The sequence below is a fragment of the Nannobrachium achirus genome (genome assembly GCF_963921795.1).
Source record: "Nannobrachium achirus genome assembly, chromosome: 20".
Taxonomy (NCBI): Eukaryota; Metazoa; Chordata; class Actinopteri; order Myctophiformes; family Myctophidae; genus Nannobrachium; species Nannobrachium achirus.
The window spans coordinates 36,917,419-37,051,921 of record NC_137827.1 but is presented as its reverse complement, the minus strand read 5'-3'; the positions used below and the strand labels follow the sequence as shown (position 1 = coordinate 37,051,921).

General features: G+C 41.3%; 2 protein-coding genes and 1 gene segment (V, D, J or C); all 3 read right to left on the bottom strand.

Annotated features, from left to right (window-relative positions):
- Positions 1 to 17,084: 17,084 nt before the first annotated feature.
- On the bottom strand, positions 17,085 to 17,420 carry LOC308306123 (T cell receptor beta variable 18-like). The segment is given in 1 exon: positions 17,085 to 17,420.
- Positions 17,421 to 23,805: 6,385 nt separating this feature from the next.
- slc2a1c (solute carrier family 2 member 1c) lies at positions 23,806 to 30,144 on the bottom strand (the record flags this gene model as incomplete). Its single annotated transcript, XM_080750024.1, has 9 exons — positions 23,806 to 23,985; positions 24,598 to 24,801; positions 25,603 to 25,704; positions 26,201 to 26,302; positions 27,096 to 27,280; positions 27,948 to 28,110; positions 28,434 to 28,674; positions 29,080 to 29,240; positions 30,052 to 30,144. 9 exons carry the CDS (start codon positions 30,142 to 30,144, stop codon positions 23,806 to 23,808), a joined length of 1,431 nt encoding a protein of 476 aa, XP_080606150.1.
- A 26,222-nt stretch (positions 30,145 to 56,366) lies between these two features.
- Positions 56,367 to 130,443, bottom strand: smoc1 (SPARC related modular calcium binding 1; the record flags this gene model as incomplete). Its single annotated transcript, XM_080751022.1, has 14 exons — positions 56,367 to 56,434; positions 64,600 to 64,653; positions 68,250 to 68,494; positions 68,876 to 68,981; positions 72,781 to 72,863; positions 74,317 to 74,509; positions 85,640 to 85,720; positions 87,422 to 87,511; positions 90,542 to 90,589; positions 93,436 to 93,535; positions 94,588 to 94,706; positions 100,233 to 100,316; positions 100,915 to 101,080; positions 130,339 to 130,443. 14 exons carry the CDS (start codon positions 130,441 to 130,443, stop codon positions 56,367 to 56,369), a joined length of 1,542 nt encoding a protein of 513 aa, XP_080607148.1.
- Between the last annotated feature and the right edge of the window lie 4,060 nt (positions 130,444 to 134,503).

The window sequence follows — 134,503 nt, the reverse complement described above, 5'->3', positions numbered from 1 at the left end:
TACAAATATAATTCTTACCTTTTGTAAGTTCTGTACCTGTACCTTCACCTGACAGAAATACAGAAAGGATAAGACAGGATAAGATTAGTAATATTTTTTTTTACATTAAAAATACAATGTTGTGTTACCGCTATCTATTTTACTATATCTGGTACTCTTTCAATTGTGTCAATGCGATTGATGGTAGTCTTTCTATCTATGATTTCTATCTGAAGTGCATTTTAGTGAGTATTATTTAACACGCATATTGTCTCTCTCAAGAATGATGCACCATAACAATGACAATAGTATTCTTACCGTTTGTGGTGCCTGCACCTGTACCTTCACATGACAGAAACACAGAAATTACAAGACAAGATTAGGTTAGTTTAGATGGCGCTTGCCTTTTTTACATAACAAAAAGGAAATGTTTTGGTATTTTCCACTATGTATTTAACTTACCTGGTACTTGGTACTTGGTACTTGGACGGTAATTGGTGGTAGTCTTCCCATCGTAGAAGCCAACAATGCAGTCAAATTTCTTATCCTTATCCTTAGCCTGGACCTTCAATCGGCTGGTGATGGTGTACAGTTTGGTGCCTTCATCCTGCATGGCTGCATTATCAGTCACCACTCCTGCAGTGACCGTGACCCCGTCAACCTCCCAGGACACGGTGACATGGTCTGGGTAGAAACCAGTGGCCACACATACTAAGGTCTTCTTCTTCTTGTTTGGACACTCAGAAGGTGGAAGGATGACGACGTTGGGTGTTGTGATGTTGACAATGTCAGGAGGCTCTGGATTTGGACAGACAAAAGGAAAGTTTTAAATTCTACTGTATCTAGATGTGGAAAGAAAGACCAGATTTAAATCAAAGGACCATGGCATCAACATGGAAAGTTTTACCTTATCTTACAGATACCTTCAGAATAATTACAATGAGAGAGCTGTTAGTTCCTTTTCCAAATATAGACAGGAGAAAAACCAATGCACATCACTTACTCAGATGCAAAAAAAGAGAAGCTTCTATCCACTGAAGCATAAATCCTATCAATCTTTTAGGTATTGAATCAAAATCGAGTGTCCTATAACTGCAACAACCTTTTTCGCTTTTAACTGACTTCACTGTTGAGTCATAATTATTGGTTTTAGTTCATGTTAATGTTTACATTATTTTATTGAATCCAAGAAAGAATAACATTATTCAAGTACCTGACGTTTACCTATACTTGCTTACTTTAACAAAGCAAAGCATGTTTACAATGATTATTTGTGTTCTTTTAAATAAGCAGATGTGTTCACATTTCAAACTACTTTACAATTCTCAGTGTGTTTATTTAATTACAGACTGCCAATATGACACAGAATAGTGCAGGAAAAAAATATAACCGATAGGACCACCACTTCAACGAGTAGTTCAACCAAATTTAAATTTCTATCAATTCCACACCACATGAAGCCTTGATTTAATTCATGGAGTGTTTTTCAAATGATTGGCTCAGGCATGCGACAAAAAAAAAATCTCCGTTAAGTCAAGGCTTCGTGGGTTGTGTAATTGATAAAAAATCAATTACTCAATATAAAAACATTTCAAGTTCAGAAAATAAAACTCATGGAGAAAATGTAATGAATATTTTGAGAATGTACTGTATGTGTTTAAGTTAATTTCTTACCCAGAACAGTTAGTTTAGTGCCACTGCCAAAGTAAGCAGGCTCGTAATTGCTCACACTGACACAAGGCTACAGAAAAAACTCTGAGGTATACCAGAAACTTTACAGTCTGTCATCTTTTTGCTGCGTTTTGTGATATTCTCAGAGTGCATCTCAAAGGCTTCTCTTACTCTACAAAAACTGAACATTTTATGTCATCCTGAATTGTAAATAGTTGGCTTGTTCAGTTTAGTTTTATTCCGTGACATAATTTGTTCAACATTTTCTCTCTTTTTGCCATTTCATCAGTTTCTATCCTTTCATTCTGTTTTATCATTATTTGACTAAACTATTAATCTGCTGATCTATACTCAATAATAGACCTTGAGGAGAACAAAACTTTTCTTACAAATTATTTATCGAACCAAATACTTTTAGCTACTTTAGATTACAAATTAATTGCATTGCAGAACATTATATAGAAGTAATGTTGTTTGTTACCTTACCTAAGACCGTAAGTTTAGTTCCATTTCCAAAGTAAGCCTCAGACTGGGAGCTCACAGAGCCTTACTGCACTGATAAGAACTTATGCTATGAGAGATCATCTGGGCATTGTGCCAAATTTCATATTACCACAGTTCTACTGCTGAAGAGCACACTATAGATGATCCTTCTACTTAATGGTGCTAAACGTAAACAAGGCAAAGTAGACATACAGTATGAAACCAAATGTGTGTGAATGTTCGCCTTGAGAAAACTACAATGTCTGTAATAAATTATTAATTCAGCATATTCGCTTCTCTCACTCACATTCTGAGTCAGTCAGATTATTAAGAGGATTCATTTTCTACAGAGGATTACATTTTCTTACCTAAAACAGTGAGTTTAGTTCCAGCTCCAAAGTATGCCTCCGAGTATGAACACAGAGTGTTAAGAGCTTAACAAAAACCCCTTTACTTTCTCTCTCTCTCTAAAAAAATCGTACTTTAAAAGCTTCCATACCAATGCACTCATCTCATCAACAAAGTCTTGGGACAGATGTTAAGTCAACTAAAGATGAACATGTTGACATGTGCTAATGTCCTAATGTCATGTCACATACATTTCACAGTATTGCCTGACAATATTTTAGTGAACATTATACATTCTCTCACCTATGACCGTTAGTTTGGTTCCTCCACCAAAGTGAGCTTCAGCAAATCCACCAGCACAGTGCACACGATCAGCACTTAAATGTACCTCAAGCTATGGCATAGGCTATTTCAGATTGTAGTAAAAAGTTGTACTGGTCTCTTTTTTTTCACATCACATTACTAAACTCTAACTATAGCATGTTGATACTATTTGGGTGCGAAACTAAAATTAAACTCTCCATGACTGATATGTCAGCCTTACAATGTTGTCTCAATTATTGATGAAATCATGAAGTGAAAGTCTCATAGTTTACTTACCAAGAACAGTCAATTTTGTGCCTTGGCCGAAATAGGCTTCATAATTGGCACAGCAACAAGCTCAGCAGCAGAAAGTCAGTGAGCAGACTACAACTATAAAAACTGCACAAAATAACGTCTTGGTTTGACACAACGCGTATATAAACCAGTGTCTTTACATCCGCATATTTTAACATTATATGCAAAAACAGACATTGAGATTATTATATTTACCTAAAACTGTTAGTTTGGTTCCGTTGCCGAAGTATGCAGGTTCAGTGTTAGTCACAGTGTTGTCAGTTCAGTCAAATATTTCAGGTTTTACATTAATTCTCAGTAAACACCTCATTTTCAATCACACGTTTTGCCATGTCATTCAGTAGTATTTATAAAACATTGTAAGAGTTATGACTTACCCAAAACAGTGAGTTTAGTTCCATTTCCAAAGTAGGCCTCGCTGCCAGTGTCACACTGACAGCAACCTTTACCAAAAAGTCAAAACTTTCCATAATCCTTTATCAGACAATTAACCAAACACACTCTTCATGGCGTTTTAGACGTCCATTAGATAGGCTCCAATAATGTCAGTGGTTGTTTTTGTGAAGTAGGAGTGAGTAAAAACAACCATAATAGAGAATGTATAAACTGGAAAATGTCTAGTTTATTCCACTCAGCTGTACTTATTAAACTCCAATTATATTCCCATAGATACATTAGAGTCCCTCATAGTGTTGAATATTGATGTTATTCCCTGTAACAAGGGTACCAGGTACTGTTCAGTGCTCTACACAATACAAGTGAATGGGAGGAGGTTTTTGTACAGCAGCTCTATAGGAATGTATCACCGTGGCCCCCTGTCCCCACGGTGAAAAAGCATTACACAAAAACCTTGATTCTTTCTCGTTCTCTCTTTTTGCCTACCCCCACATGACTTGTCCATATCTCACCCCCCATCTTTCTCTATGTGCCCCTGAGAGCAGGTGCGCGGTGAGGGGGGATGCTTAAAGGTGTTGAACTGCTTCCATGCTGACTGGTGCTATTTCTGTGAGCTCTAAGAAAAGCAGTGAGAGTGAGGAGGGGAGGAAATGTAAGCTTTTTGTTTTTGTGTTTCCTTGCAAGGTGGAATCTCCGTTGGTCACATGTTACTCCACATCCCTCCCTGTTGTCATTTGTCTTATGACATCATGACACCCTGAGCTGCAGCTGTGACATAAAGACGTATAGGCATCGGAGAGGACCAAATCTTTGTTCTGTCTTACAGAGAAATTGTTTGGAAAATTAAAATATTGCTCATAATTGCTGTCATTTCAGCTGTCAGAACTTACACAGAATGGACAACCAATGTGTTTAAGGGTGTTCATATATGGTGTGCTGCCTTTCTTTATTATGTTTTATGTCTGAGAGTCAACCAAGACAAATTCCTATCAACTATGTTGACATGGCAATAATGTCATTGAATCTTGAATCTTGAATGGTTACTAGTATAAACCATCTGGATATTATGTAACTTCTATAATCTTATACAGTGACAGCAGTTTAGTACTGAGTAATTAATAAATATAATCAGTTGATCTTATTCGCAAGTGTTTCCCTTTGGAGCAAAATGAGTTATTCAAAGACACAGAGGTCCTTGTGAAAATAATATATTTTTGTATCATCTGTCTTTGTCAAATGTGTTGTCAAATGGTTCAACTTACTATTGGGAATATTCTTTCCAATTAGATTGCTCCAATTGAAGTTTTCAAAACACTGACATTAATACTTCAGCATGTCCTTCATTAATTGAGCCATGAAGTAATGCAATCCTATTGTAATGAAGTTGTTTGAATTTGTCCACCAGAGGATGCTAAAACAGCAAAATAGTTTTGAGGTGAAACACACCTAAAAAGATGAGCCACATGGCCAGCTATGCACACATGTTATTGAAGAGATGATGCACATTTAGTTTATTTTTCTCTATTATAAGGACTTGGTATTTTGAGATGAATTACAATCTATTTTGTCTGGTTAGTTAGTTAAGAGTATTCTTCGTGCACATATAATATCCATACAATTAAATGGTTTATATATATTATTTTATTATTTGCTCCAAAAATACTGCATATGGATTCACCTGCAATCCATCCATCATGTTCTTTGTTTAGTTGAGTTTCATTTGCTATTTCTGTATTTCAACAGGGGTACATGGAAGGAGAATTAAATTAGGGACACACAACATTGACATTTTGGCCGATATCTGATTATTTGCATGGTCAAATTGATCAATATCGATATTGCATTGCAAGTTTCAATGTAGTGTTCTTATTTAACATTTCCAACTTAAAATAAAATAATGTGACCTAAACTGCTGGCAAATTTTTTAATTATTTCATAATAATTTGCCAGTGTACCTAGTTGAATCTCACTATATGAAAAAGTTATTATCAAGGACCTGGTCTGAAATAAATAGTAAGGCTGACCTTTAGAGAGTAATCTTTACACTATCTCTCCCAGCCTTTCAATATACAATATACGATTGATATGATTAAATAATAAGATTGGATTAATGACATACAGACATTTAAATGATATCAATTAAATATATGAACTAAATGAAACACGCTTGTGTAGTAGGAGGTGTTTTTTCAATTCAGCTTCAAATTATTTGGGGGTACAGTACTCAAGAGTTTTTGGGAAACACTGCCCTATTTAAACAAAAATAGCTATAGCTGATATTGCTGAATTCAGTTAAATTTTGTTAGAGCTGAATCCCAATAAGTTGTCTCAACATACTCTGATCAAAGACATCAAAGAATTATTAGACCTTTGTTGACCTAATGATTTAAGGTGATTATGTAACTGGCTCACTTTTAACACACTACCATATACTGTGTAATGTGTGTAATCCCCAATGTACCCTGTAGAGGTCATTGTACATTCATATCTTATCCATAGAGTTAAATCTTATCTTGTATTTTATAATACAACTTTTCCCCATAAAATCTGAGCACAAGCACACAGAAGATGAAAGGAGAGTGACTTGTGCCTGTGGTGCACCAGTGCTATCCAACCTCGGGTTTTGTTGATGAAGAAAACACTTAAAATTGAGTGAGAATTTTAACTTTATTATACAGTAGGTGCTCTGCAAGTCTTTTTATTGAGAATTATGTCATTGCTGCCCAAAAATAAAATTCCCACGACTTCAGTATCATACACCCTTTTTATTTTCTTGCTACTGCATGTTGGAGTTTTTGAATTGAGAAGGCTTTCTGAGTCACTGTGGTTTAGTTGTGTCAAAGTAGCGCCAAATGTTTGACGCCAACATCAGGGAAGTTTTCGGCTCAGCTCCTGAGATCTGAACAGGACTTATATTCTGTGAAAGGAGGCAATATAGTGTGGGGATTTAAGGGGAGCAAATGCTAATTTCGTGCAAATTTGTCTTAAAGCGCAAAATTTTGCACAGATGTAGCCCAGGGCTTGCTCTAATGATTTAGCTAGGGCGCCCAAGCCGACGACCTTCGGGGTCGCCACAGCGGCCAAATCAAGTTGGGCTCCCATTGACTTTCTATACAGGAGGAAAATACCCAGATTTCTTTTTTTTTCTGGGTATTTAAGTAGGATCTGAGGGGTCTAACTTGGGGTTTGTCATGATGCTGAATCCATTGCAGGCATCTGTTTTGCACAAAAAACATTCCTTGGGCTAGAAATGGCCTCAGAAAACGATGCATGTATGGGTGAGCATTCATGTTAGTCGGAGGCCTTAGGGTTTTTTTCCCCGTGCTAATCAGTCTAAAAGTGAAAAATTTTGCACAGACCTTCGGGGTCACCACAGCTCCAGAAAACACCCACAAAACTCTGAAAAGTGATGACTCATCACTTTTCATCACTAAACCATCGTTCTCTTGGGCCATTTGTAGCCCAAGGAATGTTTTTTGTGCAAAACAAATGCCTGCAATGGATTCAGCATCATGACAAACCCCTAGTTAGACCCCTCAGATCCTACTTAAATACCCAGAAAAATACCTGGGTATTTTCCTCCTGTATAGAAAGTCAATGGGAGGCCAACTTGATTTGGCCGCTGTGGCGACCCCGAAGGTCGTCGGCTCGGGCGCTCTAGCTAAATCATTAGAGCAAGCCCTGGGCTACATCTGTGCAAAATTTTGCGCTTTAAGACAAATTTGCACGAAATTAGCATTTTCTCCCCTTAAATCCCCACACTAATATGCTTGACGCTTCTTTTGGTGTGAGCAGTTGAAGTTTCTTGTCTCTTAAGTACTGTAGAACTGATCATCTTGTTCACAGTGCAGAGTAACCGATGCATCCCCTTGAGGCTCAGTGTAAATGGTGTTTGGTCAGCAGGAGAAATCTGTGAAGTAGGGTGAAAAGACATGAAAATAATAGACAAATGTAACTCATTGACTACCACGACCTTTTAACGTGGGCGTGTGTGTGTGTCCATCGTGCACCATTTCCGGTCCAAACCGGGAAGCACTATCTTTGGGGCACTTAGGCACCTTGGATCGGCGATCCGATTTTGGATTGTTTTTAATCAAATCGAATGAATCTAAACTCAGGAAACTTGTGCGTGGCAATCAATGTTTAACAATTTAATGAAAAGAAAAAGGATGACATTCATTCGAGTGATGATGCATTTTTAAGATTCCAATTGGCTATATTCACAGAGATAGATAGGATATACATAGTTTCTAATGATATTCTAGACATAGTCACACTGTTAAACCATCATTTATGCAGTGAAAGATTGCGCTGGTAGATTATATGGTAACAAAACCATGATAATATCGTGGTCTCATGTTGTCGTGCTGAGTTCAGCTGTAGGCCTATTAGTTATAGGTTTTTGTATTAGAGTACAGCTCTCTCTATCACTGTGTCTGCTAGCTGCACAGAAATACTCTCCAACATCTTCAGGTCGCCTCAGCTTTAGGACATGAAGATAGGCTTCCTTCTCGCCATCTCCACTGACATTGAAGTGGCTTTCAAAAGGTGTCTCAACTCTTGGAGTTTTGTAATAGACATAAGCAATAAGCTTGAGGGCAGTGTCTCCCACTGAGCGCTGATACCAGAGAATGGTGTCATAGCTTGGGATGCTGTGGTTACAGGACAGGTTGACGGAACTATTCAGTTTCTCCAGCAGGTCAGCTGGTGTCTGATGGACAGTTTTTCCTTTACTGGGTGTCACATCTGTCGAGAGAGAGTCGAGAGAATATGATTCTAGTACAGTAAATATCTTTCAGAGTGGAATCATTTAAAGTAAATTGGGTAATAATAAAAATACATACTGTAATGTATGTCTGATGTTTATATAAATGAATGATACCTTTTATCCAGAAAAGAGTGATGATGAATGTGATGAGATGCTGTGGATTCATGGTGTAAGTCAGTGTTGTTGAATGTGAAGAGACAACTGTAGTCTCTGCCTGGGTGCCTGGGGCTGCCTGCAGGGCTGTGGGAGGAAGTGGAAGTGATGTAGAAGGAACAGCTGCTTGTAAACTCACAACCAGTCCAGGATGTGATTGAAGTTACTGTAATAACTGGATACCTGGATGTCTTTCTGTCTGCCTGTTCTGTATGTCCGTATATGTATGTTCAGATTTTTATTTTATTGTCTTTATTGTCACAACTCAGGTTTACAGGTGTAAAGATGTGTGTGAAATCATGAACGTTTTTGTGAGCTTGTAGGCTATTTTCAATTGGCCGAAATGTATGAGTGGTTAATGTATGTTTTGTAATAATAATCAAAATCTACAAAATAACTACTTGAAGGGATCCCCGGCTCATGCGCCTTATATGTCTTGGTACATTGTAGTTGCCCTTTATAACTGACATTATGAATTGACGTCTTCTAGGGGTGGCTTTCCCAAGTGCAAATGTGTGCTAAGAACAATCTGATTGATTGATTGATTAATTGAAGTATTTATTAGAGGTTTGCATAGGGAAAGGCAGTACATGACAGTACAGTTCACTGGTACAAGGTCAACTAAAAGGAAACTCAGGTAAGCCTTTGCAGCTTATATAGAGATCCTTCTCTTTAACTCATATAACATTGAATGACAGACAGATAAAACACAGTACTATCTTTGTTTCATATTAAGCCAATTACCAAAATGGTCCTTTTGTTTAGAACTCAATACTTCCATAAATTTAGAGACTCTATAACTTCCAACTATTCATACAAAACAATGCATCCATAGGACAGTTGTTTGTCTACACAGTACCTCATGTAGTCTTCCCACTGTAGGAAAATACTTATCCCATATCCCTCAGTAGAGAAATATGTTTTTCCTTTCTCTTGCCAAATAAAAAAGTGTACTTTTTCATATCCTATTTGTTCACGCTAAGGTGACTATTACACTAGCAGTAGACTTAGTCTAAAGAAAATACCTAAATTGATCATCCTGCAAGGGCTTTGGAAGACCTACTGCATGTTCATTCTCTGGTGTCACTCATAACTGGTTTATACTTAAATAATTGTTGGGGAGTAAAAGTATAATATTTGCCTCTGAGATGTAGTGGAATAGGAGTAAAAGTATTGAAACACTAAGTAACAGTAAATGACTGTACTTAGTTACTGTACACCACTGGTAATCATGTTAATCCCTTTAAAAAGGGGAACATAAAACAAAACTTGTAGCTGGTGCTTATAATCAGGAGGTAGATTCATGCTGTACAGAAGGAACTTCCCTGTTCTAATGTTGTGTGTCAGTTGCGTTTTGGCACAGAATGAGATGAGGGGAGAATGGTTTAATGCAGGTGTTGTAATACAAAGATATAAAAAATGTGTGAGGGCAGGTTTTTGTATTGAAAAGTGGCAACATGTGACACTGTGGAAACTAGCAGCGCAGAAATACATTGCAGTGCTGTTTGAACTGATCTCCTCAATAATTGTCAATGTACTGATTTTGTTCTCATTTGCACTTCCATCCATCTTGACCGCCATCCCTTTCTCTGGGTATCCACTGTCTGCGATCATGTATCCCAAGAGTTGTATTTGTCCATTATTTGATTGCTTGTACCAGTAGATTCGATTGTAGGTCGGAATACTGTGTGCACAGTTCATCTTGGCTTTCTCTCCTTGGTTGCTGTACAGAAGCAGGTCAGATGGTGTCTGGTAAACCTGGTCACTCAGAGAGGCGCCTGGTGGAGAAGAATTAAAACATAGTAAATGTAGTAAGTTTATGTACTGTAGTATGGCTACTAAATTGATCAAATTCAAAGCACAGGAGTGAATGTTACTGAAAATATTGCTTCCACCATTTTTTCAAGAGTATACACTGCTCAAATGAAAACATTGTGGAAGCCAAATTGTACACAAGGAATGAAACGAAAATATTCAAACAATGAATAATAAAATAACATATTACCTGAAACTAGAGCAGTGTTCAAAGTTGTACAAAGAAGTATGATGGCCACACGGTGTGTTCTGAGAGCATCTGTCTGGTATTTCATCTTCAATCTACTGTAGTCTTGCTTGTTGCTAAGAATCATCTCTTCTCACTGACTATACATATGCTGTCAAGATGTCTATGATCAACCTTCTGGGAGGTGGGGTCAGGTGTTACCGCTGTACACCACTAATCTTCAGATATGTGACATGATGTTGTGTATCTAGTTCTAGTCTTGGCAAATTCCGGGTTTTAGAAAAGGCACTGATGATCACTTTGTTTTTGCCTGGCAATGACAACATTTTAGGAGAGAAAAATAAAAGACGAAGTGTGCATATACATACAGTATGTCTCTGTGTGTCCGTCTTTCAGTCAGCCTATCTGAATGTGTCTGTGCCCGCCCTTCTAAATCTTTGTGTGCGGTCTTAGGGAAATTCTTTATTATTGTTATTATTAATGTATTACTATGTACTAGTAAGACGCCTCAGGGCGACAAGCGACCTCACCTTAAAGGACGCGGTTGCGCCATGTCTTGGCCATCTGGCCAGTGATGTATATCGGACCAGTTACCCATATGGAGACCCCTGGTGGAGATCCACTGTATATGGAGATCTGCTGTGAGAGCCCAAACATGCTTACTCAGTTATTTGTTAAGTGAAAGTCCTACCTATGGTGTCTATACCCATACATGAAGATCCCTGTCTGTAGAACCAGCCACACAGATATGGGCTGTCTTGGCCATCTGTCTTGGCCATATATGGATTCTGTTAGTGTGTTATGTGGCCGATGTGGCCTCCATATATGGGCATTCCCATAGGAAGTCCTGTTATATATGGGCTTAATATTATAATATCACAGTGAAGCCAGAGCATGATGTCAGACCGGCAAACCCATAGACCATAAAAAAGTATACACGTCCAGACATCCAGACGGATGGAGTCAGCATGTGCCGTTTCACATACTAAACTGGGACCTTCAGTTGCAATTAATGGTATATATATATATATATATATATATATATATATATATATATATATATATATATATATATATATATATATATTTAGTGAAAACATTTCCTTTCTTTTCTCACTTCCTGAAAACGTGATATGTTAGATTTCAACTGACAACACTTGTGGGTTTTTGTACAGCAGTGTGGCATGGTTGTGCTGCTGTGTAGACTAGCAGCACAGAAATACACTCCACTGTCATCTGAGGTGAGATTGTTCAGTGTAACGGAGGCTTTCTTATTGGTAGTTGCTTCGCCATCGAGCTGGATTTTATTTTCGAATCCAGGTTCTATGTTCCCCATGGTAACAGTAAGGTATCCCAACAGCTGAAGACTTCTCTTTTGCGAGTTCTTGTACCAAAGGATTACATTGTAGTTCGATATGTCATGGCTGCACTGGACAGTCTCAGACTGTCCAAGAACCTGGATCACGTCAGGTGGATTTTGGACAACCTCACCCAGCGAGACCTCTGTAGGAGAGAAAACTGGATGTTTGACAGGCCTCCAAGAAAGACATCATCACACATACAGTACATACAGTCACACATACAGTACATACCCATTCGAAAGAGCAATGTGGAAATACAGAGGACCAAAACATGGATCATGTTGACTCCCCAAAGTAATTAAAGAAGATTTTAAATGTATCCTACACTACTGTACAGTATATGCTGTGTAGGAAAGTGAGCTGTGCTCACATTTTCTTGGCCGTAGAATACGTAGGCTTACTGCCAGTCCCTCCCCTTAACAAAGCACAGCCTACAACTTAGTATATTACTGTACCAGCCGTTACAGCTTGCTACACAATAGAGCGCATTTATAGGGGCTGATGTCAGCTGAATGTGATGAGAAATGGTGGTTAGTTGTGGTTACATATGTTTGGTCAAGTAACTGTCACATCCAATTAGGCGCATCAGCTGACCTTTCGGTTGCACCGTGTATGGGATCTATGCCTTTGTTTCTACATCTATGATTTTATTCCTGTGAGAACATTTGGTTCAGTAGCACTGAATCTAATGATAGTCTATGACTGAAATGTACGTCTGCTGTTGTTAATTCACTTATTATTTGCTCTTGAGCACTACTGTAAAGAGAAAGAAAGAGAGAGAGAGAGATTTATATACACATAATACTATATACTGCATGATACAACAACTGAAGAGGTGTGTGGGGAAACACTGCACCCTAACGAATTATTTCATTTTTGCAGCAAAACTTGGCAAGAATCATCGTTAGCAAGATGTCAGATTATCAAATGTTCTGGGGAGCGTTTTCTTTTCAAGTGGTTAGGACTCAGAGCAGGTGACTGATTGTGACTTTATTGCTCAGTGGATCAGATAGGGGAATTTGTCAAACAAGAGAGGCAATATGCAGCACAGTGCATCGCTAGCAGCACAGAAGTACACAGCGGTGTCCTCAGGTCCTCTCAGTTTCAGGATGTGAAGAGATGATAGACTTCTCCCATCCCCACTCACACTCACATTATAATCATTTTCAGTGTTTGTATTATCATATCGTGCATACCCAATTAATGCCATAGTGCTGCTGGCTGTAGACGCTTTGTACCACTGTATCATATTGAAATTGCTGTTAGAATGGCTGCAGTTAATTTGGACCTTGTCTCCTATATATTTAATCATTTTGGTGGGGGTTTGATGAACCAAAGTATTTGTTGACAATCCTGTGAATAGAAATTGACAAGTTCAGTGAAGAGAAACAAAAAACAGTGACCTATCCTCTATGATAGGTCAATGTAGACATTTAAGATTAGCTATAGTATTTCTCAAGAATTAATGTATCACCTGTCACACAGAGTGGAAGAGCTGCCAGTTGTATGAGAAGTCTAATCATGATCCCTGAATGGCTGAAAACTAAAGCACAGTGAGGAGGACTGCATACTGTGTATAGCCTATAGGGAGGAGAGGGGTGAGAGGTTTCCTCTCTTGAGGAAGAGGGAGGGGGAGAGAGTCACAGACGTCACAAGTTGAATCAGGACATTAATTGATTGATACATTTATTAGAAGGTTGCAAAATACAGTTTCATGACAGTACAAATCACTGGTACAAGGTCAACTAAAAGGAGATCCTAGTGAGCTTTTCAGCTTATTTACACAGGAACCACTTAATGTATCTCAACATTGAAAGACAAAGGATTGCATAGGATATCATCAATAACAAAAGGGAAAAAGCATTCAAAAAGAAGAAAAAAGAAAAATAAAAAGAAAAAAGAAAAGGGAGATATTTACAGTGGAAAAGGGGTGGTAAGTATGGGCTTAGACACAAGACCTCATGCTGCAGGTTGCCTCTAATGAAAGACATTTTGAGAATGTATGCATGTATCTTTCCATGCAGGATAGAATCAGTCTGTGTAGGCCTGCTATGCTAGTGAGCATCATATGGTCCTGCAGTTTTGTGGAATTGTCTGTGACACTGTGGGAGCAGCACAAAAATACACACAGCTCTTGACAATTACAGTAGGCTACCACATCCTTCACTGTGAAAGATCCACTTTGTCTTGTTGGCTGAAACGTTGTCCTCACCATTCCAAACATGTTGTAAGTTTGGTGCGCTGGTACAGGGGCTGCACCGCGACTCAGCGTGTCACGTATGCCTTGATGTGTTACAAATGTTTGTATATATGTTTTGAATACATGACTGCTGTGTCGTAAGACAAATTTCAGTGTGAACTGACAATAAAGTACTATATCATATATCATATCAAGTCACTCAGGAAACTGGCATTATCACTACTGGCCACCTTGATCATGAATGCTGTCCATCTGGACTGAAATATCCTTCTTTGTCAGAAATACATTTGAGACTTTTTTGTCTCACCTACTACTCCATCAAATCCATCAAAGTCTCTATTTATTTTAATTTAGTTTGTGAATCTATAGCTTTCCATTTGATTGAGAAGAAAAAGGCAGCACAGCTCTTCAGCCAAGATGCAAATGATTTATTTAACCAACGTTTCGACTGTTGCCAGGCTTCATCAAACCCTGATGAAGACTGGTAACAGTCGAAATGTTGGTTAAATAAAATCATTTGCATCGAGGCTGAAGAGCTGTGCGGCCTCTTTCTTCTCAATCATTGTTATCTGCGTGGTCAGCACCTCACTTACTTAGGTGTGCGCTCCTTTTGTATCTTGATATTATCCATTTTTCACATTTACCATGACATAGCCTACTTTATGGAAATAATATTGACATAATTAGTTAGTTTTTCCTGCAAAGTTGACAGACATACATCGTACAGGAATGAGACTTTGACTTGTGTTACAAATCTAGCCGTTCATAGATTCCACAAGAGAGAATCCTCATGATTCAGACAACTTGGGATGGAGGGGGGGTGCTCAAGGTTTTTGTGCAGCTCTGCAAGTCGTCTGCATCACTGTGCTCATAGACGGCACAAAAGTACAGGCCGTTGTCACTCGGGTCCACATTTTTCACAGTGAACTTGCCACTTTCAGCTTCAGTCTTCGTGGCAGCATATTTTTCTTTGTTGTTGTCTCCAAAATCATGGTCAATCTGCCCAGTTGCTGTGAAAACAATGAGCTTCATGCTTTCACCCTGGAGTTGCCTGTACCAGTACATTTGATAATAGGATATTCCTTTAGTGTGACTGCAGTCCATTTCAGCATTATCCCCCTTGCTCTTCCACAGTAGAAGAGTCTGGGTGACTGGTGAGTCAATGCCCTCTGTCAAACCTGTGGGAACATAGAAAATGTCTGTCTACTTAAAGCTTTTTGTATATGAAAATCGCTCGATATATTTTCTTAAAAATAAAATATTTCAACTGAATTAGTCTTAGTCTTACCTTTAATAGAGAGAAGTGAAAAGAGTATGATGATGACATATTTGATCATGTTTGGGTCCTGTTCCTTACAGGTGGCACTGTGGTAGTCTTACTCAAATGCAGTCTACTCTGTACAGAAATGATAGTGGTTTATAGATAGGACATGTGGGAATGTCAAAGAAGACAGCAAGTTTCAGTTGTGGGCGTGTTATATAGCATTCTCGCGTGAATGAATTAGTGTTCATTATAACCATTTTACAGAATTATTTCATACAAAAAACATGTGAAATGAAGTTGAGAAAGAAATTAGTTTTGAAGAAAAAGTTTGGAATTGCAAACATTGGGTGTCCTGATAGACATTTGATAGTGTAGTTGACGATGTAATATATAGAGGGCCTACAGCGCATTAGACTATCAATTTAATTTCTATGTGCTTACTACTTAAATATATCCCAATCTTTGTTCAATTTCACTACTCTTTCAATGTTATGTGTGTTCTGTAATACACAATTATAACCACAACATAGTTTATGGGAGCATCATGGGTCTGCAGTTTGGGTCATTCTGTGTACAATTAAAGCAAAAAGGGTAACACAAGCTATATAAAAGACTCTAAATGGTGTGTGTGTGTGTGTGTGTGTGTGTGTGTGTGTGTGTGTGTGTGTGTGTGTGTGTGTGTGTGTGTGTGTGTGTGTGTGTGTGTGTGTGTGTGTGTGTGTGTGTGTGTGTGTGTGTGTGTGTGTGTGCGCGCGGTCGGTCAGGTTTACTTAATTGGTCATGTGCGCGCGCGCGTAGGTCGGTCAGGTTTACTTAAATGGTCATGAGTGAACAACATTATAGTAGTTTAGTAGCCTATGTAAACAGTCACATCTTTGTCCGTATGTATCTCTGTCTATAACGCCTGACACTGTGGTTCTATGGGTTTGTCGCTCTGACATCACTGTGATTTCAGGGGAACCACTCTTAACAGAATGGGTTTTCCGCTCTGGCATCACGCTCTGGCTTCACTGTGATGTCACACTAACACAATCCCTTTTATGCCCATATGGAGTTCCTGATGTCATCAATATTAAGCCCATATCTAACAGGACTTCATATGGGAATGCCCATATATGGAGGTTCTACAGACAGGGATCTCCATGTATGGGCATAAAAGGTAATAATGTCAGATGTCATAGACATCATAGGACTTTCTCATAACGAATAACTGCGTAAGCATGTTTGGGCTCTCTCAGCATATCTCCATATACAGTACATGGATCTCCATATATGAGTACCAGGGGTCTCCATATATGGGTAACTGGTCCGATATACTTCACTGGCCAGATGGCCAAGAATTGGTGTGACCTCACGAGGTGGCATGTCGCCCTGAGGCTTCTTACTAGTTATTATTGAAATACTGAGTAGACTTCCAGAGAATCCCTTGGCAAATGATATGCCCATGATGAGCCAAGTATGAGCAAAAAGTATACTTTTGTTGCTATGTCTTCAATTTGCTGTATGGCAGTAAGTTGTACGCCTACTACTGTCAAGCTGAGTAGACCATGTTTGATCATGATAATGTCCCTAGAAGACAGCGAGACCAAACAGACTCTCCAGTCTGTAGTCAGTAGTGTATGCAGTGTTATATGAAGACATGTCACAGTGTATCTGAATTGTGCATCACAACAGGTGGTAGTGTCCCAGCATTGTATTGATGTGGTTTGATCCTGTAGTCAACTGTTGATGAGTATTAATGAGACTCAAGTTCCCCCTACAGGACACTCTATGAGAGAGAGAGAGAGCTCTGACAACTTTAATAATAAAACCAACACTGAGGTTTTTGTTCAGCCAACCTGTTAGTCTGTATCACTGTGTTCACTTACAGCACAGAAATACAATCCATTATCCTCTGGGATCAAATTCTTCACAGTGAAAGTTCCACTGAGTGCATCAGGCTTGGTGGTAGAGAATTTCGTCTCATTTCTGAAGCTAGGTTGGTAGTCAGGTGTGGAATCTGATATGGTAAACACTACTTGTTCCATTCCTTCTCCTGGGAGCTGTCTGTACCAGTACATTTGGTAGAAACTAGGTCCCTTGTTGTGACTGCATTCCATTGCAGCATTTTCACCCTTGTTTTTCCACAGTATGGGCTTCTGGTTGACATCACTTGCATCAGCAAGACCTGCAGACATTACGGGGTGTAAGAAAAAACTACTTGAATAATATGATTTGGAATAACATTATCTTGTGTGAATTTGTATCAGTTAGGTCAATAAATAAAACAGTTCTGATCTGCATTATTAATGGTTAATGTTAGAAGATTCAGTACACAAGTAGGCCTATTATTAAAAGGCACAACAAAAATAAAAATAAAGTGCATGCCAGATTTGTCGACCACATCATATCATTCCCCTTCTTTAAGCTCAGCTTCCTGAAATAAAAAGAAAAAAAAACGCTCCAAAACATTTATCTAAAGAATAATAACAGAGTTATACAGTACCTTTCATGCTAAGCAGTGTAGCACTGAAAGTGAGGACAAGTGTTAGCATGTCAAATCTCAATGCTGGATAGGCCTATAGGATCTTGAAATAAAAAATGTTCTGGATTGCAATAGCTGGGCTATACAACTGGGAGAAATGTAATTAAATTACATTAGTAAAACCCAACTCTTCTATGTGGTGAGCAAAGGTGTCCTCAGTAAAGTTCACCTGAATATTATAGTAAATTGTTCAAAGCCCTGTTCCTAATCCTTGTCTATTAGCAGCTGTTTGCTCATAGACGTTAGTACTAGTAGCAGGTGTGTTTCTACTTTCACATACTACTACTACTATGGTATTTTCAGCCAACCAAGCTGATTGGTCGAAGATGCTGCAATGCAGTAGGGTGGATTTGCCCACTGCCAGTAGTGTTGTTTTAATCAGGAAGACAGTTATGTTAGTTTTTATTTTTGTGAGTGCAGTACATAACTTTGAAGGTTTCCCCCCATACATAAGCAGGCCTTGATACAGTTGTACTGTAACTGCTGCCAGAACACCTGCTTTTAGGTTTTATTGCTGCTGTGTTAGGGAGATGGATGGGTTTTTGTAGTGAGAGGAGCAGAGTCTGTAACACTGTGCTGACTGACAGCACAGAAATACACAGCACTGTCGTTGAACGTCAGGTTCTTAATTGTGAGATTTGAGGATTTTTTTCCGTTTCCATTAAAACTGATTTTGTCTGCAACATCCTTCTCGGTGGTGGGGTGGTTGATGTTGAGGAATCCAAGTAACTTCAGTGCTCCCAGTCCGTCTTGTTTGTACCAGAGAATGAGATCATGATCTTTTATGCTGTGTGAGCAGTGAATCTCGCTGTTGACTGATTCACCATTCTTCTTAATGATGAATGCAGGAGCTTGGACTGGAGCCTTAACTGTGTTATTAGAGCCTGTAAGAAACCAGGTGGAATTATTACCAATTTATTGTTTTCCTCTATTTCAGTTGTTGTTTTCTTGTTTTTGTCTCAAGAGTCTATGCTACTGTACATGATCATTTAAGCCATACATTATTTTACACATTTATTTTTGTTCTATTGTTTGGTTAGTAGGCTACTCATTAAAATCTGGATAATAGTTTTCCTCTCACCATTGATCCATTGTAGACACAGCAGGCAAATCATGCAGCGCATAAATAACATGATTAATCTGAGATATACAGTGAGGCAGGTAGTCTTTAAATCTTTTGGTCCTGTTACACTGTGGCTGTTGGGGACAGCAGCTGTTGTAATGGACTGGTATGTCAGGAATTTACATCACAATTTAAACCCAATCACAAGAATGGTTCAAGGGCGTTCTTTATGGGAGCTCAACTTATTCCTCCCCTTCACGTCCTTGATTTTGTGTCCCCCTACTGGCTAATAATTTAAGTTACTGATGGTTTTAAATCATTGTGGGGCTTATGCTCTCATGAATACTCTGTGATTAAAAAATTGTTTATATTCAATACTTTGGATTGGAGCATAGTAATATTGTTAAAAGTCTAGTTTTCATCTAGTGTGACCTGTCACATTACACTTGGGAGTATAAGTAAAGTATAAGATGTGCTCCTCTTACTTTCGCAGTTTGTTTTGTTATAATTATTACATTAAATACACAGATACAGTGCGAGTAGTTTGTGCTGAGGCATTGTGCTTCTTGCTTCTTGTTTTCAGCAGAAGTAGACCCCATTGTCGGTGCACTGCACAAAGTGTTTGGCTAAACCGTGTCAGAAATAAATATTCAAGTAAATTTCCATGGATTGTCATTACATTTACATTCACAAGAAGCTCCAGAGCTCCCCCAGGCCTCTGTATACGTACCAGGTCATATTATGTTAACGTTGGTGAATTGTTCAGGTTCACATTGAGGCCCTCCACAACAGGCCAGGAGATGTCCTCAATGCATGCATGACCAATGAGGCAATGCAACATACTGTAGCATGAGAACAATACCACAAATCTGGTGTTTTTAGCAAATTCCACACAACTTGTTAGAGTGGCCTTCAAATACATCCTGTATGGGGCTGCTGTCACGTTTTACCTGTTGGTAGTAGTAGAAGGCACAGTGTAGCCAGGTTTTATGAGACTGAACAAGTGTGATTCTGAACACGCTAGTGTGAAACATTTTCTTGTTTGAGTTAAACTACAACCCACCATACAAGACAACCACTTTTTCTCCCAGACATGTGAGTCCCTCCCCTCCCTTCTGAGTGCATGAGTCAGGAGGGGTGGTTTTCTGTCAGGGCTCCACATGCAGAGCTTTCACTGTGTGTGACTGTGCACTGCAATAGTAAACAGCGCTGTGTGATTCGTCGGCCTTGCTGATGTTCAGATACAGAGTATGGTCTACTCTGCTTCCATCGAAGCCTGGAAGTTCTACAGTTGGCGCTATTGATTTTCCATAAGAATTCTCCAACAACTGAAAAGAGCTATGGGACATGCAGTACCATAAAAAAAGAAAAGGAAAAGCTATTTTCAGTACAAAGTCACAATAGAAATGAGTAATTTAAGAGTAATTTCCAAATACAATGAAAGCAATTTGTCTCTGTGCCACTGATACAGAGCCAAACGTTACCTAGTGTCATACTGCATACAGTACTGGCACATAATGGTACATGGATAACAAAACAAGTTACAAGACATAATGTGGGCAATTACAACTGTTCACACTTCTGTGAATTCAAAACATAATTACTGCTCAAATTAGCACGCAGAATTGCAGCGAAGCATTCTTAAACAATTAACGTTATGGGCTGATAAATGAATAAGGACAGGTAGATTTACTGTACATTTGAATTATCTTTTCTTGTACCTTCCTTTATTTTGGTACCAGGACATCACACTCTTTGGGACGTCTGTCTGGTTACAGTGAAGAACCACAGGTTTGCCCAGATCCACTAGTACTGCAGGAGTCTGCCATACCTGTTCCAGTCCTTGTCCTGTCAGTTAAACAATGTAAAAAAAAAACTGTCAAAGTAAACCAATAATTCTTTACATCAAATTACAGTAGAACTTATCTGTGATCACAGCATCAAGTATATTTAGTACGCTATTTACCACAGTGGAACAGAAAGATGATCAACAAGGCAAGCATGAGGTTGACTGCAGGTGGTTTCAATGTAGAACTGCTGAGCATGTCAGAAGAGCAGAATGCTCAGCATACTGTAGGAGCTTGAGGTGGGTAGTAACGAGTTACATGTACTCATTTACATTCACTTATTTGAATACATTTCAAGCTAGTTTAATAAAAAAAACAATTACAACATACTTTTAACTTTGTGGGGGAACATATTTTTTGTTTTTTGCAGATTTATTACCGTGTATTGTTTTATTTGAAATGATAGGGTTTAGGCCATATTTGAATTTGCACATGGCAATTTCTAATTTGCTTATTTCTATTGGATAAGCATTTATAATTGTATATTTTGGACATTCCATTATGCTCTAATGTATAAGCAAAAAAATATCATGTAACCCAAGTCTTCACTTACTTACTCCTTGTCAAGTAATTATTTGGATTACTACTTTTACTTCTACTTGAATCAATATTTTAAAGTAACAATCATTTTATTTTAGTACAGTTTTTGTCCTCTCTATCAAGACCGTGAAACATAATGATGAAGGAAAACATTTGTAGCCTATACTCAAATAATCAGAGGTGTGCACCTTAACCATAACCTGTTTAAACATAGGCTAAAGTGTTGCATTCATGTGGTCATACAGTAGGTTAAGGTTATATGCTACTATATAACAATGTACATGACAAGGTTTTAAATGATATTATTCGTTCAATTTTGAAGTCACAAGTTTCTCACAACACATGCATTATGCATAATTTATTGTATGTTTAGTCAGTGTGCAGATGAGGGGGGCTCAGGTCTGTAGCCTACTCACGGACAACATACTGTAAGTCAGGGGTCTTCAACAGGGGGTCCGGGACCCCTGGGGGGTCCTCAGAGTTACTATGGGGGTCCTCCAAATCTTTGTGTTATATAACCTTTTTTTCTTTTTCTTTTTATATTAACCACTTGAACCCTAGTGTCCATATTCGGAGAACATTAGCCAAAAATAGCAGATCTACAAGCTCACAACGCCTCGCGCTGTGAGGCGTTGTGAGCTTGTAGATCGGTTATTTTTGGCAAAGACGTTTGGTGTATAGAGGAGAAAAAGACTAAGTACACAGTGAAAGGTCAAGTTTTGTAAGTATTGACCGTTCAAGTGGTTAAATATCTAGTAAAAACACAAATTGACATGAATCCAAAATACACTGATGATTGTGCTGTTAAACGATGAAACTATATGGTATTTATGGGTTGTGGGGGTCCCTGCTTCATCTCTCTCTCAACTAAGGGGTCCTTGGCCTGAAAACGTTGAAGACCCCTGCTGTAAGTGGTTATTAATGGACACATTGGCTGTCAGAAATGAAATCTGTGACTTTTATTGTAGGCCTACCAGACAGGCTCAAACCACTAACAGCTGTACAGTATAATTTGATCTACTCATTCTATGTATGCCCAAAGCTCTTTGCCTTCTCATATACTGTACAGTGCAATACAGTAGATGGCAGTGTTTTAAAGCTTTTGGAGTTGAATGTGTAGTCTATGTTAGTGTGCATACCCAGTGCATGCAAAGTGTGGATTCGAGGAAAGGAGCTATGTGTTTCAGTGTGCGAGTTCATGCCTGTACAGTATCTGTGTGCATGCACTCACATATGGTCTCTAATTGTTCAGTTTGTGTGAGGTATGTCTACATCGCAGTCTCAATGCCTGATGCTGTCTGTGAGGTCAGATATAATTCATAAGCACGTGCCATTCTGTCCCAATTTACCAGAGAGAGGCAATAACATACAGTATCTGCATGCAGTTGTCATGAGCAATCTCATCACAAATGACATTTAGCAGGTTTTCATTATCAGTGACAGCGTTAAAAGATTCTTGGAAATTCAGATATTTCTACGTGTCTGTTTCAATGGATCAGTAAACTCTCTTTTGTGTGTTTTGTTCAGTTTGCTCATTTGAGATTTCACTGAGAAATCTCCCAACATTTCTCATAACTCTGTCAGTTGTTTGGTTGTAAACACAATAAAATGATCTAAGTTTTGCTCTTAAGAGGTCACTGTTCATTGTCTTAAAGCTATGTTCCCTCAGAGAATAATTCCTTTCTCCAATGAAGTGTGTTTAGTGAAAATCTAAATGGAGAACAAAAAAATAATGTATCAACAATAGGCCTTTTCACAACAAAAAACTACGAATAATGATTAAAGAAGAAGAAGAAACTAAAAAAACTAAATCTAGTATACAGTAAGTGACTAGTTCTCAAAAAATAGAAGTTCTCCATTTATGGTTGATGTACACCCCCTGGTGCTTTGAACCCAAAACAACACTCTAAACTCTTGCATGCCACTCCTAACCTGTCCCCGGTTCTCTTGCAAGCAGAATAAATCACAGAGCTCATATCATCTAGTATGATGTAATCAACGATATATTTCTTCACATATTTCCTGGTTTTCACAAGGGTCTTGTAAATGTACACAAATCAAACACATGCCATTTTTTACAGACAAGTAATGATTTGGAAAGAAACAGCGTGTGGTTGGAAACCAAAATGCAGAGGGGAGGAGTAGACTATACAGTATGCGGGTGAGTCAGCTTCAGCCAGGGTGCAGATAATGTCTCTCAGACACACAATGGTTGGTCAATTGTTGGAAGTTTAAATCCTCTCCTCCAGAAAAAACTCAAATGAGTTAATATGGTTTCACTTGAGTTATGTCATTTGGTCCATCCACTATGCCGGTTCAATATGACATACGATTTAAATAACAAACACATAAAAGTAACAATGCCTTGTCAAATATACATTATCAGTGTCAAACATTTCTTATCTTCAGAACATCAAAGCTGACAAAATGAAGTGACCCCTCTTTGGCCCCATTTAAGACAGAGTCACTGTCATAATATCACTCATGAGCAATGTTTTGTACATTACACTACAGTATATACAGAATATCATTCCAAATTCTATCCTTGGGGGAAGAAGGCGTTCCGACTCAAAAGCTTGAAGGGTCATTCAGGTAAAAGTGTTGAAGCCTGGTTTATTGTGCAAGGGGATGCCCTCGGCTCCTCTGAACTCTTCTGCAATTTCATCAAATGTACGTCCCTTGGTCTCCGGAAGGCGTCTCCAGGTGAAGGTGAATGCAAACAGAGCCACAGACATGAAGAGGAGGTACACATAGGCACCGCACACTTTCTGTATGGGACAGTGAGAGGGGCATAGGAGGGGTTACAAGAAATGACCATGCAAGGGCTTATGTTACATAATTCTATTTCTATCTACAGTGTGTGGCGCAACTCTCCCTCATTCCCTCTCTACGTAGCCGGGGATCTCCATGTGTTCTCATTAACAACAGAAACACATACGCACACACAGGTCTCTCCATTTATGGGTAAGCTCTGGTTTGTGCTTCGTCAGGCATGTCTGTATTTGTGCTGATAATGTGGTGCTCTGTGCCACGTTATCAACCTGCCCAACCGTTGCCAGCGTTATAATGTTGTAGGGTTAATGTTGTATTAATGTATGTATGTATTAACATGTGGCAAATGTCCTGTCCATTTGGGCAGATGTGCGCAACAGACAAGCATGTGCAACTTGAGCTTTATAGTAGATATAGGCCTATACAGTATGAGAAATATATATGTATGTATGTATGTATGTATGTATATATATATAGTTAATAAACAACAGGGTAACATTGAACAGTGCTACATACAAGAATCCTTAGTTTCCCCATTGACACTCTGATTTTCTCTCAAACAACAATAGTGTTACTGTATGGCCAGCAGACCAGCGGTACAAACGTACCAGCAATGGAGGAAAGAGCAGGGCCAATACAAACTTCCCTCCCCAATTGAGCATGCTGGTGAAGGCCATGGCAATGGGTCTGCCAGGCTGATCGAATAGCTCTGCAGCAATGAACCAGGAAATGGGCCCTGGGCCCAGCTCGTATGCTGAAATCAGGCAGAAAACCACAAGGACCTGGAGACTGCGTAGTTCTGGTACCAGGTGCTGTAGGTTGTATGGGAAAAGACAGTTATACTTTGACAGTTGATGACTGGTCTGGTGATTGGTTAGTCATTGTGAGTTGGCTGGCTACTTGGTTTAGGGTTTTTGTCATATATAGCAGGCTTCAGAATAATAGGACACAGAAATGAGTTGCATTTTTTGTTGCATGGAGGTGTCTTGTGTTCATCGAAGGGCTGTCTCTCATCCACGCCTGTTATAAATAGTGGAGGAAGGAAAATGGGACATAGGAATAGCAAATTCCTTTATTTTGCATCCAATCCATTCAAATAACAATAATCCACCCTGTTGATGTGAGTAGATGTGAATGTGTTTTCACTAATGGCCATTCCACTTTTAGAATGTTAATTGGATTTAAATAAACAAATGCATTTTACTAACGAGAAGGATTGTCAGTAGAATGCATGCTATACAATTATCAAGATATGTCAGCTTGTTCAACACTATTTGTTCAGTGGCTGCAAATGTACTCAGCAAATGTATGCAGTTGGGCTGAAAATGTAGTTATTTTTATTTAAACTCTTACAGTATGTCTGCTGAAAGGCACACAAACAGTGTTGCATGAAACATTATGGAAGTTTGTGAGGAGCCAAACTCACCCCTTTTTAAGTTAATCAGTTCTTCCTTGCTCCATCACCAACTTTCCACAAAGGTTCATACAATACAATACTGTACACTAAAATCGAATGCCTTTTGGAGATATACTAACAAACAGATATAAACAGACAAACTGGGCAATAACTTAACCCCCATCCAACATTGTTTAGGGGTGTAAAATGAGCTTACCAGGAGTGAATCTACTATGGTCATCACAAGGTTGCATACTGCTATAGAAATGAAGCCAGTCAGTAACAGTCTCCTCCTTCCCGCCCTTTCCATGAGGAAGAACTGGATGGGGGGGGGGAAATAAACCCAGGTCAATCATCTCACATTTTGTTTTTGTTTGTAAGAAATGTGTTATTTCTGAAACTGCAATCAAACTGTTACATAAACACAAACAAGGAAATATTGGTTGTATTATTGTCCTTATTCTAATCCTTATAATGTACCGTAATTACATAGTGTAGCTTTAAGAAGAAACTATGTCTAACACAATACTATACTGTAGTTGCATCTGTTACTTTCACCAGAGAGTCTAGTTTTCACCTACCTGTCCTGTCCCCTGACTTAATATTTACCCGTCAAATTGTTGAATTTGGCAACATCTTGAATAGAGTAAACCACTGCTGGTCCAGACAATTCCAAATCCAAGTTTCTTGCGCTCTATTCCCTAGTCTGTTTAACAACTCATAATACGGCACATATTATTGTATGTTTTTACTGCATAATCAAACCACAATTATAGCTTTTAATATCAAAGTTTACTTGTAGAATCTGTACTCACTGCCACCAAAGTGAAGGTCAAATTGACAGCTCCTACACCCAGAGTCAAGTATTTGGCCTCTTCAAATTTTGCCTGGAACATTCTGGTGGAATAATTGATGATCTAGAGGGGGAAGAAGAGAGTTTCTTTTGAGCACAGTGGGTCACTGGGCCTTCCCACTGTGATTCTAGGACCTGAGTTAACCGTGCTGACATGTTGCCCCAGAAATCTGTCCCACAAGGAGTACAGGCAGCCGGGAAGAAGTGCTGAGCTTCAGGAGAAAGAGTCTGAATAATTCATTAAATAAATACCACAACCCTGCAAGTGAATATTCATCAAACAAAGAACAGCGCCATGCAAGAATTGTTTTGAACCACATCTACGTTTTATAAGATCATTTTTCTTTTACAGTGAAGTGGAAAGGGAAATTACTATGACAAGCCCTAAACTTGTAGCCGAAGATAGTATTTCATTGTGGCCGAATCATAATGTTACGGTAAATATTTCCAAAGCAAAAAAAGAAGAGTAAAGTATCCCCCCTTTTGTGACAAACAAGGTTGCAAATATTTTGGTCAAGGACCTTCTTCAGGCATGATTCTTGAATGTGTATGTGTAGTGTACGTACACAAAGATTTCATGCATGTGTGAAAAATACTCTTGATTATCTTTTGATAAATCTCTGTCTACTCAGTGTAAGAATATAAAAAATGAAGGCCTATTGTTTGATGGCAAGTCATTGAAAAGATGACTGAATTTAAGGTGAACTTCAGGTGGACAAGTTTACTTTTTGTTTAGTTTTTCCTCCCAAAAATGGTTTATCCACAAAACCCATCTCTTTATTGACACCTGTATTAGAACATACATGGAACCTTCTGAAACCAAAAAAAAAAAAAAAAAAAAAACCCTACCGACTCACCGCATTAAATCCAGATAGCTGACTGCCCAGATTGACAACCAGAACAATGATGATTGGCTGCCTGTAGCTGCGCTTCCTGAAGAACTCATGAATAGTAACCCCAGTTTGGGTACGGGCCGCCTCATCTTTCATCTCCTCCAACTCTGTAAACATCTTGTCTGCGCTGCCTCGCAGTCTCCGGAGTGCTGAGGTATAACAATAGGTTATATATAGTGTAGCCGTTAGGCAGAGCATTTGAATAGGTTCAAGTATACTTTTTTAGCAACCCCAGGAGCTGGTGCTCTAAGGAAGGTGATGTGTCTTTGGTTCCAATTAAACAACATATCTCGAAAACTAATGGCCCGGATTGCTTAGAATTTTCAGTGCACCATCTTGCTCCCTAAAGGATGGCCTCTACTTATTTTGTTGACCTACAATGGTAAGGAGTATCATGACATCTACAGTATACTGTAGGTTGCTTGCAGAGCTTTTAGACTCTTTAAGACTTTTTTATGGGTAGCAATTCATTAACCCAAAATACGCCCAGTGTGAATTGAAGCTTGGCCAATGTGGGATGGGGCGGGACATACGTACAAACAGACGCGGGACAAAGCCAGATGTAGGAGCGGTTAGCACCACTCAACAGATATATGCCGCTCAAAAGAGATATGAGCAAAAAAGGCATTCTGCTTGGGTCTTATTAATGGACCTGGCTGTTGATTATTCCTCCACGTTCAAGGGAAATGTTTTGTGTTATTGGCTGCTTGTAACACTGATAAATGTAACTTGATTCAAAAAGTTTAAAATGTAAATGATTGTAGATCCAAACCGTTTTCACAATTAAAGAACTATGCTGCAAGCAGTAGAACCCACCAGACTCTGCCTCGGTCTCTTTGCCCCGGTTGATGAGCAGGTAGCGGGGACTCTCAGGGCAGAGAGGCAGGGTGAGGTACTGCAGGAGAGCTGGGATGACAGATAGAAGCAGCATCACGGCCCAGTAATGCTCTGTACCCAACGCGGTCTCCAGGCCCACCACCTACACAAGGACACAGAGAAACAAAGGTTATGCTGTAGAGTTTAATTTCAACGCATTATAAACACCAGCGCTTTCATCTTTACTTGTGTGATCTTAGACATGTCATTTCTATTATCAAGTACAAAATCGTATTGATTTTCTCATATAAATTATTTAGAACATTTGGCGAGATATTGCTTACTTGTATCGAAGCAAGACAAGTAGTCTTACAGTATTCAGACTTTGAATAAAAGATTTATAAGTCCCCCTTTTATAAAAAAAAACAAAAAAAAGATCTCATCAATACCTAATCAGTAACAAAAGCAAGTTTTACACATCCTCACCATTCCAATGAGGATGCCAGTAGCAAAGGAGACTTGGTTGAGGGTGGCGAAGGCCCCTCTCAGGTTAGTGGGGGACACCTCCTGTATATAGAGGGGGTTGAGACTCATCACAAGGCCACAGAAGAGTCCGAACACCAGGCGCCCCATGATTAGAACCTCGAAGGACTCGCTGGACTTGGAGGCAAACATCAGACTGGCTCCCACCACAGATATAGCGTTCACAATGAGTATGGAGTTCCGTCTGCCAGAAGAAATGGGAATATAGACATATCGTCACTGGCGGGCAGAAACCTCGTATCTCCAAGTTTCAAATTTGTACGTTCTTTCGCAAAGTAAAGCCCTGCTACATCATATAGGGCCGTCGCACAAAAGTAGTGAAAACAGCTGATCTACAACGCCTCGCGATGTGCTTGTAGATCGGCTGTTTTCACTAGTTTAAGTCATTTTTAAAATGATGAATGCGAAACGAACGGTTTTGGACATACAAGGTTTTCACCCGACAATGACGATATACTAGCGTATATTTGGCTGAAACACTTACTTTGTAAATGATTATTTTATGAAATTATCAATTATCGGTTACTTCTTTAAAATGGATTCAATCAATTAGTCAGATTATCTGTTACACCCCTAATTGTGTCAGTACCGTCCGTATGAGTCTGCCAGGTATTTGACCCCCAGGGACCCGAGCAGGGCTCCAAAGTCCTTGATGCTGACAGAGAGGGACCACAGGAAAGTCAGGCTGTGGTCTGGCATGGATTGGTTATGCCTAGATCTCCAGGTGTTGTTGAAGAACTGCTCAATGATCTACAATAGACAAGACATGTGTATACGTAGTATAATTATGCAATATATGGGATCTTTTAATGCTGGGTTTCACTCTATTCAGACATCATAGCTATAGATTTTCGCTAATGACAACCAGATATATGTCAGTGTGTTTAGTGGTTGGTGGTTGGAATGAAAACAAAAACATTGCATGCATTCATTCGCCCATAGCAAATGAACAGACCCTACTTGCAATGCATCAGTGTTGATTTTGTCGACTAAAACTATGACTAAAAATGTTTGTCGACTGTGTTTTTTTCACTGACGAAAACTAAATAAAAACGAAATAAAAACTAAGCTGTGATGACTAAAACTAAGACTAAATATATTTACAATTTCATCAACAAAATAAAATCTAGACTAAAACGTTAGGGAGGGACTGGTGGAGAAGAGAGTCATTTTATGTTTGGTTGCTCTCAGGTTTTGAGTGCTGAAAACAGCAGATCTACAAGCTCACAACGCGTCGCAGCGCGACGCGTTGTGAGCTTGTAGATCGCAGCGCGACGCGTTGTGAACTTGTAGATCGGCTATTTTCAGCACGCAACCAAGTGTAAAATCAGTCATTACGATGCCATCAAGGCCCGCCAAAATACTTGAGTTGATAAATCAACTGAAGATTTTGTAGACTAAAACCTTATGATATTTAGTTGACTAAAACTAAAACTTTTCAGGTGAGTAAAATTATGACTAAAACTAAATTACATTTTATTCAAAAGACAATGACTAAAACTAAATCAAAATTTGCTGTCAAAAACAACACTGCAATGCATGTACATTCTGTCCTGCTCACCTTAGCAGGGGCGTTGACATTGCCTGTGTGGTAGCCAATCTGCAGAGAGCCTAACACTGCCGCCAGTATGGAGGTCAGGAGTGTGGCCGTCATACGGCTCTACAGCAAACCAGGGAGGGAGGTAAAACATGGGGGTCACATCACACAACACATTTTGAAAATCCTGAGGTCAGGCACATCATTTGACCCTTGAACTTTTGTGACTCGCTCCTCCTGAGAAGGAAGGCATATGGCGGAACTGCTCTCCCACCATTACCACAAGAGGCTTGCATTTGAAGTAACATAAGCAGATGGAGGTGTTGGTCCATCAATACAGTAGTCATTCAATTAATAAGAAAAAAGAAAAAGAAAACTAACCTCCTTGGAAGCCATCTATTTGAGTAAGAAGAGGTATCACTCCCTGAAGATACTGGTGCATTTACTGCCTGCTTTCATCTGCTGTCAAAATGGGTACAGGTTATAGATATACAGTTTATAATGATACATGTGATACAGAAGATAATTATAATAATTGACGAGTGTGAAACATGTGAATCATGTAGTCACATGATTCAGATGTGCTGGAAGCTCTGCTATCGACTCAGTTCCACAAATAATGTACAGTATTATAAACAATAGGGGTTTGACTTTGAGTAGCGTTATACAAATACAAATATACTCTAGAGTCTAGACATATATAATCGATTATGTGCTTTTGTTTTCTTGTTGGAGAGATTTAAAATTATTGAATTGTTGGCCATAAAAAGTACTGTAAACAAAAGGACATTGTAGTATACTGTATACAAATATACTGTAGAGTAGACTTGTGATAACCGATTATACACTTCTGTTTTCCAGAACAGTGTTGACAAAAGTTGACCAAACTGAGTTGACCATATAAACATAATCTTTTTTCCTAACTATCTAACTGTATCCTTAAACTCTCTAAATGTTTTTGTAAAAGTGTTCAAAGTTCCTCACATGGAAAGCATGTAATGTTTTAATGTAATTTTGCATTTATATTAATTTCTAAAACAATGTTTACTTAATGTATTAGTCTCAAAATATCACACACAATGGTGACAGCGATTAAATCATGGCATAAAGAATATATTCAATACACATTTACACAATCAGTTTTGATGATAGATAAGCCATATCATTATGTAAAATATCATCACAAAAGACAATAATCTATTTGGTACTACAGTAGAACGTCTAGCTTACCTGCACAGCGCAGTGCTGTTGAAAGCATGAATTTTGTCCAGGGTTGTGATGGTACAGTAATTGAAAAAGATCAACCAAAATGGTCTATAAACTAGAAATATACTTTGAATAGGTGGATTTAGCTCCAGCCTGGTTAATCATAATGTCTATCGATAGAAGTTGGTCTTATTCTGTTTTAAGCCTCGATCACGCTCTTTTCCTGAGGTGTGTGTTGGTCCTGTCTTCATCCATGAGTTTACATTATGTCTCTTTTGTCGCAAGCAGACACTGGTCTGGGTCTTTCTGAGTGACCATGCGTGCGCACGCACACACTCACAGACACTCACAGACACACACACACACACACACACACACACACACACACACACACACACACACACACACACACACACACTGTGTACACACACACACACACACACACACACACACACACACACACACACACACACACACACACACACACACACACACACACACACACACAACACACGTGCATGCACATGCTTGTACTGTAGTCTGTACCACACATGCTCTTTTTCCTTGTGGCCCACAGGTCTACTGCTGAAGTCGCACCCATCTGGTGAATTTGTGGTAGGCCTGACAGAATGAGATGACAGCACTCAGGCTCCCTGGACAGGCAGAGAGGCCCTGGGATGAAAACCCTTTAGTTCTGATCTGCAATCAGCTATCTTTACTCCCAGGTCCTAAAATGAGCAACTGAGGAAACAGGAAAACTGTTGTCAGATCAGTGCTTAACACCATTGCAGTCTATACTCAGTTCTTGGAACCCCTGGAGTATGTCTTGGCAATAGCACTGTTGTTTACTGTGATGTGCGTGCGGCCGCGTGTGCGTGTGTGCGTGTGTGTGTGTGTGTGTGTGTGTGTGTGTGTGTGTGTGTGTGTGTGTGTGTGTGTGTGTGTGTGTGTGTGTGTGCGCGCGCGCGCAAGTGTGTGTGTGTGTGTGTGTGTGTTTTACAAAGTTAGTACGTTTTCTGTCAGACAGAATGGGTTGGCCCCCAACATGTGAGCAAAACACACAGATGAAGGGTGATTTATACTTTGTTGCTACCGAGAATACAAGCTCACAACATGTTGCAGTGACGCGCTGTGAGCGTGTAGATCTGCTATGTTTGGTATGCGACACCTTGGGCAACCATCAGGCTCAAGGAACCCCTGAGATAGGTTTGACATGCATGGCATGGAAGCATTATCGTCATGCCTGTGGATTGAGGAAGAATAGAAAAGTATTGCAGGTGAAAGAAGAAATACATATGAGGAAAATATTCCTGCCTAGAGTACAAGTAACTATGTATTATTTGATTTAATATGCAAATGTTTTTGAAGAATTCACATAGAATAATTACTATCAATGTCATAATGAGCTGATCTAAAGCTGCTTTGCTGATCAAGGGGAAACAATGTCTAGATAGAAGGTGTGTCTCTAAATGAAACGCCCATCACACAGTGGTGTGACTGGAGTCATGATAGAGGCTGCATTGAGACACACAAGTATGGAAATGTGGTACATGTTGTATTGGTTCAATTCGGTTATGTTCTGTCTCTCCTCTCCTCTCTTCTCCTTTGGTCTGTAATGTTCCCAGCATCCCATCCTTCTGTCATCCTTTCTGTTTGTGTACATTTTGAATGTTGATCCTAGACATTCATCCTAAAAATGTCTTCCTCTGACAGTGCTCCATGTGGAGACCAGGAGGAGCACACTCCCAACACTGCCCCAGAGAGACTAACCCAATCCAGACTGTGATCAAAGAGGAGAAACGTGCAAATATCTCAGCAGAGAAGCGTGAACCGCTTTAGGCAACTTGTCCTGTGTGGTCTGCTGTAGCATGTGTGTTCTGTGTGCGTGTTTTTTTTTTGTGTGCATGCAAGTGCTTGCATGAGTGCATGCATGTTGTATGTGAATGGCTGGTGGCACAGGGATTCCAAGTGAGATCAACTTCCCACTCCTCCTCTAACCACCACACCACATGACCACCTCCCACCCAACACCAAAAGTCTAGCCAACCTAGACACCACCTCTACCTGAGTAGCACGGAGCAAACCGCTACTCAGCTCAACAGTGTGCACTACCAAAATGGGTTGTGCATGTAAGATACCCAAATCCCCAGCTTTGCTACCAAACTCATCCACAGATTGCACAGAAACTGACCTCACCTTTGACATCTCATAACTGAAGAATGTCAAATGTGTTATCTTCCAGATCATGGCCCGGGATCCTCACACTTTCATATCAGCACTACTGTATCATCAACACATCCATAACCTCAGGCTGCATCCCATCTGCCTCTAAGTCAGCCAGAGTCTCAAGAAACCAACCACTGAACCCTCAGATGTCAAGAACCTCAGACCAGCATCACTCCTTTCCTTCCTTCCAGCATCACTCCTTTCCTCTGCACAACACAGAATCAAGAATGTGTTGTGCTTTATCTCAATCTTTCACAGAATAACCTGTTGTATCCCAACCAGTCAGGATTCAAAGTACAAGTACCAATACACTGATGCTGGCCGACAAACCAAAGGCATGGCACCCTCTGGGTAATCACTACAACTGGATAAACAACCTATTCTCACCCCCTCTGCTTCACCAGTCCGAAGTGTTCCCAACTCGCTTTCTGCTTCACCCGTGCGACGCTTTGGGAGCGCCTACGGTCAGGCGCGAACGGAGATTTTTAGGACAAGAACAGAGAGTCTTAGTACGCATTCGCCGACATGTGTTTACTGGAATATTTTACGGGGAATCGAACCTCGGTCTCTGGATTTGCGTAACCATGCTCTACCGACTGAGCTATAACCAGACGACTGGCAAATTCCTTTTTTTTTGTGTTTTTATCTTTGACAACGTGGATGATAACGTAGTCCCTTCTTTGAGCCGTATTCGGACGCGGAAGCAGTCCCCTGGTCAAAATTTACTATTCTGTCCATAACGGCACATAATTCGGTAACGCCGCTGAGTCGGCTCATGCGCCGTTCACACCGTTCGCCGCGGCGACTCGGTCGCTACCGCTCCCTCGGCGGCGTCTCACGGGGTTCATCGGCGCCTGAGACACGGCGGTTTCGTCGTTTATAGTGGCGTGAGCGGTAGCGACAGGTGGCTGGTCAACCAGTAAGCCCTTCAAAGCAGTATCGAATCTCGCTTTGGGAAATACTTTTTTTTCCTTTCTTCTTAGACCACCCAATGCGTCCAACCCGTGAAACAGTAGGCAATCCCAAAGCGTCTATCGTCCGACGCAGTACAGTACTTCACAACGTGTCGGTTGTATGACGCTTTAGGGGTGAGAATGTGTTGGGATAAAACATCCTCTTTTGGTCAAATTTTAACCTCAGCAAGGTCGATAACTTCACAGTGGGTGACAATGTTATCTCAAGAAAATACAAAATGACCTACTTGGGTTGCATCCTAGAGGCAAATCTTTTCAGTGACATAATGACTACTAAGGTAATCAAAAGAATCTACCAAATAACTTTTTTTTTTACACAAGATCGCCCCGCTGGTCAGTAAGAACACCTTGAAGACTAGCAAGCACACACATTCAACCCTTCTTTGACTAAGGAGTCCCTCATCTCGCGCACACCTTACTCTTGATCATTTTGAAAGTGTGGGATGGCTCATGGTAGCTGACAGAGTACAGCATCTTGCAATGGGCCTGGTGTACAAGATACACTACACCACTAAGATATCCATGTACTTCCAATACATCAAGGGTGTCTTGTTTTTTTTTGTTTTTTTTTTTGGAACAGCAGTGGTCAGTGGAGGAGATCGTATTCACACACAGTGATAATCTGCACATATTATGTGCACATATTATGTGCACATATTTGTGAAGATTCACTTATCTTTACAATGTTCCTCTTGTAAGAAAGCTTAGCAGATGTTTTAAAGATCAGTGACACAGCACAAATGCTGTGAACACAGGCTATTTTTAATGACTTCCGTCGTCCTTGCAAGCCAAGCATTGCTTCTTTACCAGATGCACTCCGCTCAGCTCCAGCAAGAAAATGCCTGTTGTCGTGATATTATCGTATCGTATTCTGATTGGACAATATAATGATGAGACGTCATGTGGGTCTATCATAATCATCAGCACCGCTCACTTTACACTGGTGTGATTTTTTTATTACATAAAACGTCTCTGGAGGGCAATAGTGTCTCAATCCTTTGTTTTAATCTTTATTGAATGTTAGCTTGATAGGCAGCATTGGTAGCTTTTGATATTAATGTTTTATAGTAAAATACTAATACAGTATTTGAAAAATGATTGAAAATCAAATCTAACAAATACATGAAATAAACATGAATAAAAGCTTTCTTCCCTTTTTTTTTAATTTTTTCAACTTTAGCAACTTTTTACAACCACAATTAGCAATAAGTTATTCATAAAAGTAAACTTTTTATGGAGTTTTCTAGCCAAACAGTTGCTCAACTCTCAGCTCCTCACTTCATTGCTTTTTATTATACCTTGGAAATCGTCCCAAATGCTGTTAAAGAAATACAGTATGTCTAGAAAAAGAAAATGAACTGTACATAATAGTCACTGAAATGCTCAGTGTTAATACTGTATTTATCCCTGTGTAACACCTAAACCTAGAGAGTGTACTAATGGACCCAAATAGTCCCTTATGGCAGTGGTTCTCAACCTGTGGGTCGGGACCCCCAAATTATTTTTTGGGGTCCCCAGATGATTAACTTAAAGTGCAACATTGTTTTCTCTCACAGCAGCAAACAAACCAATGTAGAGTTTAAGTGTATTTCTAAAGTGACAATTTAAGGACTTTTTAATACCTCTAAAATGACACATTATACATTGGCCAAATTGTCAAATATTAGAGGCAGAAATTGTGAAAATAGCCGATCTACATGCTCACAAGCAAGTGAGCATGTAGATCGGCTATTTTCACAAACCGTGTTATACAAAATGTATGCCTCAACTCTTTGCGCTCGTCAGGGTGGAGGGGTCCACAGTTCAAATATGATTATTTTCTGGGGGTCGTGGACTCAAAAGGTTGAGAACCACTGCATTAACCTTTGCCTTTGCTTGTCCATTACAGGAACCACATTTGGTTCCATTTGTACAATCAGAGGATATAAATGAACACTTAGGATTTTACAGTACGCTCCATGGGCATGAAGGCAGAGAGAGAGAGAGAGAGAGAGAGAGAGAGAGAGAGAGAGAGAGAGAGAGAGAGAGAGAGAGTGAGTCAGTCATAGGGGGTTAAGAACACATTGTCCACCTGCACATTCTGTGCATGTGTTCCTCCAGCTGAGTTTTCAATCAGTGTGTAGATACGCCTGTCTAGAACATGACCTTTAGCGCTCCCCGGCCTGGCCTCCCGCCAGGCGACCCCGTGACCCCTGGGCTCGGGCTGCCCGGCAGGTGTTGCTGTAGGCCACCGTTTCTCAGCGGCTGGTCCGGGGCCCACCAAAGAGATCCAAATGTAACCCTTACAGCTCTGTAACTCTGAGAGTGCATACAAATGGAACCATTTTTAATGAGAGTTACAGATCCGTAAGGGTCTGTAACATTGGGACCCCCACATTGAGAACCATTGGCATCATCAGACCCCCCCCCCCCCCCCCCACCACACACACACACACACACACACACACACACACACACACACACACACACACACACACACACACACACACACACACACACACACACACACACACACACACCCCACTGTTAGCATTTAGCCATATCATACACCATAATGGCCAACCCTAATTACCTGTAATGGTGTTTGATCTGCGTTTAAGTGTTTCAATGCACACGTGGGAACAAACTAAACTATAATTGTACCCCCTTCTCCGAACACACGCTCACAAATGATTTCACACATGTGTAAAATGAGACCGCTTTGTATTTTGTGGGACACTAAAATGCCATACTTTCCCATCCATTCCCCACATACATGAGCGCAGACCACATACACCGTTGCCCTATCTGTAGACAGCAGACCTTTGCTGCGTGTCACTCCCCATCTCTCTCTCCCCGTTTCCTGTATACCTACACTTAACTAATCTATAAAGCCCTAAATATATATATATATATATATATATATATATATATATATAATATATATTAAAAAATAAAGAAAAAATAAAGAAAAACAGTAACACGTGTACACAGTTTATTTAATACATATTACACATGAGGGTGTGCTTTATTATTCTCATGATTATGGTAATGCAGTTAGAAATGAGGCACTTTAAAACCATCCATTTCCATCAAGTACAGAATATATATTTTTTAAATGAACAATAAAACAATGTGATTAAAATGGCATGCTGCTATCTATGAGGGAGGAGTTATCTATTGAGTTTTGGTATCGGCTGTTTGAAAATTCACAAAACAGGGAAGCCAGGATGAAAGTTTGTCCTGTTTCTTGTTGAATTGGGGGGAGCCAGTGTGAAGACTGTGAGGATTGCAAGGCATGTGCAAAGATGGATGGATTGATTGATGGATGGATGGATCAAAGGGAATTCCAGTGCAGGTAACTCGCAGTGTTAGTGGTTATAGAAAAGGTGAGTAGGTACAATGTTAAGTAACCGAATAATGTCATGTCTTATGTATAAAGAGTACAACATTTTTCTTTTTTTTTTTCTTTTTTTAGCACCATTAAAAGATAATAATATAAAACAACATATAAAGTAAAATATATAAGCGGTAAGAAAAAACTGTGACATGGAACAGTCCAGCCTATGTAGCCTATATAGTGCAGACCAAAAGTGTTGAAAATGAATCAATACCTTTTGAGACCAAGTGCTTCATATTTCAGGGGTATCAGAAAGGGCACAGCAATGACCAAAATGGATGTAGGCCTACTTTGTGTTTTGTCAGGCACTCACCTTTTGGTCTGAGAATAAACAAAAGGTTGACAATGGTTATTCATGTGCTATGAGTCTCATGAACTTTAAAAAACAAAACAAAAAACTGTGTAATGCCAAATTATTGAGAAAATAAGCATTCTAAAATCCCTGGGTGTCAGTGGGTGATTATAACCACTATTGAAAGAATGAAGGAGGCCAAAAACATCCTGAAATAACTGCACCTGCACTATACACACGTCACTCACAAAGCCCAGAGAATTCCAGCCCTCACCTATCCACCCAGGGGCGTCACAAGGGGTAGGAAAGTGGGACTGAGTTACCAGGGCCCAAGGTGGAGGGGCCCTATGGTAACTTTAGCTATTGAAAAATAGCAGATATACAAGCTCACAGCGCGGCACCGAGTGCCGCGCTGCGAGCTTGTAGATCTGCTATTTTTGAAAAGTCGTAAAAATTTGCGCAAATCTTTGAATATGTCTTTTTTAAGCGAACATTTGTAACTCAAATTTTGCTTCCAGGGAGGGGTCCCTGGAACTAAATATTTTGAGATGGGGGTCCGTGGCCAAATTCATATCATTTTGGGGGTCCTTCACATGAAAAAGTTTGAGCATCACTGACATGGAAACATGGGTTTCTTGCACACATTTTCACGATTTTTCAAAAATAGCAGATCTACAAGCTCGCAGCGCGGCACTCGGTGCCGCGCTGTGAGCTTGTATATCTGCTATTTTTCAATAGTTAACATTCATGGAGGGCCCGCAGTGAATCCTTGTACCCAGGGCCCAGAATTTGGTGTGACGCCCCTGCTCACCTATCCACCTATGAAACCACTTCAGCAGCCCTTCCACCTCCCCGTCCCACTCTTTGTCAAAAGAGAAAACACAAGCATGCTCACACGTGCACTGCACACAGACACGCATCCCTAAGCAGCTGCGTCATTATAAAACTCTTTTGAACTTCACACTGGAAGTCAAATGCCACATGTGTCAGTACAAGACAGATGTACCGCAGCTGCCTCTTGGCTCCAGTTTCATCTACTCCACTCCTCTCCTTCCCTTCCTGTACCTATACAGTACCATCTACTCCACTACTCTTCCTCCCTTTATCCTGCAGTACCTTCCATACTCATCTTCCTCTGTTACTTCTTAACTCCCTTCCCTTCCCACTACCCCATCCCTTACTTTGAGTGCAAGAGTTAATCAAACCAGTCGATTTAAGCGATTATAAAAATGTATCGATAATTACAGTACATATAGGCCTGTCGATAAAATAATTGATTTGTAATCTATGACTATTTTGGGCATGTCATTGAAGGCAATGTCAAAAACAAGCACAGAGAGAGTAGATACGTTATTTTAACTGTTTTCACAACACCATTGTAAAGCAAGGTATAAAATAGGGTTTAAGTGGTTAATTGATGTGTTGATATACTGTATGTAAAACACATAAAATAATTATTCAATGAATAGAAATCAATAGAATAATCGCTATAGAAAATAATCGACTGTTGCAGCTCTATTTCTTACCACCCTTCTCTTTCCAATACTCCATTTACAAACCACTGCCACCAAGCACCATCACCCCACATCTCTCCTCCACCTTGCGCACGCACGCACGCACGCACGCACGCACGCACGCACACACACACACACACACACACACACACACACACACACACACACACACATTGTAACGGTTTATTCATGTCCACACAAGGACAATTTGCATACAGGACAAATATTACATGTGCAGGTTACATTCACAATATCAAGACATTTCATGAAACAACAAGAATGTCTCTCAGTACACAGAGGGCACAAGCACTAGCGTCTCTGCGGCCACCAACCATGGTAACCTTGCACGCACATTCCCACTAGGTCAAGGAACAAATGCCACCTTTTTCACATTGGCCTGTTATCGTGCCACCATCAGGTTGTCTTTTGCAAAACACATTCTTGGAACAAAATGCCTCAAATCATGACAAGCCCCAGATGACATGGCACCCTTTTCACATTTGCCTATTATGGCGCCACCAAGAGGCCACAATAACCTACCTGATCTGCAACTGCACTCGGAAGAGCACTGCTTCTAGTTTGGTAAGCTTCTTATTTTAATCCAAGGCCTCCTTACATACAATACTTTGACCTTTTCAAGGCTAAAATACAAGAGAACAATTCAAAAGTACCAGGAAATACCTGTTGAGGGCCCAAAGGTGCCTTGGCTCAATGGTGTGGTGCGCTTGATCGGTTGTCCCGGTCCACGGTTTCAGACAGGTTCAAGTCCCATGCCCAAGGTACATGGAGGACCATCGGGAGGGGTGTCCCTCCCCCTGTTTCCTGAGAAATATAGGTGAAGTGTTATGTCTGAAAGAACTCTCTCCAGCTATACTTTTACAGCCAGGGGAGAAGTTTTAAATGGTGAAATTCAACTGACTTTTAGTCTTGAAAAGGTCAAAATTCTACAGCAATGAACCAGAGGAGGACAGGAATTTGAACATGGAACGTCTGAACTGAGAGTCTGACCATTAGACCACCACACCACCTCCCACTGAAGGGGGGGGGGGGTGTCACACGTTATTCTAATGCTTGCCTGTAACGCCACACACACACACACACACACACACACACACACACACACACACACACACACACACACACACACACACACACACACACACACACACACACACACACCCACACACACACACACACACACACACATATATATGAGGTGGAACCATGAGTTAAAGTGGTACTAAAATTGGGTTGAATGGATTGACTGTCTAATATAAGAGCCAACTAGTTCATCTTCTCTGTACCGTTTCAATTTTAATCCAAAGACGAAGTTTGAACTGGCATTATCACTAGCAAAACCCTTTGTTGTTTATTTTATCTTTCTGTATTTCCTCTTTTTATCTGGATTTTTCATGCAGTGGCTAAGATACAGGGCTTGCAATCAGGATGATTGCTGATTTAGTGACTTATTCTTTCATTAAAAACTGCAAAATTGAACAGGTCACATATAAAATTTAGTAGACTAGTGGTTAAGCTGCAGTTCTTACATGTATAGGGTTATGGGTTCAAAACCAGCATGGCATTTTCTCCATCTTTATCTATTTCTTTTACCTTTATGTAATTTTGAAAGAGAACACATTAATAATAAACCCTTTTGCAAATCCCGCCCCATTCTGCCCTGTTACTATGATGGGACATTAACCCTGGGCAGATTGTTTTTATAGTGGAAGTGGATGGGATTTTTTTTCCCTTCATAGCCTCATTACAGCTATATAAAGTACCAAAGGAAAAACACCTAGGTGATATTAATAAAAAGGGAAGACAAAGGTACAGTAGTTACATTGCAAAACAGGGGATTTACCCGAAAATATATGTTTTAATTTGTTTAATCCCAGTGGGACAGAATCCTCTTTGCAGATTATTTTATAGTGGTAGTGGATGCGATTTTTTTTCCCTTCATAGCCTCATTACAGCTATATAAAGTACCACAAAAAACACATCTACGTGATATTAATAAAAAGGGAAGAAAAAGGTACAGTAATTACATAGCAAAACAGTAGTTTTCCCCCGAAAAATAAATGTTTTAATTAGTTTAATCCTCTGGATCAGAGATAGAAAGAGAAGCGCATTGCATCTTGGGTACTAGGAAGAGGACAGAGAGAATGTTTCTCCTCACATAATAGGCTGGCTTTTCGTAATTCTGCCCATTTAAATTATATGTACCCAATCGTGACTCTTAGACCATTGATAAGGTACATGTGAACTAGTTTGTTGAAGCTTATTCGTTATGATGAGCGAGATCGCTTGACGCTTGCCGTCGCTATCACCGTACCGGCCGATCTCCGTGTCGCGCACTGCGGACAGTTTTTGAAAGGCTGAAGCAACATTCTCCACTGCACAAACTCCACCCCCGATAGCAAAAAGTGAATGTTTTTTTCTGGTTGGCCAGTCAGGGAGTCTCAGGGACCAATCAGAAGGCTGACAAACGGTCTATTCCAGTGGTGCAGTGGTAAGATCTCTGACCGGCAACCCATAGGGTTCTGGTTTGATTCCACCAAAGGACTCTGTCTATCATTTTTCTTACTCTTGCACCTTTATCTGATCTTTTATTGAAAATGTGTAAGATAATAAAATTTGTGTGAACCTTCATGGAGTAGTGGTTAAGACGAAGGACTAGTGGCCAGAAGGTTCTTAGTTCAAATCAGGCAAGGATGTTCCTCAAAGTTTTAACCAGCTCCTATACCTTCTACTTTTCTTCAGTTAAATCTGTGAAAGAGAACCTTTCCATGCTCTTTGCCTTAAAAAGACCAATGTTGAAGACTTTCCAGTAGTGAGATTCAAACCCACAACCTTCAGGTTGTGAGTCCTCTGCTTTACCATTGCACCACCAGGATTTTCACACTAAAATTCCGTCGGAGGTTATATTTAAAGTGAAAAGGATAGCCGACAGGTCAATAGATGAAAATCCACAGCAAACACCTCTGATAGAGTGACTGAATCTACTAGATACACCCCCTTATGACCAGGGTTCATTATGACAACTGCAATTTAGGGAGTTCTTTAAAACCATCTTATTAGAACATCCAGATTTACACGTTCATTGAAAGCACATTTTATTAGTTTCAGATGATCAAGAAAGACTATAGCAGTTTCAACCAAGTTATTTTTTAAAAATGTTTTTTGTTAAATCAAGTGCATTTGCGGTTTTCACTTTTGAATAAAAAAATATGACTATGTTTGCAACTGGTTTCTCAATGTGGTATTATAACCATAGCTTCATTGATTAGCTAAATTAAGTTTATTCGAGAAAACTTCTGAACTGCATTGCTTTGAGCTGTTCTTATAAATTACGTAAATTGAAAACTACCACTTCCATTTTATGTATTTATTTCAAAAAACACCAATTATTTAAACAAACAACTGATAGCTGTACTGCAAACAATTTAGCCTCACAAGAAAGTATGACATTTTCTTAGCATGACATTAAGTGACATTTTTCATAGATTACTCCCATAAAACATACTAAACCCCTTTTAGTCAAGGTGTGACTCAAGTGTTAGTCAAGAGGCAGAGCAGATCTAATAGACAATGTTTTTTTCCACCAAATACAGGATCACAAGAATAAACATAGGCATATATTAAGACCACTAAATCGTAGCTACTGCTACTGAACACTGAGTTAGCATTTAACTACTGGCAGAGAGCTCAAGAAACTGAGGGTTTAAATACTCACAGGGTTAACCAGACATAGGTGAACACAACTGACAATCAACACAGGGATTGGCTAGGAGACTAACAGGACACAGGTGGAGAAAACTAGCAAGCACAGGGAGGTGAGAGAAGACAGTAACAAAGTAGAACAGGAAAAATAGGAACAATAATGCCTACAGATTGAAAGGAGCATAAGAATAAAGCAAAACAAAAAAAACAACAGGACACACTGAAATATTGCTACAAAATAATACAAGGATTTTTAACAACAACACCAGCCAAGTGTTAAATTTCTCTAACAGATTGCATCCTAACATTAAGCAAAACAGAACACACATGAACAATTATATGATCAAGACCTGTGTGCTCTTCCATGGTACTGACTAACTACTATGGCGATGGTTAATGACAAAGCTTTTTCATGCTTCTGTGGCACCAGAACTATGTCAGTGGTTTGTAAGCTCATGGTTTGCAGTTCTAGACTACATTTGTCTTTGATACTATGGCGCCATGCTAATCTTTTCTGTTTCGTTCCAATTTTAGCATTTGTCTTTGATACTATGGCGCCATGCTAATCTTTTCTGTTTCGTTCCAATTTTTGTATCGTTCCAATTTTAGTACCACGTGGAAAAATACACTGGGAATAATAAAAATAAGACATTTTTGGGCTTAAAACGACAAGGGCGGAATTCAAGTGTGACTCGCATCACGGCAACCACACTTCTTCTTTCTAGTCTATTCATGAAATTACTGAGAAAAATATCAGAGCCTGCTTACCGTCCTGAACATGATGAAGTACTGTAGGTCTGTAGCGGTGATGAACAGGCAGTAGACCAATCTTACAAACTTTGAAAGCCAATCTCAGCCAAGCAGGATGGAATATGGATAATCCGATAGATCCATGCCGATCACATGACTGTAGAGATTCTGTCTACCGATTTGTGTGATTTTTGGACAAAATCTGTAGGAGTACTGGCCAAAAGGTAGTTTCACACACGCACACGCACACGCACACACACACACACACACACACACACACACACACACACACACACACACACACACACACACACACATATATATGAGGTGGAACCATGAGTTAAAGTGGTACTAAAATTGTCTTGAATGGATTGACTGTCTATGAGCCACCTAGTTAATCTTCTCTGTATCGTTTCAATTTTAATCCAAAGACAAAGTTTGAACTGCCATTATCACTAGCAAAACCATTTGTTGTTTAATTTATCTTTCTTTATTTTCTCTTTTTACCTGGATTTTTCATGCAGTGGCTAAGATACAGGGCTTGCAATCAGGATGATTGCTGTCTCTAGTGACTTATTCTTTCATTAAAAACTGCAAAATTGAACAGGTCACATATTAAATTTAGTAGACTAGTGGTTAAACTGCAGACAGTTCTTACATGTATAGGGTTATGGGTTCAAAACCAGCACGGCATTTTCTCCATCTTTATCTAGTTCTTTTACCTTTATGTAATTTTGAAAGAGAACAAATTAATAATTCCAGTGGTGCAGTGGTAAGATCTCTGACTGGCAACCCATAGGGTTCTTGTTTGATTCCACCAAAGGACTCTGTCTATGGTTTATCTTACTCTTGCACCTTTATCTGATCTTTTATTGAAAATGTGTAAGAGAATGGAATTTGTGTGAACCTTCATGGAGTAGTGGTTAAAACTAAGGACTAGTGGCCAGAAGGTTCCTAGTTAAAATCAGGCAAGGATGTTCCTCAAAGTTTTAACCAGCTCCTATACCTTCTACTTTTATTCAGTTAAATCTGTGAAAGAGAACCTTTGCTGTATGAACCATGGTGGTGCAGTGGAGTAGACACAGTACTGACAAGCAGGAGGTTCCTGGTTCAAACCCAATATGGGCATCTTTCAAAGTTTTCCAGGGCTCTTGTACCTTTACCTCTGATCTTTGACTTAAAAGCGTGCAAGAGAACATATCAAGTAAGAACCGCAGTGGTTAAGAAAATTGCCTCAGAGTTCAAAGACTGTGAGTTCAAACCTCACCAATGGTGATGGAAAATGCGAAAGATGGTTCAAGGGAAAATCTCGAAAGATAATGAACATTTTCACTGTCCATTTGAATTCTAAAAGGTGGGTTAAATATTACATTCCCGATTGTCTCTCCATGCCAGCATGGCTCAAAAGATAAATAAAAGGTTCATCTCTCAAAGGTTGTAGGTTTGAAACTCAAACAAAACTAAATGCCAACTCAAAAGCTCAAAAGTCAACTCAAATAAAACAAACAAAAAACTCAAAAGCCTCAATACAATAATAAATATAATAAAGGGTGAACAAAAAAACTTGCAATGGGGTAAAACCACAATTAAACAATAACCATCCCCTCATAACCATCCCCTCAAAAGTATCAAACAATAAAATGTAATTATATAATTAATATGTCAATTTCCTAAACTCCTCCCCCTGGAGGCAGGCTTTATCTATGCTCCACCCTCTCCTACCGGAGCTAAAAGAGGGCGTGAAGAAGAGGTTGGGCCCTTCCCTCTCCTACCAGAGCTAAAAGAGGGTGTGACGAGGGCGGTGGGCTGCTTCCATGCTCTTTGCCTAAAAAAGACCAAAGTTGAAGACTTTCCAGTAGTAAGATTCAAACCCACAACCTTCAGGTTGTGAGTCCTCTGCTTTACCATTGCACCACCAGGATTTTCACACCAAAGGTATGTCGGAGGTTATATTTAAAGTGAAAAGGATAGCGGACAGGTCAATAGATGAAAATCCACAGCAAACACCTCTATCCCTGACAGAGTGACTGAATCTACTAGATACACCCTCTTATGACCAGGGTTCATTATGACAACTGCAATTTAGGTTGTTCTTTAAAACTATCTTATTAGAACACCCAGATTTACACATTCATTGAAAGCACATTTTATTAGTTTCAGATGATCAAGAAAGACTGTAGCAGTTTCAACAAAGTTATTTTTTTTAATGTTTTTTGTTAAATTAAAAAAATTAAAAAAATATGACTATGTTTGCAACTGGTTTCTCAATGTGGTATTATAACCATAGCTTAATTGATTAGCTAAATTAAGTTTATTCGAGAAAACTTCTGAACTGCATTGCTTTGAGCTGTTCTAATAAATTACGTAAATTGAAAACTACCACTTCCATTTTATGTATTTATTGCAACAAACACCAATTATTTAAACAAACAACTGATAGATGTACTGCAAACAATTTAGCCTCACAAGAAAGTATGACATTATTTTTTTTAGCATGACTTTGAGTGACATTTTTCATAGATTACTACTCCCATAAAACATACTAAACCCCTTTTAGTCAGGGTGTGACTCAAGTGTTAGTCAAGAGGCAGAGCAGATCTAATAGACAATGTTTTTTTTCCACCAAACACAGGATCACAAAAATAGGCATATATTGAGACCACTAAATCGTAGCTACTGCTACTGAACACTGTAAACATTTAACCACTGGGAGAGAGCTCAAGAAACTGAGGGTTTAAATACTCACACAGGGTTAACCAGACACAGGTGAACACAACTGACAATCAACACAGGGATTGGCTTAGAGACTAACAAGACACAGGTAGAGTTAACTAGCAAGCACAGGGAGGTGAAATAAGACAGTAACAGAGTAGAAGAGGAAAAATAGGAACAATAATGCCTACAGAATGAAAGGAACACAAGATTAAAGTAAAACCTATATTACAACAAGACCCACTGAAATAATGCAACAAAATAAAACACAAGGATTTTTAACAACACTAACAAATACTTAATGTCTTTAACATATTGCATTCAAACATCACACAACACTTATTAAAATTTAAGCCCTTCCATGAGACTGACTTTCTACTAAGGTGATGGTTAGTGCTTTGTCATGCTTCTGTGGCAGTAAACCTATGTCAGTGGTTTGTAGGCTCACGGTTTGCGGTTCTAGACCACATTTGTCTTTGATACTATGGCGCCATGCTAATCTTTTCTGTATCGTTCAAGTTTTAGCATGGCACCATACAGTTTACAGTTTAGGCATTTAGCAGACGCTTTTAATCCAAAGCGACTTACAGTAAGCAGATAAAACATCACAATAATAAACAAGGTTAAATGTCAGTACATCAACAGCAATATAACAAATTGCTGTTATAAAATTGCTAATATAACAAATAAATGTCAGTACATCAACAGCAATATAACAAATATAACCATACTTATCTTCTCTGTATCGTTCCAATTTTAGTACCACTTTACCTCATGGTTCCACCTCATATAGGCTAGTCTCAATAAAACATCACACCAGTCCCCTTTTCAGGAGAGAACTGTTGAGATATTGGAACTGTTCGGACACACTGTGTCATTGGGATGTGTGAGAGATGGTGTAGTGGTCTAAAGATCTGACTCTCAGTTCATAGATTCCATGTTCAAATCCCAGTCCACCTACGGTTCATTGCTGGAGTATTTTGACATTTTAAAGCCTAAAATACAAGAGAACAATTCAAAAGCACCAGGAGATACCTGTTGAGGGCCCAAAGGTGCCTTGGCTCAATGGAGTGGCGCGCTTGATCGGTTGTCCTGGTCCTCGGTTTCAGACAGGTTCAAGTCCCATGCCCAAGGTACATGGGGGACCATCGGGACCACCTCTCTCTGCAGGTATTTCCTAGAGCTTTTGAGTATTCCCTTGTCAAAGTATTATAGAAATGTAGGAGGACTGAGGTGTGAACATGGAACCCCTACACTGAGACTCCGATATTTAGACCACTAGCCCATCTTACACTACTTGTTCAGGTGCTTTTGAGTAATTATTGTCATTATACCCTGAGAAATCTCGTAGCTTGTCTGACTGTCAGTATTGTCTGACTGTCAGTACAGGAAGTGATGTCACGTGATGTCAGTGAGTCACAGTGATGTGGTACAGAATGACTCATAAATGGGCATAAAAAGGATGTCACGTGACATCACTTCCTGTACTGACAGTCAGACAAGCTACGAGATTTCTCAGGGTATAAAAGTCCATATATGGTCATTGCCAGAAAAAGGAAAAACCTTTTATGCCCATACATGGAGATTTCTGATCCCAGGCCGAAAATGAGAATGTTAGGGTACCCCCTTATGCCCATATATGGAGATCCACAGGCATCAAACCAAGGCCCTAACTCACCAAGGCCCTGCTTGGCATTGCTAATTAACGTAAGTTTTATGCCCATATATGGAGTTTCCTATATTGTCAATATTAAGGACATTATTAAGGGTATTATGTTATCAATATTAAGGACATATATGGGAATGACCATATTTGGTAATGACAGGAAGTGATGTCAAAATACTGTCCAGATGGCAAAGGCATGGCCCATATCTGTGTGGCTGGTTCAGATAGGGAAGATTCTCAAAGAGAACACCAGCACTCACGGAACAGTCCTTTTAAGGCACTTTTTTTATTTCATAAGGTCGGCATAGTAAGCTGCAGAGCAGCAACAAACGGACGCGTTTCGGCGTTAAGCCTTCATCAGCGTTGCATCTGGTTGCATCTGGTTCAGATAGGGATCTCCATGTATGGGCATAACATATATTGTATGTATATGGATACATATTATTATTAATAAAAGATAAAATAAAAAGTCCATATATGGTCATTCCCAGAAAAAGAAAAAAAAAAACTTTATGCCCATACATGGAGATTTCTGATGTCATAAATCCCAGGCCGAAAATGAGAATGTTAGGGTATCCCATTATGCCCATATATGGAGATCCACAGGCATCAAACCAAGGCCCTAACTCACCAAGGCCCTGCTTGGCATTACTTACGTACGTTTTATGCCCATATATGGAGATTCCTATAGTGTCAATATTAAGGACATTATTAAGGATATTATGTTATTAATATTAAGGACATATATGGGAATGCCCATATTTGGTAATGTCCATATATGGGCATGTTTTGACATAACATAACTATCATGAAGGGGTCTCCATATATGAGTAACTGGTCCCTTATACATCACTGGCCAGATGGCCAAGAATTGTCGCATGTCACCCTGAGGTCGCAAGTCACCCTGAGGTGTCTTTGCGACCGTCAGGGAGCAGTTTACTATGAAAACCTCCACCGGCCGTCCGTCCGTCCGTCCGTCCGTCCGTCCGTCCGTCCGTCCGTCCGTCCGTCCGTCACACGTCACACGTCACACCTTTGTTTGTGTACGGTGTGATGTCATATATCTTCAGTATGACATCACACCACATGTGTACACAAACCTTTGTGTACGTTGCTGTGGCAACAGTCTGTTGTTGCTGGTCTGTTAGTGTACGTTAGCAACCACCTTAGCAACCATGGTTTTACCCTAGCAACCAACTGTTTACCCTAGCAACCAACTGTTTACCATAGCAACCATGTTTTTTTACCCTAGCAACCAACTGGGCATAAAAGGGATTCTGTTAGGGATCTCCATATATGGGCATAAAAGGGATTCTGTTAGGGATCTCCATATATGGGCATAAAAGGGATTCTGTTAGGGATCTCCATATATGGGCATAAAAGGGATTCTGTTAGGGATCTCCATATATGGGCATAAAAGGGATTCTGTTAGCTGTTAGTGATCTCCATATATGGGCATAAAAGGGATGCTGTTAGGGATCTCCATATATGGGCATAAAAGGGATTCTGTTAGGGATCTCCATATATGGGCATGAAAGGGATTATGTTAGGGATCTCCATATATGGGCATAAAAGGGATTGTATCCCAGATGATGCCCTGTTAGGAGATCCACACTAACAGAATCCATATACTTTTGGCCTATTTGTGGAGATAAGCGACCAACGGTCGCTTATCTCCCGATTAGGGAGTCTTACTGGTACTAGTATTTCAACCTTGAAAATGTCACAGTACTACAGCAATAACGTAGGAAGACTGAGATTTGAACATGATAAATATGCACTGAGAGTCTGATCGTAAGACCACTATACCATCTCTCCATACAAGCACTTGCTAATGCTTTTGAGTAGCTATTTTGTATTTTAACCTCGAAAATGTCAAAGTACTTCAGCAATGTAGGAGGACTGAGATTTAAACATGGATCCATCATCCTCTGCACTGTGAGGCTGATCCTTAGACCACTATTTTTTTATTTATTTTTTTATTCTTTTTTTTGTATTTTAACCTTGAAATGTCAAAGTGCAACAGCAATACAATGAGCTGTAGGAGGAGATTTGAACATGGGACCTCTGCAATGACAGTCTGAAGATCAGACCACCATACCATCTCTAACTGCAGGCATTTTGTGGTGCTTTTGAGTACTTCTTTTGTATTTAAGGCATGACATTTTCAAAATATTCCAGCAATGAACTTTAGGACTGGGATTTGGAAATGTAATCTCTGTGCTGAGAGTCTGATCTTTACACCACTACACCATCTCCCAAAGCAGGTGTTTAAAAGACAAAGAAGTGGCCGCACACACTGTAGCCAAAGTGCCAATATGTATAAGAGGGAAAGTCGATCTCTTGCCAAAGCGCCAGTGCTCGCCCAGCAGTCTGTTGTCACTCAGGCGGATGCGTGAACGCGCCTATGTGGGCAAGGTCGCTTCTCGCCCTTAGGGCGTCTTACTGGTATACCGTATGTGCAGTTATCAGTTTATCATATATCAGGCAACACAACAAGCAGAGTTGCCAAAATATTAATACAATCTTACGTTCTCATTTGAACACTTCAAGTCTTTGTGAAAAGGGCCTGACCCTGAAATCTCATCACAGCGTGGGTTTGATCACTCTGTTTGATTGCTAATACCAGAGTAGTCAAGACACGCCCCCTCATTAACATATGGTTGAAGAAATACAGAAATAGTAGAGGAAATACAGAAATAAAAATGTATACATTAATTAAACGGATATTTCACATTGGGGTAATTTTAACGTCTACTTGGTCTTTTGTGAGCATCCTAAGTTGCTCGATTCAGTATTTAGATATTTGAAAGTCATTTTATCAGACACGCCCCTTTCCCATACAAATCTGGGACTCCCTCTTTCCCAGGTGTTTCTCCCAGGTGGGTGTGGTTTTCCATTTTGAGAACGTAACTAAAATGTATAATGCAATTTAACTATTACTGATAGATTCTTCAAAAACACACGTCCTTGGTTCTGGTAACTGACAGTCCTTCTAATGTCCTTCTAATGTGTGAGGTGGCCGTGTTTTTTTTTTTTTTTTTTTTCAATTACTTTATTCATTTGTTTTATATATATTTTTGTTAAATAAATAAATGAAAAACGTAATTGTTAAAACACGGTCCCCTCACATATTACAAGGACAATATCAGTCACCAGAACCAAGGACGGGTGTTTTCAGTTAATCTAACATTGTACTACTGTAACATAACTAAATACTGAATCAAGCAACATAAAACATCTGGGGTGTTCTGGCCCTCCAAAGGTGGCAACCCCAAACACAACATTTGCAGCACTCATACTCACTCAAAGGTTTGGCAGCCCTGTAGTTTAGTGAGGGTGCACAAACAAAAAATTACAAAACGCAGTAGTTTTTCAAAAACATTTTATTTTCAGTTCATGAAAATCAGTTGGTTTGGTTGAAAGTACAGCATTCTGTGTGTGTGTGTGTGTGTGTGTGTGTGTGTGTGTGTGTGTGTGTGTGTGTGTGTGTGTGTGTGTGTGTGTGTGAGTGCACGCACGCGTGAGAACTTGTGTTATAGCACAAGTTAACTGACTATCACAGTAATTGTGTGAACTAACATTGCAGCCTTAGAGTTGAGAATAGGGGAAAGAATGCAATCAGGGAGCGAGTGTTTCAGTGGGACCATTCTAAAAGCAATGAACCATCTTCACCATTAGGTGTTAGTATAGAGCTCAATCAATCCCTACCAGAGTGCATGCTACTTTCACTTCACATTTTCAGCACAAGTAGCTAAGATACAAGACTGTATTCTAAATCCAAATGGGTGTAGTTTGGTATCAGCACCAGTTTCCTTTTCTTGTGTATTGTAACCAGGATGTTCATGGCATAGTCAATTAGAGCAGTGGTAAAACACACATATTCTACTTGCTGTGCCAAACAGGTCTACCACATAATGTTACACAATTCCTTCAGAGAATATTTTTTGTTTAAAAAGATCATCTACTGTTACTAGAAGCAAAGGTAAAAAGAGAAAAGCTATCTGCCCAGCTCCATCAATTGCCACAAATCTATACTCTAGGCTAGGGTCTTTTGCAATTGCTGAAAGTCTGCAGGTGCTTCTCTTTTTCCTTATCTAGAATCTTTCAGTCAAAAACATCATGATGACCCTCAGCTTAACTCTGCCAAAAAGTACATTCAAAATGACCTTGATCAGCTTATTCCACACCACTACACAGGTTTGAATCATGTCAAGGTACTGTATAACGATGTTCAAAGCTCTTCAACATAATTGTTTGTCAAGCAACAGGCTGTGTGGGGGCTTCATGCACATTGATGGCATTCTTGAAAGGAACATCACTGGGACTAAATGGCAGAGAGAAATCCTGACCATTTATGTATAGAGTTGACACAAGCTACTGTACTTAGAAAAGAATCGTCTAGGTACTTTTTCCACTCTCACTTTGTGCCTCCGCCTGCTTTTCTGACTATTCCTTATCACACAATCATCTTCCAAGTGGTCATCACAAGAAACCCTGACTGGGTTTTGACCTTTGCAAACCCTACACATTTGCTTGTTATGTTTGTGATCTAGGAACTGAGGGTTATTGCATTGCAAATCAATAACTGTGGAAGCAAAGAGCCTACAACAACAAACATATTAGACATTTTGAAATGGTATTGAGCAACTGACAAGCATTAATTTGCCTTGGAGTGGAAAAACAGCTACTGTAGGCAAGGAGCACTCTAAATCTGGGGCTGCCCCAATCCCTTTTGGGGACTGACAAAGTAATTTGTGAGCCTCCTCTGCTCCAGGTCCCCGGCCAGCATGATTAGCAGTGATTACTAGCCTGTTAAGGTTGGTGTACTTTAGATCTCAAATGTGATCCAGGGTCCAGGGACCTGCATGGTCTGGAAGTACTTCAGCAGACAGACCCAGTGTTCAAACCAGGAACACAGAAGATGGGTGAGACTTCCAGATGTCAGGTGCCGGGGCACCAAATAGGGGTTAAACGATTCCAAGGGCTCTGACCCGATAGGGGCTCTCTAAGATGCTATGATTTATAGATCAAATTGTTTGAGAACTACTTGGAAGGGCAGTGAACTATGTTGTCATGAGGTCCAAAAGATGACCTAAGTCAAATTAAATGCTACTCAATCGCTGATACTATTGTGATGTGCTCCAGGTCTACACACTTTTCTAACTATAGTGATGTCAGCATAAATGTTCAAATGAGGGGGAAAAAAAGAAACCCATAATAATCCTGTTGTCAGTGTTAGCATAAGGCATGGTGTGTTACATTGAAGTGACTTTGCTACTGTAAAACAATCTAACATTCAACAAAATGTAACAGAGGAGATTGTATTTCCCAACACAAAGCTAGTACATGGATGGAACTGCTTTTAGAAAGTATGTGAGAAACACCAAGCCCCACAATGAAATATGGTAAAACAAACAAACAAAGAAAAACAACAAATTATTTACATATTTACAAAGGGAGCCTTCTTGCGTCACTTTCATGAGTCACTGCCATGACTCTCGAGGGATATGTGAAACAAATACACAAACAAAAACATACTAGCATTCAAACCACAACAGTGACTCAACTCACGTCTTTCCAATTTAGAAAGAGTCATGTCCAAATGGGAGGAACAATAATTACTTCATGTTATTTATTTCGTAAACTTAGCATAAAGTCTTTTTTCTCTTGCTCAGTTATGTTCCTACAAATAGGTAGGCACCGTACAGTTGCATTTTAGCAACTGGGGGATATTTGCCCCAAATATTTGCAGGGAACAAGACAGTGTTCTTTTGATACGCATGGACATTTGGACAAGAACCGCCGTCTTGAACACTTGCAATCTGGCTAACAATGCTATTAATCTTAAAGCCTTCCACCCATGCAAAAGTTCAGCATGGCTGATAGCGTGCTATGCTAACAAAATGTAGGGACAGCAGTGGTTAAAGGTTACGTTAGGAAGTGATTGTCCAACACTCACCGCTCCCTCCATCAACACCCACCATTAAAGTGCCCTTGAGCAAAACACCAACTGCAGTGGAACTGCTCAGTGGTCAACAATATAAAACTGTGGTTGTACTGTGTGAGTGCGTGTGTGTGTGTGTGTGTGTGTGTGTGTGTGTGTGTGTGTGTGTGTGTGTGTGTGTGCGTGTGCTTGTGTGTGTGTGTGTGTGCCAATGCTCTGCTGTCTGAAAATGTCCATCTGTTGCTGGCTGTTCGAACAGCCTCCACCATCAATACATTGAAATTTGAATTAGTGGGTATCATCACTGGAACTTTGTTGAATACTAACAAATACAAACAAAACACCCAACATAAGAAGATGTCGTTAACCTGAATACTGCGTTGATCCAGCAATTCAGGTTTCCGCATGGTTTGAATGTAGTATGTTGGAATGTTTCACACACAATATGCTACCCACAGTTGCACAGCACAGTTTGTATAATGCTAGAATTGTACAGAATTGTAAGAATTCAAGCATATAGCACAGGTGTGTCTGCTGAACCCCATAGACTCTCTACCAACATCTGGCTGGCTCACCTGGCTCTCATTCTCCATCAGTGAAGCGTACCGTTTCTATATTGTACCACACAGTGCAAAGATATTTGTATACTCTGTGCTAATACTTTCGACTTCACTCTCACAGCTTAATTTTTAATATTCACTGTTCATAAAACAATAATTGCAGGTGATATGCAGTTACAGAAGATATTTGTTTGAAATATGGGTCTAAACAGTAAACTCCTCAGTGCTAATGTAACTCAAGAGTGTACATGTAGTGTGGACGCACTGTACACTCTCAGAGTTACTTGCCTGTAACTTTCTCTACCTACGGAGCACAACTCATGTTTTAGGGAAGGGACATTTAGTCTATTCCTAGTTGAACGTTACAGGACCTGCTGTGCGGTCCCCATTACTGGACCTCTTTTACTTGGTATGCAGCTACACTTAATGGGTAGGGAAATAGTCAACAGTTAATCGCTACAATAGCTGAACACCATTAATTGTTATGGGGAGAGCTGAATACAAAAAAGGGAAAATGTGATAGGGGTTACATTATAATGTACTTGATGTTCCAGTGACGAGTCTGACATCTTTTAGTTACATATTCTCCTCATGGAGACTTACTTTTTTAAGTCCCATCAAAAGAAGAAAAAAGAAAAAAAGATAAACGTCAAAACACATGTACAAACATAACATGTCAAACATTGGGAGGAGAAAGTGCAAATATTTTGGCGCTGCTTCTTTTTCGTGTTTCACCTTTCTTAAAGAAAAAAAAACTCAGGAACTTCATTTTTCTGCCCGTCTTTCTCTTTCCCTGTCAGTGAGCGTACAGATGCCTTCCCTCTGTGCCCTCTGCTCTTGTCTCAGCTCCTAGAACCTTCTCTTCTCACACCAGACGACCTACTGGGAATACACAGGAGGAGGGAGGAACAGAGGGGGTGTGGGGGGTGGGGGGGGGGGGGCAGAAAATACCATTACTCGTCTGTTTTAGCATCCGATGCACAGATGCGCTTACACACATAACAGTTGCGTGACAAGAAAAGACAACGGCATTACTCAATGTTTCTTAGCTCATTCAGACAGACATAAAGCTACAAATACATGTATTCGCGGACATACAAGCGAGCGCACGCACGCACGCACGCACACGCACACGCACACACACACACACACACACACACACACACACACAAATATTATACATTTTAAAGTAATTAACTCAGATAGATACACTTACTCACATAGGCACGCAAATGTATTTGAATTTATCAAAACAAATATTATGATTGAGATTTAGCTGACATTTCAGTTAAAGACTTAAAAATTCAAAAGGTATAGTGCATTGAAACAGACTAATCTCATAAACAACAACTACGCTGCCCTAAACACTGCCCAGTGCCACAGACAAAACGTGTCAAGACACCATGATGATGACCCTATCACCCTCACCCTCCACACTGCCCTGCCCTCTCCCACCTAGAACTGAGGAACAACACATACTGTATGTGAGAATGCTGTTCATTGACTACAGTTCAGCATTCAACACAATTGTGCCCTAAAACCCGTCGCCAAGCTGAGAAATCTAGGAGTTGACACCAGCCTGTGCTAATGGAACCTGGACTACCTAAAAGACAGATCCCATTTGGCACCTCCTCCACACTGACAGTTAGCACAGGGACACCCCTAAGGGCCGATGCATTCTCCACTTTTAGAGCCAATTTTATTTTGGTTCGGCTCTGTCAAAACTACAATATGACGTCATTCAGAGGTTGGGGGGGCAGGTACCGTCATTAATTTGGCAGTTCGGTGCAGCCGAGATTTTGTGACTCTCCAAATAAAACCAAACCGAACCTAAATAAATTTGTCTCTAAAAGTGGAGTATCTATCGGCTCCAAGTATGTGTGCTCAGGCCACTCCTGAGTCCTGTACCATCTGTTCACACACACAGCTCAAACTCATCATAAAGTTTGCTGATGAGTGATGGCACACCACCACCATCATCATCAGCCTGATTACAGACAATGAACAGAAGGGAAGTGAGAGCCCTGACTTTGTGCTGTTATAGGACAACCTCCATCTTACACATTTAATACAAATGACAATTTAGGCATTTAGCAGGCGCTCTTATTCAGAGCAACTCACAATAAGCAAGGTAATCACATACATGCAAAAAGACAGTGAATCTACCATCTGTTTAGCTATAAAAATTATATTCATAACATTGTAGTCAAGAAAAATAACTAAAGATGGCAGCAATATCTTGGTCAGTCACTTACTAGCACAACTAGCAATCACAGCAGAACGTGGCAGGAAGGGGTACAGGAAGAGTGTTAGGGAAAATGCTATGCAGTGGTAAGAGTGAGCAGCTTCATGTTCTGAACAATATCCACTTCAGATAGGACCTAGACTGGTCACACCACATGGGCACCAGCACCAAGGAGACGCGACAATAGCTCTTCTTCCCCTGCAGACTGAAGAGGTTCGATTGGACTCCAGTATCTTCTGCAACTTCTAAATTCGACTAAACCATGAATTTCAGATGTTTAATTTTTTTCTTGTTTTTTGTTTTTCTCAATTCAATCCATTAACTCTAAACCTTGCCTTTCATTTAAGTGATTTTCTGAATGGGCGTGTCTGAACTGTACTCTCTTGAAATCTTCCCACAGCCTAGGTAGGCAGTGGGCTCATTTCCTATTGGGCCCCCTCGAGAAGGGGGCGCTACTTTTTGAGGTAAAGTGGTGCTAAAATTGGAGCGATACAGAGAAGATTACGATTGATTCTGCATGGCTCTCATCATGGTTATTTAATATTCTCGTCGTTCTCGTTCGTTCCAATTTTAGCCCAAAGACAGCGCCCCGTTGCCAACAAAGGGCATTTTGGTATTGCCTTTGAAATGGCTTGGAATTAGAGACAGACAGGACATGAAATTTCAATATCCGAGTGGTTGTTTAGGCTAAAACCTGTATAAAACCGTATTATGGACCAATATTAATATAAAATATATATTTTGAAAAGCATGGTGTGGCCCCTAAGGAGTACCATATACTGTAGATGGAGTATCCCAACTGGCTACATCATTGCCTGGTACAGAAGATGCTTCACCTCAAACAAAGGATGGTTGAAATGCAGCAAATCAGATCACCAGGACTCGAGGTGCCAGCCATGCTGGACCTCTACACCCAGAGGATCATCAAAGACCGTAGTCACCTCAACAACGGACTGCTCACTCTGCTATCATCTGGAAAATGGTAGTGGGGCATCATGAATCAATCGAGCAGGCTCAGGTATAGTTTCTATCCCCAGGCCATAAGAATTCTGAACCAAAAAAGGGATACTGTAACAGGATTAAGGTTTACAGACACACTGTTCAGATTCCATTTACATTTTGTAGCCCCATTTTTTATATTTACTAAGTAGAGCATAGCATGGGCTGGTAATTCTTCAAAGGGAGCTGATAAATCAAAGCTTTTTTCATATAATTCAACCGATGAACTGGTCAAATTACTGTAGTAACAGTAGTAGTTTGTTGACACAAACAATGACCAATGACAATGTCTCTTTATGTTTATGTACAGTATGTGTTTTACAGTCTGGTGTTGACCACGTTTACACTAAGATTTGGAGATTGCGTAAGGGATGGATCATGTGGGTGAAAACACATTTAGAGTACAACAAAGACAACCTCAAAGGGTTCTGAAGGACCTTGACTGTCTTGTGGGGGCGTTCTTCTCATGCTACAGTACATGGGACAGAATACTGTCTTTATAACAGGATGGGTGTCCTAAGGACACCCATCCTGTTATTTGAAGGACACTGTCCGTCAAGGGTGCATCAATCAGAGAGAGGGAAAGAGACAGCTGGAGGCAGAGACAGAGAGCTATAAAAATTGAGAAAAAAACTTTTTTTTTGAAAAAAAAAGTTTTGAAAAAAAATAAACGTATTGGTGATGCGATGACGTGGTGTATACGGATGTTACTGCGATTGAGGTGAAAGAGAAAAGTGGAAAGTTGTTTGCGCAAATCTTTCTCGTGTGGATCAGCTGATCAGCTGCCTCTGAGATTCAGTGGGCTGGGTGGAGCGTAACCGTGACAACAGCTTGAGCTGCTTGCAGGCTTGTTGTATGGGCTGGTGTAGGGTTACAGATCCATGGGCTGGGCGGACGTTAAGATCCCCTGGACTGGCCGGACCGTAACAATAGGACGTTATAGCCAATTGGAGTGCTGCATTTGGTCCCGTCTACCTGTCTACCAAATACCGCTGGCTGCAGTTCTAAAATGTATATGTTAGGATATCAAGGCCACTTGGTCTTCCAATGAAATAGACAGACTTGTGTTGTTGTAATGACTGGCTACATCTGTGCATGTCATGTGAGCATGGCATTCCAGCGTTCCTTATAGCAGAAGCCATGGCGGCTCTTTCTTGAGACAGAGATCAATGTCTCTGTTACTGTACTGTACTGTACTGTACTGTACTGTACTGTACTGTACTGTACTGTACAGGGGCCAGTCTACTGCTAGTGATGAATCACGTTGGCAATTACTAGGCTCCACTGTGTCAAATGCTCTTCTACCTTCTCTTCTACCAGTCACTGAGGACACTGTCTGTGTGCCATTAACAACACAAAGCATCCCAGGTCTCTCCCCGGACACCTTGGCCCCACTCGCGATAAAGAGCTGAAAGCGGACCCTGTCTGGCGGTGAATCACCTCGTCTCACCAGGGAATGTCCAATAAAGAAGCCCTAGCTTGGGAGCAGGTAATCATGGTATACCTGTATCTGTATACTGGCAGGCTCAGTAGAAAGAGGCTTGGGGTAAAGGACATGGAGTAGGGCAAGGGACTGGCTCCTGTTTCTGAAACATGGCGGCAGATTTTCTACCACTCCACTTAACTCTTCTTGTCCAAGCCCTTGCCTGTTAAATAGGCTTTATCCTATAATCACAGGAATATTGTCTGGGTATATAGGCTCTGATGTTAATGGTTGCTCATAAGGCCAATTTATGTTTCTGCAAAGAAAGTGCTGTGCAACGTCTCGCTCGACAAAACAACTCTCTTTTTCAGCTGAATATACATCATTCTTGTTCAGCAATATGTCACACTGACAACTATTCAAAAAATCATTTGTTTTAAGAGTGTCAACCATTGTACTGTAAATGTAAAATGTGACACAACCACTGTAATGGCAGAGTGTACGTTAACGGTTGACAAAAACTATACCATTACACTGTTCATACATTATGAGTTCATTTGGTTACATTTGTACACTATCATAGTTAAATTAAAGTTATACTATGTAACTTTTTTTATAAAACAAATCTTAAAATTGTCCTAACTGTTAAATCACTAAAGTTTTAGAACCCCCACTCTGTTATTTTCAGCTTCTGAAGCCTTCTCTTTATATGTTTTCTATGAGTTGTGAGGGGGGGAGAATTTCCCGGCAAAATGATGTCATGTCCCACATGATACACTACCGGCCAATCACAGCGCCGATCATACACCACCGGCCAATCACAGCGAGTCTTGCTGTCTCTTCAGAAAATAGCTTCCCTTAGCAACTGTGTTTACATTGGTGAAGGAATCTTGCATGCTACTCCCTCAATTCTGGTCTAAAAATGACGGGAGACGGCTCTATGGATTCGTATCGGCGAGGCGGAGGCGGTCGCGGGGGTCGCGGCGGCCGCGGTGGTCCGCGGACCCCCGTTCCGGTGGTCCGCGGCGAAAAACTGCCGAAAAAAGCAATACCGCTACTGACCACTAGTTGAGCAGCTTCCACAGTACAGCTTTAACACAGATTATTCGACTTTGTATTAACAGGTGAGTATCGCATGCATTGACTCTGAGCATAATGACACAAGAGATGCACCTTGTCTTATTTCCTGCAGTCTTTTCCAGTGGTCTGCATTAGCATGTAAAACGGACGGAGCGCGGTGCATCGAGCTGACGTCACAGTAATTAAAATACAAACGGTGTGGAGTAATTGCTGTTGGCTCTGAGAGGATAGTCAGTGCAGCTCTGGTGTTCCCTAATGGTCCTGGAGCCCCTGTGCCAGGCCCGCTTCATAATGGGCTTCTTTCATCCCTGCCTAATGATGGACACAGCCAGGACAAACAGGAGAGAGGAGAAGAGCAGAGAAGAGCAGAGAAGAGCAGAGAAGAGCAGGGAAGGGAAGAGAAGAGAAGAGAAGAGAAGAGAAGAGAAGAGAAGAGAAGAGAAGAGAAGAGAAGAGAAGAGAAGAGAAGAGAAGAGACAAGGATGAGGAGGGCTGGAGATAAGATTTGACGAGAGAAGGGGGAGGTACATGGGGGAGCAGTGGAGAGATCTTAATTCTCAGTCATCATAAAACACACAAACAGGGATGACAGAATCACAACTCGCTCTGATCTGTTACCAACAGGGGGTCCAGAGGTTTTACTATGCCACTATATAATATCTAAACTAAATGGAAGGAAAGGGTGAAGCCAGCTCTCAAACCCAAATTTGCCCTTCCAGCAATATCAACTGATTCTCACTCAAAATTCCTGGAAGATATAAAAGCTTTGTAAGCAGAACTCAGGTCAGTGTAAGGATACATGCTGTGATTGCCCACCTGAAGTCTTCTTGGTCCAAAAGGGATAAAAAAGAACAGAAGAACATTAAAGAGAGATTGGGAGAACACACACGCACACAGTGTGTGCGTGTGCGCGCACGTGTGTGTGTGTGTGTGTGTGTGTGTACGCTCGTGCGCACGCTCGTGAGTGTGACTGCATGTGTGCATGTGTGCGTGCCTGCATTTATATTTGGGTACCTGAGTGCGAATGTTTATGCAAGCATATATAGCCTATGTCTCAGTCTATTGGTGAGAACATCATAAACTCTGAAGCTCCCTCCCACACCAACAACTTTAATGGAGACATTAACTTTTAATATATTTAATTCGCTATGGTGGATGAGGCAAAGCTTTGGCGCGGCTTTACCAACATCCGGGCATCCTGTTGGTCTCCCATGGCTTGGACACTGACTGGCTAACGTTGGCTGAGTGTGAGAATGGTTTACTGCGCATGGGAAGCCCTGGGGTTCAGCTACAAATCTGGCCCACATTGTGGTTTCCACAGACTCCTCTCAGAGTCATGGATGCCACCCGGCCCAACGCTCCAAGACACACACAAGGTATTCAGATGTTTTCCTGCGTCGCTGCCAATATGTCGAGAAAGAGGAGCCGTTCACAGATGTGCCCCCCCCCACCCCCCCAAAAAATAACCCCCACTCTACTCATGCCCACAATCCCTTATGAAGAGGCGAGTGTTTCTGCAAATATCTCCTGACAGCACTTTCACTCCGACAGCGCCGATGAGATCCAGAACGATGACCGAACGTGATAAGATTTAATGCCTGGCAAAACAATCAAGAGTTGAAGGGAAACAGGTGAAGCTGGGTAGGCTTAAGCAGAACTAGGCATACCTGACTGATCAGACACAATGGCAGTCTATCTTAGTCAAGGCAGAATGATGCCATATGTTCCTCCAGACTCCCACTTTTCCCATGCAGACCCCCACCCTAACCTCAGATTCTTCGTACTCTATCGCTTTCTCTCGCTTCTGCTTCCTCACTTCCTCTCCTCTCTCTCCATCCAGACTCGTCTATTGCCCAGCGGAGAGTCTGAGTGGCAGCATAAGGACCCATATAAAGCTGTCAGACCATTTACCTTCAGTTCCTAACCATGAAGGTGAGGCAGCCAGTGACCGCAGCTTAAAAAAAAAAAACTCTCTACATGCATGTGCAAAGACCTGGCCCTGGCATGTAGGGCCAAGCCCCCTTTCTCTGTCAACAGCAGCGTGGCTGTTTATCCTGGCAACCGTGCCCAGGGCCTGTGAGGCCCCTGACGTTATGCCCGCTCCAAGCAGCCCTGTTCTCCGTTCTCCGGGCCTCCGACGCGGGTGGCGCCAGGGTAAACACATGATCTAAGCACTGCATGGCGCTTAGCGAGGCACGCGCACGGGCCAGAGTCAACAGCACCGACGGGACTAATAATGGAACGACAGAGGAGGTGGGGGGGTGGACAGACGACAGAGAAAGATGGATGGAAGACATATAGCATAGCAAGAAAGACCAAAGTACAGAAAGTGAGAGAGAGAGATCCTCATTGAGATGACCAACATGGAGAGTCACTGTTGTGTGCAAGGAAAGAAAGAGGAGAGATTAAGTTAACTGAACCGAAAGACAGGTGCATACAGTAGGAGACAAAAACTAAAAGAAAGAGATTAAAGCTTAGCAACTCCAAAGAAACTCACGAGGAGAGCACAAATGAAAGTAAAAATAAGTGTTCATAACATGCAGTCCGGACAAATTACTTGCTTGGCTTAAGTCGGAGTAATACTTGCATGTGTGTGTCGTGCACCATAAATAGATGTCCTACAAGCTTAAAACGCAGTCTGTAGAGCTGCTACTGTATTTTACCACCATTCAACCAGGTATACTGTAAATCAGGCATCACACTCTACTCTCAAGTATTTTCATTTAAATGTTGAAGCAACAGCAATGGGAGGTGCAACCAGGCTGTGACCCCAGCCGCAGCAAGGTAAAGTATACAGGAGCTTATTTATTCATTATCTCTTTGTTTTGTTAATCCGGATCCTCCATTGCATCGCACAGCCTCCTGAAGGACGAGGAGTGAGCGCATGAGGAGGAGAGTGAGGGAAGGAGAAGCCTCGATGAACAGCGCTGCTGCTAACCCCAACATTCCAGCTATACCATAGGATTAAAGTGAATGATGAGAGAGGGAGAGGGTGGAGGTGAAGCGTGAAGCAGAGCAGTGGGACCATGCTGTCACCAGATGCTGTCTGTTTCCACAAGATCAAGTAGGGAGAAAGACCTGTGTGTGTCAGAAAGTGATGGAGAGCTGAACACAAACATGGTCTAAGACTATTTCATTGATGCACAACCTTTTTAATTTAAGGACCCCAGTTTGATATGCATTAGGCAACGGACCCCCATTTGATAGGACTTTTTAGCCTTGGGAACCCAATATACACTGTACAATCCTCAGTGTTATATTAAAGCTTCAATCTGTCACTTTTAGGTCCTGGGATTTGAACCTGTCTCTCCCACATGAGAGGCCAGATTTCCACCATTCTTCCAGCAATGGTCTGTCTGGCTGGCTGGCAATCAAACTGGGCACTGTCAGGCATTAGAGCCCATGTAGTATGCACCCTAACCGTTCAGCTATCAGGTCACCCTAACGGTTTGTTTTATTTATTAAAACATTAAAGTTTGGTATTTTTTTAACAATTCAAAATTGCACATATTTTCACCTAAAATGAATATGGTCCATATGGTTAACTCAGCCAGACTGCATGGGCAACTGAGGGAACATAAAAATGTAAAACAACCAACAGAACACAGCTGTGTGTAGCTATGCCATTACATACATACTGTATAAGTACCTGCATATACAAAAACAATCATATAGAATACACCAGTACCCATGCACACAAATAATGCAAACTGAAACATATAATAAACATTTCTAAAGCTTTGCACGTGAACAGCTGAGCTACGATGAACTATTCCTCTCATTCGTCATCAGTATGGAAGTTAATGGATTATGCCTCACGCTGATCTACAGCACTGTAAGCCAGAGCAGGGTTAGTGGAAGCATATTAGTTTGCCTTACTGAACAAATTTGTCCCTTGCCTTGTCCCTTGGCTGATACTGCTTGTAGGGCCACCTGCATGTGAGAGAAACAAAAACAAAGACCAGAACAAAACATACAAATGTTACTAATTGATGGGAAGATGTGATCAGAGAAGATATACTATATGATGTTAAGCTGTAATTGTCTCCACCAGCCGAAGGCTGAGGGAGAGTATGTTTTCCCCTCCGTCCGTCCGTCCGTCCGTCCGTCCGTCCGTCCGTGTGTCCGTGTGTCCGTGTGTCCGTGTGTCCTCGCAGTTTGTGTGCAGCTAATCTCAGTCGCCGTTGGCCCGATCGCTGCCAAACTGAGCACACACACTCCCTGGATGCCAATCTAGAACCTCTGCCCCACATTTTTCAAATCAGCCTCATGGTGGCGCTATAACAGGCCGATTTGTGTGGCCTGGTTGTTACCAGCTAATCTCCGGCGCCGTTGGCCCGATCGCTGCCAAACTGAGCACACACACTCCCTGGATGCTAATTCAGAACCTCTGCCCCACATTCTTTAAATCAGCCTCATGGTGGCGCTATAACAGGCCGATTTGTGTGGCCTGGTGGAGACCTGTGCTCGGAAGAGCACTGCTTCTAGTTAACAATTGGGATGCCAATATTTTTGTAAATATTTAGATACAGAGTGCTGCCATTCACTAAATCCGGATGTAGACCAGGATGTTTACTTTCACACGGAAATGACAAATTTGAATCGCGGCCGACCGTCGCGGCACAGTGTCGCCTCGGAAAAAAAAAGAAAAAAAAAAAAAAACGTTTCTCTGCGATCGAAGCGTTTTTGGAGAAAGATTCTGAGATAAAGCTGTTTCTTTGCAGCAGCAATGAATAGGAGCCCATGGACATTACATGCTTCCTGATGATGGCGGCCGAGTTGCATCATGGGATATGGAGTTTCTTTTCGCTCACCAGCGGCCGCCGCAGCACCTGTTTACCTGGTAACCAGGTAACACGTCCCTGGACGTGATAACAGGGCCGTGGCGCCACAACGCGGTAATTCTTACCACGTTCCTGGACGTAATTGGCATCTGAAGTGTTAAAGATACATTAAGATATATCCTTAATGATTCTTCAGATACTTGGATAGTAGCATCACATGTTAGTTCTGGCTGTCCCATATCTGATGGACTGACAGAGAGAATGGCGTTAACAGTTTTTGTTTTAAAATTCCATAATTCGTCTCACATACCCTTCAAAATGGCCTGGTGTCCACCTGGGGGGTCTCAATATACTGCTCTACGACTGTTCCTAAAGAATGTGGGTTGGGACCCTGAATGTTTCAGAGGGGACCACACTTGTCAGGAATATTACTATGTTTTTATTAGACTGGGTCCCAGGGTGAAAGTGAATTTCTTGAATGCAGTACGAGTCCCTCCGTTAAAAAGAAAAATACCTTATTGCGGGTGCATTGCAAAACCACATATTATGGTTCGTGTTTTTCTTTTCACTTGATTTGAAAGTGCATATGGACGTGTCGAGTGAGCTCCTCGAGGATTAAACTCTTGAAATCTGTCAAAAACTGTTCAGAGCTCCTGTTCAGATTAATAATGTAGTTCTTTATGGGCCTTTGACAGGGACAGTACGATATCAAAAGTGTTCAACTGCAACACAAAGTTCGCAAATGTTATTTTTTATTGTTATTTTTCAATACAGATACACTCTTATTAACTGACAGCATTGCCTTAGACTTAGGCCCTCTGACAGATGCTAACAATCTTTATTAAAGGCTTAACTGTGAAGCCACAATGAGTTTTTCCAAGCTCAGAGCCCAGACAGTGTCTAGAGATACTCTATACTGCATTAAGGTTGGTGCTGAGTGGAGCAGTCAGTGCACCTTGTTTGGACTGCCAGGACATCTGTTTGTCACATACTGTACATCACAGAGTTAGTTCATTCCTTCCCGGCCAAATGACAGATCGCTTTTTAATGAAGTCATTATAATGAAATACCAAGCAACACCAACGAAAAGTGTGGGAATACCGCTCTCCTAAAATTTCAGCCGAGTCTCATTTGTTTGATAATTGTTAAAACACAGGGAATACTCTCATCTTAAAACAATTAAGTATTCATTCTATATTCAGTCAATGGAAGATCCTATTTGATATTGCGCTACTCTGAACATTTATTGTTTTTGCTTTTGAAATTGATGTTATCCTAGATAAAGTACTATGTTCTATCCGTCTGTCTTTCAATGTTATATGAGATACAAGTGTGGTTCCTGTGTAAATAAGCCGTAAGGCTTCCTAGGATCTCCTTTTAGTTGACCTTGTACCAGCGATTTGTGCTGTGCACTGCTGTCATGTCATGTCATGCTGTACTTTTTTCTATTGCAAACTGCTAATACATTCTTCAAACTTCAATCGAATTAATCCAGCGATTGGTTTGCTGACCATCTATAAAATGTTTCAAACATTCATGTATAGTACACACATTCACAATGCATGGTTGTGATGGATAAGTGGTTTGCTCAAGAGCTTGCTGTATGGTGAAGAATAAATGAACCTTTAGGCTATGTGCCTTGCTGAAAGGCATCAGTTATGTCCAATTCATATAGTCCTAAACCAGGGGTCTTCAACGTTTTTCAGGCCAAGGACCCCTTATTTGAGAGAGATGAAGCAGGGACCCCCGCAATCTTTTCATTGATTCCATAATTTCATTGTTTGACAGCACAATCATCAGTGTATTTTGGATTTATGTCAATGTGTGTTTTCAGATATTTAACCACTAGAACCATCAATACTTAATTAACTTGACCTTTCACTCTGTACTTAGTCTGCTCTTTTCCCTCTACACCAAACCTCTTTGCCGAAAATAGCCGATCTACAAGCTCACAAGTCACAACGCCTTGCAGCGTGAGGCGTTGTGAGCTTGTAGATCGGCTATTTTTGTCTCAAGTTCTCAGAATATGGACACTAGGGTTCAAGTTGTTACTAAAATGTTATAAAAAGAAGATATGGAGGACTCATATCTTCTATATTCCTTGTATATACTGACTGTTTGTTTAGATTTACTGTATATTCCTTGTATATACTTACTGTTTATTTAGATTTACTGTTTTTCTTTTCTTTTTTTCCCCCCTTTTCTTTACATATCTACTGCATAGTACTGTGTTCTATTTGTCTGTCATTCAATGTTATATGAGATACTTAAATGGTTTCCTGTTGAAATAAGCTCAGTCTTTTCATGGATCTCCTTTTAGTAGACCTTGTACCAGTGAACTGTACCGTCATGAATCTGTACATTTTCCTATGCAAACTTCTAATAAAGCCTTCAATCAATCAATCAATCAAACCCCCTGTAGTAACTCTGAGGATCCCCTAGGGGTCCCGGACCCCCTGTTGAAGACCCTTGTCCTAAACAAAGTCATCAAGGACATAATGATGCTGATCAGACATCTCTGATCAGTCATCGGTCCCGCAGCAGTCATTTTTTAATGACTATCCATATGAACTGTCCCTGGGTAATGTCTATAAAAGGTCTCTGGTACACTTGACAAATGTCTGTATGTGTCTGCTCCCTGTTTTCAACACTCACTGCTAACTAACACTTACAGCTCTAATCATCAGGCCATTGAGGAGCATGCCGTCTCCTTTCTTCCAACTCGCATTCATTTTCCTTACTCACCCTCCTTGCTGACGCCCAGGCATCCCTTCAGCTCCAGCAGGGAGATGGCCTTGTCCTTGTTCAAGTCACAGTAGTCTGTAAACTTGCGGGCGCATTTCTTGGGTTTGGCTTTCTTCTTCAGGTACCTCTTAAAAGGCTTGAGCTCTTTCTTGGTGATGTCATGGCTGCCGTTGTTATCCAGCTGGGCGAAATACCACTGCACAACTCTCTCCTCCAGGGTGTGGCTGGGGTCGGGCTCGACAAACCTGTAAAGATACATGTGTGGGGGTCAGAAGAAGTGACTGGACCACACCGTGGACCTATTCAACTTCTATGCGATGCTGGGGACAAAGGAAGGTATCGTAAAAAGGCCAGATGAAAATGTTTAGATATTTCAAAGATATTTCAAATCTAGACTCGAATAGGAAATAGTCAAATGAGAAATAATCAAGCAAGCAAAGGTTAGCATTATTTATATGTTGTTGTTTTGTTGTTTTACCTGATTAAGTATTTTAAATTAATGGTTCCCACTGGGGCTAATATAAATGTATACTCTCAGGCAACAAAGAAAGGAAAGGCTCTACAGTGTTAATGAGTAATACATTATAGTTTTAAGTTGATCTTGTGGGGTGCAGGCCATTACTTACCTCCCACCACCGGAGGGGGCTGGTGAATTTATGGCCTGTACCATGTCTGTGGTGAGGGCATCTAACAAACTTGTAATGAATTCCACTTTCTTTCCCTCGGGGCAGCCTGGCACAAATCAAAGACAACAAACACCAGAATTAACCTTCCACAACCAATTAGAGTTGTTACGGCACAGTTTAAGCGAAGTGCCTCTAAAGCCACGGCACAAATGAACCAGTGTGAGAAATGTAAAAGAGGAACAGGGGTGTTCCACAGTAAAATCTAAGAATGCAAACTTTAGCCAAAGTCTTTAATGCATAAAAGAGATAAACCAACCAATTACAGGAAAGTCTTGAGAACATTTTTTTTCCCCCCGCAGGAAAGGCATGGTTTGAAAGGCGTGTGTTTTGTGGGGGTTTCAGGAAAAGAGAGCGGGCCAGAGTTGAGGCCCATGGGGAGAGGAGGCACAGGAGAGCACGGCGATAAGAGAGCTTTGTTGGGCAGTGCAGACCTGTTAAGTTTTATGGCATGATGCTGAACACCTTGGGTAGCTCTCTTTAATTGCCCAGATGTACGGGTTTTAATAGCATGCTCAACCAGTGCAAATTTTTCCTTGCTAATTGTGTCTCTAAAAGAGGAACTTCAAACACTGCTTGCTGCATAGTAAACTAATCTTCTCAATGAGTCCTTATTTTCTTTCTTCATCCAATCTTTCTTCCTCTCAGTCTCTCTCTCTCTCTCTCTCTCTTAAGCCGCTCTCCGTGCCTTTGAGGCCTCAATGTCCACGGTTCTTTTCATTCCCTTTCTGCTGGCTCAGGGCATTCTGTGGGAGGTGGTGTCGGTGCCCCCGCCAGGTGAATCCAATTAGCAATTCCTACAACATGACAAGCTCATGAGATGCACTGCTTCGCTGCACCTTTATCCAAGTGTTAAATTAGGACTTATGCAGCACGACCCCTGTATGTTGAATGGTGCCCTATGTGGCAAAAAGGGCGCACCACTGGTACACTCAGGCAAGATTGGGACGATTTACTTACAGTAGGTTATGACCTGAAAATACTCTGGCAAATATTACGGAGGATTCCCCAATAATAATAATGTAATGTCTTTCCACCATTGGGTCCACAGCTACTGTATATACCGGTACTATAATTCACAGAATCCCTGCTTATAACACTGTATACTTAGTTAAGAACTCATAAATACTGGTAGGCTAATGCTTTATAACAATAATCATAACTCTTTATAAAGCATTTTATAATGACTTGAAGGTCAAGTATGAAAGCAATGTAATTGGCTTATAATAACACTGTATAATTACAGTTATAAGCAACTCAATCGAAGTAAAGGACTTCAAATACCTCGGGTCGGAACAAACAAGTGAATGAAAAAAGGCAATGTCCACACACAATATAATGCTCTCCCCTAGGGGACCCCATTATAACATGAATTTCGGGTATATCGTGTATATCATGCCACCTAGGGGAGAGCATTATTGCGACAGTCAGGTCGCAGTTACTATCAAAACCTCCACCGGCTTTCAGTCAGTCAGTCTGTCAGTCAACCGTCACACTTTTGCCCTTCTCATATCTCCGCCACCGTTGCCCCCATCCATGCCAAAATTTGCACACACACTCCTTGCCTGCCAAACCACTACCTCCACCCTCAATTCTCACATGGCCCTCTTCTAGCGCCACCATGAGGCCGATTCTTGTAAAACACATTTTTGGACACTGCTCCTACAAATTCAGCCCTAAAATCACGCAAATCGGTACACACTTCACTTGGTCTACACTCATGTCTTCAACATGAATCTGTCCCATATAGTGCTACCATCAGGCATCACGCAAATCGGTACACAGTATGTCTACACTCATGTCATCAACATGGATCTGTCCCATATAGCGCCACCATCAGGCGGATTTTTTCAAACACATTTTTGGACACTGTTCCTACACATTTTGCCCTAAAATCACGCTGCGACCTGGCGGGCACTTATCTCCCGATTAGGGAGTCTTACTGGTATTGTGTGCAGACATTGCCTTTTGTATTCACTTGTGAGAACTGGACACTCACAAGGGCAAGATACAGTTCTTTGAAAGCAAGTGCTTCAGAAGGATGCTTCATATTTCATATAAAGAACACCGGACAAACGATTACCCTTAGACAACTAGTCACCACTCATGCTGGAGAACAGCAGCCTCTACTCTCAACAGTAAAACGTCGCAAACTGGCCCGGTACTGCCATGTCCCAAGACACACGTCCCTGCCAAAGACCATCCTACAGGGGACAGTAGGGGGAAAGTGAAGAAGAGGTAGGCAGATAAAGTCCTGGATGGACAACATAAAGGAATGGACTGGCTGCAGCTTCCAAGCGTCGAGCGTCGAGAGCGCTGGAGATCCCTGACTGCCCAAGCATCCACCATGACACCCCTACGGCCCCCTAGGCCATGGGATGAGTGAGTGAGTGAGTGAGTGAGTGAGTGAGTGAGTGCGCGCAATCATAACGCATTATACAGCCTTTTATAATTACTTATTAGGTAAAATATCATAATACTTCATAATTACTGGTCACTCACAGAACTTTTCTTTTGGTCGGGATCATGGTTTTAATTATAATTCTCATAGATGTAAATACGTCATAATGATTATAAGTAAATTATAATAATGTTAAGTAAAATCTTATTTTAGTTATTTGAATCCCACCCCTGGTCTGAAAAGCTCAGAAGTTGCTTCATTATGTGGGGTTCCAGGGACAGCTAATAGTGGACATGCTGGACCTGCCAACAGCCCTCCGAACTATTTCCTCGTTTTCAAAGCCTTGCGTGCAATCGCAAGCATCCCCCCTTCAGCCTTTATGTGACTGTGATGAAATCTCACACTTTGTTGTGGCCGTTCTGAACGTCCCACTGCAGTACATCAAAATATCTCCTCCCTCCCCTCCCCTCCTATACACACACACACACACACACACACACACACACACACACACACACACACACACACACACACACACACACACACACACACGCACACGCACACGCACAAACACACACGGTCTCCAACACCACAAGTGGCCTTCTGAGGCCTGCCCACCGCACCTCTGCAACACTCACACCTTCCATAAAAACGTACCACACATCTGCTGCGCAGTCAGAAGCCACGCTTGACTCTGTAAACTCACCAGATGGGGGAATTAAATAAGAGTTACAATGCAACTTTTAAATGATGGGGAAACACAGGGGTAACAAAAAATAAGTGAGCAGTAACAGGGGCAGAGGCGTATGCGAGCTAAGGGTTATGACCCTGGGGTTTGGAGTTGAGTCTCTGATCTTTCCCAACACAGGGAATCAAACACCACAAAGTGTGACTTGGTGGCTTCGTAAAGGGCGCTTGCATTAACATCACATACCAAGCTGTACACTGACACAACTCACTGTTCTTGAAATCCAGCAAAATCATGTTCACTGAAATGACGTGCATTTTTGGAGTACAATTATTTCCATGAGTACATTAAAGTGGGTCTTGGCTGGTATGTGAAGCATGTCAGAGAACACCTGGGTCAACAGTACTTGCCAAAATGGTTTGTTTTGCCCTACTTTGGTGCCAGATGAGTAGGGTTTGCCACAAAGAACAATAAAATGAGTGTAAAACTAGTTCCAGTGAATATACTTTTTGATAATGGCAATTTTGGTAAACCCTACAAATCTGGAACTGCATGCCGGTTAAAACAAATGCTGCAAATTATTAGCAAATACTATTACAGCCATCACATCTAGATTTTATGGTAAAATAAGGTCTTTATTGATTCTAAATCTCTTGGCAAGCCTGCTGCACTTTGTGGTTGTCTTTGAGGCACAGTAGGATTCCATCCTTGGCCAGGATGAGTAAGTATATGTGTGGTTCCAAGTTCTTGGCATCTGACCTGTCAGATCCCTGCCTTGGAAAGGATCCTCTGTGTCTGAGACTCGAGAGCGGGCTGCACTGTCACAGTCTGGGGTCTGGTACCTGTTACAGAGCGAAGAGAGGACAGAGGGGAGAGGCTTGCATGAGAGAGAAAAATCACAGAGGACAAAGAGAATGATGGATGGAAAGAATAAAAAATGCCTTGGAAAAGTGCGAAGAATCCAAAAGACTTCAAAGTGCCAATGCTGGTAGATTAGATCAGTCAAATAAGGATACAGCAAGCAGTCGAAAAATAAGAATGAGAGATAAAACACTTGGCCGGAACTGTTTTTTCTTTTTTTCATTCCAGATAATGATGTGATGTGAGGTGCCAAGAGATCCTCAAAAGGCATGCAACCTATATTGACCTACAAAGCCAAAGTGCAGTAACTACGTTTTTGGACACACCAACATATTTGTGTATCCCAAAGGTCAAATTAGCAAATTATTTTGGGGGACAAACAATTACCTCAAGAAGTGTGTGTGTGTGTGTGTGTGTGTGTGTGTGTGTGTGTGTGTGTGTGTGTGTGTGTGTGTGTGTGTGTGTGTGTGTGTGTGTGTGTGTGTGTGTGTGTGTGTGTGTGTGTGTGTGTGCGCGCGCGTGCGCGCACACACGTGCGTGCGTGCGTGTGTGTGTGTGTGTGTCTGTGTGTGCTGTTTTTCAATACATAAGGTAATGTACTGCCAACAGCGTTCACACATACTTTGTATTCAGTTGTATCTGCAGCATGTTCATACAGTATGAATAGTAACACAACAACTCATTCATCAATAGGTTTTTCTTACAGGAAAGGGTGTACTGTATAGCACATCCTGTAAACTGAAAACCCTTATAGAGAGTGAGAATAATGATGCTTCGGAAACCAAAAACAGTTAATCTACTGACCCGTTTGTTTTTTTCTGCAGTAAATCTTATCAATTGTAATATTCACATTCTAAAAACAAATCATAAAAGTTATTTAAACTACCTCAGACAACATATCAAAACATGGACGGAAGGTATCATTTACAGTTTTTGACATTTTTGCTATTGCATCATATCCATTATGCTGACATGGTGCCCACAAAAACTGATTCAACTTTTGCCATTCCCCTGAAAACAATGTAAACAGTAGCAGTTGCACTGAAAAGAAATGTCATAGCAAGCTGTTGTTGATAGATATTCTATGATAGAAATTGCTGTTGGGGTGAAAGAAAACAACTTTCTTTTTTCATGCTGATCGGCTACTGTGGTGAATGGGTTCAGAGTTTCTTTCAAGCCAAAGTTTGTAGTGAAAAACAAATTGAGCAATTGGACAGTTCTATTTCCAAGGTGACTAGTAGTATCGACTTATCAGCCAGAGATTTAGTTACAATTATATTTTAGACAGGATTCTCTTATCCATTGAAACAAACAAATTTGACAAATTCTAACATACCAAAGCGGTGTCCTGGTGTAGGAAATAATAGGTCTAGGCTATAGAGACAGACAGACAGAAAGTTACACAGACAGATAGATATGATGTAATAATAGTACCTGGTGGAGGTTCCAGGAATAGGCCGTCCCGTGTCCACCAAAACACACCAGCAGTAGCCTGTCGACTGGTGGCACTGGACTGGCTTGTAGAGCCCTCCGGGCCCACAATCTGGTATGAAGATTGCCTCACGGGGATTCTGCCTTGCTTCGTCCAAAGCACTCTGCCTCTCCTGGTCACAAGAGGGAACCTTCTCTAAAAATCGTGAGAAGCACACTCAATACGGACACATCATTGGAATGTACTGACACACAATGAACACATACAGTACATGAAAGATTAAAAGGTATGTTTCAGGAAGGTCTTTGATGGACTTAGGTTGAGATGGGAAAGATAGCTAATTTAATGATTGCTTTACAAAACAGAGAAATGCTTTTGAGTTTCTTCTTCTCTAAATGTTTTCGAGAAAATACTGTGTACTTCTGCCTGTTACACCAAGCCCCTCAGGGACCTTTTCCAATCCCTCTCCAGGTCGCATTAGTCTTTAAACTGGGTTTTCATCCACCACAATCTCATCCACTATCATTCAACAGCAGGCGCTCAGCACTTGAGAGATGCTCATGTAAAACCTTCCTTCACCTCACTGTATTTACATTCACCTCCATTTAGTTCATCGCTCACTCTCAACGCAACGACAAGGACAAAGCAGAACAATGGCCACACGTGAAAGCTAATCCTGTTGCTGTGGCGATGAAGAGGGCCTTTTACGTCCTTTTTTACCATGTATTCCCTTTCCCATTTTCCAGTAACAAAGTACATTTATTTGAGTACTGTCCTTGAGCAGATACTCAAGTATATCTGGACACTTGAGTATTTGTATTTTTGAATGACTTTCACAAATCATTGAGACACAATCATCAAAGACACAATTGTACTTTTGACTGCATTTCTAGGAAGGGGAACAAGTAATTTATGAATCAACCACTCAATCCTTATTTCAAACAACACGTGTTGTTAGTTTGTAGATCTACTAATTTACTATTATTTATATTTTTCTGAATTTTGGGGAGAATGTCTCAATTCCAATACAGCACTGCTATTGAAAAAAAAGGAAAATGTACTTTGTAATTTGAACATTTGAATACTCCCATACTTAAGAACAAATTTGACAGAGCAACTTTCGCTTGTAGTTGAATAATGTTTGACCAGGAGTATCTACTTTCATTTCTGTGGTTGAGTATTTTGTCCACCAATGCTCATTTTACAATCAAGTGTGTTTATAAACCATTATGGTGCAACAACACAACCATCCTTTTTTGGCCCCTCACAGCGCAGAGCCAACAAGTTGTACCAGTGCCACACGTACTGTAGTTTGAGCTCAGGGGGTATTCAGGCAAGTATGGTACCTGATATAGCCATTTGGAGGATGGAGACTCTTCCTAGACTCTAAAATCCTGACTGTTCATTTAACTCTGAGCGTATACAAATGGCACCAAATCGGGTGCATTTGGTTCATTTAGTTTGTATTGCTTTGGTGAGGTGGTCTGAACACCCACTGGGTCCAGCAGAGGCTGTTTAACATGTCTCCATATTACCTCTAATGGGACGCGAAGGCAGCTAGTACACTGTAAGTCAACTTCATTTAGAGGATTTACAAAACCCACATCCACAGCAAACTAAATAAATACTGAAAGACTCTGGGGGGGAAACTGCTGCTTTCCACATACATAGCTGTAAACTGATAAAAATGGTAAAGTGTATAAAACTAGCCAAGCCACAGTTGACACATGCTTCTCACATAGTGATTTACTGTACGTTGTAAATCCTAAGTCATAATCTTGTACATCGGTCTTTTTGGTAAACGGCACTCTTACCAGTATAAATTACCCTTTAACCTTTGGCTGTCACTGTCTCTAGTGCCTATCTCTAGTTCCACATTGGCCTATATATGAGGCTAAAGCACTGAGCGTTAAACCTGCGAAAAAGTTACCTTCTCAAGACTGAGGCCTTGCACTGTGGGACCTAGCCTAGCCTGACGTGTGTCTAGTTCTGCATGTATGCATCTACTGTACAGTACGAGTGTGTGTGCATGTGTGTGCGTGAGAGAGAGAGAGCTTGAGAGAGAGAGAGAGAGAGAGAGAGAGAGAGAGAGAGAGAGAGAGAGAGAGAGAGAGAGAGAGAGAGAGAGAGAGAGAGGATGTACGTCTGCTTTCTGAGCAAAGTTGCCATCACAAGGCCGAGCGTGTCCCCCTCCGCTCCCCCAGAACTTTTCCACAGAGGGCTCACGCTCAAGTGTTCTTAGCGCTGTGCGGCCGCTCCACTCCTTGCCAAGGTCTCTTCACATCAAAATTATTTAGCACTGTTTATTATACAGAGGGGTATGCTGGCGCCAGGCAGTGCGATTCCCAAAAGAAATTTGTTTTTTATACATTCAAATGGAAAAAGGCTGGACACGGGCTCTGTAAGCCCCCTCAAGTTTCTTCTTGTGTGTACGTGAAACTTAATCTACATGCTCCTCGTCCTGAGCCGCCTCACTAAGATTCATTTCTGCTCTATTTACTGTTTATTGATGGGGGAGGTTTCATTTTTGTTTTCCAATTCACTTGCCCCAGTGACAGGGACTGCATTGGAAATGCAGAACATTTGCTGAACCTTTCAAAACTGATCAGTGTCCCTAAAAGAAGTGTACAAGTAAGACAGAGTTGGAGTGGAGTTTGGAGGTGCGTGTGCGTGTGCGTGTGTGTGTGTGTGTGTGTGTGTGTGTGTGTGTGTGTGTGTGTGTGTGTGTGTGTGTGTGTGTGTGTGTGTGATCTTTGTAAGAGCTGCTGGACCTACTTCTGTTATTATTTAGAGGAATGCAAAATGACAGTCCAACAATCCACAGTAAAAATCTGAGAATGCCCTCTTCCTCTACTATTCTGTATATCCTACTATTTTCCCTCTCTTTCCCTCCTCACTCTTTCTATCCATCCCACTATGCACGCGCGCACACACACACACACACACACACACACACACACACACACACACACACACACACACACACACACACACACACACACACACACACACACACACACACACACACACACACACACACACACACACACACACACCATCTTTCTCTTCTTTGCTACACTCCAATCACTTTCAGCTGTGGTCTAATCACGGCAATACTCTCTGCAGCATTCTGTGCCATAAAGACTGTGGAAAATCGAGTAATAAGGGACTTCTATGAAAGCGTGTGCATGCACGCGTGTGTGTGTGTCTTGACCAAGACACCGGGGAATCTGGATAAAAAAGAAACAGGCAAATGATAAAGAGTAGTTTCCCGTACCCTAAATAAAAGTGTTGTTTAGGACAACACACATCCAATCTGTAAATATCCCGAGTTGGTTGCACAAATCGTTCACAAATTAGTTATTTTTTATTAGTGTCACAATATAATGTTATCGTCACAATATCGATATATATATATATATATATATATATTAATATAATTTCTTTATTGCTTTTTGACATGAATACAATAAGCAATTGTAATTTATAGGGTGTCAAGAAGTTTTTTATTTTTTTTCCCTGTGCACTTTCAACATACCACAATATCGATATTGAGGCATTAAGTAAAACATTTATGTATTTGATTTTGTCCGTATCGCCCAAGTCTACTGCTGTGTGCATTGTTTTCATTATGGCCCATGAAGAGGGAAGCTGGTGGTTTACGGCAGTTCAACTGTTCTGCTCTCTGTTAGGGTCGATTCATACTTTAATAAGGAGCCGAGTTTATTTCGGTTCGGCACTGTCCAGACTAGGGGGGGGGGGCATCACCCAACTTAAACTCAACGGTTCGGTGCTGCTGAAATGTTGTGACCTCCCGACTTAATTTAGGTGCTCAGTGGGGTCATTCATTCAGCCCAGCTTCAAGTTCATATTTTCGGGCTGTGAAGCCAAGGAAACAGCGGTCGTTTGGAGGGGAGACAAGCCGACTTCCAAATGCTTGTGTGGCCGTGTATTGAGCATTGCATATAGCGGATGCATTGTCAGCTGACTCTCGCTCTGGCTGGAGAAAGAGACAGACACACACACACACACACACACACACACACACACACACACACACACACACACACACACACACACACACACACACACACACACACACACACACACACACACACACACACACACACACACACACACACACACACACACACACACACACGTGAGAGAGATAGAGAGACACCCCCGTTCTCTCTTCAGTTTCAGCCCATCTGGTTCGCACTGGACCTCCAGTCAGTTAGCGTGCAGCCACAAGGGCCAGTCAGATATGTATCCGTCCTACAAAGCTCATTTATCGGACATGAAGGACCTCCAATTATTTACAAGCGACTTTGGCGCTAGCCCGCTAGCCATTAAGAGAGTACGAATGGACTCTCCCCAAACCTAAATTATTTCGGTTAGGGGAGCCCTCCCGAATCGAAATAAACTCAGCTCCTTATTATAGTATGAATCGACCCTTAAACGTTATAAATGTTCTCTATGACAGCATGTATTGTTTATGTTTGTTTTTTCTCTTCTCTTTTCAATACTCGAACAACATTGTGTCAAAAGTCTTGTATGGCTGCCTTGGTTTGAAAAATTGGCTTTGCTGTAGTTCTTTTGTTCTTGCCCAAGCAAACACACACTTACATTCAACACATCTCCCTAAATCAGAGTTACGGAATAGCCAGAGACAAGGAGCCAATGAATTAACTGGAACGCAGGAGAGCAGCTCATGGTGAGCACTCAGTTTGTTCCAAGGAAGACAGGCAGAAAGAGACAGTGAAAGAAGGGAAGATATAGGGAGAATGGACATTGGTAGAACATTGATGGGAGGGATGCAGAGAAAAAGGATGAGAGTAAGAAAGAGAGAGCAATCTCGTTAAAAACGATGTACTGAGAGAAAGGGAGATCAAAAGAGATATTCTTGTCCAAAAGACATTCAACTCATAAAATATACTTTAGTACCACTTAAAGGACAACTCCGCCCTAAAACACTTCTAGGCTCATTTTCCTACTTATATTGATCCAAAAAGACTGTCCATGGGGTCTATTAGGCGGAAATGCCCCTGTTGTCCAGTTTCCCCAGCAGAACCCAGCAGCTCTCATAGCATAGAGTGGAGCCTATAAGCCTATCGCTATTATACTATTTGTTGTAGTCAAAGGTGTTTTTATTTTTCATGAATGTGGTACTAGTTGTCATTACAAACACATCCATGTCATCGTTGTCCCACACAAGCCCTCACACTCTGTTTAACAGATGGTATGCTTTTATCTGTTTTGCCAAGTCCTGGAAAAGATGCCCTGTGATCGGCCAGTACAGTCACTTTGATTGGCAGTTGTGCCGAATACTCACCCCAAAACATGATTTATGAGATTGTGGTGGCTTGTGTGGGACAACCAAGGCATGGATGTGTTTGTAATGATAACTAGTAACACATTCATGAAAAAATAAATCACCTTTGACCACAACAAATAGTATAATAGCGATAGGCTTATAGGCTCCACTCTATGCTAGGAGAGCTGCTGGGCTCTGCAGGGGAAACTGGACAAAAGGGGCATTTGTGCCTAATAGACCCCATGGACAGTCATTTTGGATCAATATAAGTAGGAAAATGAGCCTAGAAGTGATTTCGGGCAGAGTTGTCCTTTAATTTAATAACCTCACCCCAACACGTTCCCAAAACACAAATAGAACCTACAAAAAAAAATACAGCTTTGTACAAACACACACACACACACACACACACACACACACACACACACACACTCCTCTCTAAGCTTCTCAAGTGTTGACAAATCCCCTCTGTCGGCCATGTCCTCCGTCCCTCGCAGGACGTCGAATGCTAATCAGAAACAGGAAGCCGGTGTTTCCATAGCAGTTTCAAAGCGCTGTCACAGTGAATATCTGTCCATTTAAATACAGTCCTTCCTCACTCCCCCCGCCCCAGACTTCAAATTCCCCTGTTGGAACACCATCACTCAAAGTTAACCACTTCCCTGTCTTGCCTCTCTGATATCCTCCTCATGCTACAAGCAAAGTCCTTTCACACCCCTGTGCACAGAAGTGTAGCGTGGATGCCGGACAGAGAGCAGATCGAATGAACATCAATTAGGGCTGTCACAATCATTACATAATCGTCTAATCGTGATTTTTGGAAATAATCGTTTTTATTTTTAATTATTGTCATAATCGTTTCCATGTTGAACATTTTTCATATATCTAAAAAAAAAGTCAAAAATAGTGGAAATAGCAGATCTACAAGCTCACAACGCGTCGCGATGCGACGCGTTGTGAGCTTGTAGATCGGCTATTTCCACTATCAATGTTCTTTTTTAAGCATAAAGTTGTCAAATATGTTAGTAATTTCTTTGTATATTTAGATTATGTGTCATATCTACCATGTGCAACTTCAAAGCCTAAAAGCCAAACTGAAATGTAATTGTCAACGTCAAAAACACAATTAAATCGTTAATCGCAATTATTTGAGTGACAAATAATCGTCATGTAAAATTTCATATCGTGACAGCCCTAACATCAATCACTGTAATGTAGGAGCCATTTGAATCTTACTAAAAGATTCACTCACAGGTACAGCAATGCTCGTTTTACACTATAGTCGCATGGATGCACACAGTGCTGTGTTCTACCTGTCACGTGGGTATACGCAGTATGCTGTGAAGACATTAAAAAGAAAAAGAGTATGCCCTCATGAACCTTTCAAAGTAGCGTATCTGATAGGCATTTATGCACTGCCGTATGCGCTGGCCACACAAATAGCCGTGGATCATAGATTATAGTATGCCCTCAAAAAAGTCTACAACACACCACTGGATGCACACACACGCAAGCACACGCACACGCGCACACACACACACACACACACACACACACACACACACACACACACACACACACACACACACACACACACACACACAAAATGGATACATACAGTACACACACTCATAATAGCATATTTATACACATGCACTTACGCAAGCAAAATCCTCAGTGCTAATGTATCCATTTGTAACTCCAAGATTTGTGCAGTGTCTGAGTTAACGTACTGTAACACTTAGGATTTTACTGTGCACCCGTACACACACAAAAACGCAGACCCACAAACCCCCCACCAACCTCAGTGGTTGCAGGGAGCGTGAAAGCAGCCCAGTGGACTGGGCATGCCTAGAGGGCAGTGAACATGGAGACAGAGAAAGCTAAACAAATTACACCAAAGGAAAGAAACTAGAGAAACCCAATCCCAGCAGTGTGGAGGAGCATGGCCTGTACTTTCCTTGAAAGTGTTTCACATTTCATCGCAGAACCTGGTGGAAAACACGAAAAGGCTTTGCAACGAATTAGACTGGAGCCGTATTGACATTCGCAAAGTATACAATTTATTTGGTTACCACAAGAGGCTTTTCCCCCTCAACAATGTCGTCAAAACAGTGGTGTAGCAGCTGTGCAAAATGTATTACTCTGGCTTATTACTCTGTACAAACTCTGGCTTCATCATGCTACTTCTGTTACAACATATTGTTTAATCATTCGTTTTGTTTTATTATTGGGAAAATAAACTAGACTAAAATAATTATTCATTAATCGATTGGGGCACATGGGAGCTTACAGGTAAATCTTTCAATTCTGTGCCCAAAAAGTGCTGTAGTGGTATGTTTGATCATGTAGGGACAGAGTACTGGGAAGAGACTGGTTTGCTAAAAGCATTTTTTCTATCACATTAGCATATAAGCAAAAGAGGTGAATACACGCCAGTATACACACACACACACACACACACACATCTGATGATACAGTAATATAAAGGCCAGATGATCAGATCGCTCAGTGATACATGCAGTAGTTCATCCATATAGATTTCAGTAGCATCTGTAAGAATCAATCTTCAAGACTGGTGAAAAGGTTTAAGGCCACATACCAGCTTTTGGTCTTTTACATGCAGGAAACCCAAGAGCGGGACAAACGAGGAGGAGAGAGCTTGAGAGGTGAGAGTAAGAACATGAAGAACATGAGGTGGACTGTTTCAGCTTCTATTATCATACTGGTTTTGATAGGTACTTTGTTTTTTTACTGCTACGTGAAAGTCGTGAATGCCAATGTTGGAGAGAGGTCAGCGGAGGTTCCAAACGGAAAGGTTCCAACCATCTCCCGGGGACCACGATACATTGTGGAGTATCCCCATGATGACTACAGCTTCGTCGTGGACGAGCCGGAGACGTGTCGACAGCAGAAGCCGTTCACCGTGCTGATTGTCCCAGTGAACCCTCGCCATCCGCAGGACATGGGGGAATCAGACCCGGCGCCCCGTGTCGGGCCAGACGGTGAGCCTATTCTTCCTGCTTGGCCTGCCGACCGGAGAAGGAGCCGAGCGAGTCCAGCAGGACATGCTTGAAGAAAGCCGGCACCACCACGACGTGCTTACAGTGAAAACCATGTTAATGTTGGAATGGCTTGAGTCTCGCTGCTCCAACGCCTCGTACGCCATGAAGATCGACTCGGACACATTCCTCAACCTGCCTAACTTGGTTGAAATGCTGCTGAAAGCTCCCGCGGTCAACTACCTGACCGGCTATGTTGTTTATGGATTTTGGCCTGTTTCGAGAGACCCAACCAGCAAACATCACCTACCTGTTGGTGTTTTCTCCGAGTCTCATTTTCTACCATATGCGATAGGAATGGGCTACGTTTTGTCCTTAGACCTGCCCAGAAAGCTTGTGGAAGCTTCCAGGCACATTAAGCCGATTTACATTGAGGATGCTTTTGTGGGTTTGTGTATGAGACACTTGGGTGTTTCACCCACTGACCCCCCACATAGATCACTCTTTGACCCTGATGTGCCCTACAGTCGCTGTGCTTACTCCAAGCTAATAGTCACCCTATGTGGTCGAAATGCTGCCGACCGTATCAACAATTGGGAAGACTTCAAAGGACCAGGTCCTTACTGTATAGAGTAGACTCACCTGGCACGAGGTACAGTCAGAGATTAAAACTCTTTAACTGCCAGAGTTAAAACATCATCTATCCTGCTCCTGACAGCATTCAGAGAGTTTTTCACTAACCTTTGAAAAATCAGAGAATATTTTGCATCTCCCCGATGTGGACTAGGTAGTTGAGAAGTGGGTGTACATGCAGGTAGAGCATTTTTCCACGGAGCCCCATGTGCTTGAATGAATGCATTTTCATCACTGTGATGTCAGAACAGGTCAGTGCTAGCCTAGTTCCAGACCCTGAATCGCTAGCCACACCCCTTTAAATTTTTAGTTTTGGCGATTCAGGGGTCTAGAAGTGCTCTCATTGAAGAGGCCTGCCTCGGTTGAAAATCTGTACGGCGAATCAGCGTCGTGAATCAGCGTCTTGTGATCAGCGTGGGTGGGGGTTTCCCAGAACTCGTGTGTTTCCAAGTACACCAGCGCCGCCGCCGTACCGTACCGCGCATCGCGGTAAAATGTGGTAAATTGTAAAATGCGATCGTATCGATCTCGCTATGAAACACCAGTAGCAGGCATGTTATGTTGTGTTTGATTACTAGTTCGTAGTGCTCCTATTCTGACTGTTTCTTTGGTTAGCAAGTAGCACTAGCAAGCAACAGGCTAGCCACTAGCCAGCCACACATAACAACCATGATAACAACACTATGTCATGTGTTGGTCGGTGAACCAATCGCTGAAGACTGCCTCTTTTTGGCAACGCCCATCCCTGCAATCGCCCTGGGGGGAAGCGACCTCAGACTGAATAATGAAGTGAAACGAAATGTCAATTCAGGCTGAGTGTCAGGCTAGGTCAGTGCAAATTAATTCGGTCTTGGCCATTCATTTGCAGACACAGACAGAGGTTACAACCAGGGCTCCAGAGTGCAACCTATTAACTCATTCGCTGCTTTTTAAAAATCTCTTTGAAGTTCCAGGATGCCCCCAGTCTCCATAGACTTCCATGTAATTCATAGCGCACGGATCATGCACGCCCATGCCAAGCTGTTCACAGCTTTCAAACAAAAAAAATACGCTTGGAAAATCCGTTCAGGCATTCATGCAGATATGTTCTTCATATGTAACAAACATGGCTGCCATGTTTGAAAGATGGGGTTGGTATGCAATTTCGCGATCGCGATCATTTTATTTTTTTTTCAAAATGGCTGCCAACTCGGGCAACTCGGGGGCGTGGCAGTAATTGAGTTAAAGATGATATGCCATTTTATGTGGCCACACCCACCAGTTCATTAGGTATGCCTGGTTGTTCAAGTGGGTGGTGACCCAGCTGAAGTTAGCCATTTCCACAGTGTTGGGTGAATGGTCATTATATCAGGGTTCCCCAATTAGTTTTCGCCAAGGGCCGAATTATGTCTAGGGTACCAAGCCGAGGGCCACAACATTGCGGGTGGCGACGGCGGCGTTCCTGCTACTCCAGCGACAATTCAGATATAGGCCTACTAGTGCAGTGTTTCTCAAACAATGTGCAGCGGACCTTTGGTGTAGCCTTTGAAATGTGACAGTGAAGTAACTGTCCTTACTTGCACTCCTTAAAGTTGAAACAAAATAAGTTAAGAACCAATTAACCAGTCTGCTTGAAAAGTATGCATCTGTAGCAGCTAGTTGACAGTGCAGAGAATTGCCTTACTTTGATCCATTAACAAGGGGCCGTTACTACTTATTGGCATCAGCTGCCAGCTGGAGACACAGAGTCTGACAATCACCTTCCCTCTGCAGTGCTGTCTGTCTCATTTCTCCAAAAGCCCTTGAATATGATTGAAAATGATTAAGGATTACTGTGATTATGGTAAGCTTACGTTTTAGTTTTTTTTACTGGGGTTGGTGGGGGCCGGACAGAACCCCCTCGCGGACCGCAAATGGCCCGCGGGCCGCCTATTGGGGAACCCTGGCATATGTAGTGGTGTACATTGGTCATATATATATATATATATATATACTGTATATATATATTTGGTGTACAGCAGTGATTCTCAAACTTCTTCATGTCAAGGACCCCCAAATTGACATTCATTACCCCACGGACCCCAATTTGAAAAGATATGCCAGGGACCTTCATAAGAGAAGATTCTTATGGCTCTAGCAGTAATGCCAAGGACCCCCAGTTTGACATCTATTTTAGGCTACAGACACCAATTTAATTTAATGGCATTTCTATCTCTGAGACCCCAATTTATATTGTAAAATAAATGTTAATTTAACTCTGAGAGTGTACAAATGGAACCAAATTTGGTCCCATTTGTACCAAATGTTGTACCAAAGGAGCCCCGGGGTCCCCACTTTGACAAACCAGTGGTGTTACAGTATACTGTATGTGTGGTGTATTGGGTGCAGCCTCACCTGGCCTCCTGGAGTTGGAGTTGTTCTGCTTGTTCTCTTTGTAAACCAACTGTTTGATCCACAGTGTGGGAGCAGTGATCTCTGCAGGTACAGAAGGACACATCAAAGATTTTCTCTCAGATTACCCATATTTATTATTTATGCAAATGTAGACACTCTGCTGTCAGCTTGCCCGGCGTTGCACTGATCAGTGCTGGTCAGTGTATTCAGGTGTGAGTGTAATTGGCCCTCTGTCTCCCTCCGCTTCGTTGAGTCTTGTTTTAAAATATAATACTTGTTGCATGGACAAAATAAGAGGTATACAAAGTTATTGGTGTTGATTGTTATTCTCACACCATACATGATATACATGGGAACTTACTTTAATAAAATGGTAAATGGTGCATTTATATAGTGCCTTTATCCAAGGCACTGGTACAGAGATTGTGCATTACATTCACACACAAATTCATACACCGATGGCAGAGGAAAACATGCAAAGCACCAACCTGCTCACGGGAGCAACTAGGGGTTCAGAGTCTTGCTCAAGGACTCTTCGACACTAACTCTGGGAGAGCCCGGGAACGAACTGGGAACCCTCTGTGTTCTAATGACGGTTTCTCTACCCCTGAGCCACTGCCGCCCGAGAGATTATTGGTGTTGATTGTTATTCTCACACCATGTTCTACATGATATACATGGGAAGCTTACTTTAATAAAAAATGATTCCATCTATGCATGACGCAGGCATTGATGGACTACAGATGCATGTATAGAATAATGGCGATACAAGTACACATGTATGACGAAAAACAGATTAATTAACCAGTACTTGATGAGTTGAATACATAGGACCGCAATGGAAACAAGCTTTCAGGGCTGTTTGTTTCATCCTTTGAGCATTATTGTATAACTGTATCTCTGTACGTTTACTGTTAATAAAGTATTCAATCAATGCCATCAATCAAACCCCAAGGACAGAGGCGTGAATGATTTGAGTGTGAGAGAAGGAAGACACCAGACTGCATGTAACTGCACAGGCTGCATCTGATTAGACATAACTGTTGTTTTACCCACTTAAACCCTACATACTTTGTTGACCCGGGGTCCCCCAGGGGTCTGTAGTGTGCCATCTCCGTCCCTCTGCACTAGGGCATTCACCAAATATTCGAATATTCGTATATCAAAGTCACTATTCGACGTTGTTCACCGAAGTCGAATATTCGCCTCTTTTATTTTATTTTATTTTTTTACTGTTTTCTCTTTAAAAAATATATAGTTTATAAAGCTTGGCGAGATAGGAAGTCATAAGAATGAGTTGTCAATGCCCCTGGTGGATGAATTTGTTAATGCTCTATACCAGGGGTTCTCAAACCTTTTTAGGCCGTGACCCCCAAAATAAACATATTTGAACTGGGGGACCCCCACCCTGACAAGCACTTGGAATCGTAGGTATTACATTTAATGTGACTCGGTTCCACAGATAAATATTGTGAAAATAGCAGATCTACATGAGCATGTAGATCGGCTATTTTCACAATGTTCGCCTCTTGCTTACTTAATATTTGACAGTTTGGCCAGTCCTGTCGAATATTCGACTATTCGAATACTTTGAGGTCGAATAATTCGAATACTAAAAATCACTATTCGTGAATGCCCTACTCTGCACCAAATATCTTCGCCGAAAAAAGCCGATCTCACAATGTGATGATCGGCTATTTTCGCAGAATGTTTATGCCTATTATAACATGCCCAGAATAGGGATGCTAGTGTTCATGTGGTTAAAGACTAGAGAGAACCTACCTTCACCTTCAGGGAGGGCGTGGGTCTCCATGGTGGGCGTGGGCTTGGAGCCATCATCTGGGTTCAGGGTGAGAAAGAAACGGAAGGAGACTACCATTATTGAGGTTAATACAATCTACTCTCCAGAACTGTTGAATGGTTGGGATTTGCACATGGCCCGGCCAAGAGAGCAGAGTAAGAGAGAGAGAGAGAGAGAGAGAGAGAGAGAGAGAGAGAGAATAAAGAGAGAGACTAGAGATAAAGTAAGAGACTGAATCACAGAATCATGGAGACAGACCTCCCACATACGTCTACAGTATATCTCACTCGCACACAGGAAATTAACTACTTTCATAGGCATTCGTTCTCACACCAGCACGATAAGGCTAACACACATACGATACATCCACCATGCACCCCTACACACAAGTGCATATGCTCAGAAGCAGTGCACACATACACAAGAACGAGGAGACCCCCCCCCCAATCAAGAATCTCTCTTGACTGTAGCCCGCATGAGCGTGGCAGGTGTACACCTGCTCTCATGTAGCTTTCTATGTGGGTACAGTTGACAAAGAAACAAAAAAAAAACGCACAAAAGAAAGGCTGCCCCACCAGTAAAGAACAGGTGAAGGTTAATCTCAATTGTTTGTTGGATAAATAGAGTAGATCAGCAGTGTTCAAGAGCTAAGATTTTGCAGTTTTTCTCCTATGTGTTCTAAGCATTATTCAATTATTCGTGTTCACATTTGCTAAACTAAAACCATTACATGTATTAAATAATTCCCTGTGAATTCTGTATTGGGGGAACTAGGGTGCCAGCAGATAAGGAAAGGGGAAGCAAAATATTTCAAAGCAGATCTGGTTCAAATTAGCATTTGAAGTGAGTCCAACCATGTCTCTATAATGGATTCATCTCACCTGGCACAAATAGAGGTTCAATTAGATTATCTCAAATGTCAAACAACTGCCCATTTTTCTGAATCACAACGCTGAAAGGAGTTTAAAGGATTTCAAGTCATAATTAATTCAGGTCTAGTGAATAGGTCATATCCCAGTCTTACATTGTGCTGGGCTATAAGACTTATTAAGTCTCAGAGAAACACACACATCTATAGTAAATTTGCAGGTTCTGGGTAGCAAAAATGTATTAATGAAAATAGAAAATACCTGCCCACTGCTTTAGTGTTCCCCAGAAGGATTTCTTTTTTTATTGGATTATATCTTGCTTGGAGCACAATGTTTTCACCAAGCCTGGTCTTCATCAGGTAAATGTGAACACACCTGTATTTACAGACCACACATGCCATTGTCTTATAATGTAATTAGACAACTGGTTATAATGAGTTTAAAATGATGGCGGTCAGTTTGCCGTCTTAGGTCAAATCTTCCACCTGTAAGCAGGGTCTTCAAAATATTCAAATATTACTACATGAACTATTATTTTTGAATAGCGCTGATTGTATGTACACAATCCATGTGATCACCTCTACCTGACATAGACCAGACTTGAGCAAAACGTGTGCACAGAAAGAAACTATCCAATAAAATAAATAAATCATACTCAGGAACACAAAAGCAGTGTGTGGGTGCTTTCCCTTTTTCAGTGAATTGAGCTTCCTTAAATACTTACCTGTGTGTATCCAGTCTTGTAGTCACCGGAACATTCCAACCAAATGCGAACGACTGAGGAGTCTTGTGATGGCAGCAGCTTTAATAACTAAACCCCATCACATTTCCACAGCTATATTGCATATTGCTAAATACAGTATCATTTCCTGTGTACTTGAATGTACACATGTGTATGTAGAATTATTTCTGTTTACTAGAACTGTTTACTAACTCAATTAAATGCTTCTGTTAAACTTTGTATTATCCAATGTGATTACATAAACTGTTACAGTAAAAAGTTAGGGTATTTTCTATTTTTATGTGGTGTGAACAACTTTATTGAAATGTCCTGATGTCATAAATAGCACTTATCAGCTGCTGCTGAAAGTAGATTGAAACAATAATTATTTGTCAAGTACACAGTAAAATCCTCAATGTTCATTTGTAATTTAGAGAATGTACAAAGGTAACCAAATGGGTCCATTTGGTTACAAAGGGGGAAAGACCAGTCCAGTACAAACATGCATCTGCTCCCCCCCCCCCCCCCACCCCCCGCCCCCTCCACACACACACACACACACACACACACACACACACACACACACACACACACACACACACACACCACACACACACACCACTCAACTGCACATTAAGACTCCACCGGTATACACCACCCTAGGGGCTAGGAAAAGACAAGGGGTGGTTTACAGTAGTAAACCTTATGTCCTTTGGAGGTGTAAAGAAAGTATCTATATCTAGGTTGGGGTTTCAGGGGGGAAAGTGTGTGTGCGTGTGGTTGGGGAGGGGGGGGGGAGTGTAGTCTGGTGACCAGACAAGAGGATAGCTTGATCCACTGCCAGAGGTGAGGAATCTCTCAAGCACGACGCACAGCACGATTATTATTATTTTGATACATAGATACATAAAATGTTGCTATAGGACAAAACGAAACTGCAGCAATGAATGATTATTATATTATGTGTGCTTGGAAAGAGACAGTATGCAGAATGTTCTTCCCGGTGTGTTGACTCAGAGCACAATGGCAACAAATGTGGCTTTCTTTATATCAACATTAAAAGCAGTGTGGTTTGTATCTTCCAACTTTGCACACATTTGGACTTTGTACACAAATGTAACAAGAGCAGGTCAAAAGAGATGCTGAACTTTACATTATGTAAAACACATGTACACACATGTACGTACACACACACACACACACACACACACACACACACACACACACACACACACACACACACACACACACACACACACACACACACACACACACACACACATACAGTATTATACAGTATGCACACAGACACACACACACGCACGCGCGCAAACACACGTATACACACGCACGCACGCACGCACGCACGCACGCGCACATGCACACGCACACACACACACACACGCACACACACACACACACGCGTATACACACGCACACACGCACGCACGCACACACACGCACACGCACACACACGCACACACACACACTTACAGCAGATCTCAACTCACCTTTTCTACCAGAGCTGGGGGGCCCAGGTGGTTTATCGGTTACTGACCCTTCAGAGAGAGAGCACAACATTTGCATTGGACACTCACTGGACACATACTCACAGTCCTCCCTCCAATACAAGCAAAGGGTCCTAAAGAACATTTGCAGGAAAATATCAAATCATTCACATAATGTAATAGTCACACATTACAAAAAATGTTTGCAGGTGACTGTCTTAATACTGTAGTAGAGAGGAAATAAGATCTCAAGCCTTTTTGCACTTTATCATTTTGGCAGATATGTAAAAATATATGTTCATGTATGTATTTTTGACGTCAGTCAATGAATCAAAAGTGTGGGTATGACTGTTAAAATGCTAGAAAGGAAAAACCTTTTTCCCTCATCAACTCAACAGACAGCACGAAATAGTAGACCAATCCACTCCCATATAATAGAAAACCCATTATACCACCCAAGGCCCACGATTTGAACAATACAGTCATATGGAACAAATATTCTAATATTTTAGCACCAGATGGCAAAACTGCGAGCTACATGTATCTGTGATTCTTGATTCAGTGGGTGAGCCGTTATGGTCAAATTGAGACATCACTCTTGTGATTTTGTGCATGCAGGAAGTCAAGTCAGGCATGCATGGATACTGAGGGAATGAGCAAAGAAATTAAAGATTACTCAAAGTCTCAAACCCATTACAATATGAGGTGAGAGGGTGGGATTTAGGTGAAGGCAATTGGAATTAAATTTACTACCTGTCAGTCCACTTGTCCCAGCATGAGTTCCCATAAATTCACGGAAGTTTCCTGCAAATGTATGTGAAATGATTGATTTGGGTCAAAGGGTGTAGAGGGGGGCATCTGAAGTTGTGAGTTAAACGCTGTTTGCATTGAGAGCAAAGTGAAGGCAGAATTATTAGGTGCAGACTGCAGTAACACATACTGTAAGGCAGTGGCATCTCAACTCCAGTCCTCTAGTTAAAATTCAAAACTAAACTAAAGAACAGCAGTAGCCTACTCTGGAATCCCCAGGACCAGAGCGGAGAGCCACTGCTGTAAGCGGTGCTAAATTCAAATCCTCTGGTGTCTGAGTCAGTGTTTGTTTGAGGCTGACCGTGGGGTACATAGACATACACCTTTGCAAGAAACAATGAAAATATTGGAGCTTATGCAGGACACAAGGGGAGACTGGTAGACACTGTACGGCTGTGTCGTAATCTGCTTTCTTATTACTTGTGCGTTTTCATAACAGAAAACTGAACTGCTCTTGGCTATGAATGGACACATTATCTCCATCCTCAGTATGTGAGCGTTAATGATTCAGAGTGAAGAAATGACGCATTGCCACAGGTTGAATGTGGAATCATACAGGTGACTGGGAGAGAGAGAGAGAGAGAGAGAGAGAGAGAGAGAGAGAGAGAGAGAGAGAGAGAGAGAGAGAGAACCAGGGCAAGGGGATAGAGACTAAGAGAAAGAGGAAGCAAGGAGAACGAGAGAGAGAGACAGACAGACAGACACGCATACATAAACACACACACAGAGCCGGCCAGAGAGCGGCATGCAACCACTCTCTCACCGCTCTCTCCACACCAAATTTGCACCATATGCTCTCGCGGCTCCACAAAGCCACGTTCTGGCAAAGGCCCCTGTGTATTATCTTCACAGAGAAAATGATGGTGATTATCATAAAGTGTTCCCATCCAGGTTGAACAGCGAGCGGAGAAGCCAGCTTCTCTCTCCTCTGCTCTGAGAGCAGTTAAGCCTAATTTGTACTTGCTGGCGTGCAGGTGTCGCCCCCCCCCCCCCCCCCCCCCAAAAAAAGGCAGATCTACAATGCTCCCAACGTGTGGCGGTGTGATGCTTTGCGGGTTTGTAGATCTGCAATTTTTCGGTGCGCAACACACCACGCAACCAAGTATAAATCAAGCATTAGGTGAGGGTTGAGGGGGGCAGGGGAGGACAGGGGGTGGAGGGGGTTAAGAGGCCCCTGGATGGATGGCTATTAGCCCGCTCCTCCTGACCTCGCACCTGCTACGCCAGATGACATGCACTACACATCTGGCGGCGTGCCCCTCTTTACTAACAGTAAACTGTAATCTCAACACCGCAGTGGCTTTGTGGCCTTCCACAGACGGATCACTTTTCCTAAATGTGTGTACAGTAAAATCCTCAGCGTTCCTTTAACTCAGACAGAGTGTACAAATCCATTTGGTTTCATGTGTACACTCTCTGAGTTAAAGGAAGACTCTGGATATTACGGTGTGCAGACTAGCAGACTGAGGCCAGTTCAGATAAAGGAAATATCCTGCAATAGTATTACGAGACATAAACGCTGGAAATGGGAACTTATACACTGACTAAATCGGTACTAAACAAAGGTGATTACAGAGAAGATTTTTTGGGGGGAGTAACAGTAGTGAAGCTTTCAACTAGTCATTGAGGTAAGACAGGGATGAGTTGATGCTTCGGTAGCTATGACTACTTGGAACATAATTATTTTGTAAATGAGATGTCTTTTTAAAGTACCGGTATTTGTCTTCACCGAGGCAGAGACGAAGAACAAATAGATGTAGGTGGCCTAGGAGAGGCATGGGGGATAGGCTTTCAAAGGATATGATTCTAGATCCTCAAGAAGATTACGACATCAAACACCTTGTTTTTTGTTTTGTTTTTTCATTGTGTAATACCCAGTTGGTTATTTAACCACTTATACCCTATAATTTGATGTCAAATAGTGAAAAAGCTCGCGTTTGTGCTGTGTGCTTATAGATTCTGCTATTTTAGCAGAATATTTGCCTATTTCCACAGAATGTTCCCATATTATGACATGCCCAGAATTGGGACATGGTTAATGGCTAGAAGTCTCCTCCCCCAGCCTACCAGGTCCTCTGTGCCAGTACCTGAACACACTGGGGTCCTGTTGTGTACAGAGGAACCACTCACTGGTTTGCCATCACTAGTCACGCACCAGCAGTACCCAGTCAGAGTGTGGCACTGAACCTGGGGAGTCAGAAACATACAAATTAGTCATACATAAGACAGGAAATATAGCATACAATAGCAGTATGCCATGATAAATAAAGTCAGCTAACCAGTAATTCATTAGGTTAAGTGTATTTCGAGTTGCAGTTGGCTGTTTAACACATTTCATGCCAGCTATTTATGAATTAACCCTATAACTTCTGCCAGCGTTTACACTTTCAGTGTTTTCCAACGACGATCACGCGTGCGCACGTGGGTGCGTGTGCTCACTGCTCCTCTGTGGAGCACACTGAGGCTGTCCTCTGTCTAAGCGACTCAAAACATTTCCCACCCTGTTGTTGTAACGCTGCCCAGGCACCACTACACAGTGTGTGGAAGGGAGCACGTGGCGCTGTGGAGAGCCAGAACCAGAGAAAAGCTTGTTTTTTCTGCAGAAGAAGAATTGAACCGGATGGAGGAGTCTGTTTTGTTTCTGGGTTATTTCTGTATGCACTCGTCTCATAGCAACCGAGGATCGCTCCGGACTGTAGTGTACATAACGGCATATTAATCAGCTTAAGAGATTTCTGTCTTATAAGAGATCTCCGTCTTTTGGCACAAAAGTGCCAACTTTTGAAAAAACAGAGATCTCCATCTATCTAAGTTGGACAAAATGCGCACAAAATATTTTCCCTAATATGGATATGACTGACGTCTGACATCATAGATATCTTATGTTATGACCACATGAGACTAACACAATATGTCCATATATGGGCATTCCAAGCTATGGGCTTAATATTGATGACATCAGGGATCAACCATACCGGTATATGGGGCATACAAGGGACAAGGACGGAATGTGATGTCACAACAATGTGATATCATAGGTCAGGACATTGAGGCGTTACCCATACTCTGACAGGCGTTACTGACATTACTGACAAGATGTGACTGCGACCTACGGTATCAATAAAAAAAGTCAGACAGACAGTAAGCCAGACAGAGACAGACACAGAGTGAATGAGACATGGTGAGAGCCAACGACAGACATTAGAAGAGAGGAGATAAATGAAGGCAGTCATACAGACCTGGGCGAAGGTCCCGTCTTCATTGCATTCTGGGATGAAGGTGGACGCCTGCGGCCTCTTGGCCTGTTCCAAGGCCTGGCTCCTCTCAACTCTGCATTTGGATTGTCCTCCACCTCCATCTGTAAAGATCACAATGGGCCCAATTCATCAATCTGGTCATAAATATAGTGTAAATAAAGTGACTAAATCTGGCTTATATTATGTAATTTGGCCGTAAAGTGCTTGATCGATCGGGACCAATGTGAGCCACGACAGCTTTCACATTCCACCTTGTAAAACTATGACCAGGTATACAGTATTTTCCTTCTTCTTACGACATGGATCTGCCGTAGCAGATAGTATATGAGGATCGGTCTGTGTGTGTGTGTGTGTGTGTGTGTGTCGGTGTGTTTGTCCGGAGATTTTTCAAACCGCTGAACTACCATGCATTTCTTCACAGGTTTTCGCTATGTCTTAAATATTTATACATTCATTTTAGAAAGGAATTCAATGAGGTCCGATCAGGCTGCAATCCTGCCTAAATTTGGAGACATATATACCGTACAGTTGATTAGCCTGGCTTTGCTCGTACTAATTCCTCACTGAGTATCGGATATTAGTCTGGACTTGCGAGCAGAATTTTCATTTCCAAGGTGTGGGTTAAAGAAATTGCTCTGGACACGATTGGTTAGACCAGACCAATGCTGGGCCCTGTGGGGGAGAGGAAATGGATTCACAATTGAGCGAGGCCAGACCCATATTCGCCAAGGGCATGTTTTTTTGCCCAGGCGGATTGGTCTGGTTCCAGGCTAACCTCATAAAAGTCACATGCTGGTCCGAGATCCACATTGGAGCCATGTCATTCCCATGTGGATCCCGAGATCATATGATGATTTGTATTTATATCTGATCATTTATAATTGATACATATCTTTGATTAGTGTCTGTCAATTATTATTTATAATTAGCTAGGCAAATTATAAGCTACGTTAGTCCATAGAAGTGAATAGGCTTTTTCACCTCAGATGTCACCAATTTACAGCTTACAGACAGTTTATATAATAACCATTTATACATTTAAATAAAAACTTGCATACAATTTCAACTTGTGTAATATGTTGAATAATTTTCAATCATCGTTCGGACTCAGGATCATATTCGACCAGCTTGTCAGCGAACAAATGTAAACAAATGAACTATTTACGGGTTCAATTGGTTACACTAAGAGTTTAATTAACACTCTGGATTTTACAGCGTACAAGGCTTCCATAAAACGACCCTTGTTGACCTGACTCCTTCCATCCCTCTATGCATCCAGCTGCAGCCTAAACAGCACTATAGCTCATCACAGCAAGTCAAAATTACACACATATTTAGAATTTGGGATTCTCATACAAATTACCCCACACATCCTAGAAAGTTTCTAGAAAGATAAATCATCTTTATTCACCATCTAATTTATTTTCATTTATATTTATTATATTTCTGTGCATGTTTTTGTTTTATCACTGCTCAAACTACTCTTGAGTAACTGACTGAAACTAAACTGAAATAATAAATTAGAATTATTCTAAACATAACTAGATTAAATCAAACTAAGCACACTGAGTCTACGCCGGTCATATAAAATGTGCTATAATTAAATTGGACTTGACTCGACCTAAACTGGAACAAAATGTCACTTCCACAAAACAAAGTCTTGACAACAGCCCCTGCTCAGTTAAAAACTTTAAACAAGGCCTGAACTTCACCTTTGGGACATGTTTTACACTATCAGAGTTACATTAGCACTACCAATTTTGTTTGGGTCCTTCAGAGTATCACACCGTAGTGCAGGGACGTGCAGAGAATGTTAGAGAGGCAGGGGCTGACATTTCTAAAATGGCCTTTTGGTGAAAATATCGACTGCGACGCGTTGTGAGCTTGGAGGTCAGCTATTTTCAATGCTTGATACCACACTGAACTAAGCATAATCAAGTCAATGCTGGAGATGTGGCATAACGCCATGGATTTCTACACAGAGAGGGCAATTCTTTCAACATAAGATGCTGCATTCAAGTTCAGGAGAGTTTGGACAAGGCAACACTCTTGAATGCTGCCTTCAGGATGGCATGGAAAGAGGGCATTTGCATTTCTTTCACCATAGTAAAAACTGCATTCATGGTCTGGAGAGGGCACTTTTTACAGATGGATAAAAGGGCAGGGGCTCAAGCCCCCTTTGATGTCTATGTGTGTGCACATGCCTGCCGTAGTGTGCATAGCGTACAGTACTGAACACATGCTTCAACACGCTATGCCCAGTACAGGTTAAACATTAACCACCTGGCACCTGCTGACCTGCCTTTCACTGGCTTCTCTCAGTGATGGATGGCTTGCCATATGTAGGTACACTCAGGGGCGTCACAAGGGTTAGGAAAGTGGGACTGAGTTACCAGGGCCCAAGGTGGAGGGGCCCTAGTAACTTTAGCTATTGAAAAATAGCAGATATACAAGCTCACAGCGCGGCACCGAGTGCCGCGCTGCGAGCTTGTAGATCTGCTATTTTTGAAAAGTCGTGAAAATGTGTGCAAATCTTTGAATATGTATTTTTTAAGCGAACATGTGTAACTCAAATTTTGCTTCCGGGGGGGGTCCCTGGAACTAAATATTTTGAGATGGGGGTCCGTGGCCAAATACATATCATCTTGGGGGTCCTTGACATAGGTTTCTTGCACACATTTTCACGATTTTTCAAAAATAGCAGATATACAAGCTCGCAGCGCGGCACTCGGTGCCGCGCTGTGAGCTTGTATATCTGCTATTTTTCAATAGTTAACATTCATGGGGGGCCCGCAGTGAATCCTTGTACCCAGGGCCCAGAATTTGGTGTGACGCCCCTGGGTACACTGAGTCAGGCTATGAGGAACACAGCTTGGTTTGTACTAGTATATTCTAAGTCCGATGGTCATGTATATTGAAACGTTACCACTAGTCCACTACACGTCTAGGCACCAAAGCAAGCCTAAAAGTATGAAATTAGTATTGTGGCGTGATTGGTCTACTTAGTTAAAAGTTTGTTGGTCAACATCTTCTAACCACAGATAAAGCTGAGACAGTGTTGATTTTGTCAACGTTTAGTCATAGTCAAAAAGTCTATGACTAAAATTAAATTGGATTTTGATGTCAAAATCAACACTGAGCTGAATTTGTGTCACTGCAGCTCTGAGGGGCCAGGCCAAGTACATGAATCTCTACTGTCATCGAGTCCTTCAGGAGGACACCAGATACTCCAATGGAGAAACTGGCAAGCTCCCACAGACGTGACTGTGTATTTTCATGTATGTTTATTATTGCTGTGCATGTTTTAGTTTCATCACTACTCAAACTACTCTTGGGTATCTGGAACTAATCTGAAATAATAAACTAGAATGAATCCAAACTAAACATAACTCAGATTACTGTCTGATTTAATTGCAGATCTACATGTTCGAAAATAGCTTATCTATAATATCAAAAAATTGACAATCTACAAGCTGGTATATAGGCGATCTACAAGGTCGCAACTCATCATATCCGTTATGCGTTACAAGCTTGCAGATCTGCTATTTTTGCTGCTTGACACCGACATACGGTGGAGTATAAATCAAACATGTATTCCTTGATTTGTACATGGGTTCGTGTGTTGTTGCTAGTGTTGATAAAGTGCATGTATGCTCTTCTACATAACCCTTCTCTGGGTGATGGTTAACACAGTTAGCGGAACGCTCAGTGAGAACACTGGCGTGGGCAATGATGTCATCAAGCAGAACAGATAGAAGATAAACAAAAAGACTTCCCAGACCTTTAAAACCTGTCTAATTCAGTCTTGTTTTGGGATGCAGGCTCATTAAAATACGCTTGCACTGCTCTCAGATGGGGACCTACCACAAACAACCCTGTACCCATAATGGGTCCTGACCGCTAACCCCGATTTATAGCAACATTGCTGTGAAAAACAACAACTTTACGACCAGTGGCTATAGCATTTTAAAATGTCTTCATTATGCCTTTGCGTATGCACACATGTGCTTGTAAGTTGGCTAGGGATAACAAACAGTGTGCTCACATACATAATCCTGACCAAATGCTTGAAGCAAAAGACAAGAGGACAAAGTGAGGGTATAATTTAAAATGACTTATCCACTTAGTGACATGGCTACATTCAAACATTATAATACGTTTTGGCACCATGGTACTTAACAAGTCATGGTACATTATGCTAGTTCATAGAGGATAATCCATGGTTAACCAAATAATACTTTTACTAACCATAACCTCTAGATTTGAAAAATAATGCGATAATAGTGGGATAATTTAATCCGAGTCAGAGTTGTGACTGTGGTTGTTTTATGGTCAGGTACAGTAATTGTCAAATCTATTTGTTTTCCTTCATGTTTATACTATTGTTGCTGGAATCTGTTAGTAATTTAAGTGTCTGATTGTCAAGTGTATTTGTTGCATGCACTTTAATCCAAGTCCTATCCACCCTTCCAAAAGCTTTTGCTAGGGCCTTGCCATTGTAAACAAACATTTTTTCTTGACCTGTCTTGTTAAATTGAGCACTATCTTATAACTAAACTGGTCTGTTCCTTCTTCAAAGGCAAAGGGAGCTTTGCAAAGCGTTCCTTCCTTTCCTTGGAAGATCTCAGATGTGAAATAAAATCATGTATTACCCTATAGAGGGTGAGCAAAAAAGGAAAAACTCCAAATCAAAAATGGATATTGTTGCTGTTATTTTTCTAAAAGGGAATGGGAGCCGAAACCAAGGACGTAAATGCCATGTTCCAACCTTGACTCCAGCCCTATCAATCTCTGCTGTTGTTGAATGGCTGGCATCCACAGACTGAGGAAGTTGTATGATCAAAGTCTGTAAAGACTTACACGCCTACCGAGGGGTGGAAAATGAAAGACATCTTCTCGTTCAGCTCTGCTAACTCCCACTCCTCTGGTTGGCATTCCTTTTGATTTGGAGTTTTTCTTTTAGAGGAAAGTCAGTTGTCTACTAAGAGCACTTCTTTATGGTTTCTTTATAAAGACAGTTACATTGGAAAGCAGAGAGCTGAGATACTTGTGTAAAGGTAGCACAGGAGAGGAGCATTTCAAACACTTAAACCTTACATACTTCCCTCCTTTTTTGCCTCTACAGCAAACCTCTTCACTGAAAATATTCCATCTTCAAGCTCACAATGTGTATCCAAAAAGTATGCCTATACTAGTATAATACTACAGTACTGCAGCTACAATACAACACTTTCTTTTTTTTTCTTTTTTTTTTCAAGTCACAAAAAAATGCTTTGCTGCCTCAATACTTTCTATTCCATTTAGGGTTAGGATGAGGCATGAGAAACGCAGTGAGAATATAGTTACATTTGCGGCAATTGTTTACTAACGAGCACTGACTAACGAGGGCAACAATCCCCTCTCTTTTTTTAGGAGAACCCTATGACAAGTTCCTTCTTTTCACATCAGCCAAAAAAGAACACACACCAGTCTGGGAGGCACCAGAGGGTCGAGAACAAACAGAGCCAAAACTATGAGTCGACTTGACTCACCCTCTAGTGTTCCCAGCCTATTGCCAGGCCATTGTTCAAAATCATTGAGGGGATTTTTGCGGTGGGAGTCAGGACAGGAACAGGACAGGACCTTACCTTTCAGCTCCAAGTCCCGTCCCTCAGAAGAGGAGGTTGGTGCAGGGACAACTGGCGGCTGGTCGATCCTCACCCAGTTTTTACCTAAAAGAAAAAACACAAGAACATTTAGTGAACAGACTCAGTCATGCAGCCATCTCAAATAGTAAACAAATGTGTCACAGGCATACTATGAGAAACAACTGTGCACGTTTGTATGGCATGTGTGCATACAGTACTTGTTTTCTATGACTATTTGGTTATGAATAATAATGTTCTTGCATGCCTGCCTGCATGCATGTGTGCGTGCATAGTGCAGCATGCGTGTTTGTTGTGACCGTCAGGTCGCAGTTAGAATGAAAACGTCTAGCTCATGTCCGTGAGTCCATGTGTCACGCTCAAGTCTGTGAGTGAGTCATGCTAATGCTGCGTAACACTAACTCACATGGCTCTGTGCCACGTTGCTGATTGCCTGTGGCTTTCACAGACAGCTGTTTAACCGAACGTTGTCTCTGTGTGTGCATGCGTGCGTGTGTGCGTGCGTGTTGGGGGAGATTTCTACCGAACCTGACGGTCGCTTCTCGCCCTTACAGCGTGTCACTTGTAAGCATGTTTAGAAGTACAGTACATATCAAATTCTTTGTGCACACGCTAGCAAGCATGAGGCATGGATCACACTTGCAGGGATTTGGGCCTCCTTTACCTCGACACCGGCCGCGGTGGGCCAGCGTCAGAGTGCGGTCCTTGCAGCGTGCCCTCTGCAGCTCACAGCCTGTGTCATAGCTCCGCCCATCGGACCCGCACACCGGCTTCCCCTGTGTCCGCGAGCAGATGATTCCACAGTGGCTCTCCCTGTCTCCGATCAGCCACTGCAGGGATAGAAATACACTCAATGTAAGCAAGGACATTGAGTGCGAGTAGAGGTGATGTGCAAAACAATGTTGCGATTGTATCAGTTGGTGCAAGTACTATAAATCACAAGGTCCTGGGTTCAAATCGCCAATCGCCAACCACCCCCCCACCCGTCCTTGAAATACATTGTAAAGTGCCTTTGAACTTTGAAGGCGCTATATAAATGCAGTCCATTCATTTATTTCACTTTCTTCCTTTGTTTCTTTCCTTCCAACATTTTTTTTTTTTTTGTGCTAGTTTCCAGAGCACACCTTTCAAACCGCGTTTTCCCCCATCTGAGTAAACAGTTGCTGAACTGAATTCAGTGGAATCTCATGCTCATATTTGGCTGGAACAATGTACAAATTACACTTTCTTCAATACATCACTGTGTTCTGCGCACACTCTCCAGACACTGCCATCTTCATTTAGTGTAATGTGGTCATGTGCAAGCCTCTACAAAATGTCTACATGGAAGCCCAACATGGACACTAATTTATCTTGTCGATCTTTGGCTGAAGGTAGTCTGAAAGAACCATCATTATGTTTCAAAGCAGCCAAACCACAGTCAATGCGATGGGAATCCTCTTTAACACCCCCACCACGCACGCACGCGCGCACGCACGCACGCGCGCACACACACGCACACACACACACACACACCTTCACTCATGATCTATTAGTGAATCCAGTCTACTGTACTGTTGGATGAAGGACTTCCCCCTGACAGTCATAATGACTCTTGGCTTCCTGTCCATCTGACATATCTATCTTAAGTCTAAGGGATTTCAGAGCAAACAGATACTTGGCCAAAAACATGAAGTAGCAGAAGAAGAAAGAAAAAAAGAAAACAAAATAACAGTAAAAAAGAAAAGGTGTGAAGCAGAATCCTCTACCATGAATGACAGACCAACAGCTGCACACCTGAGCCAACTGCTGTTTAACACAGCTTATTCAACTATTTGAAAAGATGGATGGATGGATGGAGCAGTCGATTTGTCCCATCTTGTGTGTGATCTGATGGTAACACTGTTATTGCTACTAAGACAATGTTTTGAAATAATCAAACAATGAGTTAAGACCTGTAACCCTATGCTATATTCACAGGGCCAGGGGTATGTGCCTATAAGTATGCCTTTAAGTAGTTGGCGGGCTGCAGAGGTGTATTATGGGATGTGCTTGGTGCTGTGTTTATGGGATGTGCTTGGTGCTGTGTTTTCTTCTTGTTCAGGTAGAGAGAAGTGAGGCCATAGACATAGAAAGGTAGACGCCTCCTTCGACTCTGATGCATGTGCATCGAGGGACTAAGGGAATCACGTGTGCATTGCTTCCACGTGCGTCACACATAGGGAAGTTGCTAGGCCAATCAGAGGTAGGTGGGGGCGGGTCTTTACGTACGCAGCCTGTAAGAACAGCTGAGCCGCGCAACATCGGAACTGGCTCTGTTGAATTGAATTGTAGTCCTTGGATAAGTCCCAGAAAAATCGCGCTGTGATTGGCCAGTAGTCACTTTGACTGACAGCGTTCCCTTAGTTTTTCCAGGATGTCCGGACTACACTGTTGCACGTCGCTCCAATGAACTGCAGAGGCGAACGAGGCATCTAGCTCTTTATATCTGTGAGTGAGGCCACACTTAACACAGTGAAGTGATATTTTTTGTTGTTACGGATGATACTGAAGATAGAACCCTGGCTGTTCACGTGATTTTTGTGGAATACATTTTTGTTCAACTCATTCCCAGCCAATTCTAATTTCCTGGTACTCCCAGCCAGATCATCTTTCATCATCTTTTTGACCATATTCCATCACATTCTGTTAACACTTGTGCAGTCAAATATCTGTACCTATTGAATTAATCCCTCTGCACAGGTGTCAACAGAATGTGATAAAAGATGATGAAAGATGATCTGGCTGACTGGGACTACCTAAAAAAGATGATAAAATCATATTTGGCTGGGAATGAGTGTTAAATCACCAGTTCTCCAGTACGGACTCCCACTTATTTTAGTATAGAAAGTTAGGATTACTCTGAAATGAAGAGGGCAGTGGTTATACAGTAGACCAATAGACAACCCAAGTCCTGACTTTATGCCGCTAGATGGCGCTTTTGTTATTTTTTGTGTTGAAATTGCCATAGGGGAATCTTAGATCATAAACAAATCATCTAGGCATTTCTGTCAGAGGGATGGCTCTGCATCGTTTATGATCATTCACATTTGATATAGTCTGTTTCTGGAGAAAATGTAAAGAATTCTGCCGGAAAAAGTCGTAAATTAGCCTACACTTCCGGGACACTTCCAGGTTTGAAATCACTGTTCCCTACTAGCCACGTTCATGGGAAATGTAGTCGTTGGTTTTTTTTTTTACTCGTTTCTGGCGTTTAATGTGTTACTCTTTGGGGAAATTTGTACATTTCCACCTTCAGTCGATGCTAAAATCGCCGGGGTGGTTTGGTTATTTTTGGAACACTATGAGGCGTTCTTAGATTCCCTAATGGGGATTTCAACACAAAAAATAACAATGGGAACCTAAGTGGTAGTGCCCCCTAACAGCAGAGATGTCAGACTTAGATGGTCTATTAAAGGGATATTTCAGTTTCAAACATGTTTGGGTCATTTTGTCGTCTACTTAATTACACTACAGACAGTTTTCAGTATTTAGATATTTGATATTCATTTTATCAGACACGCCCCCTTCCTATACAAACCCATTGTAACTTCAAACTTACAAAGAAAAACGGAATCAAGCAACTTAAAAAACTGTCTGGGGTGCTCACAAAAGCCTGAATATACGATAAAATGACCCCAAACATGTTTGAAAGTGAAATATCCCTTTAAGTTTTCTGGATGTCATCCTGAAGTGTTTCATAAGCTTAACCACATATCTATATATATAGACTCCCTGTTCTGGGGGAAAACATTCTGCAAAAATAGCTGATCTAGAAGCTGACAACACATCACAACGCAACACGTTGTGCGCTTGAAGTTCAGATCTTTTTGCCAAAGAGATTTGGTGTAGATGGACGAAAGCAGTTGGCCAAGGATAGCTCTTGGGGATCCCGGTCAACAAAGTACATAATGTTTAAGTGGGGAAAAAAAACGAAGAAGAAAAGGGCAAATGAATACTTAACTAGACCAGGTCAACCTGGTTGCGCCAGACCCCCTGTCTGTCATCATCATTTATGACATCATGCCTTTTGTAGGCATGTCATCATCATGTCATCATCATATATACCCTTTATATAGAAAAGGGACAGACCGACATTTGCTTATGTAGGCCTACCCATTTCATGGGTCTGGCAAAAATCCATTTCATGCTACTTGAAAAAGACACTGGGTTAACCTGTAATGATTCTGCTTTTGCAGCTGCTCTGATGCCTCGTTACACAAAACATATAAAATCCCAATTTCAAATAAATTTTCCTTTTTTGCAAGTTCTGTACCACAATTGCCAGACTATTTGAACAGACAGCAGGGAGTGCTTGGTGTATCTTATCTTGTGATGATTGTGCTTTTGCAGCTGCTAGGCCTGATTCTCTGTATAGAAAAAGTAGCCCAACCGATGCCAGATCTTTGGGTCAAATTATGATTACAGATGTTTTGACCGATATTTGGTCAAATAAACAAATAAACACATTTAACATTTCAAATCCAGTGAGGTAATCAGAGCATGGTCACCTAGTTGACACTGCTGTAACACTGCTATAGTGCCACATACTGTAGGTGTGCAAATTATTATTATTTTTGTGTGACTATTGTCATGGCAGATCTCTGAGCAGCATTTGTGCCATGTTTGGTGAGTATTGGAGCAACTGTGTGCCTGTGGCCCCTGGGGGCCAAACATGGTCCCTGGTGTGACTATTGTCATGACAGATATATGTGTTTGTGCCAAGTACACCTTCCAAGTCTGCATATTACGTTTGTGACGTCCACCGTCAGGCCGCCCTCCCGACCAGCTCCAAATTTGGGCACTGTAGTGACCATGGTAGCGACAATGTGTAGTATCAGTGATGTCAGCATGCAGACAGACGGTCAAACGGCGGACGGACAGACATTCAGTAAATTAGTAGTTTGATTATACAATGAACAAGCAAACAAGTAAATATAAAATACAACACAAACTAATTCTACTTAACCACTTAAGAAATATCTTTAAAACCTTTGAAAAGTATTGCCAATAGTAGTAGCATGGTGATGGCAGGGACAGAAGGTTTAAAACATCGGGACGCATCGGTTGCAGAAATGCTGATACCGATGTTGTAAAAAAAAAGTCAAATAATGGCCTATGCCAAACCATTATAGCGGACAAACACCTAAACAAGAATTGACACACAGTCAATATAAAATCTGGTGGATTGGTGTGTTGAAGTTAGTGTAAAAAAAGTTTGGGAAAAAAAATTGAAAAAAAGAAAAGTTTGAAAAAAATATTTTTTAGAAAAAAAAAAAGTTTAGGTCCAAAAATGTGTTAAAAAAATCGACCTGATGGTGGCGCTATATGGGACAGATCCATGTTGATGAGATAAGTGTAGACATACACTTGTAGCGATTTGTGTGATTTTAGGGCAAAAACTGTAGGAGCAGTATTCAAAAATGTGTTTTAAAAAATTTGGCGGGGGTCCCTGGAGCTGCGGGGGTCCCTGGAAGGGTGGAGGTTGTGGATTGGCAGACAAGGATTGTGTGTGGAAAATTTCACATGGATAGGGGCAAAAAAGTGTGATGTGACGTGACAGACAGACTGACGGACAGACAGGCGGTGGAGGTTTTCATAGTAACTGCGACCTGACGGTCGCAATTATAATCATTAGTATTGTTTATTTTAATTATTATTATTATTAAGGAACTCTAGAAATCTCAGTTGGAACTGTTACCCCAGTGACCCGATGCTGGATAAGCGGTTGAAGATGGATGGATGGATTATTTGAGAGTAAGCTACTTTATTTACCATTATTGTGTAGCAATAAAACACAGGCTTATAGTTTAATAAAGAGCCTAAATGCAACAATAGTATAGGCTTGTCATTCATGATGGAAAATACATTTTGGGGAGAAGTGGAACTTAAAGTCATTTTAGCATGAGGGGAGATCATGATTACTTGATATCTGGGCTAATGCATTCAGTTGACACACGCAGCACAAGCCAGACTATGCCCATGTCAAATGAGGGTCAACGAGCTCGTTAACCTAACGTTACACAGCCTAGGATAGCTGTAAAATATGCGCAGTGTTGAAGAGAAGACAAATGATCACGCATCGCATCGCATTTCTCTGGATCTAATGCAAGCGGTTGGAGCCTAAAAACGTGGATTTCAATGTGTTGCTGTTGTCCTCTCCAATTGAACATCCAAAGGTAGTAGATCCCTATTTGAGATGTATTGATGATCAGTTATTAATCCAGTGGCAGCGAATGGTTTCCAAGCTGTTTAAACAACTTATTTTCAGACAACTTTTTTCTCCCCCTCTGCTGTCTGCTCAGAGTGACTGACTGAGTGTGTGAGTGAGGAGGGGGGAAGGACATTAGGCAGCGCGTTACAGAAAGGGGGCCCCAGTGTGAGAGGGGGTTTTCGATGGACTGTCATTGGCATTGGCCGTGATTTGGACTTAGACTGACCGGCAGTCGGAGGCCCCCCTGACGGCCGCGGCCCGTTTCAATTGACGGTTGAAACATAGTAAAGGCCGCTACTGTCTACACTACAAGATCACAACGTGTCGCATCTGTACTTTTGCTACTTTAAGTACATTTTGATGACAATACTTTCATACTTTTACTCAAGTACATTTTGAATTCTGGACTTTTACTTATAACTGAGTACATCTACAGTGCAGTATTGATACTTTTACAATACTTTTACTTAAGTAAAACATTTGAGTACTTTTTCCAACAGCTAATTTTCCCCATAGCCTGGAGGAGCGCCCCATTGTCTAGAAGGGCACTCCTGGGGTACTGTCCTGCGATTGGCCCTTAGCTCTACCATGTGACATGAATAGCCTATCCAGAAGAGGTACTCAATGGTCGTCAAAGAAAGTGAGGTGATTACTGATCTGGTTTCCACCAGATAAAAACCCCATTTTGAATGCATTTGTTACCCAAGGTCTCTCCAACAATTACCAGAGAACTGCACAACACTGCATGGGCTTGAGCTCTGAGTCTGATCTGACACAGGAGATCTCATTAAGGGCAGGTACAGAGGGAGGACAGCGGTGGAAAATGAAACACAGCCAGAAACAAAGGGCACAGTTTCCAGTCCAAGCAATGCCAAATCCTATCACAGCATCTGGGGCCATGTTGACACAATGGTTTATGCAAAGCCTGTACATGCACACATACAATCACAGACGTACACACCAGTAAGGCTCCCTAATCGGGAGATAAGCGACCGTAGGTCACTTATCTCCACAAATAGGGCAAAAATGTGTTTTGCCAAAATCTTCCTGATCCATGTTGATGACATGAGTGTAGACATACTGTGTAGTGATTTTCGTGATTTTAGGGCAAAATCTGTAGGAGCAGTGTCCAAAAATGTGTTTTTAAAAATCGGCCTGGAGGTGGCGCTATATGGGACAGATTCATGTTGATGGGATGAGTGTAGACATACTGTGTACCGATTTGCGTGATTTTAGGGCGAAAATTGTAGGAGCAGTGTCCAAAAATGTGTTTTGCAAGAATCGGCCTCATGGTGGCGCTAGAAGAGGGCCATGTGAGAAATGAGGGGTGGGGTCTCCGCGCCGGCAAGGCGGACGAATAGGTACCGGCCCCGGCTGTCCCGGTCGCTCCTAGCCGGAGTTACGGCATTTTATGTGAGCTGCAGTGTAGGGGGTCCTCCACTGGGGGCGCCACCACTTTTGCATCCGTTCTGGAGCACCAGGAGTCGGTGGTCCCCGGGAATTCCCCGTGAGCAGCCCCGTTGGGGTGGTCATTTGGTCATGTTTGCGCATTTGGTCATTTCTTACATCTGGGGGTCCCCCAGGGACCTGGGGGTCCCTGGAGCCCCGGGGGTCCTTGGAGGTTGTAGTTTGGCAGCCAAGGAACGTGTGTGCAAAATTTGGCATGGATCGGGGCAACGGTTGCGGAGATATAAGCAGGGAAAAAGTGTGATGTGTGAGGTGTGACAGACAGACTGACTGACGGACTCACTCACAGTTTGTGCAGGTTTTGATAGTAAATGCGACCTACGGTCGCAACAATCACTAAATAGCTCATAAATTACATATATTCTGTGTGTGTCTCGCTCTCAAAGTTAAATAAATATATAACAAAATAAAAAAGGAGCACTATTTTGAACAACATGAAATGTTGCTTGGAGACAGACTCTCTCCGTCGGTCTAAGCAGCAAAAAAAGCAATCAGGCAGCCCAGCGCAACATGCAGACAGGGGCGTCACAAGGGGGGGAAAGTGGGACTGAGTTACTAGGGCCCAAGGTGGAGGGGCCTGGAATTATTTCATACTTTGGCTATATACTTTAGCTATATAGGCCTATACAAGCTCACAGCGCGGCACTCTGTGCCGTGCTGTGAGCTTGTATATCTGCTATTTTCCAATAGTTAAAGTACCCAGGGCCCAGAATTTGGTGTGACACCCCTGCATGCAGAAGGTAACTGTAGTAATCAATGAGCTAGTGCATGACCGGAGTATCACATATACAAATCACCATTCATCACTTAAGTCCTTCTTAAGAGATTTACAACAAGGCAATCTATTTCTCTATTTTGGACGTCCTGTCTGCACAACAAAATCCTGGGTTTTAACCAACTTGCTATTCATTATACATCCTGTATACTGTACTGTACAGTACCTCATAGACCTTATTCACATCGCAGCCATCTTGGATCACATGACCACATGGGGTGGCAGCCTGCATTACAAACCACTGTAAACAATGGAGCGATGGTCCCAAAATATGAGTTCTGTTCAACCAATTTCTTTTGACCAAATCGACAAATGGGCAGATGACAACTTTAACATCCCCAAAAGGATCTTGCTCTGCCATCATATTAACTTACTGTATTGTGATTTTTGCATATTAATCAGGAACAATCTAACAACAAATAGTTAATATGATGGTGGAGCAAGCACTGCACACAGATAGCAAGTCTTTGTACACAGTAAGGTTGCAACCTAACTTACCTTGAATATCGTTACCGTGGATGTAATCAATCCAGTTACTGTAGCCCTTCTATTTAATCCTTTTGGAAAAGAAATTGGTTGAACAGAACTCATATTTTGGGACCATCGCTCCATTGTTTACAATGGTATGTAATGCAGGCTGCCACCCCATGTGGTCATGTGATCAAAGATGGACACGGTGTGATGTATACTAGGTCTTCTATTTTTCTACCCTCTACACGAAATGTATTTTCCGGAAATAGTCGATCTACAAGCTCACAAAGATTGTCCCAACGTTCCCTCCCAGAATAGGGACGATAGGGAGGGTTCATGTGATTAATTGAAGTCTCTCAGAGTTCATCTATTTGTTGGTCTAGTATGCCGTTGCCTTATTGAATTTTAATTAGTTAACAAAAGCTTTTCACCAGCGATTGCACTTTTTACCACCATACTGGAATCTCTGTTGCTGATTTGATTGTGTTTAATTTATCCTGCCTGTTTATACAACATATACATTTTCAATTCTGTCCAGCTGTATTCTATTCTTTAGTTGATTGTGATGATTGTGATGTGCAGTAGTATCACTCATATTGTGGAAACAACACAAAAAGAAGTCAAAAGAAAGAATAATCCAGTTCAGAAAGCCGTCGTTATGCTGTAAGGAATTCCTTTTCTCCCTAACTTCTAAGTATGTGACAATAGCCAATAAAAGCATGCTTTAAATATTTCCCAATTACACTACGTCTTTCCACAGAATATTTGTTTTCACAACTCGGGGGACATTCAAGCAGCAGATCTCTGACATTTCCATCATGAGACTCCTGTCCGGCTCTGCACTGCATCACAATATTGTTTTAAGAAGAGGATGGCGCCCGTCGATGGTGTAGTTATGGTTAAGCCACTTGCCTGTGGAACCACAGTATGCCCTTCTGTTGTTCAAATCCACAAGACTGTCCCTCCCTCACACACCGTCTTGCTTTCCCTCTACAATAAAATCCTGACTGTTTAATGTACCTCTGAGGCCTGTGGTTTGAGGGCTGCACTGGCACACTCCACCTACTGTACAACTACCACAATACAGAAGTTTAACTAGCTGTAGAGTTGTCTGTATTAATGATCCTGCTATAATACATGTAGAGCAGTGGTTCTTGGGATCCGGGGACACCCAGGGGTCCCTGAGGCGGTTCCAGGGGGTCCCCAGCTACATGAGGTAAAAATGTAGCATCAAAAAAAGTTTAGCCACTTTAACCCTATTTTATACTTTGGCTATTTAAAAATAGCAAATCGACAAGCTCACAATGAGTTGCATCGCGACAAGTTGTGAGTTTGTAGATTTCTTATTTTTGAATAAATAGGTGCCTTTTAATCTTGGGGGTTCACAGCCAAATACATACAAATAAATGTGTGGGTCTTTGTCATGAAAATGTTTGAGAACCACTGATGTGTCTGTATAATAATGAACATCTTGCAAGAAAGGACAAGCATAAACAGACAAATCTGGATGTAGTTGTTTTTGTAATAAGGTAAACAAGAAGAAGAAGAAAAACACAGCATTGTAACAAAGAAATTAGATTCAGGTTAGTAATAAATAACCTGCCAATCACCCAACTGGCCAAACTGAAAAGATTTTGTGTGTCTTTACTTCAGTGCCATATATCCCAGTGCTGACAGGTCTGACAGCATAGTGAGCATACTGTAGTGTACTAGTGTAGAATAGATAATGTCCTAGAACATTTGAAACAAAACAGAACAAAATGAAACCACAGTGACACAGTCTAACTGAAACAAGTCAAAAGGTAGGTTACTGGCAGAGTAGACTGAGATAAAGTGTTAGAATCAGTTGCATCAACATGTAATGTGTTAATACTGTGACTGAATGATCCAAGTGCCACTCTGGTAAAATGTATAAAATAACAAATAAGTATGTACAGTACAGTAAAGTACAGTATACCATAAATGTGTATGTGCATCTCAAACGGATATGCAAAAAAACAAATTACTTATTAATCTCTCTTTTCTGTGTACTATTCCTAACCTCCATAAAAGATTCTATTGATGTAATAAGTTACTAGGAAATTTAAATACTAAATTGAACATTTATGGGCTATAATAAACACCAAAACTCCCCATCGTAACAATGTGTCAGCAGGTCAAAAGGCTTGTAAGGTAAATAAAACTCTGGTGATGAAGCGAAGTTGAGAGCTTGTCAGACAGTGAATGGGGAAAAACTAAATCATGATGTTCCCTTTTTTATGAGGAGCTGAAAATCGGGAGGAAAACATACCAGATCCTTTCATTTTTAACTTGCGTTAAAGATCTCCCCTCCCCTTTGGCTTTGACAAAGGACAGGAATAAATCTCTGTTGTCAAACAACCAAAAAATAAATTAAAAAAAGGGAAATTACCACCAATCTGCCAAAAAAAATCATTTTCAGGATCAACGAGAAGAATGCTTATTGTCATCGAAGCCCATAAATCTCTGAAATCGCACAATGGAGTTTATAACATACACATGTATCAGTGGCCCAGGGCTCATGAAACTCACTCAACACACTGACCGTATCAACTCTCAATTCTACCAAGAAAAAGAAAAAAAACACCAAAAATCTCAATTATGTGGTATTTCCCAGACTTTGTAAGTCTGTACTGAGCCAAACTGTTTTGGAAAGAACACACTGCTCCTACGTGATGAACCATTAAATCATCCATCTCTTGCAAACTATTCTTAAAAGTGATTTAGACCTAAAGCCATCCATTCCCCCAGGTTAAATCTGCTCCATCAGAGCCATGGAGTCTCCTGGCCTCTCTACCCACACACAGATGCAAGTGACTCCATCCTCCTTCTCTCTTACTCATAACCCTAATGGAAATGGCCCATAGTGCTTCTAGCCTTCCACAGTACTTCCTCTGTCACAATAAAGCAGTAAATCAGGAGATTTTGGGGGAACCATTGTGTGTAAGAACGACTGAACACTCCCACCACTAGTACCCTGTGGTAACAACGGTCACTTCTTCTTAGTCACACTGTACCACCCACAGCCTCCTGGTCTGGAGAGGTGAAATCATAACTTCCAGGAAATACATACAGTACAATGTTGACTTGCTGGTTTAGTGGGTCAGATGAGAGTTTCTTTTAGGCATCCTCACTATGTTGGCAATAAATTGTCAACTTTATCTTAGCTGTGGTTCAACTAAAAAAGGGTCACAGGGTCGCCAAAATCAAAATCCTTTTGAGAACATGAATGTACTCAGCAAATGTCATGGTCATCTGCCAGTGATTATTATGACACATCTTGTGTGCAAAGTTGTCATTTTGAAAGTGCAATACAGAAAGGTAATGAAGTGGAAAGAGTTCATCCTCCAGGAGCATGAATACTGTTAGAAAGTATAATGGAAATCTGGCCATTCAATTTTGAGATATCATTGCTGTCGGGCATAATCTCCATCTCCATCCAATCTCTATATTTTAGCTTTTTGTGTTTATCCATAAATGAATACAGTACCTTACTTGATCATACTACAGCGTCACACAAAAACATCAAAAGTAGCTCCGCAAGCTCGGAACGCAACGTGCATTTTGAGCTTGTTGATCTCCTTTTGAATTTGAATCCTGAAAAGTACCAGTTTTGGACATATGAGGTTTCCACTCGACAGAGACAGATATATGCTGCATTGTGTGCAAGTTGAAAATAATTGACTAAAGGAAAGGAGCATGAGGTCACCAAAATGTGTAGGGTTCATCCTCAGCAAAGCATCATGACGTGGCACAGCAAATTCCATGACAATCCAGCCAGTAGTTTTTCAGGTATCTTGTTTGGAAGTACGTAAAGTGTTGGATGGACAGACCTATACCAAAAGACATAGCTATGCTTTAGAGCCCTGCCACTATCGTTGCTAAAAATACTAAACAGAACACTGTCCTATCTAATCTGGACTCACAGCACAGCATCAGGCCCACTTCTTATGGTTTGACACTGATAAATAATGCAACATATGTCTCACAGTGGTTACTACAGGACCACCAAGCCCTTCAAAAGCACATTAATGAGTCCAGATGTTATCCTTCAAATCCTACAATTTAAAATCACTCACAAGAAGAAATTGAACAATCAAGTGAGTAACAACGAGGTTGCAGGTTGGGTGAAATCACCTACTATTTGCAAATCTATAGCATTTGAGAATATGGAATTTTCTAGGGGAGAACAGTACTACATACTGTATTGTATATGATAGGTTTCAGGATAGCCAGATGTTTGAAAAGCACTTGTTATCTTTTTTGATTTTCAGCTTACCTGATGCTACAGCACTGGTCTCAACTGGTGGGCTGCAGTGAGGCTATTGCAAGTGGGCCACCAAATAATTGGTAAAACACAAGATTTAAATGGTAATATGCCATTAATACTTACCAGTAAGACTCCCTAATCGGGAGATAAGCGACCGTTGGTCGCTTATCTCCATAAATAGGCCAAAAAGTAGTTTGTGCAAAATCGTCCTGATGGTGGCGCTAGATGGGACAGATGCGTTGTGATTACATGACTGTAGAGATACTGTGTACTGGTGTGCATGATTTTAGGGCAAAATCTGTAGGAGCAGGGTGACTGTAGAGATACTGTGTAGTGGTTTGTGTGATTTTAGGGCAAATTCTGTAGGAGCAGTGTCCAAAAATGTGTTTTTTAAAAATCAGCCAGATGGTGGCGCTAGATGGGACAGATGCATTTTGATGACATGACTGTGTAGTTATGAACAATAGCTAATGTATACAATTGAAAGTGAAAGAGATGACCTTTTTAACATTCCAGCATTTACAAAAGCAGTTTCTGTTAGCTAAAGGGTGGGCATCTGTATTTATGGTTGCTAATATGTGGCTATTGTTCTGAGGTTTCAGCAATGATCACCTGACACTCCAGAGTTTCAGCGTGTATAGTTACACTTGTATTAGGCAGGCCTACTTTCAGCAATTTAACTCAAGACAATGAACTCAGTTAAGTTTGTTTTATTGAATGGAGACATGTACAAAAATGGCATGTAAAAAAAAAAAGGAGACTCAATTCGTAATAATGCAACATAGATTTGTTTCTTTAAAAATAGTTGGAAAAAAGAAAACGAAAATGTCTAGCCCAATAAAGAAAAGTGAAAGTAGAACAACTCAATTTGAAGTCTTCAAATCTTGTGTGTTGTCTTCATTGAGTTTGGGAGAAATGCCAATACTAGCATGCAAGATGCAAGCTCTCCTGCTAAAAGTAGACACACCCACAGGCAGATCTTGATAGTGGACCCAGGTCTGTTTATTTAAGCATGGAGGCTCATCCTTCCTGGACTCCCTGGTGTGAAGGGGTGTGTGTGTGTGTGTGTGTGTGTGTGTGTGTGTGTGTGTGTGTGTGTGTGTGTGTGTGTGTGTGTGTGTGTGTGTGTGTGTGTGTGTGTGTGTGTGTGTGTGTGTGAGAGAGAGAGGACAGTGGCAACATTCCTTGCCACTTGGCAGGTCACACATTATGTTTTTGTTTGAGAGAGAGAGAGAGTGTGTGTGTGTGTGTGTGTGTGTGTGTGTGTGTGTGTGTGTGTGTGTGTGTGTGTGTGTGTGTGTGTGTGTGTGTGTGTGACACAGAGAGAGCAGCCCCGTTGGGGTGGTCATTTGGTCATTTTTGCACATTTGGTAATTTTTTACACCTGGGGGTCCCCCAGGGACCTGGGGGTCCCCGAAACTCCGGGGGTCCTTGGAGGTTGTAGTTTGGCAGGCAAGGAGTGTGTGTGCAAAATCTGGCATGGATCGGGGCAACGGTTGCAGAGATATGAGCAGGGCAAAAGTGTGACGTGTGACGTGTGACAGAGGGAGTGACGGAGGGAGTGACGGAGGGACAGCCGGTGGAGGTTTGGATAGTGTGCAAGTAACTGCGACCTACGGTCGCAAAAACAAAAATAAATAAAAATGTCAAGTGTACTAGAGTACATTAATAATAAGAATACGTTTATTTATATAGAACTTTTAAAAACATGAGTTACAAAGTGCTGAACAACAATAAAGAACATTGGTTCCATTGATACAAGCCAGAACATAATCACTTGATTGAACATTAAAATGAATATGCTCTGCGTTCCACCCATCTGACTATGGTGCTTTTGAGATTTTCATGTGGCCCTGATGCAGAATAGGTTGAGAACCACTCTGCTACTGTATCTAATGATCTTCAGTTGGTAAGCCCCCCAAAACAGTCAGATTAGCAGATAGCAGAAATAGCAAATACTGTATTAGCCAGGATTTGAGGGCATATACCATTATTTTCTGAAGGAAGACACAATATGACCTATGAGTTTTCAAAAAATTGGCTTGTCTTTGCTTGGGGAAACAGTGTAATAGAGTTAGCGAAAACTACATTGAGAACCTACCTCACGCTGTTAAACGCCATTATACATCACACACAATACATTACTGTATACTGTATAAGTTTTATGCTTTACTATAACAGCCAACGCATCAAAGATTTACAAAGTGGCTAGACAATGTGCCAAACAACTTAATGGAGCGATGAATGCTCCCCTGAGCCAAAAATCCCATTTTAATGACCGCTGAGAGCCCTTTCCCATGTAAACAGAAACTAATCTGACGTATTCAGCCTCCTGCACGTATTGCTCAAGCATCGAGAGACGTACTTTTTAAAAGGTTATTTTTAATAGCTTTTTATATAGTTTTATTATGTAGTGTTCAGAGCAGAGAGACAGAAAAGATGGGAGAGAGAGAGCATGGATGATGTCAATGTCTCTTGAGGGGGATCTCTTTTTGTAAGTCGCTTTGGATTAAAAGCGTCTGCTAAATGCCTAAACTGTAAACTCAAACCCATGATGACTTTGTGGCCCACTGATAGCCCACCACGACACCTGAAGACAAATTGAAGACCTTAAATTTGAATGTCTTCTCTATAAGCAGCAGTTAGACAGGTGAGACACTGTAGAGGTCGAGTAAACCAAATATGCTATGGACAGTTTGGTCTGAGGCTACCAATGTCTCAACACAGAAAAGATCCCGTCCCTAATGAGACAAATTCTCCTGACACTGACTAGGGCATTCACGAATAGTGATTTTTAGTATTCAAATTATTCGACCTCAAAGTATTCGAAAAGTATTCGAATAGTCGAATATTGCACTGGCCAAACTATCAAATAAGTGTAAGCAAGAGGCGAACATTGTGAAAATAGCAGATCTACATGCTCACAACGCCTCGCAAATGTATCTGTGGAACCGAGTCACATTAAATGTAATACCTACGATTCCAAGTGCTTCGGTGAACAACGTTGAATAGTGACTTTGATATTCGAATATTCGCATATTTGGTGAATGCCCTACTGTACACCGTACACACGTACACACTCTCCTCACCTCTCACTCAGAAGCACACGAAGCACCTAGCTGAGTCTCCACAACTCATAAAACAAGTGAAATACGACCCCATTGTGCAACCATTACGGCATTAGCGAAGCAGTCTTTTTACCATCACTGGCAGAGCGCTCCAGTCCCAGCCTGACCCACACAGCAATGGAACAATAACCTATACGCAGAGAGAACAATCATTTTTATACACACATCTTAAAAAAAGACTTAAGGAGGAAAAGGCAAGCTACATGAAATGTAACAAAGACAATAAATAAACAAAGACCACATGAGAAAGAGAAGAATGGGTTACATAATAAAACCAATAAAATGTAACTTTCCAATAGATATTTTGTGTGCAGTTTATGGTTAATTTCTTTGGACAGTTTTTCTCCTAAAACCAGACAATAAAACCCTACATAAAATGTAGGTATCGTACTATTTACATGCAGTACAGTTCTTGCTTTAGTAAGTATCCTGGCTTGCCAACATACGTATAGGCTTAATGAGATTTTAGCCAATTTAGAGCCCAGATTATGCTCTGCATACTGTCTACCCAGCATCTTTCCTTTATCCATCATGTAACAGTGACTACTGAAAACAAAACATTCTCTAATATGCTTAAGCTACAGTAAATCAAAGGTACTGATAAGCTCAACTCTGCTCTAACCAGCTATCAAATCTCACAACTAGAAAAGGAGGCAAAACTACTATTGGGGTATGAAACTACACATAACAATTCGATAATTATTAAATTTATGGCTTCAACAGTAGGGACAACAGTAGACAGAAATGACAACGATGTGCACTTGAAACGTTTTTGGAATGAGCGTGATGCTCATTCCAACCTTCTATTTGTCATACGCCAGTATACAGCATATTACTTGATATGTAATGGGACCACATAATGATACATTGCGTGACCACAGCATGCTCACTGTGGCAAAGGATTGACCAGGGCAATTATGGAAAAAAGCTCTGAAATGACTTCACCCAGTTGAGAACACTGTATAAAGAGACACCTAAAGGGTTGTCTTGAGATGACTGAAACATTAATGAGATCACAGGGATGCAATTAGGGCTGTCACAATTAATACATAATCGTCTAATCGCGATTATTTTTCATAATCGTCATAATCGTGAATGTTGAAAATGTTTCATATATATTTTTTTAAGTAAAAAATAGTGGAAATAGCAGATCTACAAGCTCACAACGCGTCGCATCGCGACGCGTTGTGAGCTTGTAGATCGGCTATTTCCACTATCAATGTTATTTTTTAAGTAGAAAGTTGTCAAATATGTCCATAATTTTTTTGTACATTTAGGTTATTTGTCATATCTGCCATGTGCAACTTCAAAGCCTAAAAGCCAAACAGAAATAGTTATCAACGACAAAAACACAATTAAATCGTTAATCGCAATTATTTGAGTGACAATTAATCGTCATGTAAAATGGCATATCGTGACAGCCCTAGAATGGATGCAATTCTTTTGTGGGAGAATGATGGTGTAACTGTCCGGTCAGTGCTGTGTATCTCAGGAACACACACCTTGACAGGAATTACATCATTTCTGAGAAGGATGTTTTTCTGCATGCACAGATGGTGATACACTGGTGGGCGTAGCGGTGGGCAAGAGAGAAAGAGAGGTAGAGGGGAGAAGGGAGAGAGGGAGAGAGGGAGAGAGAGAGTGATAGAGTTAGAGAGACAGAGACAGAGAAAAAGAGAAAGAAATAGAATTAGTCAAAAATGAAGGGAAGAAAGAATGAGAGTATGAGAGGGGGAAAGAGTACGCGAGAAAATCAAAGAGAGAGTCAGAGAGAACTGAAAGAGAGACAAAGGCGAGTTATGTGTGCCAACTCCACTCTAACGTGTGAGGGTCTCATTATCCCACTTGGGTATAAAAACAATAAACAATAACCACACAAACAAACACACAGTCATCTTACACATCCTTGTGTGATTAATGGCCAGAAGCCACCGGCGCTCCCTCGACTAGCCACAGAAAAGAGGAAGTGCAGAGGATAAAAGCGAGCAAACAGAAAGGTACCACATTACGACGGCTAACTAAAGGAGTCCACTGATGCCAGGACTAATTGTGTGCTGTTATGTGGATTTAACAGGCCAATGTAATCACTTTTGTCCGATAATTAGCATTTCTGTTTTAAGGAAATCTATAAAGCGAATGCCATCCCCCATGCTGTTCCAATTAACACACTTTACTTAACCGTATTATAAAAAAATAAATAAAAAAATAAAAAGGAATGTATTAAAGAAAACCCTCAGCTTTCTTCCCCCTGCTCCCCCCCTTGCTCCTTTTAAATTTCTAATTAGGCTTTGTGTTAAAAAGAAACCTGTAATTTAACATTTTCAAAGTAAACTCTTAAAACCTGGGTTCCCGCATGTTGTGAACTGGCAGGAACAGAAGGGGGCTGGATGAATTTCACACAGAAGGTGCAAAGTGTGTGTGCCACTCACAGCAGGGGATGGGACTTGTGCTCATATAGCAGCGAGCTATAATCCCCACACTGCATCAGAGTCTGCGATTTTAATGTTTAATTATTTTTTGTTATTTGCTTGTTTGAAATTCGAATACATTGACTAATTAAGCCGTTTGTCAGGTGTCCTGCTGGTCCATCCAGTTAATGTGCTTAATCTGCAGGCAACATTGCAGGTTAAAATCTGGCTCATGCTCTGTGTCATACATCATCCCCTCTCCTTCCTGCCTCGTTCAGCTTTATTTGTGCAGTCAACTACAGCAGAAATGCCTTAACAAAAAGGCAGGTGTTGAATATTGGCAAATGGGCCTGGGCACGAGAGTGTCGTAGGTTCGAGTCCCGATGCCGACGACCTTTGCTGTGTGTCAGCCCTACCATCTCTCCCCATTTCCTATCAACCTACTAGTGCGGTATGGTATGTCCAAAAAACAGCTCCCGTAGGATTTTTGTGCTAAAATTGTTTTTTTTTGCAGATCTTAGTTCTATAGGGTCCAAACTATCAGAAAATGACGGGGTTCAAATTTTCAGACCCCTCCCTCATTTCCTGGGGGCGGGTCACTTCAGTTTTGGCCCTATTCGGTTATGTATCCCCAATTTTCCATATATATTTTTGCTAATATTGATTTGTTTGCTGTTTTGGCATCTATAGGGACCAACCTATAATAATCAGAAAATATTGGGGTTCAAATTTTCAGACCCCTCCCTTTGGCCCTATTCGGCTATGTATTCCCCATTCCCTTTTGCTAAAATTGATTTGTTTGCTGTTTTGGCTTCTATAGGAAACAAACTATGAGAAAATAACGGGGTTCAAATTTTCAGACCCCTTCCTCATTTCCTGGGGGCGGGTCACTTAAGTTTTGGTCCTATTTGGCTATGTATTTCCAATTTCCCCATAGGATATTTTTGCTAAAATTGATTTGTTTGCTTCTATAGGGACCAAACTATCAGAAAATAATTGGGTTCAAATTTTCAGACCCCTCCCTCATTTCCTGGGGGCGGGTCACTTCAGTTTTGGCCCTATTCGGCTATGTATTCCCATAGGATCTTTTTGCTAAAATAGATATTTTTTGGCTGATTGGCTTCTATGGGGACCAAACTATCAGAAAATGAAAGGGTTCACATTTTCAGACCCCTGCAGGAAGATCTTCCAGGTGTCCAATAGCATGATCTGATGGAGGAAGATTATTCTGTCAAAGTTCTTATAGTTGATGCTATGGGTGTTCTTCAGAACATGAAAAAGACACCAAGCATGCTGAAGCTGTCAGATCTTCAGGATGCATTCAACAAAAGCATCATAATGATGATGGCTGGCTATGTTGAGGGTCGAGTTGTCTTGTCTTTGATAGGTATATGGATCATAAGAGGGCAACTAAATATGTAGAAAACAAAGTCTTCATCCAGAGATGAAGCTCACTATGTCCATCAAGAAACTCTTGACAGCTTGATTAACCAAGGAGAAGTTGACCTGTGTGTTAGGCCAGGGACTGCTCGAGTATTTCATTTCTCAAGGGACAGTTATTTCATGCTCGTTGTCATATACAGTATGATACCTTCATCAAGGGACATTTTGAGGAGGTGCACACATGAAGAGGATAATACCCTGTTTCCTAATCAGGTCCTTGCCTATGCTGTTAATGGTGCCTTGCGAGACATAATGTGTTTGGTCACCTTAAACAGATGTCCAACTGCCCTGAGCCCTGAGCTTCCACCAATTGAAGAGAGAGAGGGGGGTAAGTTCCAGTCAGATGTCTTTCCCTACCTCTACCTGTTCTAAAGGCAAATATGTCTGCAAAGCAGGTTGCAAGGGACGGTGCAGCTGCTCAAACAATCACCTGTCTTGCACTCCTCTCTGCAAGTGTTATGGCACTGGAGACTGTGTGTGCCAACAGTATAAGGGAGAGCATAGAAACAGTGATGATGAATAGATCCTGTATTTGACAAGAATAAAAACAGGCCAGAGGTAAATGCTACCCCATCCATCCAGGATATAACCCCAGGAAATGAGGGAGGGGTATGGAAATGTGAACCCTGTCATGTTCTGATAGTTTTGTCCCCATAGAAGCCAAAACAGCCAAAAATATCTATTTTAGCAAAAAGATCCTATGGGAATACATAGCCGAATAGGGCCAAAACTGAAGTGACCCACCCCCAGGAAATGAGGGAGGGGTCTGAAAATTTGAACCCCGATATTTTCTGATAGTTTGGTTCCTAAAGAAGCCAAAACAGCAAACAAATCAATATTAGCAAACAAACCTATGGAAAATTGGGGATGCATAGCCGAATAGGGCCAAAACTGAAGTGACCCGCCCCCAGGAAATGAGGGAGGGGTCTGAAAATTTGAACCTGTCAGTTTCTGATAGTTTGGTCCCTATAGAAGCCAAAACAGCCCAAAAATATATATTTTAGCAAAAAGATCCTATTGGAATACATAGCCGAATAGGGACAAAACTGAAGTGACCCGCCCCCAGGCAATGAGGGAGGGGTCTGAAAATTTTAACCCCAACATTTTCGGATAGTTTGGTCCCTAAAGAAGCCAAAAGAGCAAACAAATCAATATTAGCAAACAAACCTATGGAAAATTGGGGATACATAGCCGAATAGGGCCAAAACTGAAGTGACCCACCCCTAGGAAATGAGGGAGGAGTCTGAAAATTTGAAACCCAACATTTTCTGATAGTTTGGTCCCTATAGAAGCCAAAACATCAAACAAATCAATATTAGCAAACAAACCTATGGAAAATTGGGGATACATAGCCGTATAGGGCCAAAACTGAAGTGACCCGCCCCCAGGAAATGAGGGAGGGGTCTGAAAATTTGAACCCGTCAGTTTCTGATAGTTTGGTCCCTATAGAAGCCAAAACAGCCCAAAAATATATATTTTAGCAAAAAGATCCTATTGGAATACATAGCCGAATAGGGACAAAACAGGAAATGAGGGAGGGGTCTGAAAATTTTAACCCCAACATTTTCGGATAGTTTGGTCCCTAAAGAAGCCAAAACAGCAAACAAATCAATATTAGCAAACAAACCTATGGAAAATTGGGGATACATAGCCGAATAGGGCCAAAACTGAAGTGACCCACCCCCAGGAAATGAGGGAGGAGTCTGAAAATTTGAAACCCAACATTTTCTGATAGTTTGGTCCCTATAGAAGCCAAAACAGCAAACAAATCAATATTAGCAAACAAACCTATGGAAAATTGGGGATACATAGCCGTATAGGGCCAAAACTGAAGTGACCCGCCCCCAGGAAATGAGGGAGGGGTCTGAAAATTTGAACCCCGTCATTTTCTGATAGTTTGGTCCCTATAGAAGCCAAAACAGCAAAAAAATCAATTTTAGCAAAAAAATCCTACGGGAATACACAGCATACCGCACTTTATACTGTATACCTATCAATAAAGACATGAAAAGAATCCAAAAATATATCTACCGTATCGTACGTCTGTATACTGTACAACAATGATCAATGTGATAATCCATTCTACCTTATCTAAGTCATCACTCATCAGGGAAAGAGAGGTACAGGCCGATCAGTCTAAAGGCACTGCTGAACCAACCAAGAACGTGTACTTTTGACTGTTTTCTTGTATGTCTGTTTGTTTTTCCCAATTTTCTCCCCAATTTACTGCACTGTAGTTCCCTGTCTAACTCCCCCAGTGTTGTCCTGGGGAGTGAGTACAGTACACTACTACTCTGATACACAGATGCCAGCCGCTTCTTTTCACCTGACAGCAAACAAGGGAACCCGCCAACCCGGCCCTCTGCTGTGGTGTTTTACCTGGAGGTTTAGTGCTGTACAGCATCATGAGTAGGCCTACAAGCATTTTTGCATGTGTGGCACCAATCGGATATAAACCCTTGGTCCCTAAACTCCCATGCTCTCTACCCACTGAGCTAGTTAGGGAACGGAAGCCTCAATTCTTGCAGTATTAATTCACTCTATGTCAAACTTGTGTTCCATCCCGAGTGCAGTCGGCGTCAATGACGAGACCGCACGCTAAACTGTAGTGTGCGGTCTGCAGCAACCGTGAGCCGCGACTGATGCAAAAACTCAAATTCCCATAATGCATCGGTAGATAACGTAATCAGGAAATCCGGTTTTGCATCCAGGACAATGTTATGAATTTCACTAAAATGTACGTACAGTATCTAACTCCAGATCACATTCTTGATCAAAACAAGCCCTTCTCTATACCGACCATAACAAAAGCATGGATGGCCGCAGTTGTCATTTTTCTCTTCTGGGTGAAAGAAAATACGACTGTCGCGCGCAACCGGAAGTAACCCTTACAAGCTATGATTACAGTAATAACACTCTTATCTGTTAATAATATCAGAACTTATCAAAATGGCCAGCTTTTTATCTGATAACGAAAGAGTCAGTGAAAACATTTTCCAGATTGTTGCAGTTTCCTCTTACGATAATGTTCAGGGAGAGATTAAACATCAGATGAATGAAAAGGAAGTCAAGGACTTCCTTATTTTCTTTTCCAAGTATTATGAGGAAAACAAAATGAGATGGGGTCTATCCTTTTTTCGGGAAATGGGTGTAAATCAGATTATCATTCATGACACATCCTGACTATAACAGTCAGCCATCTCCCCTGTACCCAGGAGGTGTGTATTTGAGAGTGAGTGTGTAAATGGTGCGTTCATAGAGCCCAAAAATGTTCATTACGTTATGAGTGTTTGTGCTGGTATATGGGCATTCGCTCACTGTATTAATGCTTGTGTGTGTGGCGGTTAGGGGTGCATTGTACAGTACGTGTGTGTGTGTGTGTGTGTGTGTGTGTGTGTGTGTGTGTGTGTGCGTGCGTGCGTGCGTGCGTGCGTGCGTGCGTGCGTGCGTGCGTGCATGCGTGCATACGTATGTACGTGCATGCGTGCGTGTGTGTCCCACATCACAATCATTCCACACCTCCTTCGCATGCCTAAGCTGAGACCACACGGCCGCTCATATCAAAGGAAGTGATTAAATGCACGGCAGAGTGACCAAGCTAATCTACAATAAGCCAGGAGGAGAGGGAAGGGGAAGTGTTTCTACAGTCCTGATAATGTAAAAGATTACAGCCATAACTCTTATGACGCCTAACGGTAAAGGGAAGTCATAGGGTTTCCTATTTATTCAGGCAAAGACGAGACAGAGCTTGAGTCATTAATGGAGCAGGTTGACATAGGTCTGTATACTAAATAAACGTGCAGACGTGCCCTGTGAAGATGCACGTTTGCACTACTGTGAATATTTTTTAGTGGCAGTGAAGCCAGTGATGTATACCAGGGGTCTTCAATGTTTTCAGGCCAAGGACCCCTTAGTTGAGAGAGAGATGAAGCAGGGACCCCCACAATCTGTTCATAGAAATCAACAGTGTATTTTGGATTCATGTTAATGTGTGTTTTCAGATATTTAACCACTTTAACCGCCAATACTTAATAAACTTGACCTTTCGCTGTACTTAGTCTGCTCTTTTCCCCCCTCCAAAGCTCTTTGCCGAAAATAGCCGATCTACAAGCTTGTGAGCTTGTAGACAAAAATGGAGGATCTATCTGCTATTTCGGTGCTCAACACGGTCGTAAGACGGAGTATAAATTAGGCTCGAGAGGTTGAGTGAAGTAATACACTAGCAACGAACCCCCCCTTCTCTGAACTTTGACTGCGTTTCATTACGCTGATTAGAAAGACCTGAAATTAAGCATGAAATGCATTGGCTGATTGGGCCGCTCATCAGAGGGAGAAGCGGCATGTGAAAGCAATTTGATTGGTCACTGGTTGGAGTCACCCTTAAAAGCCAGCTGTCAACTTCCAGGGAAACAGGAGGGGTGCCGAGGTGCCCGTGCGTGTACGTAAGTCTTTGGCTTGTGAACCTAAATGTGTATGTGTATGTACATGTACGCTTGAGAGCATATGAGTGTGCAAGTGTGTATTTTTTGTGAGTGCGAGTGTGTGTGTGTGTGTGTGTGTGTGCGCACGGGAGAGAGAGAGTTTGTGTAAAAGTGTTGAACACATAATCAAAAACTGATGCTAAAAAGATCCAGGACATAGTACAAAAAACAGCTAAGAGATTGTCCTATTTCTTGCCTCGTAACACAGAAGATGACAATGCCAAACTATAGCCTCATCGGTTTGCCAAGAATGTTTTCCTCCAGAAAAATACACTGTTGAAATCTGCACATCTGTGCGTGCACATGTTTTTGCGTGTGTCAATAGTCATGTAGGTACACAGTAAAGTCTTCAGTGTTCATTTAATTCAGAGGGTGTAAAAATATAACCAAATTTACATTTAACATTTAACCCCCAGGGGTCCTTGAAAGGTTCCAGGGGGTCCCAAGCTAAATGTGTTAATATAGCATTAAATATTTGAAAATAGCCAAACGACATGCTCACGTGAGCTTGTAAATCTGCTATTTTCAAACAATATTGAAATAAATTTGGAATAATTTTGAAACATTTTAACAACAGAAATCTTATATAGATCCCTAGACCCTGGCACTAAATATTTTCTGATGGAGGTCCTCGTTCAAATACCTACTGTATCTCAATAGTATACACTATGGTATAGAGCAGTGGTTCTCAAAATGTGAGAACCGCTGCTGTACTACTACAGTAGATTCGTCCATATGTACCTCCATCCATCCACTTATGAACTTCAATGAATCACACACACACACACACACACACACACACACACACACACACACACACACACACACACACACACACACACACACAGTCACACACACAGTCACACACACACACACACCAATGGAAAGTGTCCTTGTTCTTGCTTATTCGTAGTTCAAATAAACTAAAGACAATATTTGATCAAGCAAAAGTTGGCTTTGTTTGTGTGTTCAAAACACAAGATTTCTTTGGTTAAAAATGCACTTTGTATATTAACATGACCAGACAAAACATTTCTTGATTGTGTGTAAACTGTCCTGGAAGGCTTTCATTTGAACAGCTGTCTCAATAATGGGACCAGCAACTATTTGACCAACACAAGAGATTCCCAGAACATTGTAAGGATGGTTGGGATTCCTTAACTGTCCGGTCCATTTGTTGCATTTCTTCATCAGACATCGATTCTGGTCCCGTCTAGGTCATTGGTTACACAATGGCCAACCCCTTTGCCAGGGGTATGGATTCAATTAACCACTTAAGACCTGCTGTATAATAGCAAAAAGAATCGTTCACGGCATGTTAGCGGGGCGACACATTGTGAGCTTGTATATATTGTTTATTTTCAATAGTTTGGACAATTTTCAACTATAATAAGTTCATAGATCAGATTCACCGGCCAAGAACGAGGATTTCTATACCATTTTCAATGCACTAAACCCCTGGGGGATTGACTGCTGAGTTGGAGCGCAACACCAGCCATCAGCTCACAGTACGTAGCGCATGTACGTACTGTAGTTACCCAAGCCAGAACCTTACAGTCCAAAGACAAGCGTTCTACCGACTGAGCTACCATGACCTGCCAAAATTAAGGACATCGGTTTGAAAGTGGTTAACACACTACACACCAATGTTAGATACGGTAATCAAGGAGCGCCGCATATAGGTGCATAGGTGCAAATAATCTACACACCTCAATTGTGATAATCATGACCTTGAACTTTGACCTTGGGCACAGCATGATGAAACTCACTCAATCAAATGAGTTGGTATGTTGGTACTTACAGTAACACCTGTATGCAGTTTCATCCTAATTGAAACCGACAGAACAGCAATGACCATCTTTGAATATTCAGTATATATAGTACGTAGTAACAATGATGGGGTCAAAAACAAAGTGGTATAGGACTCCAAAAATAGGGGGACCCCTATTAAGGAAGTATAAGAATCAGAAAGAAGGCCCCGACTGCTAAAGTAGCGGTCCGGGCACCTATAGGCTGCTGATGCAGCCTGACAGTGTGTTGGGGATTCGACAACCGATCCTGACAACCTTTGCTGCGTGTCACTCCCCTTTTCCTGTCAGTCTACTGTCATCTATCGAAGAAGGCAAAAAGTCAGTAAGCAATCAGTGTTCTATATGGCAGGATCTAGTGGACTTAATGGAATGATGCTTGGGACCGGAGTGAATACTTGCTCCATGCATGACCAAAAAAACAACAACGTTATCATTAAATGATCTGCATCTGACAGTTTTGTTAGTCTCCTGCCATCCTAGTATCCCAAAGAAGCTGGAAATATTGGCCTTATGGAAGTAAGTTGCATCACGGAGCCATCAAGGGAATGAGCCAGGAATGGTGCTATGAGGCTGAGCTCGCGGCCTTGTTATCCCTCATATCAACGGGGAAATGAGGAGGGGGTGAATTCTGGGATTACAGCAGCTGTGAGCAATGTTAAAAGTATCTGCCATGGTACTAGTGGGGGTGTGTTTGCAGGCAGACAGCAGACTGTGTGTAGCCATGTTATTCCTGCTCAGCACCGAGCCTTGCCAAGAGCATTAACTGAAACAGATGAAGTGAGAGTTTTATAGGATAAGGATGGGGATATAGCCTCGCCAATAGATATGTTCCAAAGACAGGGGTTTGAACCCTACAGACACTGAGCAATGTTCTGAGCAATGTTCAATTGCCGGACATTAAGTGCTGCCTTTTCAGAGCACCGTTCTGCTCGGACCAGTAGGGGAAAATGTGAATGTGTACACTGTACATCCCTCAGTCTGCAAACAATCACATAATGATTTCTCCATTGTAATATTCTTCAGTTTAAGGAAGGCTTTGCATAAGTCAGATGGGGGGGGGGGGGTCTATGGCTATAACGGATGCACAGCAAGGAACTCCTCTGTGACATCAACACATACTGTGATGTCACAGACCAATCAACCACGTAAACCCTATTTTATACTTTTGAGGGTGTTACTGTTACGTGCTGAAAACAGTCATTCTACAAGCTCAGACCGCTTCGGGATCCACCGCGCTGTGAGCTTATAGATCTGCTACTTTTTTTAAATGTCACCTATAATGACTTGCCCAAAATAGGGATGCCAGATTGAAAGTAGTTAGATAGATAGCTTGATCCCATGAGAGGAATTCAGTTGTCTAGTAGCACCAATATGAAACAAAGGACAGGAACACATTATGGCCAAAGAGATACATCTAAGCTTCAAGAACATAAAATTATAACAAAAACCAAGGGAGATTTTAGGGTCTTGCCTGGCCCTCTGCACTTCTTGGAACGCCCATGATCTTTATAGTGAATGAGAAATAACAGGTATAAATATTAAATATATATGTAATCAAAGTGTATGTTAAAACAGTAGGTGTGAACTAAGTCTATGGTGGTAAACACCATCCACTAGGTCAAAATAAAAATGGAAACTTTAAAATTAACTACTCGTCCCAGTTCATTTCCTGATATTAAAAGACACAATGGTATAACAACCCACAGAACATTCTCAAAAACGAAACAAAGTATTATTGAACAGCATTTAAACTTCTTACAACAGTCTTAACCACGATATCTTGGGAGGGAGGGTTCAAAGACACTGTGAAATGGCTTCAATATGTGAGAGAGCATTACATATTCATCTCTTCCTGAGTCATCTTCCCCCTCTCTAACCACAAATATCTGTGAATTGAACAATGCCGTTTCCCCACAACTTTGTGTCACTTATTTCCCACTCTCTTTGACCAGGGCACTGTGATGGCTATTTCAGTAAAAGTCTCCAAAAAAGAGACTCATGGGTGGGGGACTGGGGGACTGGGGGTAGTGTAGCAAGGTGGGTAAACTCCTGTTGTGTCCTTGGAAATATTCTGCTTTCATGTAGGCTCTGACATTAGTGATGATAGTTGCTATGATGGTATTATGAGTTTATAGGCTAACAGATCAAGATTGAACTATACATTGAATGGATGAACTACCCTCCACTACATCCCTGATTAGGATGGGAGAAAAAGCTAAATGCAAATATTTAGTTAATCTAGAGTACAAATGTTTGATTGAGGGCTGTGATGCAACAACTACCAATTTTGTAATCTAAATTAATCAATGGTAATAGGCCTATTAAGTAGGCTCACTCTATAGCCTGAATCCAACATGTCATAAACATGTCACCTAGATCATTGGTTCTCAAAGTTTGGTCCGGGGACCCCCAGGGGATGGAGTACCAGGGGGTCCCCAGCTAAAAGATAGTTAGGGGCCAAATGGACCCTTATGGGTAGGCCTATGTAACTCGGAGAGTGTACAAATGGAACCAAATGGAACTGTTAGGGTCTCCAAGTTAAATTAACATTGATTTTACAATAAAAAATTGGGGTCTCAGAGATAGAAATGCCATTAAATGGGGGTCCGTAGCCTAATGCGCGTCAAACTGGGGGTCATTGAAATTAAAATGGTTAGATACACTGCTAGAGCCATAAGAATATTCTCTTATAGTCCCTGGCATATCTAATGAAATGGGGGGTCCGTGGGCTAATAAGTGTCAATTTGGGGGTCCTTGACATGAAAGAGTTTGAGAACCACTGGCCTAGATTTCTGTCATAACATTTCTCTGTAAATAATAGTGTTTCCATGAGCCTGCAGCCTTCTGCAGAATATCTCCCCAAAATGAGTCTTTTGCACGCTATAATTAAGCCGCGGCACTGGCACCTGTGTGACAATCATGTCAATTCCTACAACACAAAAGTCTTTAATGGAAAAATCAAAATCAAATGAATAGGCCTATAAGGGGACAGCTAAAAACCGTTTATTCGTTTCTGGTTTTGTTCTTGCTGTATATTTGACTCAATGACTTCTCAGGGGAATTTATCATGGAAGCAAATTAATTTGGCACCGCACAAATAATCTACTGACGTGCAGACGTGGTGTTGATTCTGATTCGGGCATATGTAGACCTATATCTCTAATTAATGCCTTTTTACTTTTTACAATTATTGTGGTTATAGCTTATTCAATTGGCAGTGGTGGAAAAATATGCTACTCACATTTTTTAAAGTGGGTAATGTATAGACCTATGTTTTGTAATTCTATAATTTATATCTGCAAAGTAACTACCTATACGTTTTCAAATAATTGTAGTGGAATAAAAGTAAAATATAGTCTAACTGGATCTAAGAAAGAGTAGTGGAGTAGGCTAGTAAAAGTATTGGAAATTGGAAATACTCGAAGTAGACTACAAATACCTCAAAATTGTACTTAAGTAGGACTACGTAGGCCTAGAGTAGACTACTAAAGTTAAGTAAATGTACTTAGTTACTTTACACCACTCTTCCCAGAACAGCATAATATACAGGTAGGTCTACAGTAAAACAGTAAAGCTGCACTCACCCGTGGACCAGTCGACTTCTGTGCGAAGACTTGGGGCAGATGACAGAGCGACAAAAGTGCAAAAAAGTGAGAAAAGGCAAAAATAGCAAAGCTCGGCAATAACATAATTGACCGCGTTAAAACACAGAGGAGGGTTCGTGGAGAGAGTGCAGTGCACTTTTATATTTCAATCAGACTGATTTCAGAACTTCCAAATAATAGAAAGAATTGCCTAAAACACCAAATCCTTCACACTCTCCACGCTGTTTGCCTCAGAGCGAATTCCCCTTGCTTTTTTGATTCAACAACTATTCACATAGTGCCGTCGGTTGTGCGAGAAATTAAGAATATAATGTCACCATAATGACTGCTGTTTTATCCAATAGTGAGGAGGGTCAGCTGTGCATCCCTACTCCGACAGGTTGAGCTCTGTATCCATTGCAACTTCATTTAAAAGCAAGAGTGGGCGCAGAAAACACGGACTGACGCACAGACCGTCCAATGATTACAAGCATTAGGAACATGATCACGCCCCCTTCAAGTCAGTGGTTCTCAAACCTTTTCATGTCGAGGACCCCCAAATTGAAACTTATTAGCCCGTGGACCCCCATTTGAAAATGTATATGCCAGGGATCCCCATAAGAGAAGATTTTTACTATCATTACCAACCATTTTTATTTCAAGAACCCCCAGTTTGACCCCCATTTAAGGTATTTCTATCTCTGAGAACTTCTCAGTGAGAAGACCCCAATTTAGGCCTATATTGTAAAATCAATGTTTCAAATGGTTAGGGTCCATTTGGTTCTATTTGTACACTCTCTCTGAGTATAACCATAAGATGGTCCTCTCACCTTTCACAGGTTTGCTCAGCAAATGAACGGTCCATAAAAGACTGGAATGCTGATCCGTCATAGGCTATGTATTCATATTGGAGGGAGGGGGTCCACCTGAATGGGTTTCGATTTGGTTCATAAATTGACAACATTGAATATTTTAGTACAAAAAATATCTTTGTCTCTTTGGTGTCACTGTTTTCAGCTGGTGGATGTCTCAAAATGAAATGACGAAGCAAATGTTATAAAGCAAAGATAAAACATGTGGGTTCTCGTCCCTATTCAAAGACATAATCATGATTGTTTATAAAATGGCTTGCTACTGTAACATTTAGCCTGTATTACTTGTATACTACTATGTCAAACATTCACTGACATGTCAATACTTGTCACTAGCCCATCAGACGGTCAGCGTCTCTGTGTCTGAGTGCTGTGGAGGATTGATATCTGAGTATTTTTTGGGCAAGTACATCTGTCTGTACTGGTTTATCGTCATGTATTCTCTTTTCATTTATTTAGAAAATAAACCTTATTTTAATATCTTAATCTCTGAGTGATATATCATGCTTGGAGACTGCAGGACACTATTAGCACTGTTGGTTGTTACGTCAAAGTGCATTATGCAAAATGAACATATGGACACTCACACATGGTTCATAAGTAAACTAGGCCTATATGAAAACTGAATTCATGAAACATGTTCCTGCGTATTTGTAATGTTATAAAACCCTATCACCCAGTCTCCCATGTCCTCTCTCTCTCTCTCTCTCTCTCTCTCTCTCTCTCTCTCTCTCTCTCTCTCTCTCTCTCTCTCTCCCCCCCCCCCCCCCCCCTCCATATTCCCCCCTCTTTCAGATCAATTGTGGCTCTTTGAAAGAGAAAGGGAGAGGTAAAAAAGGAAAAGAGAGAGCCTGAAGATCTGTTGAGGAAAGGGCGAGCGAGGGAGTAGAGAGAATGTTGGATGCAGGTGTCCAGCTCTAGCTCAGCGACCACACAATCCACAGAAAGTGGGCCTTTTTAAGAGTTGAAAAGAGCTATGGCATGGGTGACACCCCCCTCCCTTAGCCTCTTCTCAGTCTTTGTCCCCATAGATATTATTTAATTGTTGCATGACAGTTCAGCGGCTTTTTGAGTGCCTCAGTGAAGAGCCTTGTAATTAGAGCTATTGAGCTGCTGGAATTGGCACAATTAGGGTCAGTATTAATGATTTCTTGTGTGCAACGAACGGCTTCAACAGAGGGGCATTTTTCTTAGTAAGGACGAGGAACACAGACAATACACTGAGAGGGTCAGGGCAACAAACTTGAAGAGGAGGAGGATGGGGGTTAGGGTGGGGTGAGGGAGCATGATGAAAGGCAAAGACCAAAAATTAAGGAAAAAAAAAACAAAAACAGACAAAATGTTAAATGTTTTAGTTAACTTGGACTTTTCTTTACTGGACATGACTGTGCATGTCGCTGCAAAGAGTCCATGCACTATCACCATCAGAGTCCGTGAGAGGTGGGATGCGCCTTGCATGGCGCTGCCTCTCTGCACCCTGGGGCTTTGGATAAACACACACACACACACACACACACACACACACACACACGCACACACGCACACATATGTACACACACACACACCTTCTCCCCAACCACACTCTGTGCCAGTTGGTCCACACTCTTGTTCCAGGCTGTGTGAAGTTATGCTGTGGGAGGTGAAATAAGTGTGTGCGTGCGTGTGTGTGTGTGTGCGTGCGTGCGTGTGCGCGTATGGGTAATCAGGGGATGGGAGCTAGGGGAGAAGGGGGGTGGACAGGAGTGTCTTTCGGGAATGTTAACGAGAACAGTTTATATCTACTGCCCCCCATCTCCTCCCCCCACCATTCGCTCCAATCCTCCACCCTAACAAAGAAGACAGAGTTTTCTGGGGTGTTAAAAGTGTTGTAGGGAAAGCAGCAGTGTCTCGACACTTTAATTCTGTTGTCATTTGGCCGAGCATGAAAGAAAACCCACGACAAACACAAAACAAGGAGAGGAATGAATGAGCACACTGAAAGGAGATGTACTTCCCAATTACCGAGGCGGCCCTTCCAACAGATCCCATCAATTGCTGTCCCCTGCCAGCTTATTAATCCACCATCCACACAAGGGCGAAAATTAGCAGGTGTCTGTACACACAGAAACAGACAGGGGAGACCACAGGCCACCCAAAGACCTGACACCAAGGGGAGGGGCTGAACAGATGTTCAATTATGTCAGATGTTCATCAAGTAGATTAGTAGAATACACACACACACACACACACACACACACCACACACACACACACACACACACACACACACACACACACACGCTCATGCAGGCACATACACACAGTTTAATCATGGTATGCTGACTGACATGGATGACTAATTACTTAGGCTAACACAATGACAGTGCTGTAATCTGTATTATTTATTATAAATTTCACATTTTTAAATTGTTAAAACATTTTTATTGAAAGGTTACTGGCATAATGGCATTGAAGATAACAGAACATATAGTTGAAAATGTAGGTTGAGAAATGACTGCACAATTAAATGATGAGCTACAGCTATATCAGTTCTGTGATATTTGGAATTGTATTATTGTTGGTCTTTGTGGAATCGATACAAGGACAATATTAACCACAAACATATAACTTGCACACTTTTTTGACTGGGGTCCCCCAGGGTTCTATACTAGATCCGCTCCTTTTCCGCTCTACAGCAAATCTCTCTGCCGTACATAAACAATCTACAAGCTCACAACACGATATGAACTTGTAGATCAGCTATTTTAGCTGAATATTCACACAAGAATAGGGACATTGGATTCATGTGGTAGTATACCACACAGGTGGTGGATGTAATAGTTCATAATAACTCTTACATTGCCAAACAAAAATGTGTACAATTGAATGAAAAAAATGAATGAAAGACAGACAAGGAGTGGGGGACATTAAATGGAAAAGGCTGAGGTCAGATTGAGTGACCTCTCCTTTTAAAGTCTCATCTGGAGTTCATTTAATAAATTCCACATCTTTATGTACTGGCCGCAATTTTCATTAGCTCCTGAATACGGGGAGATGCATGGTCCTTGACTGGCCAATAATTCTGGACAGCAGCAACCCTGCCTCATATTACATTGTTCACACACGCACACGACACACACACACACACACACACACACACACACACACACACACACACACACACACACACACACACACACACACACACACACACACACACACACGCGCGCTCTCTCTGGTAGCGATAACTCCAGTGACACAAACGCACAAAACCTGCAAAACACAACAAACAAACAGCCAGCACAAAGCCAATTG